Here is a 144,179-nt window from a genome sequence, read left to right on the forward strand (position 1 = left end):
TTACGTATACTTGATTTGATTTTGTCATAATATGCAGCCAAAGTTCGAACATAATTTTATAAGAACAAAAGATTAAAGTGAAAAACTTTCGCTTTATGTTTCACGATTAGTTCAGTTTAAATTAGTTCTTATGAATTAAAATATTGTTAACGATTAAAGCAAATAAAATTGAAACCGCTTCAAGGGTAGTTCGATAAAAGAAAAGTGCAGAAACAACGTATGAGTGGGATTTCTTTCAACGCTAAAGGTTAGATCATTAGTTTTCTGAAAGAACATTCAAGGGACACTTAAAAAAAATAGGCTTTGAGACTGTATGGACTTGTAGGTGCAGTGAAGAAGATGGGAAGACACTGTTTGAATGTTAATTCATGAGAAGAAATTGCTTAGGCGGTCCTTTGCTCCGAAAATTTTTCCGAAATTTGTTCCGGAACAGTTGCTCAAATTCATTAGGAGCTTGGGTATTGAGCTCTTTATTATAATATTTAGTGAAATTCACCACTCTATAAAATATATCTTTAAATTTTGTTGAAAAACTTTAACTTAAATTTCTACAAAATATTAACGACATACTTGACAATATTTTATTCTCATCGTTCGCTTGTACAAAACTGTTTTCCTCTCAATTCTTTTTTTATGTTCATTCGACTTACAGCATTGGAGAGTATATGTGGTGAGATCATGAAATTTATTTTAATCATGTTGAAGACGTCAGATTTGGATTATTTCCGTTTCTTAATTATGATCGCTAGCTCAATTACAGAATAACTTTCAAAAAAAAGCTATTCAAATGTTCACACATTTTAAAGAATGTTGTACTAGAAATTATTGAGAATAAAAAAATTAAAAAAAATAAAAAAAAAGATTACGGTTTTTATGTTTTTGTTATTATTTTTTCACTTTTGATTTTCAATTGAATTCAGATTAAAAAATAAAAAAAAAAATTTTTTTTACTCATTCTCTCATAGTAGAAGGTTACCAGTGTTTGTTGTAACTTGACTGTTATGGTGTGTACCCCGTTCACGTTAAACAATATTTTTGGACTTCTGACCATGCTGTTTTGCTAATGGTGACTTTTGTTTTACATACTATATTATTTGTTTTCTCATATTTTGTGGTATAAAATAAAAATGTTATGATATTAAAGGAGGAAAAAAGAAAGAAAATAAGTAAAAAAAATCTTGAGTTTAAGACCTTTGTAAAAAATAAAAATTTTCCATAATTTTTTTTATTTTTTACATTCGTGTGTTTTTTTTAGTAATAAAAAAATTTTATTATACTTTTATCGAGAATCTCTTTTTTTTTTAAATTTATTTCTGTATTTATAGCCCAAAGGATTTGTAGCCCATGACCTATATACAATTCTCACTTTACAGTTATATAACAAAAAACAAAAAAAAAACTGTTATATTGAAGGATTGATTTTCAAAAATAAATTTTGTGTACAAAATACAAGTCCAGTGTGGGTCTCAATACAAAACAGTTGTAGTATGAAGGGATTTAGAAGAAAAAAAAATTATTGAAAACGAAAAATTAACAAATGAGAGCAAAAGTGTTATTAAAAGAATTCCAAAAATTTGATGTAATTTTTTCTTTTATGAATTTTCAATGTGAATAAAATTGAATGAAATTTAAGAAAAAAAAAAAATTATGATGAATGTTGGCCATAATATAAAAAATGGGAAATTGCTTGTGGGTGATTAAAAAAAATTTTTGTTATAAATTTGTTCAACATTGAAAATATGAGCTCATGTTTTTGGTAATTAACATTTCTTTCGACATTTTTATTTTTTTTTTTTTGTTGCAGGCGAAAAACGTATTTCTTTAAATTGTGTTAACATATTGTATTTAATTTTGACAGAAAATTGCGATCAAAAATGACATTAAATGATTAATATTCAGTATTAATTAGAAAATTTAATAAAATTTACTTACGTGCTTTCATTCTTCCATTATTATTGCGTTTTACCTTATAGGGCCGTATGCAATTCTTTCATATGTGTGTAATAAAAATCATAACGTTTTGATATTTAAGATTATTAAAATTTATTTTTTATATATGAATTGAATATTAAGTATATTAAAAAATTAAAAATAACCTTTTTGGTTAAAGGTGATTTTAAATTTCAAAATATTATTGAAATTTTTAGCAAAAATGAGTAACAAAATTAAAAAGTAAAATTCGGTAATTAAGTAAATGTTATGAAATATTTCTAAATGATTAGAAAATTGTGAATTATGCAATTATCATTATTTAAGATTCGTGGTTAATTTTTTTTAATATATGACATAGAATTCTTGTAGTAACTATTCAACATAGTCCGAAATGAAATAAAGCATGAAACAACGGGCTCTCCATCACTTGGGATAAAATAGATATATTAACCCATTGTTTAGAAGGCTTAGAATACATCTGCTCAGATATGTAGAACAGACTGCAAAAAATACAGAACGATCACTGATAAGAGAAGCGTGAAAACCAGTATAAGAACAACAAGCCAGTGCGAATTAATACAAGAAACGAAACAACTTTCAATATTAATAGAACGCCCAACAAAGAATGTCACGTGATTCAACTACCAAAGTTGTACAAAATATATTAGAAGACTTTAACAAGAAGAATTATGTTATTTAAAAGAATTACATAGCGGACTTGAAACCTGTATATATATATTTAAAACTTTTAAGAAGATTCCCAACAAGATTCGTCCGACAAGTACTAGGTTCGAATCCGCAAGATAGTAGAAGTGTGAGACAGCAAGGAATGCTTGATGAAGGTCAATGAGCAATGAAATTGCATGATGCAACAGAACACAGGCGGAAGTAAAAAGTTTAACCAACAACTGAGTACGCCTAAGATTTACCTACAATCGGAAAAACTGTCGAAATACTACGTTGTAGAGGACCAAAGGACCGACACACTTTCTACAGCAGATTTCCACTGTTGAGCCTTCTGAGAGATGATATGACTGGGAAGTACAGCTTTGAAAAAAACTTCACCTCAAAGCTGGGTGACTAAAGGAGACTATCCGATGAAAAGTCACAACATCAGGTTATATACTGAAGAATCGGAAATGTCATCCAGTACGGGTACTGGGGTATTTGGACCACGGACCAAAACCTTCGAACGTATGGGAATGAATTCAAGTATCTTTCAAACAGAAATATACGCTATAGAAGGGTGCACTCGATTTAATCTGAATACGGTTTGCTGCAGGTGTGTTATTATAACAATAATATGCGATCAAGTCAAGCTGCCATAAAGGCTCTGGATTCTTGCCAGATCTCCTCCCGTATAGTTTGCGACTGCCTCAACATCCTCGACCGGTTGGATCAGGACAACCGAGACAAATTTTTAATTGAAATTAAAATTTGTTTCTTTCTTTTAAATTTTTGATTTAATTACAATAATTTTAAATTAATTTTTAAATTATACGAATCAACATTTTTAGGAATTTAAAATTATAATGATAAGTTTATAATAACACTTATACTTGGTTAAATATAAAAGCACAGTAATTGTTTATTAACAAAGGAAGTTATGGTTATTGTATTATTATTTAAAATTATGCACTTTATCAAGGTTTTGTATAATCATTTTTGAGCTGCCATACCTACCTAATAAAAATTTGATATGCATGTTGAAAAAATTGATTAAAATTGATTAATAAACACTTGTCAGAATCACCAAAATCCTACATAACATAGCTACTTAATTTTAAATTTGATATTATAATTAAATTGTCCAAAAATTTTACAAAAATTTAATTTGAATGAATCAATAAAAATTTATAAGATTATATAGGAAAGAATTTCAAAATTTTCATAATTTAATTTCATCTGTTCCCGGTTTTTAAATATAAAAAAAATAAATTAACCCTCATCATATTTCTATGATGCCAAAATACCTGTAAATATTTTATATTTGTATATGCTTACTATAATTTTTATTTACTTCAACATTTTGAAAATTGCCCCCCATCATTAAATTATTATCAAAGAAATGACATATTTTTTGATCAAATTATCTAGATAACTCTAAAAATAATAAATTTATTTTTCTAATCTTAAAAGTTGTTAAAGTTTCATTGATATTTTTAGAATTAAACGCAACATGATTAAAATCACGGATGTCCGAAAAAAATTATAACGTAAATGAAATTGTCTGAAATATTTAAAAGAGTTTTCGTAAAGAAAAATTTTAGAATACTGACTTGGGTGAAAACTATCCAACCATTTGTTCCATGCAACATTTTTCCGAAATTCACACAATTTTAAGAGCGTGTTATTTTATTTTGGCCAAGTTTGTTTTGTAAAATGCAGTTAAAAAAAATTTGTTTTTTCGAAATTAGCCCGAAAATAGCCGAAATTACCCGAAGTATTCTTTTTCTTTTCAAGATCTCTCGAATATTGTGGACATTATTAAAAAGGTATTTTTTTCCATTATCTGTGTGAAAATTGGATTCCTGCTCCCAAAAGTCTGATTTCTGCGTGTGGTATGGTTTTCGTATCAGTCAAAAATAAAATAAAAGCTTAAACAGATTTTGCAAGTAAATTACTAGCTTACGTTGAGTTTCGGGGAGTGCTGATAACGGACCCTTTGATTTTTGAATTCCTTTTCTCTATGATCGTTGAAATACGAGACGGTGAGCGTATTTTAAAATTAAATTCTTTACAGTTTTTATTACGACAATTTCAATAACTGTTGATTGTAGGCAATGACTAAATAATTTATATAGGCATATCGGCAACAGACAGAATGCCAGTTTGAGAACTTTCAAATTAATTCTTAGAATCGGTCATACTTATTTATTAAAACAGAATTTTTTAAAGTGCAGATTAAATCTTAATCCAATAGACAGTGTTTCATAACAAGAAAATTAAAAGTAAAAAAAAAATAAAATTCAATGTCAAAAAGTGAATTTTATTCTTTTCAAGTAGTTACAAGTTTCTCATATTTTATAACTGTATTGAATTTGACGTATTGATATGTTAATTCAATTTGATAAATTACTTACACTTCAAAATATTTTCATTGATCGACTAATAATGAAAGATTTATCTATTAAAAACAAGAACAAATATAAGAAAAAAATTATTAAAAATGTAAAGTAAAGGTAATAAAAAAGTAATTCATCATTATTATTATTATGTCGGGCTAAGAGAGATACAGTACACTTTAAAACCCAGAAGGCTAGATAAAGTACAAAACAAATTTATTTATTGATGTTGTTTAAAATTCAATCCAGATCAAAATATGAATGAGTTTAAGAAAAATTTTGTGCAACACAATAATAATAAAATAATAATAGCAATTGAGGGATTTTTAATATACAAAGAAAAATTCTTGAATTGGTTTGGTGCTGCACTCAATTATTATAGAAAACGAGATTTAGATTGAGGCAGGCGGATTATTTTCATTATAGTACTTGTACAGGTGATTTAAGATTATTGAGCATTTCGGACCGGAATTTTTCTACAATGAGGCAAGAATACTGAGTATTCTAAACTCAGAAAGAATTTAAAAACTGAGGGTGCTATTTTGAACAAAGCCACAGAATACTCGACTCTTAATAAAGATTATTAAGAGACTGGAGATTGTATCGTAGAAAATTGATCTTGCCTCTTAAGACGTTGGACTGTTAAATATATAGTGCGATCCATATGCTTTCCTATAGTACTACAATCTCACAGGAATTTTGTGGAAATCCAATACAACTACTTAGAGATGTTTGCAAGTGTCCGTGGGGAATTTGCTAAATTTCGTTTTAATGAGAGAAAATCGGATTGTTCTAGTGAGAATGAATGTGCTCCGGAGAAATTCAAATGGGATTTTAGTATTGGGAAACCAAAGTCCCACCTTTTATCTCACAAATTTACGTACTCGTTAATTTCTCGTTGATACTATTACAAACGCTTAATCACATATTGAAGCTGTTTGTCATTTGCCAAAAATATTTTCTATAGTATTTATTTGTTTTACATTAGATTTTTGTTCTTACCATTCACACAAAAAATTGTAGGTCGTTGAAGAATTTTTTTTAAAAAAATATTTTTGACATTTTCATTATAAAATTTCCAATTCACAAACAATACCGTTATGAAAATGTCACGTGTTTTTTTTTATTATTTCAAGTGAACTATTTATAAAGTATTTCCGAGTTCAATTATTTTGAAATTGATTAAATAATTTAATTTTATAAAATTAAAATGGCAATTGTCAGAACACTTTTGATTACGATATGAGCATTTAATTGAGATTTTTGACAATAGAGAGTAAAAATAATACTCGTATTGTGTAATTAAATTTTAAAATCACAAAAATTCTTTGCTTGTCAATTATAATTAAAATTTTTGTTACCGAAAATTCGATTAGACAATGAACTTAGAAACGTTTTTAAAGTTGTTAATTTTTTCTTTGAATTCATTATTTATTATTCTTTTAAATTTAATATTTATATAATTGTTATTAATTTTAAAAATTTGAGGTTTTATATTATTCGTTTAATTTCTGTTAAATTAAGTTGACCTTATTATAATTGTTGAGCTTTAATATCAATTAAAAAAGGTGTTTAATATGTTTTGTAATAATGCCATAATGCAAGCGTAATAAAGCAGCTGCATTATAAAATTTATGTCGCAGGTGCTGTTTTTAAATTTTAAAATGAAAAAATTTTCTCCATTTTACAATAAAATGGTAATAAAGCAAGATTATAAATAAGAATTCGGTAAAATATGTAATGAAAAAAATAAAAATTACATTGTAAAAACTCGCTAATAGAAAACTGTAATACCAGTCACCTGCCTTCGTATTTAACACTTAGTGACAGCAAAGTGAAGCATAAATCTGAGAAATGACATGAGAATAGGTCTTAGCAGTAACATTTTAATTTATAAACCATTAATGGAGATGTGAAAAATCATCGAAAAACAATGATAGATTGACTCGAATTTTCATCAGACCTATCAATATCGGAGAACTATAACCTAACCTTAACCGAAATTGGGTGGTCATAACATTCCAAAACTAGTCAAACTGATTAACTATAAGTTTTGCTTTATCATGCTTTTGTGTCTACATTCCTACATGAAAGGCGACACGATAATCCTGTCTCAGCACTTTAGGTCAAATAGAAAAGTCTACATCGTTTCAGTCTTTTTGTTCTCACCCTTTCGTCCATAAGTCGACAGGCTTCAAAATTTACATACAATATTTACTTCCTTCGGTGAAATCCGAATACCATAGAGCATATCCTATGAAGCACCCACAATATTATGAAGCAACTTATTCTGGATAGTTTGCATATGTTTGATATGTGCCTGCTTTCCACAACCCGATAACTGTATACCATACGTCCATATAGCGTACTTAAATTAAGTACGCTAATATGGCAAAATAAAACGTTTGACATAAAATAATATGCAAAAATTTAAACCGTACAATTTTTCTAAGAAGTAATAATTAAAAATTCCTGCCTCAATCATAATTTAAAGAGGGGCTCAATAAACTAATGAATTTGTATGTCTAAAAAACTTTACTGTACTCTTCGTACAATACAACTGACAAGTTACTGCTTAAAAAAAAAATATTTTTTTTTTGTTTATAAATAAATTTGTTAATCAAAAATTTGATTTTTTCTGCCAATTACAATGCATGCAATAAGCGAGGTATTGGTTTAAAACCAAATTTAACATGTCGAACTTTTAACAAAAACAAGAAGCAGTGTGCAAGAAATATCTGCTTAGTTTGCACAACTCTGGCACCTTAACTTCAGTTGAGTTTTATTTGATAAAGAACTACTCGATATAAACATTGCAGTAACACTGGATTCCAGAAAGAAAAATTTTGATTTTAATGGACGGTATCTTCTAAGTATGCACTTTAAGTATTAAAAATATGTTTTCATATAAGAGGAGTTCGGAAATATAATGCCGAAAATTGAAAATTCGACCGACAATATGCTGACCATATCAAAAATTTTATTCCATTTATTACAATGATCACTTGTACTCTTAAGGTATCAATTTTTTTTTCTATATTGATTTTTAATACATTAAAATGAAGATTTTTTTGTAAATAACCCAATTTATTATCAACTTAACAACCAGCTGTCTAAATATTTCCTATATATGTGAATATATAATGACCGTTAATTATGTACTTTGTTTGTTCCCTTATTATTTATGTTTAGACGTACATATACGTTGTACTTAATGTCAAAATTCATTTTAATTTTTGACAAGCAAAAATAACGTGACAAACCATATCGTAAGTTATTAAATTTTTTTTTTTCATAGTTGTGTTTGCTTCTCTTGAACAAAATTTTATAATCACAAATAATAATTATTATAAAAAAAATTAAAATATTAAATGAAGATTTCATCTTCTTTAAATTTTTTCAGACAACATAAAATTAAAATGGAAATCTTAATTTTATTTCTTTATTGTTTTTTTATTTTTTGCAATTTATATCGTAAATATATACTTACATGTACACTCTAATATATATCTCAAGCGAAAAAAGTCAATTATTATCTAATATTCTGTTACCATCATAAAACTCAAATGAGTTAATATGCATGAATACTTATATACTCTTAATGTATTATATAATCTGACATACACATGTGTATATCTTAATGTATACACATACACCTTACATATATACTTCTATTATAATAAATAAACTTGATTTTTCACAATATTAATAAAATGATCAAAAAATTTTAAGACAAAAATAACAATTATAATAGCAATAAGAAAAAAATTTGAATTCAAAATGTTAGTATGCATGCATGCATGCATGCACCTTTTATGCACACACCAACAATATAATGTATAGCTTTATTGCAGAAATTTAAAACTTTTTGTCAGCTGAAATCAAGAATTGACCGATTCACCTACTTAATTTCTTTTGTGTAATATAATAAAAAAAAAACCTTTATAACAGCTCTAATAGTTGTCAAACGACCTTTAAAATTATCAGTATGTACATGTTTAGAAAAAAAAACAATAAAAGCAAAAAAAAAAATTAAATGCAATATTGTATAAGCAGTGTAGTGTAATGCAAAAAAGTGTTATGCAGAAAAACCAAAAAAAAAACACAATACCATTAGCGAAAATGTACCAAGAGATTTTTCGAATTTTACAAGTACAGTGCACGTATACTAGCATAATAAGTATATTATAGTGTTTATACTGTCATGGCTTAAAATACAACAAAACAAAATTTTTATTTTAATATTGTGTACGTACAATTGTAACTATCATAATATTTAGAGTACTGGCACATTATATTTACCATAGAAATTAATTTTTTAAAAAAAGAGTCGGCATTTTGTTTTAAATTATTTTCAGCATTCTACCACACTGTAGACTAAACACTTCCAAATTGTTGAATTATAGTAGATAATTAGAAATATAGAATTTCATGGTAAAATTCCATTAGAATTTCATGCTTAAACTAAATTCAGCAATTCACTCTTTAGCTGAATTAAATTGTTGCTGATTTACTAGCTGAATTAGGATTTCAAGATTTTATTCGCCACAGAAAGCTTGAACAAAAATTAAATAATTTTTTAAATTTGCTAAGATGTTTCAAATTTTCCATACAAGTTTGTAAAAATTGATTTGAAATAGCCCTCTTGCACATCTTACAATAATTTAATTTATTCAGCTGCAAATTTTTAGTTGCTGAATAAAGTAAATTCCACATTAGTTTGCATTTGAGATTAGTTTAGTTGAACACCTTATATAAATAAATGTTATTATTTTTTTTAAATGAAAAATTAAGTAATACTGTAAAATTTTAATTTTACAAGTACGATCTATTAATTCAGCAATATAAATCCCATCTCAAGAAACTTCTGTCCTCTTTTATTCTTTTAAATAACATAATCATTAAATTCAATGCAAAAAAAAAAGTGCATTTCATCTGTGAATACTTGCAAACTTTCAATTTTATTTAAGTTCAGGTATGTTGAAAATATTACTTAATTTTCAATATGTTGAATACTTTCAAGTTTGTATTTGTAATAAAATAGAGAGTACATTTTTTCCCAAATCTCTCATTACTATTGCAATTTTAATTTTAAAAATTCCCAATATAAAAGGGAGCTTACTTTTCAATAGTATTGCTTATTTGCTAATAATCTCTTATTTGCTATGTATTTATTTAACTTATGTAGTAATATTATGTGTGCGAACATAACCTAAGGTAACAAAATTATGCTTGTTAAGTCATACTAAGTATCTACACAAACATATGTACATATAAAATTATTCGATCATTTTACAATATTAAGTTCTCTCATTTTCTGTTAAATTCTCTGCATTGGTGTTCAAGACAAAAATTTTGTAAAGCAATAGCATGACAGTACTCAACAATCAATTTATATGCATACGAGTATAAAGCACACTTGCATATTAATTCAAACTTTATCATGTAAAATAAATTTCAGTTTATAAAAGAAAATGCAAGAGTCAAGAGATCCAATTTGTAATTTCAGTTAATGTTGCGTTAATGAGTTCAAAATAAGCTTTTAAAACTCCAAAAATTTAAAATAACAATAATAATTTTACGCTCCATAAACTCAATATTCTTGCCGTACCTGTAAATTTTATTTCAATCTCAAAAATTGAAGTGAGCTTTTAAAGTTTTTGAGAAAAAAAAATATTTTTCTCTTTTCTCTATACTCTATTTCATTTTACTCATTTCTCTTTTATTACAATAGTGTATTTTCTTGAAATACAAACTACTTTATGGTTAAATTAAGTATTATGCTTTTATATTTACGTTATGTGCATACTGCATATTATTTTTTTTTATTTATTTTGCTGAGAAAAACTGCATAATTCTCACCTCGCCATATTCTCGCATATTGTTGAGTTTATCATTTTAATTTTTTACGTTTAAATTTTTAAAATATTTATTAGCTTTTTAATATTTCTATTGTTTTGTATTATATTATGTTGTAGCATAATATTTGTACTCTAAGAAGTTGAGTAGTACCCGCCGTGGTGAGAAATTAAAACAAAATAATTATTATTAAGGTGAGTGTTATTGTATGTGAATGAAAATATTTATATTATTATTATGGGCGCTTATTTTTTACTCTTATTTTCATTATTTTTATTGAGGAAAAATTAAAATTGTATAAAATACATGATACAAATATACAACATAATTTATACATAATTACAAACCAATGTTATAAAAATTTTCAAAATGAGTAAATTTCGTTAATGCATGCGGTCATAAAAAAATTGTCTTTGAGAAATTTTAAAAGAGTAAAAATATTTTTGTATATACGTTATATGTGTGTATGTAGCTATGTTGAATAATTAAAAAAGTGTAAAATAATTGAACATTTTTATTTTTTTTGGAGCATTTTAATATTTGTTCACACACATGCATACACACAAACATATAGATTTAAACGTATGTATAAAAGTTTGGCTTTTTGGTTTACTGTAAAAATTGAGGAGAGCATTAAATTAATATAATAAATTTGTTGAATTAAAATAAATGTTATTTTTTTTTTGTATTATAATATTTTTCTTTTAATATTCACACACACACTTTTTATATAATATACATACTAATAAAGTTTCTTGTGTTTTGGCTTTTATAGTTGATTATTTTTATATTAAAAAAATAAATACTTTTGATTTTTCTTGTTTTTTTTTTCTTTTAAGATTTTTTCCAATAAAAATTTTGTTTTTTTTTTTTTGTGGATAAGTGGTGGAGGGGTTCATATATAAAATTGAATTGTTCATGTTAATATTTCCCAGTCGTGTTTTTCAAACGTTATTCAAATAAACACGGAGTGTCAGCAAAAAAAATTAAAATATATAGAAAAAATTAAAAAAAAATTAAAGAAGAAAAAAAAAAGAGAAAAATTATATAAAAATTAAAAAATTATTATAAAAATAAGAATAAGAAGGAAAAAATTAAAATATAAAAAAAAAATATATGAATAAATTTTACAGTTAATTATATTTATTGGCAAATATAACACATATGTACATATATATATATAAAGCAAAATAAATAAATAAGAAATAAAATAATTTATTATTAATAAATGAAAAAAAAAATTAATAAGCTTATGACATAAAACACACAATATTTAAAAAAAAAAATAATAAAAATAAATTACAAAAAAATTAAAATTAAAATAGGTGTTGTTAAAATTTATTAAGCCTTTTAAACATTTAAATTTTTTTTCTCTGAATTATTATCATAATTAATTTTTTCAATTAATTATAAATATTTTATATTTAATAATAATAACCTCATAAATTATTTCAGTTTTTAATCAGTATTTCCTTTATCTTATTTAATATTTAATATTAATCATTTAAATATAAATAAATAAAATAAAATAAATAAAAAAGATAATTTACTTTAAGTATATTTAAAAATAAATTAATAATAATTAATTAATAATTATTTAATAATTAATTATAATAAATAATAATTGAATAAAAATTATAGTAATAATAATAATTATAAGAGTGCAATCTGAGTAATAACAAAGAGAACAAAATAACAAGAAAAATTATTGAATATTTTTTAATAAAAAAAAAAAATATTTTTTTGCAAAAATTAAAAGTGCGATATTAACGGTATATGAAAAAATTTACATATGTACACACATGTGTAGAAAATTAATCAGTGGGAATAAAGAGTAAAAAATATTAAGTAAACATTTTTTTTGTTTTTCTTCCAATAAATAAATAAATTTTTATTTTTACAATTATTTCACATTTTGGAGTTATTTAAATACATGTATACATAATATACATTCATATATATGTAAGTATATACACATAGAATTGGATATTAAATTTTAAAATAAAAATTGTGAATTTTTCAAAATTTATTTACATATTGTGAATATTTTAAATTGAATTTTTTTTTTATATGAAAATATCAAAGAGAAAAAATTTAATTTTTGACAGATGATTTTGACAAATTAATTTTGAAATATTAAATTTGAATTTAAATATTTTAGTAAAATGAATGAAGCAAATTCAACTAAAATTTTCTTTTATAAAAATATTTTTTTTTTTTTTTGATTATCTAGGCACCATTATAATTGTATTGCACTTTTATATGTACATACGTACATATATAATATATGCAATATATTAACATGCACATCAATATATATTATGTGTGTATGTACAAGTATAGTAATGTGAATTTATTAAAGTGCATTATGTAATAATTGGGTATTTATGTTGTATGCGCGCATAATATTATGAAAGTTTTTTTTTTTTGTTATTGTTGTTTTTTTTTATTTTTACTTATTTTTTGCAGTTTTTCTTTTCTGATTACTTAAATATTTTTTATATACACACATGCATAATATTATTATATTTATATATTTTTATGAACAATTTTTATTTCTTGTATTTAATGAGAATGAGAAGCAATAATAATTTTAATTTTAACTGTAAAAATATTTAGGACCAAAAAAAATATTTTTTTGGATTTAATTATTATTATTTATTATTAATTATTATTGATTATTTATTTTATTTGTTTAATTTAATTATTATAATTATTGATTTATTAAAAATTTTTGCAAAGTAATTGCAATAGTCGCTATAATAATTTAATAAAATTGGGAAAATGGAGTAATAGCAGACAATTCGAGAAAATAGGAATGAGTTGGAGGAAATAGTAGAGAAATAATTTGACTCAAATATATGATTTTAAAATAGAAAGATCGTATTTGGTGCATTATGACGTAATGACATGTCGCAAAATGAATTTTATGCTCAGATTTTACTAAAAGGGAATTAATTGGCTAATGCTTAAAATTGGTTAATTGTAAAAGATTTAAATATAGAACATAATTTAAAATGGTTGATAATGATTATATTTAATGAAATTTTATTGACTTTTTTGTCTTGATAGAAAAATTAATAGGGGCCGTTTAAAAGAATCAAATTAATAAACTTTTAAGGTTACAAGAAAAAAATTAATTATATTTAATGAGTTCGACATAAAACTCTTTATGAAGTTGTAATATCAACGCTTTTTTTATTTCTGTTTGTTAAGATTTTGTAATGTCAAATTGGAGTGCTAAATTCTTGTTCAATGTATTATTGATAATTCTGAGCTTACACTTTTAAATCAATAACCTCAACCACTACCATAGAGTTGTTTTAGAAATTCTTTTTATTTTATTTGAATTCTTCTAAAAATACGTGGAAATTGTAATTTTGCTTAAACACATAAAACAGCTTTTTATTGAATATCTCACACACTTGCACTGATTTTCTGTAACAAGTTCAATTTTCACTTAAAAAATTCAGAAGTGTTAAAACAAGAATATTGTTGAAGAGAATTTTACCACAACAATGACAAATCTATTGAGACGGAGAATCATAATTATTTTCGTATTATTCAATAAATTTTTACTTATGTGTCATATAAAATTCGATAGCCAATTATGACGTTTTGTGGTCATTTTGGGGAATTTTATATACTAAAATCATTTGATGAGTAATAATTTGAAATTTAAAAAAGGAAATCCAAGACCTTAAAGCTATTATAGTATAAAAATATGTAGACAAGTGGAAAATAAGTATTAGCAAAAACAACAATATTATATTGTAGAAATATAAATTTCAACAGTTTGATGGTAAACCACTGTGAAAGCGCCCTCAAATGTGTTTATTCGTATACAAAATAAATCAATTCAATTATTCCGAACAAAATTTCAGTATGGCACCACCTAACTATAGTATAAATAATCATACTTAATACTTAAATACTTATTTAATTTATTTTAATAACAATAATAAATTTTCGGAACATTTTAATATAAATTAATTTATTATTTTTTATTAATAAATATTTAATTTTTAATATTCAATTTATTATACATTAATATTTATGTTTTAGCTTCCTAAAAATTTCAATATAATATTTTATTTTTTTTTGTTATTGATTATTTTCCTACAGTGAAATACTATTATTTGTAACTCCTTACTATAAATCAAATTTTTTAATTTCTATCATATATTAAGAAGTTTTCAATATTGCTTCAAGAGAGTATTTTCATTATTTACTGTGTTATTAAAAACAATCTGGAAATGGGAGAATATAAGGCTTAATATGATGGATCAATTTCAGACGAAAATAGAGTGAATTCCAAAATGTTACCTAGAATATGTAACAAAAGAATAATTTGTTTCGCGGGTGTTTGATGTTTTGTAGTATTTCAGTGTTTATACACAAAAATTTCTTAATTTAATTATTTACGAACGATAACTACATCGTCCGAAACTGAAAAATTTGAAAATATTTACAGAACTTAAATTTGCAAGTAATGGAATCAAATTCTTAGAGATAAATTATTCTTTCTATATAATAATTCATCATCTTTAATTTTAGTATTTACGACAAATGAAATTTTTGTGGAATAATAATTTTAATTCAAGCAGTTAACCCTTTTCCGTGGACTCAACTGTATAGTGTTTAAAATATAAATTAAAAAACGCAATAATATAATAAAAATTTTAACATTTCCCTTTTTTTTACAAAAATTTCCTCTTTGTGGTATACATTTTTTTTTTCACTTTTTAAATTTGGTCTACATAGTACATTAAAATTCAATTGTAATATAAAATCTAATTAATTTATAAACAATTTCAATAAAATTTTAAATAGTTAATTTAAACTTCACATACAATCACACATAAGTGTAAGTGAATTTAAAGAAGTATGAAGAAGGAAAAGAAAAACAAAATCATTGTATTGTATGTTCGCTAAAACGAATGTCCGAAACTTTGATTAAATTTTTTTTCTTGCATATATTGTTGTTCTACTCTTCACTATATTGCACTGTAAATGCACACATAGTGTAGTAATAAAAAAATACACAAACAATTATACATGAATTGAAATTCGATATAAATTGTAAAACCAATGCGAAAAAAAATAACACACAACAAAACAAAACGATAAACTTAAAAAATAAAAAAAAAAGAGAAAAAATGAACGAAAAACAAAAAAAAAATTTAAAATTGTATCAGACAGAAGAGCTCATAAATTTCGATTTCCTTATTTTTTTCCTCCCCTTCTTATGTTTTCGATATTTTTTTTAATTTTCCCATCTTTTTTTTTTGTTACATATTATTACTCTGGTTTATTTTGTTACCGCATATACTCCATGGCATTATTCTTGTTTCCTTGTGTGTTTGTTCGTTTGTTTGTTGTTTAATATGCTAAAATTCTGTTTTATGTTTTTTTTGTGCAGTTGTGCTTGTATTTTTTCTCCTCTTTGCAAAACAAGATTTAAATTTGAAATTTAAATCCCAATTCTTTTTTTTTCATTAATATAACAGTAACATTTTTATTTAAAATAAAAGAAAAAGTTATCAGAGTAACACAGAATAAGCGGCAGCCACAGTAAAACCAAAAAAAAAAAATTTTAAGAAAAAAATCATAGAAGATCCGACCTCGTTTAACAAAAAAAAAAATAAAAAATTGATGGAGCAATGAAAAATAAATGTAAAAAAAAGGCAATAATTTTTTACAATGTTAAAAGCAGAAAAAAAACGCACCTTTTCCATCGCGTTGTTATCATTTTTCCAAAATGCAAAAAAAAAATGTAAAAACTGGACATGGAATCTTATGTACGTATGTATATATGTATATTTATGGGGAGACGGAAAGTAAGAAGAAACAAGACAAGAATATTTCAAGGTTGCTACAGTTTTCTGTTTTTTATCAGCTTGATTTTCTACTTTTTTTTTATTTCATATTATTATTGTTGTTGCTATTTTGAAAGCACGTAAATAACATTACGATCATCGCATACACACACTGTTGTACATGTTTATTACGTATGCGCTCTGATAATATAATGAATGCGAACGCGTTTAAAGTGATCGTTTATGTTAAAAAGTGAATTTGTTTTTTTTACTTTTAAATTTGAACCGCTCATTATTCACTTTGTTGTTCACAATTTGGTATACTAGATTTTGTGCTATTATACGAATGCTCGTGTCTATTTGTGTATGTACATATATACATACATGTATGTATATTTAATTTTTGTTGACGCGGAAGCGGATCATCTGGTTTTTATTTTTTTTTTTTGGTATGATGCAAAAATAAAAAAATTACGAAAAAAACAAATAACAATGAAATAAATTTCTGGAATTTGTTTGATTTTTTTTCTTATTCTTTTTTAGCACTTAAATTACAAAAAAAAAAAAAAAACAGCATTTTTAAATTCTTATTTTTTGTTTTGTTATTTTTTTTTTGTTATAACAGAGAAGGCAGCCTATAGCGATTGTAATTGTGTTTGTTTTTATTTTCTTTTGTTGCTTTTATTCTTAAGCTTCTGGCAATTCCGGCTGATTATGCTTGTACAACTTATCAGAAAAAAAAAGCAATAAAAAGGCAACAAAAAAATTTTATGATTTTTTTTTTGCTTTTTGTTTTTTGCTCTGAATAACTTTCGATTTCAATTCCAATTTATGGAATTTTTGTCGGATTCTAGTTTATTAAGAAAAATTTATTTTACTTTTTTTTTATTGGCTTGATATTGTAATAAAAAGTGTATTTTATGTGTACTTTGGATTCATCTTGTTTCTTGATTTTTCCTTTAATTTTTTTTACTTTTTTCTTTTTGGTTTTATAAGGAAAATGAGTCTAAAATTGTGTTCTTGTTTTTTTTTTTATTACTGTATTAAGACATTAAATTTTGTTCTATAATTGGGGCTGTGTTGGAAATGAACTTGAAAAAAATTTTATTATGGGATGGTATTTTATAAAATCGTAATTGGAATTGCCTATACAGAAAATTTTATTTGCAGATTAATTGTATTACCATAGCGGCTAATATAGAAATGAAGATTATTTGCAGAAAATTGAAAATTTTGCAAATTTCGGCTAATTTAACAAGCGTTTTATTCAGGTTCCTCGAGTAGATTGAAAATTTTATGAAAGGAAAGTAATATTATTGTTGATATCATAGAGGTCAAATTTTCTAGCAATTTGAAATTACATTAAATTTCTGTAAGTATCGATCTTTGAAAAGAGATTAAATTTTGAATCTAAGAGAAAACAATATCAAAATGGTTTATAATATTTGCAACTTCATCAAATTGGTCGGAGGAATTAAAAAAATTGAACATAATGACAGCAAGAACAGAATAAATGGCAATGAACTATTGCAAACTTTGACAAATAAAAATTGCCACTCAGTGCACTCTCTCTCTCTCTCTCTCTCTCTCTTTTTGAGTTTGTTGTTAAAACGAGCCTAAAATTGTCTTAATGAAAAAACCAAAGACATTTTTTGTATTTTGCTCTGAAATTATAGGAAATTACGGAATTTAAATAATTCCCTAATTCCCTATAGACTTATATTTAATCTACTTACACTAAACAACACTACTAACGGTAATTAATATATTTTATTAACCTTTTATCACCACTATATGTCATTAATTTGACTGACTAACATAGAAATTATTTTAAATAAAATATTTTTAATTATTTAAAAAAATCTGACAATTTTTATTAAAATGTCGGAACAAGTAGTTCTTGAACACTTAGTAAGAATGCAATACTGTGACAATGCAAATATTAAAAACTAAAACAAAAAAATGAGAGAATAAAATAAAAAAAAAACTTTAAAACTGCAAAATAAAATTTTTAAATATATCGAATTACGGGACTGCACCCTATAAAAAATTATAATTAATAAGCAATATAAAATCAGTCATTTAATTTAATTTAGTGTTATAGGTTTCTTATAGGCCTCTTATTTATTGTGTATTAAACTTACTTAATTTACTTAAGTAATTCTTATTTATTGAATAAAAAATATTAATTTTCGCTTGAAATTCTTAAGTTGGCACTGCTATTAATGGATTATAAGTAGACTATTTATTAACGATATTGTAATTTATTAGCTATAAGCAGTGTAGTAACTTTGCAGAATAACATTTTTGTGAGAGAGCGGGAGAGAAATGTTGTTTATGAAATGTTTGGGAGAGTTTTAATTTAAATTTGTGATTTAAAGCTGTCAGGTTCCTAGATTCTTACTTCTCTCAGTATCCGCATAAATTTCGAATAACTTTTTTAACCTTTCTAAGGAAACTATTCTTTCCATTTCATTTCTTTAATTTAAAAGCCATTCACTTTTAATTTATATGGCAATTTTCAAAGGATTTTAATTTTACTATAATTTTAATTCTTTTTCATTCACCTTGAATACCGTTATTCAATGTGTTTTATATAGAAACGTGTACAAAATTTTTGTGCGGCTTTTTAACAGAAAAAAAATCTGTTTGTTCAAAGACATGTTTTAAAAATTTTTTTTTTTTATTTGATTATTATAAGAAATTTATTAATAAACGCGCTATCATAAAATGTAATTTTAATTATTTTATTAATAAATTTTATTTTAAAATAAGAGAGAAATAAAACGAGTATTAAATAAATTAATGGAAAAAAAAAGACCGACCAAACCAAAAAAAAAACGCGTTCTTCTTCTTCTTAAATAATTTTTTTTTTAACATTAACAATTTTTATATGTGAAATTTTATAACATAACAACAACAACAACAACAAAACAACAGAAATAACATGAAAATGCGTTAAGTAAGGTTACTGTTATTAATATAAGCTATAATTAAATCGTATTATTAATTGACCATAATAAGCATTTTAAAACAAATTGAAAAATGAAAGAATTAAGAGAGAAACTTTTACGTTTTATATGAGCGAAGGAGTGGTGAGAAGAAGTAAATTCTTAATCAAATAATAGATTTGTTTAAGGAGAGGTTTTAAGAGAATTTCCAGCAAAATAGCTTAATTAGTCTTAAAACTAGAAATAAGACTACAAACTGAACAAAAACACATTGGGCCAAAACTTGGCCAATCGAATTTGGTTTGATTTGACGCATTCGAAATTCTAAAAAAATATTTATCAAACATTTTATTAATCTAAAATAAATTGTGGTAATGATGCGCCGCGACCTAAAAAATTTATTGTGTCCCTCACAAGCGCCTAATGTGCTGCCCACACCTCCCCACCGACACCAACTTTTTGATGTATCTCTGAGCAACTTTTCCGGGGAAAAGTTCCGCGAGAAACAACTTGCATTGACATGCTCAACAGCAAGGAGCCACCCTAACTTTTTCTTCTGTTATGAATCACGTTTCACACTCATTGAGAAGATCCATTGCGGTCTCTTCATGTCGTTGCGCATAGAACCAGAAAGATCTGTTAGTTCCTAAACCCAGTTCCTTATATGTTTTATGAGTCTGTAGTGCCCCGTTAGAATTCTCACGTGATTCCTCGGCATCTTTATGACATCGCCTTGAAGCGCTCTGGATAGTACCTGCCAAAAAGTTTCTTTGATAGTATCTATCTTGGATTGGTTGGTCCAACCCTGAAATTAATCAAGGATTACTTTTCTATTCATCATTAAGTGAAATGAGTATGAATTCGAGGACATTCACATTTGAGTAACATTGAGTACAATGTCAGGAATAATTCTGAGTTTTTAAAAAAAATTTGTTATGTTGGCAATATGATGCTCTAATATTTACTGTAAAGTTTCGATGTTGAGACAAGATCAAACTAGACAAACACAAATTTGAAATTTCATTTCTAAAATTTTTCTATTTAACAAGTTTTTTTTTCTTTCTTATCATAATGCCGAATATGAATTGGAAAATTATGTTTGAAAAAAAGAAAAGAAAAGCTAAATATATTAAAGAAACAAATGAAAATGCAAATGGAGAAAAGCAAGAAAACACAATAAAAATAAAAAGTTAAACAAAAGATGAGACGGCGACGACGACCCGACGATAACTACAACGACTACTATAATGCGGTTTTTCTGCAATGCGCATATAGAAACGCAATAATATACATTTTTTTGTTTTTTTGTTTTAACATTGAAACTCCGGATATCCGTCTCTCATTAGAAATAAATTGGATACCATGACGTATTTTCCAAATGTGCATGATCATATGTTACGGTATATGTTATGTGTATTAATAAACTATCGCCCCAATGGACCTACTGTCAGGAAAAAGTAATAAAAAAAAATATTAGCTACTATATTACATAATATATTTTTTTTTATATATTTCGAAAATAAAGTTGAAGAAAATAGTTTGAAATTTGTTAAAAAGAAGAATCATTCATTTTTTTAAATGTTAAATTTGCATATATAGGAAAAAGATATTAAAAATTCAATCTAGATATTTGGATGTGTGTGTTGTGGGCATAAATTACTTCTGATATTTGAAAAATGTACTTAAGAGGTGAAAGATTTTTAAAATTTTTATGAAAACGAGCAATTCCCAAATTTTCATTAATTAAATTCACAATAATTTAAGAGTTGACTTAACAGAGTAATTCTGATCAATTAGTTCTCTCATTTACCAAAAAGAGTACGTTAGTTTTTCTGTTTTTACTCATTTCTTTGGCTATGTCATGCTTCTATTCTGCTGTTGTATGAAGATGTTTTCATTATTTATTTCTATTCGCTATTTTTTGAAGTTGTTACCAAAAATGACCAACATTATTATGAAAAGCCCAAAGTTATTACCACTATTTGCAATATTTTTTTGTCTACTGAAACTCTTCTATTAAAAAATTTGATTGATTTTCATAACCAATAGCAAGATGCATCATACGTGCTATAAAATCAAAATTATTATCAATTACATAATTACAAAGTAGCTTATATAATGGGCCAAGCTGATTTATCATTATAGAATAAAAGAACATAAAGGTCATTTTTAAAATTCAAAAAAAAAAAATTCCAAATGACTACATTGTAAGCCTTACCTAATCAAATATTTTTTATCATTTTTCTTTAGAAATCGAAAATATACACAAACGTTCATACAATTCATCAATTCATTAAATTATAAACAAAAATCTGATGAGAGCACAACCTAACTGACCATCTGTTGTGTACATTTTCTATATTATTCAGGAAAATTATTTAGTTTATTAGTTCCAATAAATTTCTTTTACTACTCGTAATATAGTGTTTTACAAAATTATGAGCTTATTTTCAATTTAAACTTAGAAAAACGTAAGTGTAAATTTGGGTTTTAGATTTCTTGTAATCTAGTTTCTTGAAAAATTTTTTAAGCTGTTACTTTCGTTGGCAGCCTAAAATATTAAATCTCAAGAAATTCTATTGAATTCCCTAGATGTGGTCCAAAACGTTAAAGCACCTTTTAGTAATAGTCCGGTTTCAAACCCCTGACATTACAAAATCTATAGTTAGTTCAATGTTTTAATTAATTCAGAGTTCATACGGCTCGCCGTGTATTTCGATAGAGGTTATATAAAATTTCAACAAAATTTTCTTAATATGGTTCGGCCCAAGAACATCATCAATCTGACGATCATGTCAAACACGTCAATCACGTCATCATTCGCAAATGAAAGTCATATGCATATTGACAGTTTTGGTATTTTAAAGTTGACGGTTTTTTTTTCTTATCCGTTTTCCCTATTTACATCATCAGCTGAAGCAACTATTTTTAACGATTATTTTTTGTAAATTTAGTTACACAGAATAAATGCAAAAAAAAATCAAAACTTGACAATTACTTGCGTTAGCAACAAAAATTGGAGTTCATGAAGCTAGACTCAAAAAGTGTTAGAATTCTTGATCTTTACAAATTGTGTAAAAATGGCGTTCTGGAAAAGAGCCTTCGCTTTTAAAAATTATCAACAGTGTATAGTCAGCATGTAAAATTGGGTGCTATCACAGTGCCGCCCTTATTGCATGCAAAATGATCGGAAAAAATATACGAGAATAACAAAAATCTATGAATAAAATATAACGGTTTTCAAAATTTTGCAATATAATTTTTTTCGATTTTTTAATATTTTCTACTTATTAATTTTGTTTTTTTTTCGCGATGTCATGCATGATGCTGTTGTGGTGTGGTGTGCTACAATATAAGTTAGAGTTACCAGTAATGACAGGTTTTTTTTTGTTATTTGAATTTTTTTTTCTATACTTTTGAATAATAAATTCGTAAAAAATGAATTAAACATAAAGTATATTAAAAAAAAAATAAGAAAACTTGTAGAAAAGCAAAAAAAAAAATTCTTCTTGAAATTTTTAATGTTTTTAATGCTTAATGCATGCGCGCTTTTATATTGTAAGGTTGTGTATTTGGAATCACTGATCGGGTATAAAGTTATTCAATAGATAATTAATCACTTTAGAAAAAAAATTGTTTGTTTGTTTGTACAGGCAAGAAGAGAATTTATTGCTTCAAAACATAAAAGTTTTGTTTACATTTTCTCTTCTCCTTGTGTTCAGATGGGATTTTATTGTTGGTAGTTTTGATATGTTGCTAGTTTTATCGCACTTCAATAATATATTATAAATTGTCGTTGCAACATAGCATAGCATTATATACAGCCATTACTATTATAATCGAAAAGTACGAGGAAAGTTATGAAAATTTCGAATATTTTAAGTTATTTAGAAAATTAAGTAAGGCCAAGAACTGTATCCTATAAAGTTTATAATGTTTAGTAATTATGTTTAGGACAATGAGAGTTTAGAAGTCGAATGCTAAAATTTTTTAACATATTCTGAAATATCTCCTCTCGTGGCAGTCTACTATACTAAATCAAAATAATGTTTTATGAGGAAAGTTTAATGTTTACTACATCATTTAATTAAAGAATATTTTCTCTCTAAGAGGCAATTCAGAATGATGTGAAATTTTCTCTAATCCTAGGAATTACAATTTGAGTAAAAGTAGAAAAAATAACTCGTCAATTGTCGTTATAGGCTCAAATTCTGATATTATCTCCCACATAACACCGAATTACACTCGTATTTTTAATCGATTCGTACAATTTATTTAAAAAATTTTTAACTGCATAAAATTTCTTAATAAAATTTTTTAATTTTAATAAATTATGTTAATACGAGTAATGTTGTGTTTTCTATTGTACATTACCAATTCTTCAGAATAATTAGAATTTTTTCTTATATACAATTAGCATTTAATTAGATGTTATTTACAGAGCCAGAAAGATAGAGAAAGACAGAGATAGGGTGAATGAGACAGAGGAAAAAAAGAGGAAAATATTTGTAATGTTACAAAATATTCCAATAAATTATCAAAAGGTTTTCTTGTCTTATGTAAGAAAATATAATTTATTTGTCACGTTTAACAATTTATATACGCGCTTAATTAGTTTTGTATGATAATTTAAATTTATTTTTAATTAAAGATATTAAAATTTTTAAAATATTTATTTAATATATTATAATATAAAAATATATATAATAATCATCTAATTATATAATAAAATTTATTTTAGATTTCATTAAATGTAAGCATTAAAGACATTCTTTAAATCTACAAAAAAGGAATAAATGCTGCACGGGCGCCATTGGAATCTTGCTTCTAATTTAACCATCATTGAGTACATTAGTAAGCTATTGTTTTTTTACTCCCATTACATGCCCTTGACCTATTTAATGTGTTGTTATAAAGTCCAATACTTTCCTGTACGCAAACTTACATACCAAACAAAGCCTTATAGATGATCAAACCTTTAAAAAGGCGATCAAGTGTTTTATTTGAATTTTAATTGCAATTATTTCAATTTTTTATTTATTTGAATCGAGATTGCTAGTTGTGCCTCTGCTTTATTTTTTATACTATTTTGTAATATAAATTGTATATCAAGTATAATTGACAGCTCGTATTGTGGTTAATTCTAGAAATGCTTAAAAGTGTGCAAAGTAATTACATTGTAAAAAATTATAATTAATTTATGTTGTGGTATACATAAAACATTTCAGAATAAAAATATTTTAAAATATTGTAATAAAGTCTTACATAAGCAATAAATCAAATAAAATGTATAAAATGTTGAAATACCAATATAATATATAAAAAGAATAACTCCAGAAGCAATAATTATTTTGAAATTCACAAAAAAAAAACCTAATATAATCTTCACAATTGATTGATTTATTTATTTAAAATCAGTAATTAAAATTTAATGCTTGTTTTATATTGCATAAATTATTTAATATTAAAATATCACACCAAATGTCAATTAGAAAACAGTGACGTACTCAAGTATATTGTAATCGTTTCGAACATTTACGCGTTACATTAAGTTTTTAATAAAACACCTGAAATACTTAATATGTGGTATGAATAATGTGCAATCCATTAATTCGGATATATTAAAATTGTTTTCATTAAGTGAAATCAAAAGAAATGAATATTTTTGGCAAGTTAATCAATTAAATCTTATAACTAGTCTCAAGGCAGAATAATTCGGAGATTAATGTATTCGTTTATTTTCGAGTATTTTCGGTTTGAATTCATAATCAAAGAGTATAATTATGTATCCATATTTTACAAACACACAGATTTCTAATAGAATTCATATTATAGTAATCGTACAACGTATTGTTTTAAGATATTTAATTGCTAACATTCATACAAAGATACTATTGTGTGAATGCTACGCAGTAGCTTGTTTAGCAAATGAAATGATTGGGAGTGGTCTTTGTGATCCTGATAAAAATCACGCAGCTTGGTAATACTGCAATTTTATATCTAGGTCCCTGGAGGACCTAGATATAATGCAAATATAGGTGGATATGGGAATCACAAATGATCCAATGCGTATGAGAAGAGCAGCGAAATCTACGCAACATAGTGAAAAAAAGAGTAGATATAAATATCGACAATTTGCAAAAAACATAATGATTGCATCACAACATTTATAAACCATTAAACTTATTGTGAATTGAATATTTTATGTCCACGAATATTAATAATTGAAACTTATAATCTTATAATTGAAATTAAGTTATATACAGCGCTCCATTGTATAATTTTCAATTAGTTTTTTAAAAAAAAATATGCAACCATTTTTTTTGGGGTAATTTATATAAAAATTATGCCATAAAAACGTGACAAAATTCAATAAAATTTTAATACAATTTACAAAGTATAAGTTGGTCTTTTAAAATATTTAAAAATTTAATTGAATTTTAATAAAAATTTTTTTCTTAAATTAATAACTAGTTTATAATTATGTATATTCGAGAAGATGAAATTCTATCTCACGGTAGGTTATCAATTTCCGTGTATTTCAATTAAAAAAAAATTGTTTCTTTTCGTCGTTCACATCGCTGGTCGCACACAATATGCAAAAAGAAGGTTTTAAAAAATTTTGATAGCCGTCAGTTGTTGTTTTTGTATATTGCATGCAGGTATGTACGCTAATCATAAACTGATTGGACATTTACTATAAAGAAAAAAAAATTTTTTTGTGACAACACAGAAAAAAAAAAATAATAGTTTTTAATCGTTGTTTTTTTCTTCTTCATCTCATATACACTGCAATCTCCTTAATTTTTATCAAGGTTATTATTTTTTTTTTGTTTTATAAATAAATAACAATAATTCTCAACTCATGAGATGAATAACCCGTACATTTTATTAAACATTCACTTATTTTATAAAACGCGAATGTATGCACACTCATTTGTATGTTTGTACATACGCTAATATTTATGGCGCTGTTGAAAGAGTTAATTGGTCGCAGTAAGTGATATTTTAATTGGCATCTTTTAATATTGTGAATTTTTTTTTGTTGACTATGAGGAACTAAAAGAAAAAAAATAATGTTTTCTTTTTAAATTATTTGAAAAATTAGTAAAACGCGAAACAAACAAAATTGGTAATAATTTAATAAATAAAATCGAGTACAAATTAAAAACTATTTTTAAATTAACTTGAAATTTGTTTAAAGTATTCGTGTGTATATTTACGTTTACGTTATAGGTACGTACAGAAATGTCAAAATTAATTATTTTGATGTATAATATGGTATTAATGTCAGCGTGTTTTTGACATTTGATATTTGTAATAAAACAGAAACAAAATAATTTATATTAGCAAAGATTAATTTTTTTTTTATTGTGTAAACACATGAGTACATAGATTCACGTAACGCATGTCATATGGATAGTTATTAAGATATTTGCAAGTTAATTTCTGTATAGATGTTATAATTATTTTATGCATGTTGTTTTGTGATAAGTTAATAAAGGAAATTCCAATTGTCATAAATATTTCAGGTATGGCCTTAGAAAATTACATCTGTATGGCAACACCCTCTCAGTTGAAAATACAGAAATTTTGATTCTTGATGCATTTATTTAATAAAATTTAAACTCGTCTTTGATAAATTTGTTGAAGATCGAAACCTATAGTGCCTGAAACGTAGCAGGGAAACTACTACTCAAAATTCAGTTTCTAAAACTGATTTTCAATACTAATATGTGAGAGATAACGTACAATAATATTTTGATAATTGAAAAACTTATAACAATTTGTCAAATTTTAACGAAAAGTTATTATAAGGAGTGTGCGATACTTGACCGTAATACTAAAAAGAAATTCAATAGAATTTAAAATTAAATCATCAATCCCTATCTTGCTTTAACTATCCCATATTTCGCGAACTATACAGACAAAATGTAACAATTAAACCCTTTAGAGCGGAAGATGAGCTTTAAGTTTCAATGATTTAAGAAGGAGGGTGAAAAACAGAAATTATCCTTTATTATTTTTCTAATCACTTGGACCCATTTTGTCACCCAGCATCTGGAGGGAGTATTATCGAACCTAGAACGCATTGCACAGAGCATTTTTAATTATTATCCACTAATTTTATCTAATCAATTAATTAACCTTTTCAATTATTTAATTGATTAAATTAATCAATTAATTAACCTTTTATAATATTTTATTCTGTTTTATTTTTATTTTTAGGAAAATTTCTTTGGATTTTAAATAGTGACCACCTACAACTAATTACATTAAATAATTATAATTACAATCAAAGACAATTAACACAATACCAGCATTGTTTTATTAAGTTTTAAAACCCACTTTTTCATTACTTATTCATTTTCAATGAAAACTATTGAAAAGTGTTACCATTTTCGTTTTACTTTTGTAGATAACGATTGCATAACACTGTTAGGGTAACAATTAGGTAATTCTGTTTTTGCTTTTTGGCTCTTGTAATCTTAACCACAATTTTTAAAACTTTTAAAATTTTTTCTATTTGCTATCATTTATCATTAATGAATTTTTGTGAAAAATGTCAGTAAAATTTTACAATTTTTTTTTTTGCATAGATAAATGAAAATTTTTTTTCCATTTAATTATTATTTTCGATCTTTGAAAAATCTAAAATGGAAATTAAATTTTTTTCTTTTATTTCTTTTCTATGTTTAAATTTGCTAAAATACAAAATTAATTTAAGTTTTAATTGTTTTTTTCCGAAAAATAAAATGAAAACGTTTTAAGATTTTTTAAAAACTTGCAATCTCGATGTGTCAAAATCTGACATTTAAAATTTTAATTTGGTTTTAAAACTGTAATTAATTGTCATTTTTAAAGTTTTGTTTTTTTTGTTTTAAAGAAAATATTAAAAGGTACATTACATAATTCTGGTTTTCAGTTTTGTATTTTTTGATTTAAAACTTGCGATAATTAATTAATAAGACGGCACAATAATATCATGGGAGGAAAATAATGCTTAAGTAATTATTACTGAGAATGATTTCGTAACAATATTATTCGGGTCTGGAATAAAAATATTAAATTTCAAAACGCCAGTCAGTTTGATACAAATTGTTGTCATCCTTATCGTTTCGCCAAATTATTTATTGGTAGTGCTCAGTTCTACGCGAGTCGGGCTCTTTTTTTTTCTTAATAATCTGTTAGTAAATTTAGGTATTGCTCTCCATCGCAAATTCCTTAACTATTCTTTCTTATAAGTGAATTTGATTAACCATCGAGAACATTTTTTTTTTATTTTATTCGATTTTGAGCAATTTTAGAAATTTTTAAAAGGTGACTCAGCTTTCTAATTAAAACGTGACAGAATCTCATTTTCTGACCCGTATTCATTTTACAACGATACAAATTTAACATAGAAATCGGTTTTAACTTTACATCTAGAATACAATATAATAAAAATCCTGTTTCGAGTTGACTTATAGCTAAATTAACCTAACTTATATATATGTATGTATTCCTCATTAAAGAATTTACTAAATTAATTTATTCTTGACAATAATCAAGTTCTTTCTATTTGTAATTAAAGTTTCAATCTATTTCACTTTAGTTACGTCTTGTAACTAACAACCGTTGAAAATAGAATGATTTTCCCAATAAGAACTTCACATACCACGGACCTTTGAGCCGCAAAACATATTCTGGAAAACAGTTCTGGAGAGCAAAATTTTATTGCGATTTAAGAGCGTTGGTTTGCTTTTCACCATAGTATACAATATTTTTGTAATCCTCTCGCATTTCTTTAATAAAAAATCCACGACCGCTATAAACAAAAGTTTTTTATCAAACTACAATCCAAAATACCTTAACGAATCCATGCATGCCACTTCACCATTATCAAGTTTTAAATCACAAGCCGGCAAGAGGTCGGTTCTTCTCTTTCAGTAAGAAAGTTCGCTTGAATTTTAGATACGTTGATCTTTAAGTTCCATTTATAGAAATAATTTCAAATGATCTTGTAACCCATTTCCAGGTTGTAGGTTATAGCGATGGCATTTTTGTGTTTGCTAAAGATCGCCGTGTTGTCAGTATACATTCTCAGTCTTAAGCTTATTGTTTAGCAATATATTGTGAAATTTGTGCTGTTTTCTTGCATTCCCTATTACAAAATTTTCGATTACTCTTATTTACTATAGCCATACTTTAACAAAAACCAAAATATTGTGAAAAATTTAAAAGCATTTTTGAATTATTCAAAAAATTTTGTTTGTGTTGTTGTTTTTTCTTAAATTAAATTGTAATTTCATAACATTTATATTGAATTTAATAAAATTAAATCAAAATTGCATAACGTTAATTGAATTTTAAATAAACAAAAGCACCATTTTAACTTTATAGAAGTTTTAATAATTTTTTTCTAAAAAAAAATTCTTTGGTTAGTTTTTTTTTTCAAAAAATTCTGTACCAAAGTTTTTTTATACATTTCAAAAATTTTAATGTAGTGATTAAACAAAAATTCACTTTCATAGCCTAATTTCCGTAATTAAATTTATCAACTTGGCTACTTGGCATTTTTTCGTGTTTCTGTTTTAATAAAAGAAACTTGAAAACAAAAAAAAATTTTTTAGTCTAGTTTTCTTCATAAATCTTAAAAACTCAATCATAAAAAGTGTTTAAAGTTTTTAACGTTCGCCTTTTTTTTCTTACAATTTAAAAATTTTTTTTTAATGTTCAAATTTGAAATTCCTTCATAAGTAACACAAAAAAAAAAATAAAATACACAAAAAGCTGAAAATTTGTTCAGTTGATCAGGTTTATTCTAAGATTGCAATTCGAATTGTTGTAAAAACTCGTGCAGTGTGAGTGAAGGTAAAAATAATGTTGTGCATTTGACTAGACCATTTATCTAAGGAGTTTTCTCCATAATGCTATTTTTCCGATGAATCGGAATATTTTGCTACTTTCTGCTTAGTATCCGTACTTGGTTTCAAATCTAAGGATGTATCTAAGTTCTCATCATCTCTCAACAGACCCACCAAGTTATTACATTTGAGACCCAATTATGTTGAGTCGGATAAATTATAATTGATTCGAGAAGTTTATCTCTTAGTTCTCACCTCATTCATATAATTTTTTTGTAACGCTTTTGGTCATAATCACCCACAAAATCCTTGGCTTATAACAGAGTAATTCTTGCATAACTCCAATCTTAAGATCATTCTCCTCTGTATGTCATCTGAATAAAATAAAGTTTTAAGTCCAAATTAATACCGAATTAAGAATTAACCTGAAATGAAAGAACTCTTTTACTTAAATAACATTCTAAAACTCGAACGACTTAATTGTCACTTTATTTTTATTTGTCACCGATTGTGATTATACTGCATTTTACTGCTTTATTTTTATATTTTTATATTGCTGTCTATAAACCTGAATATAAAAAGAACAATTACTGTAAGATCTGAAATTTTTCTAGTTCATAATCAAGTATACATTACTTTGACACGCTACAGTATTCCTTATAATACAGAACACTGTTCAAATTCCATGAAATTTGTTAAATTTAAGATACTTCTTTCTTGCCGTATGAAAATCTTGACCTGAATGCGCTTTTCTTTTATGTAAAAATATTCTTAAATCATATGATTACTCTAGACTATTATGTAACAATTTTTAAACAAAAATCCACAATATGTGAGCATGAAGTACTTGAAAGAAGACCCAAATTTATAATACCAACTGTTATAATTGAAATTACAACAATATACACATATTATTTAGTTTTAAAACGCATATTTAAAAATTATACAAGATTAAAAGTGTTGTCCACAATTACAAAATAATTGGAGTAATAAAATTCAAAACCAAAACAAAAAATTAAATTGTATATGTTTGCATGTATATAAACAACAACAATAAAATGAGAAAACAAAAAAAGAGTCGTAAACTACTGAATTAAAGCGAAACAAAAACAATTTAAAAAACAAAAAAAAAGTGACAATAACAATAAACACAAAAAAAAAATTAGAACTTGGTTAAAATGTCAAAAACGAATTGTGTGCAGTGTGCACCGCTCCACTGCTACTCTAAAATTTTTGCAGTGATTTTTTTTTCTGCTTTTGTTTTTCCAATAGTTGTCATTATTTTAGTTTTATTAATTTTTGTTTTTCTGTTTATTAATGTTGTGAATGTGTGGTATGCGCTATGCTGTAAGTGCATTGCATTGCCCTAGATTTGTTTTTTTTTGTTGTGTCTTACACATTTACATTTTATTTTGTTGTCGCAGTTTTTGTATGACTTTAATCGCACAAGTGAAAGTAAATCTTTGCTGGTCATGAATGGTAATTTTAAACAAAAAATAATTTTTATATGCACATAATTATGTTAGTATTAATGTATGTATGTATGTATATAGAATTAAATATTTAGTTCGTATTTATAAGGGAATATTTTAAGAAATTTAAAACGTTTTTTAAATTTAAAACAAAATTAAGAAAAAGGCGAAATAACAGAAATAACAATGGCATTTTATGAAATTAAAAATATTAAAAAAATTTAAATTGTGAAGGTGTTTGAAATACGAGAATACAACAAAAAAGAAAAAGAGAGATAAACTTATTATGGTGACAAGTTTTGTTTTTCTTTTTTTTTAGCAAAATTTTATGGTCTAAATGTGTTAAATTTGATATAAAAATGCTAAAGATATGCAAATTTTCTAGTATAAAATTTTTAATTTATTTTTTGTTTTACTACTGAATATTGAGTTTTAAATTTATTCAAAGATGTTTGTCTTTTTTTTTTCTTTTGACTACCTATAAATAAGGTTATAAACATTACGGTTCTGAACATTAAGTATGAAATTTATTTGAAGCAAAATCGTAACTTATAAAATAGTGAGGCCATATTGTCATTCTCTTATATAAAATTCCGAATAGCATTCATGATTAAAATCTATTTATAAAATTTAATTCAAATTATATTATTTTCCTGCATTTTTTAAGTTTAACCGTTTCCCGGTATGTCAAACATTTGACAATTACGTTAAACACGGCATTCACTTGATTTTGCAAGTGACAATTATTTGTAATTAAGCAATTTTCGCAAATAATAATATCAATTTTTTTTTTTTTTTTTTGTTTTTTTTTTTTCCTCCACGGGGCCCCTAGGCCTCACTCATGTCGACCCATAGGATCTTTTGTGATTCCCATCGCCCTACATTAGAACTATTCCTAGGCCCCTGACAAACCGCAGTATGGCAGCCATATTAAGCTGTGAGATCCTCCCCGGGGTCACAAAGACCCTCCCCCCCCCTCCCGAAGCACCACAGCCACAGGCGAACAACTGCCTCGCACTCTCACAGTAAGTGCTCCATAGTTTCGTCCTCTTCCAGGCATAAACGGCAGACCTCATCCGCCACCCTGCCCATCCTTTTCAGGTGAACCCTCGTGATTCAGTGTCCACTGAGAACCCTTACTAATGCTCTCAAATTTGGACGACTGAGCAAAGTCAGATCCTGCGCCCCCAGTCCCAGGGAACGCACAAATTTTCTAGAGTGTGACAGGCCCAGGCTGCTGTCCCAGTGTTTAACTCTGGCCCGCTCCTCCCATTCACTGAGGGTACGCAAGACCGTTGTTTGTGCCCCCCCAGGAGCAAGGAGCGCACATTAAATTTCCGTCGCCTAGTAGTACAATGATTGCTTTTCCCGGGTTAATGACAAGGCCTTCCACCTGCGTCCAGTCCCGTATGTAATTCAATATTATATATACATTATGTCCCGTAATTTCAATATTATTTCGGAAAATTTAAAATTTCAAAATAAAAAGGTTTTCTTGATCATATATTCTGTCACATACAAAAATCACTTATGCATCAGTTTCAAAGAAATACAACGCATGTGGAAGTGAATTTATAACTAACGTTAGCTGCACGCATTTGATATACTATATTTCTAATACTCGTAATGTGCTCGAGGATTACAAAACAAACTTTTGTACGAAATAGAAATTCTAAGAACTTTCTCATTTAATTTCTTGTTAACCCGGTTTAATCTATACCCGTTACCGTAAATTTTGGAAACCTTGTATTTATAGGTGTTCACACTTATTGTCTCTTAGTAACTTACACGTAGTTTAACAATAATATGAATCTTGTTTTCAATTAGCGCGAAATCAAATTCACAATATAAAAGTATTCCAACATTTTTAATTCTTAATAAATTCCGCGATCTTGAAGTTTCTCACTGAAGTCTTTCGTCCACATGCATTCATGCTTTATCTTGTTTAAAAATTTCAATTTAACAAATTTTTTAATTTAACAAACTATACCAAAACTTATTTCATTAATTAATTAAGGTCAAAATAATTTTTGTTTTTTTCTCTTAAGCCTTGACTTACTTACTGACCTATTTATTGAATATTTATTATGTATTTGTATCATTTTATTATTAAATATGAATTCATATAGCAAAATAATTAAAATTTTTGACATATTTAAAAAAAAAACTTAATTTACTTAATCAACAAACATAGCAAAAGAAAATTGAAATTAATTGACACTTTTCTGACATATGTGACGTCACATCATTTTTGGTGATTTTAATTGCAATGGCTCAAATAACTATTTTAACAGTCGAAGTTATGACAGAATTTCATGTAATGAAAATGTATTTTAGTTAAAGATGAATAACTCATGAGTTTGGATGGATTAGAAAAAATTTTATTATAAAAGATTGATCACGGTGGTAGCCGATAGGAACGATGAATATTTCATAATTAAAACGTCTCCAACTAAAAATTTAATACTTGATAAAGCAGCGGGTTGATCACATGTTACCTGATTAGTATCAACTGAAGTACGTCATATACGTTTAGTAATTACCACTTTTACCTACTACAATTTATATTTACATATACACAATTATTTTTTAACCTAAAAAAAATTTACTTAGTGGAAAAATTTTCTAAAATTCTTAACTAATAAACTTGTTTAATTAACACTTAACGGTAAACGATTATGTAAATATGTTTGCTTCTTTTTGTCCTATGTGATGTTATTGATTTATTTTTACATTTTAATTTTATATTTGAGCTTTCTGTTTTTTTTTTAATTTACAACATTTTATTAAAAATAGATAAACTCCCTTTTCTTTTAAAGTAAAAAATCAATGTCAATTTTATTAAAATGTCAACTATGACGTTAAATCTTATAAACATTTTGACATTTAATATGACAACCTGATACACCCATCTGTTATCTTGGTTTTTTTTTACAATTTTTACCGAACACATTGCATGCAGTAAGAGAGGTATTGTGTGATGCTTAAGGAACGTAAAAAGGCAACTTTTATAGGGATATCTATCTGTCTCCTATATGTCTGCCTGACTAAACGTCTCGTGTATCTAAATTTCGGATGTTTGCCTATATTGAATTGGAAACTGAGTTTTCACTTGGAGCCGATTCTACATACACAACGACATCTGAAAATTATTTAAGGAATTTTACTGGGTATTTAATATGTATGTTTTGTTTTTAAACAAAATGAAATGACAAACTCTCTCTTCGGGAAACGTTTGCTAAATGTCAAACGATATTAACACTTTTTTGATAATCCTCAGCAATAAAACTTAAACTTTTGCGATCGGATATGTGCTGATCACATCAATTTTTTTTTTTTTGAAATAAGCATTATATGAATAAAAAATCTTAGTTGGTCTCTATGGGTTAGGCGAAATTAATAATTTAATACAAATTTTTTTAAAAATTATCTTGTTGTTTAGATGCGGATAAATAATTTAATACTGTCAAATAAGTTAAAGTTTGTTTTTTTATTTTGAACTTATCGATTTAATCGGATTTTATGTAAAACATACGTAAGGTAAGCAACAAATGAAACAGAAAATAAAATTAGAGCAAAAATTTGTTGTTTTTTTAACGACATGTTATTGACAAATCTATCTATAATTTTTAAAATATTTTATTAAAGAATTTAAATTTTTTTATTTTACGACACCTGATTGTAGATTACCAATTCGAAAGGAGTGCCCAATTAAAAATCACTTAACTGTATCAGAATAAAAGGAGCAGTCTAACTTTAATATTACTGTTACTGTTATTCATAGTCTGGCATAACATTGTATGGTCGTGTTATTTAATTCTATGCATCCTTATACACTCATATGACATGCCTATAACAAATTTATTAATCACCATGAATTATTAATGTAAAATTTAATAAAATAAAAAAAAAAGCTAATTGACTATGATTTATTGGGAGACGCGATACTAAATTAATTTGTTAGCTACCATTTCATTTTGGTTTCTTTGGTTTACAAAAAAAATTATTTGTGGGAATAACTTTTAAAATAGCAAACAATTTAATTAACAAAAAAGTGCGTGGGGTTAGGAAACTTCATTCAATAAGCGTTTTATTTTGTGATAATTAGTAAACTAAATCAAAATGAAGTGCAATGCTTAAGTGAAATAACGGTACGTATTAAAATTTCAATAAGCTCAGTTTGAATTAAACTTGTTTCAATTGTTAAAGCAAATTAGTTGGCATTGCTTGCTTCCTCAATACTCTCAATACTCGCGAATTCTCTATAAGCCTTTATCAGTGTGTGTTTTTGTACAGTCTCCAAATCTTACTGTGGTGCGTTTTGCATGTTAAATAATCCAGGAAAATACAAATGATGGTAGGTTTTGTTCCGCATTTTTGCCAACCGCAACTTGATACTGCTTGATGTAGTAGCTTTCATTAAGCTTTGTTTGACCTAAATATCAAGGTTTGATAATTTATCAACTATTTGTCAAAATTTTATATGTGTGACATTGATAATTCCCAAATTTGCAATTGAACATTTTTCATCATTCACACAAATATAAAACTAATTTCAAACAATTTCTCAATATACATTAAGTTTAATGCAATATGACTGGTTTCCAATTTTTTCCATAAAATTTTAATTACATTTTGATATACTCATAACTTATATATAGTATTTTGTATTCAATATAAAAATAGTTATACAAACAATAATTGAAAATCTTCTATATGTGTGAGTATCTCCCATTATACGCATTAAATGTCAATAAACTTGTCATTAAGTTTTTCATTCAATAATTTTAGTTTTTATTTTTTATTGCTCTTGCTTTCTTATAACATTGTAATTATAATGTTAATTTACATATTGACATGGTCATGTTTTCTACACACTCTCTATATATTATTAGGTGTAGTACGTTGAGAAAACATATGTTCGCTCAAAGTTTAGAAGTTATACGTATATGTATAGGTATATTATAATTTTAACTTCAAATTTGGTGATACCAGATTACCGCATTGATAATATTAAAAAATTGTAATGGGTGAATTTTTACACTCATTTTTTAATCTTAGAAAAAGTAACCGAAAAATCAGGCGTTTGTGACGCTTGGTACGAAAGTTTGTTATTTAAACTTAATAGATGCCACCTTTATAATGCCTAGAGTCACTTGAATCCTATTCATCTCATACGATTTTTTCGAATTAAAGACGACTTAAAGAAATTTGCCAGAGCAAATTATATATCAAACAAATATAAACTTTCCAGAACAAGGTTCTTCGTAATAAGGTGCATGCTGCTCTGGCATGTATGCAATAGTGACATTCATAGGGAATGGGCCGTCGTCAAAGTAAGTGACGAAATAAGGAACCTGTGAAATGAAATACAGGGCCCGTTTGGAGTAACTTGTTAATATTGAAGTCAGTTTAATGATTAGTCAGTTTGACCAGTATCAGGAAGTTATGCTCACCTGGAGTTGAGGGTAGACGCGATAGATATAAGTAAGATATATAACGTATTCCCAAAGAAGGTAGTATACAGGCGTCACTTCGGATGATTTTAGAGATCAGGGTTTTGATTATCAACCACTTATTGAAAGGATTGTGTGAGTATCACCTTCACGTTTGTGACTAAAATTCCAAGTATATGGTAACAACATCATTAATGATTTTATTTATTACTATAATTAATTATACATATGTTTATATTTAAATAATTTGTTAATGAAAATTAAAATAAAAAAAAATCGACAAAAAATAATAATAAAAATAAATTTTTGGTTGTCTTTCAAATTTATTATAAAATACAGTAAGCGTCATAGTGTTTGTGTACATAAAGCACGCGTCTATTTTAGCGGCTAAAATTAATTGTATTTCTTTATTTTATAAAAATGAATTATTTATTAGAAACGCGTATTCAGTTGACGTATTAACTATAGTTGTTAATCAAAAACAAAAAGGAAAAAATATTATTTTCATTTTATTTTATGAGTATTCCCACTACCTTAAAATAAATGAATGTAGGACGCCGCGTATACTGAAGCTATCACAAATTTATGAGAAGTATTTAGTGCTGTCAAATGCTAACATAACAGAAAATCATAAGATGACTGACAATACTAAAATATTATTATAATTTTTTCCGTTTCTGCAGTTTTGTTTTAATTTATTGAATTTTTATTGGTTTTATATTTTGAATTTAAAATTTTGTTTTATTATTTTAATGTTTGGTGACTATTGTGCTCTTCATTATACAAACGCACGATAATTTTCTTAACTGTTTTGGATAATCAACGTGCGTTTAATTATTTAAGTGTCACTCAAAAATTATAATTTTGAATTTGAATATATTTAAGAAAATTAAATGAATCATGACGAAATTAAATTTTATTTTAATTACGAAAATATTTTCAAAGGTCGATTACGAATTTCAAAAGTTTCTTCAAATATAATTTCAAAATTTTTAAAGCGAGATATAATTAGTATTTCTATATTTTCCGCGTAACCAGCAACATATTTTGTTCATAGTTTTCCCCAACATGCCACAGCGCCTCTGTAACATAATTTCTAACACCGCTAATAAAGAAAAATTCAGTGTTTCGGCTTCCATTTCCGGCATTGCGGGATTATAATTTAATGTCTTTTTTACTTTTTCGTTTTCCACACATATGAGCTTTGACAAACAATGCTAGCGAGACGGAGAAAAAGAGATAAAGGTGAGAAAGTAGCTTCGATGTAAGGGGACATCACAGATTTAGCACATAAATTAAAGAAAGATTTCAGTAGGGAGAGCAATAAATTTCTTTTCATGATTTACAATTAGGAGCCGATCGTGTATGACAGTTCCATTATGTTGTAACCAATTTGCCACTAAAAACGTCTGTTTGAAACTCACCTTAAAATACCTTAAAAATATTTCATCTAAAAAATTTATGGCACAAAATTTTTGAGACTATTTAATTATTCGATTTTTTAATTTTTGCTATAAATATTCAAATTTAATAATATTACTACATATATAAAAATACCAACACTAGGGAAATTTCGTATTCATGTTTTATAGAGAGTTAATTAACATAACTTTGACACTTTAAAAGAGCAACATCAGATTTTTTTTTGTAATTTTTTAATTAATGCGAATCACAAGAAGATCGAATATGAATGAATGTAAAGAAAATTCAAAATAATGTTAATGATATTTTTATTAAAAGACAACCGAAAAAATATTCCACCCAATGTCTTCTACCTTACAACAAAAATTAATTGCATAAATTTTTAAAATACAAAAAAAAAAATCAAATTAAACTGTTAGACGAAATTCTATGACCTTGAACCAACAATCCAAAAGTAAAATAAGAGAGCAAACAAAAATAACAACATAAAAAAAAATAAAATGAAAAATAAACACAAACTTCATTTGTAAATGTGAAGCCTATAAACCTACTTTCCTGTCATTTGGAAATTTTCAAATACGAAAGTGTTAAGTACAAAAATTATACCTTATGTTTTATTTGCAAAAGGAAAGAGAAACAGTGAGAAATAGAAAGAAGCAAAGAGAGAGAGAGAGAAGGAGGGAGTGTAAAGGAAATATATATTCGTTTCGTATCGACATTAATAAATGAAATTGCCCCAACAACACACAAAATATAAATAACAAATTTCTCGGTACATGGTGAATATTTAAAAAAAATAACAGTTATTAGTTATTAAAAATGAATATGCAGGCCTGAATTAAAAGTAAAAAATTATAAAAAAAAAAAACTTTTAATTTTTTTTTTGTATGATTAGCAAAGTTAAACAGCGAAAGAGTTCAAAAGCGCGTTTTATAGCAAAAAAAAAATCTTGTACGAAATATTAATGGTGATTTATAATTTGTTTTGGTATTTAAGCAATGCTATTTCCATATACACCATAATGATGGTAATAATAACATTGATGATGATGATGATGAGGGTAACTGTTGTTATTATTGCCATGATAATGTAACCTTTTTTGTTTAATATTTTAATGAAATAAGATAAATATCTCTTTAAAAAAAAATAGTAGATATCAGTGATAGATAAGTGCTATTGTAGTTGTTATAAAAGCACTCATTTTCGGGGTGATGAAAGCCTTTTAAATATTGTACACATAAATTTGAACGCAATAAGCAATAAAATGAAAATTATTGAGAATTTGGAAATAATTAATAAAAAAAAAGTGTTTGTAGTAGTTATAAAAATCAATTGATTTTAATCTATCAAGCTATCGTTACTAGTCGTATGATGGTAGCATCGAATAATAGTGTCGTACAATAGCGTCGTCACGCGCACGCACAAGAGGCGAGATATTCGAATAAATTTCTTCTCATTGTGTGTGATTTATGATTGATTTATGATTGAAAGTAAAATATTAATAGGAAAATTAAAAGAAAAAAAAAGAGAAAGAAAAAAAATATAAAGAAAGAGAAAGAAAAAGAAAAAAGGTGTTATAGAAAAATTTCTTAATTTTTTTGATTTATAAAATTATTTTTACAATTTTAGTGAATTTTTATAATAAAAAAAATATTTTGTTATTGTTGCATTAAATTTTGTGTATTCGAGTGATGAGAACTTAAACTGGCGTAATAATTAATTTTTTGAAGGTCACTCGTCATTTATTCAATTTATTTTTATTATTATTTTTAATTATTAATGAAATTATGCAAGCTGAAAATTTATCCTACGGCATGGCGTTAAATTTTTTTTTTTGATATTTTTGAATTAGCTATTTTGAAGATAAATATAAGTACAAAAAATTATTTGATTATTTAAATACTACCGTATATACAAAAATGGAAAATAATTAATTTAAATTAAGAAGATGATGGTTTATTTCACAGTCAATTGGTTTTTGTTATATCATTATAATTGGTTATATTGTGAGAGAAACAAGAAAGGTAATTCGATATTAAAAATGAAATACAAAACGTACTCAATATGATTGCAGTAACAAAAAGGGTTAAATGGTTGGAAAAAAATGCATTTTATTGTTTCTTTGTACTTTTATTTTTAAATAATTGCAAAATGTTTTTGAAAATGATGATTAGTAATTATATGAAATTTTTATTGGTTGCAAAAATCATAATTATTAATTAAATGTGTATAAAAGCCAATTGAAAAATAACAATAATAGTAATAATAAATATTATTGTTAAGTCGATGATTAATTTTAAGTGGCCGTATTGTTATGTGTAAGTTATACGTCTCCTTCATTTAACTTAAACTCATTAAAAATAATTAATTACATATATGTTTTTCAATTAATACATTTTTAATCATGTGAATGAGAAAAGTTTACCATGACTGAGTGATTTTAAAACAGTGTTTACATTTTATAAATATGCCAACATTTGCCGAAAAAATTAAATGTAAAATGATGTTTAACGTTAAACATTATCAGAACATTATTGCGCTATTCTTCTTAGATATTGGTCATCATTGTCAATGAACGTCACAGGAAGTCATTAGTGTCACAGAAAACAACAGGATGTGACAGATCAAGTATTGACTCGTTTCGATATTATGAAAAAGATTACATTTTATTGAAAAAGGTGACTCTCCGCAAACTTCACTGAGCAGTAGTGAAGTTGACGATATTGAAAGAAAAATTAGATCACAGCGAAGAATCAACGATCCCAGAAGGCACTAAGATCAAAATCAGATGTAGTGCCAATTAAGGAAAGAAAATGAAAGAACAAAATAACCCCAAAAAAGGGGAATTTAGAGAATCCAAAAAGAAATAAATTATTCAGAAAGCCTAGTAGAGATAGAAAATACATATGTAAATCGGACAAAAACCACGCTGGAGATAAATAACTTTAATTTCTTGACACCTCCCTCGATGAGGGAGACGGTAAAAATTTATTCAAAATAATTTGGATTAAAATTCTATGAATCAATTGCACAATTAGGCGAAGAACAGAAGTTGTGCATATGTGTTTTTATCATGAGGTGGATGTATACGATGATGGTAGTGTTCTAACATACGGGCCGGTGGCGTTGGCGAAAATATCCACGCTCGAAAGTATAAAGAGGAATTTGAAGGAACTACAAGGCTGGTATGCGTGTGCATTACAAGTGCCGTAAACACCTGCCCAACGGTAGCAATGGAAATCACTCTCGACTTTTCGCTGCTGCATTGTGTAGTCGAGAGTACAGCAAGGGCAGCCATCCTACGGTTGAATGAAAGGTTTGGAGACAGCGAAACTATCATTGGCTATCAGACTGTTGTGTCTGCCAAGGGATGATATGATTAGGAAGTACAGCTTTGAGAAAAACATCACCTCAAATCTGGATGACAAAAGGAGTTGGAGCGGTAATCGATTATCTACCCGATAGGAAGCCACATCATCAGGTGGTATACCGATGGGTCGAACATTTCTTCCGATGCTGGTACTGGGGTACTGATGTATTTGAGCCAAGGACCGAATACTTCGAATTTGTGGAGATGTACGCAAGTATCTTTCAGACGGAAATATACGCTATAGAAAGTTGCGTCCAATTTTACCTGAAAGCGGTTTCTTTACTCCGGATGCGACATAGCTATAAGTTCGTCAGATCCAAGCAGCAATGTCCGATGTGTTTTTTGCCAGATATGATAATTAGTTTAAGTATTTATAAATTGTGTAAGTTTTAATAATTATTGTTAGTTTGATAAATATTCTCATTTCCGCAGAAACATAATTTACGCAGTCCAAAGCTCGTCTTATATACTAGTTGTATGCATATTTTAATGAAGTGTTCATTGATTGTAATTAATATTTCGTGATCATTATACTTTTCTTGAAATAAATCTTCAACTTATCACTGTAGACAGTAAAATTACTCTTAATAATTATAAATTATAATTAATTTGCAGTATTTGCAAGCAAATCTTTTAACGACTTATAAAAAATTATCATATTTAATTTGATTATTGCAGCTTTGGAATTTAATATTTTATTACATGGTGATAAATGTAACACTTCAAATGTTCAGATTTTTTATTTATATTTTTCTATATTACTTTACTCTATAGTTATGAATAACGATTTTACTATAGTGATACCATTATATATAATATAGTGGAAGCACTGACTTCACGTCGAATGTCACATATCGAATTTTCAATGACACAACTTCCCGATACGAAGCATTGCAAAAGAACTGCTTTTAACATAAGGCAACAGGTTCAGTTAGTTTTGGGATAGTTTTGGAATAACGAAAAATGGTATTGAACTAAAAAAATTTTTAGGCTCAGGAACGGGATCTTATGTCACATGCCTTATGTGAATTGCTTTTTTTCGTATTTAGATTTTTTTTGGCTTAATTCAGTTGTATAGAATATTTGACAATATTTTTCTTAGTTAAGGTATTATTATTTTGTTCTGGTGACTAACCATATATTTAAGTCACATTTTTGATTTGGATTCAAAAATGAATATTTTAAAATTCTGACTTATTTAAGGTATATAACAGCTGTTACATTATATTAATAGTTATACAAGAATATTAAATAATTTTCATTCATAAGTATTGAATACAACATGTGTAATACAATTTAAGTTGATTGTTAACATTATATATTTAATTGACTTTTGTAATACATATTATATTTATAAGATTATAATGTGCATATATTATTATAATTTTTAAATCAAGAAAAATAATTGTATATAATTGTTAGTCAACATCCTGTTAACATAAATTCATTAAATTAATACCTCTTATTTTTTGTTTTAAAATTAAAGTTATTATTGCAGTATATATATATTATATATACAATATATATATGTATATATATTTCCTTTCATTTACATTTTAATTAATAAGTGACAAAATTAATATTATGTATATATAAGTAGTTTATGTCACTGATATAAATATGTATTATACAAATGTTAAAATATATGGGTAGATTGAATAATTTAATATTAAGTTAAACTATATTTCATAAAGTAAAATATAAGAACAACACCAACAATAAAACACTGTAAAATGTGCAATATTAAAAACAACATTATACTATGTACCTATACATTTTTGTTAATCATATTAATTATTAACTTAATAAAAACAACTTATCTTTATTCTTATTTTTAATTTAGAAAAAAAAAAAATTAAACCACTAATACCATACCATAAAAAATATGGACCAATTTACCAAATGATCGAATTATGGGTAGCGCTCTAACAATAAATTATGTTGTATGATAGGAAAAAAAAATTTTACAATACTCTTATACCTTTATAACACAGTTAGCCACCTTGGACATAAACTAGTATTAAACGCCCACCTGTATTATATTATGCTATATATACAAGTATTATATACAAAAATTAAATCACCAATTATCGATAATATTGAATTACTCAATTTTGTTACATGTTTTCATGAAAAAAAAATTAAAAAAAAAAAATCGTTGAAATTATATCGAATTTAACAATCGATTTATAATATTTTTTTTTGTTTTTACAGTTCCCTTGTTTTAAAACTGTTACAATAATTTTTAGAATGTAATTTTAAAAAAAAAAAAAAAATAACAAAATAATAATAAAATTAAAGAGTTAAATAACGAATACAAAAAAAAAATTGAAACCCACAATTTTAGCTACTTGATTTTTTTTTATTTGTTCTCTTTATTTTCCTATTTTTTTAAATTTTCTGTTATGATAACTCAAGAAAAATGTTATTAAAAATTTTAATAATGAGAGAGAAGATATATTCGGGAAAAAACAAATTCAAATCGGTTTTTCTGATTATTGTAAATCAAGATTTTAAAATATAATTGATAAGAAAAGTCTTGAGAACATTGAGATATAAGGGGATTCAGAACGAGAGGGTAGAGAGAAAAAGAGAGACTTTGTCGCTATTTCTATTCTGTCACATATCTCCTACTTCGTTTATATTAATATCCACTTGTAGATTGAAGATTTTAAGATAACTGAATGCAGGCAAGGGGTCATTTACTCTTGAGCCACCACAGTAATTCGCGACTTACTATAGTACCTTTGCTTCCAGAAGATCTGGAAGTATCCTAAAAGATTTTGAAAAGTAGTTCCCGAATGTTTAGGAAGCTCCGTCCGAAAGAACTGCGACGGTGGACAGCCAGTACCGGGCAGTCTACCAGATGTGGTTTCGTTTTGGGCTCTATGTTTTGATTTTAAGTATAATTCTTTTTTTTTATGAAACGAAATTTTTTCTATGAAAAAAGTCGTATAATTAGTCGTTAAAATAAGCGAAAGTTCTAGACGAACTATAAGTATAGTTTTAGAACCGTAAGTATAGTGCAGCCTCACTGATCCCCGCAAGACTTGTAACAATTTTGGTATTTTCATTTATATAGGTTCATAACTTTTGTTCGAAATCCAAGACTCTTAAAAATAGTCGTTTAGATTAGATGTTTAGTTACTGATGACAAGGTATTCTCGTTTCTGTTCCACCATCGGACTACTACAAATTTAAACTTTAAAGACAGCATAAAAATGATTTCAAATAACATGTCAATCATAAATTTTAATTTTAAAAAAAATATTTTCGCAGTCTGTCAAAAAATTTTAATAATATCTAATACATTTTTAATGTTCATTTACTCAACATAAAACCGAAAAAAAATTGAAATTTGATTTTTAAACTCTCAACAGAGCAAAGAAAACAAGAAATCAAATAAAAAAAAATTTAAAAAAAGAAGTAGTTCATAACACTCAATTTACATTGGAAAAACAACAAAACAAAACAGGAACACAGAGGAAAAATTTTTGATTTAAATTCAATTGCAAAAAGAAAAAAATTTAAAAAAAAGCAGAAAGGAGAAATAAACAAAACCAAGATAAAATGTGGTCTGCCCCTAAAAAATGTATTTTGCTTTTGATGTTGTAATAAAAGCAGGGGTCCCCGATATTTTCATTATAATTTTTTTGTTTTACATTTTTCTATTTTATTTATTTACATACTTTATGATCACTTATAAAATATTGAAGAAAAATATAATCCATAAAAATTGTAAATTGGAGGGGGCAATCTTTATCCTATTAAATCTTATTTGTGTTCTTATTTATGTCTTATTTACCTTAAAATCAGGTCTCTAAGGTACAAGTGATGTTTGTTATTCAAAAAAAATACCAAATTTCGACTACAGGGAAGTATTATTAATTATTTGACATGTTTTACATAAAATTGTATAACAAAATTCTTCTTGCGGCAAATTTTAAAATTAAAGATTAATAAAATTTAGTTTCAAAAAAGTTGGCGAAAATCGAATAGACGATCACATTCTATCAGTCAAATTGCAATTACAAGTTATATAAGTAAGCACGTAATTCGGAAAAAAGGATTGCCCTTCATTATGTCAACTTAATATTGAATTATTATTTTTGTTTTGTTTTAGAAAAGAAAAAAAAAACAGGTACATACTTATGTGCAATGCATATTACACACACAAATACTTAATAATAATTAATTGTACTCTCATGAACAAAGCTAAACTTTTTTGAGAATTTTATGCTCTTATTTTTTATTTTTATAATTTTTTTTCTTTATTAGTAATATTAAAGCCCAATTATTTCATTTACATTTAAAAAAAAAGAATTACCATATTGCTAATTTTTTATACTAAATTAAAGCAGAAAATTTTAATCAAATTACGAAAAATTGCAACAAATGAACAAGAGAATGCCGAATACGAATGTAAAAACGAGACAAAAAAAAAATTCGTTATAATTTTTTAAGCATGTTATTAGAGTTATTAAGTAAGATTTACTTATTAAGACGAAAAATAAAAAAAAAACTTCAAATTCATTTTTCGAATAAAATAAAAACGTGAAAAAAATTTCACTTTTATACAGAATGAGTATAACAATAACAATGTCTTTGCATTGTATTGAATGCCGATGTCGACTTAGATTTTCCATATTCGTATTTATGCATTTTGTATATGTGTGTGTGAATGTGCAAATACAGATCTAATAGTACTATTATTGCAAATTTCAACAATTTATGTGCTGTTATTAAATATTTTTTGATGCGGTCTTTTTTTTTTGTTTGTGAGAAAATTTTAAATTTAGTGGAAAAATTTAATTAAATCTATATTTTTGTTTCAATTTATTTTAGTACAATGACTACGGAATGATTTTAGGTTTTGGCAACATTGTTTTATGATTTTTAAACATGTTTTAAATCCGCCAAGAAAGAGAGTAAAACTCTCATAATATAAGGAATCATCTAAACCCAAAAATTATGTTTATTAATATAAAGAAGTTCACTAAATGGAAAATTAAATTAAATTATAAATCTTCTGACGTCACAATAATTGTTTGAAATTTTGGCCGGTTTGTTATATGGAAGTTTTACTGTATATATAACATATGTATGTAACATAAAAATTTTTACAATATTCAATCATTAATTGATAAGTTCTGAAAAATCAACTCCCTAAACACATGTTAGCAGATTTTTAAAATTTAAAATTTATTGATTTTTTCTATAAAAACCTCGAAGAACTTGTGTTGTTGAACCAAAAAATACCTTTTTGCCGGGAACTAAAGTATTTTCAGCGTGTTAGACAGATTTAATGTAAGATTTGTGAGTGAAACATTTGCATTGAATATATAGGACGATCGAGTCATAAAAAAGTGCCAAAAATCTCAAAAGTTGCAATTCTTTCCTTTCTAATTAAAATATTTGATCATATAAAATTATCTATAATAAAGAATCTTAAATTAAATGGCAAAATCATAAGTTTATTATGAAATCTAATTGTGAATCAGCTTTAAATTACTATATTTAATATACAAAATCAATGGAAAAATGAGAATATCGTAAAACTATGCATTTTTTACGTGTATAATGAATGATAAAATCTGAATTGTTAATAATTATGTTGATTATTATATTGTGTATATATTGCATGTTGCAATACGCATAACGTTTACGTTTTATGAAACACAAAAATTTATGACCAGATGTTTAAATTCGGTAGACATTTTATTTTATTATCTTATTGTTAAATTCTCGTATTAAAACTTTAATATTATGCCGAAATATTGATTTCATGTATAAATTAAGCATTTAAGATATAATTGAAGTGATATGAAACCATTGATTTAATTTGTATGTATAGATGTACGTAGCCGATTGTAAATTATTATACAAATTTGAAAAAAAAAAGAGATTTTAACAAAACAAAAAAAGATTTTATAGCACTTTTATGAGCCGTTATATGGCAAGATTCTTAATATTTTAATGTTTATCCGAAATTAGACTCATTTACAGTAATAAACGGAAGCTATCATCAAAATTCTTTAATATACTTTCATTTTGATCCTTTCTTTATACACTATTTTATTCCAACTTAGTTATTTTGGAGTAATTTAATTCGGTAGTTCGCAGTTTTCAGTTCATTCTTCGTGTATTGTTAAACTAACACTAGACGAATGGCTAGCTATTATATTTAATTATATTTAATTATAAGATACAATAGACGGAAATGAGAGAGCGGAAACGACTGCTTTTATTGGTTCGGAACCTTGGTTTGAGGGGGGCATGGAGGACAGCATCCTGGATGATTAAGAGGAACGGGCCAGGGTTGATGATAAGAACAATCTTAATTAAGATAAGTCTGGGCCTCTTGGTGGGTGTAATCACTGGACATTGCCTCCCGATGGCTCATGCGAAAGGATGGGAAAAGCGGAGGGCGGAGTCTGCAGTTTTTTGAGAGGTCTAGATATAGTCCCAATGTAGGTGGAAATGGGAATCACACAAGATGCTATGAATCTATGTTTGAAGGGCCTAAGGAATTCGGTATCCAACAGGGGAAAACAAAAAGAAAAACATTATCTAATAGAAACCATTTTTTTCTGCAATATGTCAGTATGGGTGGTACAGGAGACGGAATGTCTTTTTTTTGTGGTGTACAATTTAAAATTTTTAATTTTCAATACGCACATTTCTCCAGACATATTTAAATAGTCTACAGAACTTTTTTCTTTCAAAAACTAAAATTGTAATTATCATAATTGGTTAACATTCTAATGCAATCACATACTTATAATAATCACTGCAAATATCTCACATAACACGACAAGTAAATTAATAGAGTCTGCCGTGTCTGCCTCTGATAATGCCAATTATATATGAAATTGTTTTATTCCAGACATTTAGAATTCTTTTATATTACATAATCGCATATACTTAAATAACAACTATTTTTGTTTGTGATAATAATCGAGATATTATAAAGATTTTTATTAAAATAATAAGAAATTGATATACGAACATTAAAATAAATAGTTAAGAGCACAAAATTACTACATTTGTTTCTTAAAGTTTTAATGTATTTTCCATGGAATTCAATGAACATTTTAAAATTCATTGACATTTTCATACATAATTTTCTGCATTTTCTTGTTATTTTTCATTTAATTTTAATTTTCTCTTCTTGTATATTAAAGCAGCAAACACAAAAAAAAAGACGACGCGACACTACTTCTTTAGTAAAATCGTACCAACTTGTAAACACTTAAAATATTTATATACAGTTAAAAATATATGATTTGACATATCGAACCGGTTTATTAAATGCACATAACGTACATACATAGTATACATATGAAAATAATGACAATAAATTGTAAAAATTTTCATAGACTTATAAAAATGTTATAGCAATAATAAAAATGTTGTTTACTGCTTCATTGAAATCAACATGTGTCTGAATGATTAGCATTAGATTTAATTTAAATTGAATGCGTGTTTTAACAAATACAAGAATAATGTACAAAAACTTGAGAGAGATAAGAGCATCACAGACTATTTATGTTATTTAAATATGAAAAAAACACATTAGTTTTAAATAGCAGTTTGTGTACATTTGAAAAGTGCGGGAAATCTTTAAAAATATTTTGTTTAATTGCTCATTTATGTTATTCGTCATTGTGTTTGTTTGTTGTTTGCTTGTTTGTTTTATGTTATAATTACAGTGTTGAAAAGTTGATGACAGATCTGTAGAGTTTTTTATGTTATTAATTTTACATTTTACTTGTATTTTCAACATTTTTAATAATTCATTATTATTAATGCAAAACATTCTTTTTTTTTCTAAAACTAAACACCTGTATAAAATCTTGTAGTACACTGCATACTCAGAGTTACGATGTTGTTGTAAAGAACATTAAAACTCTTATACACATGGTTACATTTGTAAAATTAACATTTTTAATTCTATTTAAAAATTCAAGTTGTTTTTGTTTTTTAAAAAAGATTGAAAGATGAATATGAGAATTTTTAAAATTTTTAATTTTTTTCGCACAAATCATTTAGATTGGAAATTATTTATGTAAATTGTTTTGTTTTATTTTTTTTTAATTTAAAATATGCAATTTTTTATTCTCATATCATCACACACAATTTTATGTAAATTAAAATTGTTTTTTGTTTTTGAGTTGTTTTGAAATGTGCGACGATAAATCAATGTGAGAACAACATTAATTTATGAGAAAATTTAAATAATTTTAATTTGAATTTGTTTTTTTTTTGTTTCGAATTAAATTTTATATACGAGTGAATAATAAAAAAAATATGAGGTAATTGAGAAATTAATACGCTTTTATGCTCTTCCTCATGGATTCATTAAAATAATTCAAATACTGTAAAGGACAACGGGCAAAGAAGACAAAATGTATAAATCTGATTTACTAAATGTCTAAGGGTGTGAAATTTCACAAATTGAAGCCTTACTGAACTTTGGTTAAGGGTAAAAAGTGTAGTTGACAGTGACCGCAACATTCTTGCTTATGAAGAGAAGTTCGATTGAACGTAAACATGTATTGTCAAAGAAATATAGGTGGCCTTAAATGACATTTTCCAATTATCAAAAGAAGAAAATCAGCTTTGATAAGGTGCGTATGTAGCGCACGAAATATATTAGCGAAAAATAAAAGTATTTTATTCCGAATAAAAGGAAGTTTTCTTTTCACACCAATAAAAAAAAAAAAAAAACATTTTCCAAAATTGAAGGAGAGAATATCGCAAAATAGAAACAAGATACATTAAAATTTTGCTTCTAGTAAAATAAATTATTTCCATATTGGTATTATTATAAACTGGTAAAATTTGAAACTGAAACTAAGTAACCGTGTAAGAGAAAAATTAAATTTCAAGGAATGATTAATTTAAGAGTCAGTTTAAATGTCAAACCGAGATTTGTTTGTGAATTTTTTGTGAGGATAGAAAAATTATTCCTAATCTTTATGCTTTTACAAAATTCATAAATAGCTTTTAGTTTGGTGAAAATAATTTGTTAAAAATTAATTTGCGTGCTTATGAGCTTATAATGCGTATGAATTTAGCATGCTCAGAGTTATGAATGCCTAGAAATTCAAGTAATTTAGAAAATCCACAATAAAATCAGTTGTTTACTGAAAACATTAACTATTTTTTTCCTTATAATCATAATCTAATTATCAAACATTAACTATTAATTCATTAATGACTTACTAAACTAAAGGTACACACAAGGTTTATTTTTTAATAATTAATTTATTATTTTATTAAAAGTAATTCACTTTTAAACACAACAATATTATAATAATCGTGTTATTCTTCCTTTGTTCTCATTCTTCAAATTTATTTGATAAAATCTTTCCCAAGTGTTAAATTAAAAATGTCCGAAAAACAAAAAATTTATAATTAAGAATGTCTAACAAAGACAAAAATTTCAATTCACACCAAAAATTATCGAAAAACCAAAAGAATTTTTCTAACCTTTTTTCTGTATCAAAGTCTAAAGCATGGTTAATACAAAAATACGAAAGAAACAAGTCATTTTCTCATGAAGTGCAAAACGTATACAACAGAATTTGAAATTAGCAAAGTATAAAAAAATAAAATTACGATAAAAATTAAATTAATTATCGATGGCCTTCGATTACCCAACAAATAAAATTCCTCGAATTCACTTAAATTCTGTTACATACACAATGCATGCACATGTTGTATAAATGTAAGTATGAATGAATGTGTGTATGGATGAATTAACAGTTAATAATTCAAATAAAAGAAAAAATATATGAACAATAACAAAGAATAAGTATGACTGACCATTCATTCATTTAAAAACTTTGTAATAATACGAATGATTTCAAACAATTCTTCGGAAATATCGATTATTCGATTGTATTCAAAACATAAGTATGTAGTAGGAAAGATTAATGAAAAATTCGATTAAATATGAGAATTATTGAAAACATTATGTTATTTGTTGTGTTTTTCTTTTTCTTGCTTTGGTTTTTGATTCATGCTTAATGTCTTCAATAAAAGCAGAATTAATGATAATATGGAAGTTCCGTTAACAAAAATTGTATATGATTAACGTTTTATAAATTGAGCGCTTTTTCAATAATTTTTATATGTGAATGCTATTAAAAACTTCTGTGTTGCGATTAATTTCTGGTGATTACTGTATTTTAAATTGAAAAACAATAATATTCAACTATATTGGAATTTAAATGAAGGATTTAATCTTAATTTTATATAGTTAATACTCGTATCAAGTTTCATGTAGTCTTTTATAAAAGTTTTCGAAATTTACAATTACTCATAATAAACAAGTTCCGTTTCTGATTTTTTACGATTATGATTAACGCAAAAAGGAAATTCAAACATGTTCGAAAGCATTTGCAACATGTACTATACTAAAAATTATCAACAATGTTAAAGGAACTGAGAGGGTTATTCCTATTTTCCTCCTTTTACAGTGAGTTTTGAGAAAAATTTCAACTAAAAGCTCTGTAAAAAAAAATCTATAAAGTATTCGACAAGACTATGCACTACAAAGTGGTTCAACGAAGAGTTACAGATGTCGTTCGAAAAAGAAATACAATTATTTAGCTCAAGAATCAAGTCTAAGATGACAGATAAGGGTGCAAATTAAAATTCAATCAAACACTCTAAGAAATGTCTGTCTGACTATCTACTTGTGTAGATCTGTATTTCCAGTTCGGCTTTACCGATGTGCACATAAAAGTATATATTTTGAATGACTTAAACTTTTGGGATCTCAGGAATTTCACCTTCAGACTATGACGGCTGGTAACTGAATTTTTATTAGGAGCCGATCTTGCATATTTAGCTATATATCTAACCAGCTTATTAACGGGAATTCTTAAAATATTTGAATTCTGTTTTCCAGCTGAATTAGCTGACGAATTCTTTAGAGAATTCGGATGACATAAAGACAACCTCTGCTTAGAGCAAGTGTTTTTTAAAGGGTGATTTCATAATCAAAAACATTTTCACTGAACTGGACAATACCTTACAGTCGGTTGTGTACTGACCACATGAGATATTTTGTAATGCGGTAATGATGGTTTTTAATATTCTAATAAAAAAGTAATATCAATTTAAAATTGCCTCAATTCAATAAAATTTAATTTAAATTTTCATTAATTTAGATTTATGCAGCCAAGTAAATTGAGTACATTTTGAGACTGAAAAATAATAATATGCGTAAATGTTAAAATGTGTGGAATTAAATTAAAATTATTAAAACTAAAATAATTATAAACCGGTGAATATTTTATTAAAATTTAATTCCATATTATTTGTATAAGCATATCATTAGATGAATTCTTTTTAGCAACTGGATTACATAATAACGCAATCTAATTTAAATTAAATCTATATATGCATCTTATATGTATATTTGGTATACAATTTAACAAATTATATTTTGAATTTGTAATATCAGTGAATTGTAGATAATACGAGAATTTATTTCATATTGTCCAACAACTTGTCTTACAATTAAAAACAATTTTTTTCTGTATAAAATTGACTTTTTGCTCACTTTGTGTTGTTAATTGCTTATAATGTAATTTACTGATGAACTTTTGAAACTATCGATACATTGATTCAAAATGGTATACGTATAAAAGTTTGACTGCAATAGAGAATCAATAATTTTTCAAAGAATTTAAGATTTGAATATCAATAAATAATGTTTTTATGTTCAGTTGAATGAAATGTGGTGCTCTTTCCGTTTCGTTTAAAGTGTTATACTGTATAACGCTTTATATATATAACATTCTTCGAGTAGAGCACTTTCAATTATGCAATTCTGCGGAAACAGGAATAGTTAAATATTCTGTGCATACGAGTATAAGTAATAGTACTTATGCCCCTTTGTTCCGGTAGATGGTTATAAGTTTAATTTGGAAAATAAACGAAAAATTCTCGATATTCAAATTAAAATAGTTTTTGCTTTTATATAACAGAATTCTAATACAAGACAGTGTTCTATTTACGAACTGCGATAGAGTTCAGTAGTGCTTTAAACACTTCAAAGATTTCATGAACTTTAAGAGTTACAAATGGTTTTTATAACACAAAAAAATAAATTAAGTTTTTCATAAATGATTAATGACTGGATGAACAAATAAATGAAATAATATTATAGAGTAAAATGCGCTCAAATCTATAAACAATGCTCAAAATTTTTCTTTGGCTTATTTAAGGAATTCAAAAACCACAAAATTTCCCTTTATTTCCACATATCCGCGTTAACATTTTGGTTATTCTATCAACTTTAAATTAAACTTCAATATTGTAACGATTATAATGAATAATAAGATTATTGTGGTTAATAGGTTTGTTTTTGAGCTCTTTTCAAACACAATATTATTGTTGGAAACGACACGGGCACTATGGTGAATTCATAAAATTTTTTGCGATCACAATAAACTCAAATATTTTTTCACAATAATCTCAAAAGTTTTCAATGTTTTTCCTGTTTTGTTTAATTTTTTTTTTATTATTCATTGTTTTGGAGATTATTAAGATAAAAAAATCTTATTGAAAATTTTTTTTGTTATTATTGCTCCAAAAATCACAAATGTAAAAGAATTTTAATGAGGTAGGCTCAAATATTTTATGTAATTAAAAAAATTGTTTTTTATTTTGTGTTTTTAGTTTGGAAAATTAAAACTTTTATTTTGTTTTGTATTATGAAGTTCATATTTTTCATCGCAATATCTGAATCAGTATTTATATCAAACACTCACTATGGAGAAAGTTAAAAATATACTTGGAAAGGATCCTATGTCGCGAGCTTTTGAAAAATGTAAGAGACAAAATGTCAGTCGATGTCAATCGATGAGTTTCCAGTACGAATATTAGATTTTCGGATGGAATAGCTCAAATTGCTCATTGGCGCATCGAAACACTGTCTCTTGCGCACAATGGTCAAAAACTATATTTATCGAATTACCGGTCATTTTATTGCGGTATCCGAATTATCAAGAAAATAGAGAACCTGCAGCAGAACATTGCTATTGCACCCTTTCTGATTTAAATGAGGAAAACATCTTTGTGAGAAGTTCAGTTTGAAAGTTTGAAAGATATTTCAGGATCGGCTGTGAACAACCTACTAAAATTCATGAACTAGATTATAATATGTTACAGAAAATTGTTGATACTACTTCCGAACTACTAAACAGCCGAAAATATAGATTTTTGTTTATTTTCATTCGGTTTCTCTAGTCAAAAAGAGTTTTTACCAAATCTAAATATTCGATTGAAGATCAAACGTTTTGAACAAATTCGCCGACTCGTGTTTCTTAACCTCAGTCTTTAAGTCAAAATTTTCATTATGTTTGACTACCTCGAATGCTACAGTTCAAATATTTTACATTAATAAGAAAAAGCTTTTCCTATTTTTGACCTCATTTTATATTTTCTTCTAGTTTTTATTTTTTGTGTTAGGGAATTTTCCGATATGGCATATTGTATTTTTATTTACAAATTGGGCAATCCTTTTTTTTCAAATGAATGTCTGTGAAAGTGATTAGATTTATAAAGAGGTTATTGGAGTTGAAAATTACAGTTACACCTTCTCATATCGTAAATATTATACAAATAAAAGAGAGACAGAGAAAAAAAAAGATCATTAATTAATGGAATTTAAAATTACATTTTTATTAATATTTTCTGATTGTGAATTTCGATTACATAATAATTAGGAGGAAAGAAAACAAAACTATTTAAAGAAAAGAAAAGAAAAATATATTTTTGTTTTTTGGGATTGCATGAGTTTTGAAAAAAAACAAAGTTTTTTTTATGTCTGCGCAACAAGTGAATTGGGTATTCTTGAATTCCTTAACATAACAAAAAAAAAAAATTTATATATTTTGGCATGGTTATGCTAATTTTAAACTTTTGTGTATTTAATTGAAATTTAATGAAATTCATTGAAATGGAAATTTATTTAAGCATAAAAATTGAACAACATTAAAATAAAGAAAATCTAATGTGGCAATATGTGTGGTGTGTATGCAGAAATTAAAATAATTTAAAATTCGAACTAATTTGCCAATATGAGGAAGAACAAATTATTATGGTAAAAATAGTATTGAAAATTCAAATCCATTCATTGCGTTTTTATTTTGTGTTATAGAAATAAAAGTTCGCATACATTATACGCTATAGAAATTCGTGTACTGTTCGGATAATATGCTTGTAGTTGAGTTTTATTGCTTGATTTCTGATTTGAAGACTAAATGTGGCGAATCGTGTTCTTTTAATTTTCAACTAAAGAGTACGCGTCCGTAATAGACCTCGAATTTGTATTGGTAAAGATGCACAAATATTTAATTTGAAAAAGTTGAAATAATTTTACTTGGTAAAATTCCATGAATGGTTATTTACAATTAATAAAAAATTAATTAATTATTTACAATTTCTATAATTTTTGAAAAGATTTGTATATTGGCTTTTACTTGTCTTTATTTAGTAGCATAATTAATTCTTAAATTACTAATTATAATTAAAACTCATATTCTTATACCTACATTTTGTCGGAATTAAGAGAGTGACGTATACTCAAATCATAACTGTACTCTATATTTAATATTTATTCTATTTAGTACTATCTATTATTCTATTTTATAACTAGCGCCTAAGTTACACTATATCACATGCAGTACTATTGGTTAATTCATTGTCAATGCAATAAATGTCAAAATATTTGAATTTTCATTAATGTCATCGTAATTTGAAAATTCATTATAGATAAACAAAATATACTCTTATAAATTCTTGCGTGTTTAAGATCTAGCTCTACCTACATAATATAATTATTATTAAAGTTTTTAGAAACTATTATAATTAATTAAATACTTAAATTTAAAATTATCAATAATTTTCAATATATTAAATAAAATTATTTAATTAAAACTCTTTTATTTTTTTGTCATTTCAGATCTTATTTATACTGAAAAAAATTTTGCGTGTAAAAATTTTTAAAGCTCATAAATAAATTATTATTAAAAAAATTCTAATTTATCAAAAGGAAATCGGAATTTCATAAAATTTAATTTAATAAACACAAAAACGAAAAAAAAATTGACATAATTGACAGCTAACAATGAATTTAAAGAATTTATAAATTCATTTTTTAAAATTATTCTACAAAACGAAAAAGCAAAACAATCAACCAGTAGCTGAAGAAAATTAAAGCAGAAAAGCAGACAATACACAAAATTCTTAATTGAAAACAAAAAAAAAAAACAACTCAATAGCTCAATTTATTCTCATTTTAAGAATAAGAATAATCCACACACACACACGAAATACAACACAAAAAAAATCGTCTTCAATGGAGCACTAAGAAGTGTCAAAGCATACCCGTTTTTCTGTTGATGTGTTCTTTTTATGGAGTTTTTAATTTTATAAATTATTTAACAAGTAGATCGGAAAAATAATTTATTGATATTTTGAGTGTATTTGTGTGTGTTTAATATATACGCTTATTGAACTGGAACTGGAACGCTTCGTTTTTAAATAAGAAAAAAAAAATATTTTAAATATTTTTTTTTTATTGTAAATTTTTTAAATATTTTTTTTTAGAAAAAAAAAATCAAACAAACAATGGATAACGTATATAAATTTTTATTAATATGTGCAATTATTTTAGGTAAGTCTTAGATTTAAATTGCATTTCATAAAAATAAAGCTTATTAATTAGAACAAATTTGAAAAAATTTATTTTGTAAATATTTAACTAAAGAAGTATAAAAACTGCTTAGTTAGCGATGAATAAAAATTATTGAGAAAAACAAACAAATAACACCGAAGTTGACCCGATTGAAGTTGTTCGTAAAAATTTATTAATACGGTGGCCTACCTGAGCAGTATTTCAAGATTAAAATATAGAAAATTCATAAAAAGGCCCCACATTCGCTCAACATTAGTATTAAATTGTATTCCTAAGAAATGAAAAAATAAAATTCGCAGTATTGGAAGGAAGCAATCAGTTTTTTTTATTAATTATCCCAATGCACCTAAATGTATGCAATTTTTTGATGTAAAGGTAACGGAATTTTAATAAATTTTGTTGCAAAATTTTGCAGAAGGCGACATATAATTAGTAAATCGTAATTTTCACAAACTGAAGTTAATTTTGAAGAACCCACTTCCCCGATTAAGTAAGTTGGGGCTTTATTATATTAATTAAAGGTGTGCCAAACAGACTCCGCAGGGTGTACCCCTAAAATATTTATGGACTAAGCCTTAGAACTTTGAAATATCTTTTATATGAAACAAATTCCTCGTACTTGAACGTCTTCCAATTTATTTTATTCATAATGATCATCTTAAAATGACGGCTAATTTCTATATACTTTTATGGATATTTGAGACGGAACCTAAATTTTTTACTTTAAATAAAACATTCATCTGCATAATCAAAATATTTTCTTTTTTAAAAACATCTACATACTCGTATTATTACTTGTTAAAGAAATTCATGTATCATTTCCTATATGGTTTAAGTTTTAAGAGATTTAAAGTTTTCTTTGTTTTGCCTGTCAATATTACACAATAACAGGCAAAACTATACATAAACCACAAACTAAATCTAAGCAATGTTTCACAAATCATTTTTTATTTATGAAGTCATTGATGAAAATAAGGAGAATTTTCACCATAAATTTTGTTCTCAAATTTTTTTTAAAATGTTTTTCACCCAATTATGCACGCATATAGTGTTTAACTTGTCAATTTGAAACATTATTCATGACGCTTTCACTTGAGTGCATTTTAATGCGTTATTATGTAAAATGTGTTATATACGAGTATTATCGCATTTGAAATACACACCGTATATGGTCTTTTACATTATTATATCACGTATAATTTGTAAAATTTTCAATCACATAGAATTTCCAAATCAGGGTCAGATTTTGTGGTTTTATCACTATAAAATTTCATTTTTTGACACATTACAAACGATGTGGTATTTTTAATATCACCTGAATCACAACTAAATTTTTCTTGTATTGTCTCGTTTTCTTTTTTTTTCTATATTTTCTACTTCCGCATTTCTAATAAATATTCGATGTCAGATGCCATTATCAATTTAATATCTTTAATAATGAAATATTTAATAATTATCCCCGATCATGCTGTTATTGTTGTAGGGTCGATTTTTTATTTGATTATCATTTATATATGGCACCTGCCCGTAACTGTTATACTGTCATATAGAACTGAGTATTAATTATTTTTATAAATAGAAAATTAATATGGAAAAAAGTAAAGCAAAGAAAAAAAAAAACACTGAAGAAAAAATGTAAAAATATTTGGATAAAAAGAACTTTACTAAAATTAAACGGAGCGGAAGCGATCACCTTTGGGAGTATTTCTTTATAAATACACTATTATTATAACATTATACTTCATATACATACATTTGTGTGTATTTCATTAGTATATCTTTAGTGCGCCCTTGAAATTCCAATGAATTATCTGCATATATGTATATAGTATATGTACGTACATGTATGTAGAAAAATAATAAACCAGTATGCTCTTTAATAAAAACAACCTTTGTAGATTATTTTTTTTTTTTATTTTAATTTAATTTAATTTAATTTCATCTAGAAAATAAAAATTAATTTGAGTTTGATTTGCAGTATAACCTTGATTTCATATACATACATTATACATTATGTATATGTATGTAAGGTACTATACCATTATGGTAGTAAAGTTTAGTTTAACACGTTTAATGTGAATGATTTAATAAGCAAAAACACTGAGAAAAAAAAAACTTTGGTATTTTATTTTTTTTGCTTTTGTTATTTTTAAGTACACATAGTTATTTGGTTGATTTAAGAATTGGTCAGGGTAATTTCAGGTCATATCATTTCAGGTATTTAAAGAATTTTCAATTTATTTAAAAATTTTTTAATATTATTATGTCTGTGTATAAGTATATTTAAGGTGCTGCTATTGGCGTTATAAAATATAAGAAGTTTTTTTCTTTCAAGTTTTTCTTGTGTCTTTCTAAGCAAGTTTCCAATTTGTACTTTTTCTTATTTTTTATTTTATTATTCGATGTTGATAAGATGTGTAATTGTAGTGTGATGACGCCGGCTTTTTCATTATCTTAAATAGCATATTTTAATATAAGAGATTATAGAGCAACGAATGACTTAACATTTTTTTTTTTTGGATTTAACAACATGTTAATGCTAATCAGTTTATTGGCAACGAAATACTAGAAGGAATTAAAAAACAAAACTATAAAAATTAAAAATAAAGGTTATTGGTAGCTACAGGTATAAAAAATTTAAAATTGTATTAATTTTTTTTTTTTTTGATGGTTGAATTCCAATATAAATTAAAAATGGTATAAATATAGAGGGCGCTCGAATATTTGAAATTTTTTACAATTGTTATGAAATTGTAATTTTTTTTCTAATAAAAATTAATTTGGTCAATTACTTGCTTATTATTTTTATTGGTTATCATTAAAATTATTATTATTATAAAAGATTTAGTTTCCCTTTATTAAAATTTTAAAAACGTTTTCATGGAATTCTTCAATTAAACAATAATTATTTTAGACTAGTGAGTTTATGGTTAATTTATTCATAACTACGTAGAATAATAATGTTAATGAAAATAATTGTTTAGATTTGGTTTAGATCAATTAAAATTAATTGAGTAGTTTTAACTCTGCAGTAGTGTAAACCATATGACGTCTGAAGCTACGGCATAAGTAGTTATGTATGAAAATCATGCACCAGCCCCATATTCCTCCTAGGTATAAAAAAGGAAAATATCCTTTAAACCGTCTTCTATCTTAAGAAGAGGAAGAAGTTTGTTTACAAAATATCTCTTAGGGAAGTGTGGAGTGCACACTGGGGATGTTAGGTCTGATTTTGTGGTGTCATATACTGACTGAAAGGTTGATTATGGAATTGTGATTCCACAAAGTGAGGAATGGAGTACTGAGGGGTTAAGCATGCATGCGGGATTGTTTATTTATACGGATGGTTCTAGGACAAAAGAAGATACAGAACCAAACTTTTTCCGACGAATTGGGGTTGCAAGTGTCGATTATACCGTCTGTTGGCTGTCTAGTTTTCCTGGCGGATGTTTGGATGGTGTTTACGACGGCCGAATTTGCTGCAACTAGACCAGAGAGGGAGCCCTCAGATCCTACTCAGTTACCAGGGCACGCTGAAGGCAATTTGCGATGCCCACGATGCCCATTTACTGTGTTGATTGTGTGGAACAACTTATTTGTGTCTGTTCATCTTTGATGAGGAAGAAGAAGCGATCCTGGGGATCATCTTTTATACTGGGGGAATCTTTTCACAGTTTTTGGGATTTTTCAAGGACGTTGATTGGTTCTGGTAGATGGTTTTTGGGGTTTATATTACACGGGATGTTGTCAAGTGTGTCTCTTAATACTACTACTTAGAAGAGAAAGAATCAACTTTTTAATGTTCACATCACAATAAATTCCGTTAAAAGAAATAGAAATGAAAGATTATTCACGAACAATATATTATTTTAGACGCATTTCGGAAATAGCATCAAATTTTATAGGTTTTTTGCTAATTTTTTTTTCAACACTAATGTTTTTATTACTTTAATTAAACATTTCTACCATTTGTGTTCATCATAAGTTATTAATTCATTATAAATTTATTTTTATTACAATTATCTTTTCAGCTTTAACATTACCCAATATAAGCAGTCCAGTATTTCAAAATCATAAAACAAAAGAATGGACAAATTTAGATAATATCACTTTTTCATTTGATTGCACTCATCGACCTGTAGGTTTCTATGCAGATATTGAATATAATTGTCAGGTAAGTTTACTTTTATATAAATATGAAAAAGTAAAATAAATATTTTAAATATACTGAAATTGTTCGAAAATTCGCCGTTTTTCTTCGCCAAATTTTATGCATGATTTTTGGCCGTTTTCTGCTGGTAGAAGGTGTAAGCTTTGTTGTATACAGTATTTTGATAGTTGAATCTAACCTCCGACGACTTTACATTATTTCCAGCATTTCTCAATCTGTACGAATAGCGCTCACTGTTTAAGTGGAACTTCACGTTTGTGTTTAAATTATTAACACAAATTTAATGCGTTTGATTTGTTAACTTTACAATTAAATAATGTGTAAATTGATCCTTACCAATTTGTTGCTAATATGAATTTCCCGTGTGACCGTTTTTGCTTTATATCCAAATAAGTTCTTAATTGCCTTATTTTGTGCCGTTTAAAGTTATTTGATATTTTTATGGCATACGTTATGAAATGATATAATAATATAAATAGCGTACATTATAGCTCAGTGAAACATACTTAAGTATAAAGATCTCTGTAACATGTTTGTGACTCTATCTCTTATCAGTTTAAACTCGTATGAATCATCCATCTTAGCATGATTATTGCATGTGACGGATATCCATCTATGTGGGCTACAGTGAATTGTGGGCGAAAGCATTATCCATTTAATCCATGAGAGCTACTTTGATTTTCCCCATCTGGACTTCGGATCGTCTCTCATCTGGATACAATCTATGAGCGATGGCCACCTTGACCTGTGCTACTGCATCCCCGACAAGAAGTCATTTTCAGGTGTCGTTTAAGAACCTTTCCCTCAATGTACCCTTTATCGACGTCTTTTTTGAGGGCCCTGCATCCGGAGTGTTGCTTTCTGACCTTTCCCTCTTCTGGGGATGGTTGGCCACAACAGCCGATCCGCAGGCCCTCAGCTTCTTGGGCCTTTCATTTTCGTATCTGCGAACTTCTGCTGGGGATATGGCGTCCCTGACGTATGATACGCCAGAGATATATTGCTTTTTCCCCCTGATCTCCTATCTTTTCAGGCACTCCTCAATTTGATTTGCATAATAGGTCCAAGGGGATCCTGGTTACCCGTCCCAAAGCTCTGTCGAGAGAAGCTCTGCTTCCGCACACTCTTGAGCAACTACTGTTGTAGTGTTAATATCTACTATTGTAAACCTACTATCTACTATTATGAGCTTATCATATACTATTTTAAACTTACTGTTGTAACGTTTTGTTCTAAATGTCTCTTTTTCAACAATACCGACTATACATTTATGTTGTTAGCTAGATATACTTTAACTTTTCTTATGAAATATTTCTTTTCTTATTAAATATATTTATTTTAAATATATAATAATATTATATATTTATAAATATAGATTTTCCATATGTGTGATGAAGAAGGTAATCGAATACCACATTTATGCGCTAATGAAACATCATTCAATCAAGAATATAGAATATGTGATTGGGATTATAATTTTAATTGTACAGAATCATCGGTAACTAATAATAATATCAGTAACAATAATAATAACAATAATAATAATAATAATAACAACAATAATAATAATAATAATAATAATTATAATGAATATGAGGAACAAATAATAGAACAGCCAACAATTATTAATAATGATACTTTCATTTCAGAAATGGTTTTACCTTAATGAGCTAACTTATGCTACAGATGCACCTGAAGACGAAGACTATTAAATTAATGCAAATAACAAAAGAAAAACGACAATTATTTTTTTTTTAAATAAATTAAATTAAATTAAATTTAATAAAACGAGAGAAAAAAAAACACAATTACAAAAGTTTTTAATTCTTCTAAAATCGCAAACTAAATCCCGATTATTAAGAGTAAAATTCGGTTTTATTAACTTTTTTTTTAATTTTTGTTGTTTTTTGATTTTTGTTTGTTAACGAACGATGAGATTTTGTTATGTAAATTTTTTTTTTATTTTATTAGTTAAAAACTAATTTTTGAAATTTTTTTTATTGATAAAAAGTGAGATTTAAAAATCAACTATAAATTTTCTATAGATTTTTTTTTTCATATTCTATAATTTTGCTGTTATTTTTCCCCTAATCCTATTATTAAATCCGAAATAAAATAATTATAGGCTGTTTTTTTACTTTATTTTTTATAGTTTTACACTTCAGATCGAGATAAAATTCATAACTAAATAATAAAAAAGCGAAAGGTAAATAATGATTAGTTGATTTCGTTACACTGACTATACATACAAATCTATGTAGGTGAAAAAATTTAATTTCTTTGTTCATATACAAACTATTTTATTTTCCTTCCCGCAGTTAGTTTCAAATACCAGTTAATATTAGATTGGTTGCTATTTTACATGTGCACGAAATTTTAATTAGAATTATCAAAAAAATTTTTTTTATTTTTTATCACAACATTTTATTTTCCCAATATTTCAATTAGTTTTGTATTAAATTTAAACAAAATATAGAAAATATGAATTGGTATTTGGGAATTTTAATTATATTTCAAATTTATTATCAAATTGCAGTGAGTACCAACATTATATAATATATATTTTTGTTATAAACGGGAAACGAAACAGAGTAGTATGTTTTTTGGCTTGCACAGCACTTACGTTTGTTTAACAAATTCAACCACTTTAAATTTCTATGTTTTTTTTTTTAATTAAAATTGTAAATATTTTTTTCAAATAATTTTTTATTAAATTATGTAAATAAAATTTATATAGAAATTTTTTAATATATGATTTCACTAACACTAATATGAAATTAAAATTTTCTTAACAAAATAAATTGGTGGTTTATTAATTTTTGATTTTTTTTATTTCATATTGGAATTGTTTAATTTTGTTTTTAATTTCAATAATTGGGCTAATATTTTTTATTTAATATAATTTTTTAATAATATACATATAATTTTTTTTGATTTATATTATTTGCATTGTGATATATTTTTTCGAATAAAATGTGCTATAAATAAAATAAAAAAAGAAAAACAGCGAAATAGAATGAATATTAGAATTGTTTTAAATATTTCAAATAATTTCACAATATATTTCATTCAAAGAAAGTAATAACATAACACCCCGCATTACTATGAAAAATTTTACATTTTACACGAGTTTCATCATGTTTTTCATATAAAATTCAAAAATTGACTAAATTAAATCCAAATAATTTCTCTAACATAATTTTTAAAATGTCATTTTTTTACTGTACACATAAAATTGCAAGAGAGTGCGTAAATGAAGACTCTTCAACATGATAAAAAATGTTTCATGTAAGAATATATGTAATATAAATTCAACAATATAATACAAGGAAATTTTAATTATTTCCCCTTTCTCTTTTAAAAAATTCACGTGATCGTATAGTTGTACTCATTCTAATTTCAAGTTTAGTTACTTTTCAAATAATTCTTTAAAAGTAATTAAGTTACCTTTTAAGTACATATTTTAAGTACAATATAAAACAATTCTATTGTAATTCTTTTCGCTGTATAATAATATTATTTTATAGTTATAAATTTTAAATAGCTTATTTTTATTTAACAAATATTTTTTATATTTAACAGCAATATTCCCTTTTATTTTTTTCCCCTTGTAAATATCACATATTTCTTTTAAATAATTAAATATTAAATATAATTAACAAAAAAAAATAATGATTCAAAATTTACTAATTTAAATTTCAAAAGAAATTTTAAATTTTTAATATATTTATTATATATTAGTTCCTAGTTTATTTTTAATTTCAGACAAAAAAAAAAACATTTGTTTTTAATGGAAATTCTTATATATATTTTTGTGTATGATATTGTGTAAGAAAATTTTTATTATTAAGCAAAATTTCTTGCGAATTAATTTATTTATTTTAATACTTTGTTTGTTTTTTGTTTTCTAGCCCAATAATTAAAAATAAAAAGTTTAAAATTAATAGATGCCTCACAGATTATAAAATTTAAAACAAGATAAAATACAAAAATAATTTTATTCTTTGATAATAAAATTCATTAGTGGTGCTAAACTTCATTAAATTACATTGCATTTGTGAATAAACAATGAAAAATTTTAACAAAAAAATTGCATACATTTAGGAGAACATTTTTACTTTAAGCATTGTTCAAAAATAATTTTTTTTTTGTTGAAATTTTTTAAATTCAATTTTGTTTAATAACAATCAATATATTATTGTGGAATAATCTGGATTATAAAATTAATTTTAATTTTGATTTTTGAATTTAATAAAATATTTTAATACATTTAATGAAACTCCATTTAATTACAATAAAAAAGTACTGCTACTATTTACTCGAATTATGTGGAAGGTATTTAAAAGAGTATAACTCCATTTTGTGAAAATATGATATAAACCTAGAAATAGAAAACAAAACACCTGCTCCTTCTTAGATAAAATTATTATTACTCAATGACGTCATCTGTTTCCAAACGGTCATGAACAACATTTACTTAATTTTAATGAAGTAGGAGAACAGGTTATGATTTTTATTTAAGGATTAATATCATTTCTGCGCAAAATGGTCTTATGCTCTTTTGAATAACTTCCACACAACTTCTGGCTCCAAATTCAACATCTTAACGAATTTTTTCATAAATCATGTTTTCCGAATTTAAAAATTAAAATTCCTAGCAATCATTATTTTTTCAAATTACAATAATTTTTACAAATTTCATTACAATAAATTTTACTCGAATGCTAATTAGACTACCGTATTCATGAAAGGTGCTACAGAGATCCTTGCATTTTATACACCTAACCCATAAGAGTCAATGAATTTTCGTAAAAAGAAAAATATTTCCAATCCGTACGTGTACCTCTTTTTTTATCAATATTTTGAATATTAAATTCTTTTTTATTACAAAATAAAAGAAAAAAGTCTTGCCATATACATAAAATTTTTATGTAGTAAAGTTATTTTAAAAAAGTAAATAAAAAAGAAAAAAATAAAGGAATATTTAATAACAAAAAAAAATCGTAATTTATTTATTAATTTATTTTAAAAATGAAAGAAGAAAAAAAAAGTAAAAACAAATAAAAATAAAATGAAAACATTCTATATAATTTGCTAAGTATTAGTTTTTGCATCAAAGGCTGTGTAATAGATCTTTTTTTTTTTTTTTTAATTTTATTTTATGTATTATGATATGAGGAGGGTATTTTAGGAATTATTTTTATTAAATATAGCTTTTCAATAAATTATAATTTATTTTTAAAAAATTAAATGTCAATATAATTTAAATAAATTAATAAATAATAATAATTATGTAGGAAAAAAATTAAATACATAAAATACACAAAAAAAAAAATTTCTTAACTTAATCTCGTCAAACGCCTCATTCGAAACAAGTTTCATCTTTAAAATTCTAAAATCCATCTTTTGTTTTAGAAAAAAAAAAGGACATTTTTGTTAAATTTTCTAAAAGTTTTAATAATCACGTCCGTGATTACAGTCAAAAGTTTAGGAAATGAACATAACCTTAATAAAAATTTTTGATAAATTTAATTGATTTGCATAAAATTGGGCAAATTATGAGAGATTAATAAATCGAAAAATAAAAGAAAACGAAAACACTGTCTCTGGCGTATCTGTGAAGCATTAAGTTAGCTGCAATATAATTTTTCTCTTTTTTTTTTTAATTTATTTTTAATGAATTTTTAGAGTTTTTTTTTTTTAATTTGTAAAAGTCGCAAGAACATCCAATGCGAAGAAAAAAAAAAATTTGAAAATTTTTTTTAATATTGTATATAGAGAATGACAGAGAGACATTTCTCTCTCAACTCTCTCTTATAAAAATATTGCAATTTATGTAATGTACGTAAAATATAAAAAAAAAATTGTAAAAAGAAAAATTTTATGAATAAAAATTGTCAATTTTTTTCTTTCCAATATAAAATTAATTAATTTATAATAATAATAAAAAACAATGTAAATTAATTTTGAAAATTACATAAAACGAGTTTTTTTTTTCTCTGTATATAATTTAGAGAATTTTTTGGGTGCACATTTTTACGTATTTGTAAAAATATTTTGTATATATAATAAGATGCAGGTAAGCGGGTAAATATGAAAGGCATATAAAACCTAGAAAATACTAATTGGTGTTGAATTCTTGTAAATATTTTCAATAATAATGAATGAATAAAAATATTTAATTAAAATTAATAACAGAAATAGTAAGAGAATTTATAAAATATTGGTGACGGTCTTTATTTGATCGAATTTGTTGACATTTTGTTGTTTTGTTTATGAGCACGATATTATGGAATTGAGCATGAAATTGTTAAAAAATTGAGTAATTTTGCTTTATTTTGCAATAAAAATTTATTATTTTTTGTTTTTTTTTTTTTGTAATAGCATTAGTTTTTCTCCTAAATTGTAAATAAATTCATGTAAATTTCCTTCAAGAGTAATATATTTTCGATAAACAAATTTTAGGGTTAATTAAATTCTAAAAGTGAGGTTATCTTAATTTTCGTTAAAATAAAACTTAACTGAGTATTTTTTTTTTTTTGAAAAAACATATTCTCTCAAATTAGTATTTCAATTTTTTGACATATCACCCCATACTCTAAATAGAAATAAAATTCTCTTAACATCTACTTGCAAATAACATTAACGTGTTTATACGATTTCCGGCGGCTTATTGATCATTTAATTTAAAAAAAAAAAAAAACATTTTACAACTCGTAAAAATTTTGTTATAAAAACATTTTTTGTAAAAGCATTTAGAGAATCCAAACCAAAAACAGAAAATCAACAATAATGGAACAATGAAAACAAACAAAATAGTAACAGGAAACCAATCAGTGACATCAACACATAAAATTTCAACAACCGAAAGTACAACATTACCTTCAACAGCATACGTGTTTTTTAGTAAATAATAAAAGAAATTAAATAACAAATATTAAAATTAAATTTTTTAAAATATTTGTAAAATCTTTTCTAATATTTATTAATATTTTAGATATGACACCAGAAAATCCGAGGGCAAGAACATTTAAACCAAGATGCATTTTGGATAATAAAGGAAGAAATATATGCCTCTATATTACGATACCAACTATAAAATATACACCACCACCAGATCCTACAACACCACAATGGCTTGGTTAATTCACAATCATGAAAATAAAATTTTTTTGTTATTTGAAAAATAAATAAATATTAATTTTGTTTTAATTGAGTGTATATTAAATGTTTTTTGTTTTGTGATTTGCATGTAAGCTTATTGAAAATCGTAAAATTTTTATTAACAACTAAACATTAATTATTCCTACCAAATCACTTACAGCCTGATATAGATATTCCACCAAATTTAATTTTACGGCTTAACTAGGATAAGAAAAAATCCAAGAAACCTAATTCCTATTCCACTTGCAAACAAAAACACATACAATTGGAAATGTGAAGAAAACGCACATAATCAGTTGAATTGCATTTGACATAACCAAAGAATTTCAATGCAATAGGGTGCAAATATGCAGTAGGGTGAAAATATTCAATGGGGTGCAAATGTGCACTACCGAAATTGTTAGCATATTCCGGAAAGTGTGAAAAAATAATTTTAATAACAGAGGTTTTTCCCTTATTTCAAGTTACTTTTATCTACGTTTACTTGTAATCACAAATTCCTTTCATAGAGCCTGAAAAATTTTTGAAATTTAATTGTGACATTTAATTCACAATTGTATAATTTATTAAATTGTTATGTTCAATAAAATAATAAATATGTAAAAAATTACTTTCTGAAAGAATAAGTGAAAAAATAATTTTATGAATTTATTTTAATTTTTTAAATCTGATATCTTTTTTAAATTTATTTAACCTTAATATCATTATTTCAAATACGGTTTTCAACATAAGCTGAATAATATTCAACACAAAAGCTGAATAACAAACAGCTAATTTACGATAAAAAAAAATGATAATAAAAGAAAAATTATATTTTTTGCATACATTTAGGATGAATAGTTATAACAGATTCTGTAATGTCAGTTTACAGTGTAATATCGTGAGCAGCATATTTTTTTTTTAATAAATTTTGTATTTGTTTAAATTTAAAAAATTTGTTGCCTTGCTTGTCTTTGATTCTTATTTTTTTAAATGATATTGGAGAAATTTTAGTGATATTAAGAATCTAGAAGAAACAAAAAAATTTAAACTTTTATTTCTCAATGATGAATGCTCACGATTACTTTTTCAAATATATGCGGCTCACGATTAGTGTAATCAGCTGCTCATCTCATTAGACTAGGATATATATACATAGGAATGGGTGTTACGATTTCATAGATAGACAGAAGTTACAATAAATTGCAATTAAAATTAGATATATTGTTCTGAACTGTTAATCACACCTTGCGCTGAGCTATTCAATATGATCCCCTAATGTATTTTAGAATCTCAACTGCGGTCAAGAAAACGAATCTAATATAGAAATTAATATAGAAATGTTAAGTTATTATATGTGATAATTTAATTTAAAAAACAAAATTTGAATGCCATATGAACTTCGATTTAATTTTAAGATAAATACAAGCACATAATAGCGTACGTATGTATATTAAAAATTTTTCTTTTATATAATTAATCATTTTCATGTTATGTCCATGATAATCATCTCAAATAGAAAAAAAATTCTTGAATAGTCAAACATTGTTTTTTTTAAATTTTCATTTTCTTATTAACCATTTCGCATTTTACACTCATATTATGAAAGCAAAAGTATTTTGGGTAGGTATTATTGCTTTTAAATAGCTTCAATCAAATTTATTATAGTTTATAATCTAGTATAATTCATTAGTTATAACAACAAAATATAATTTTTCACATAAAAAAAAAAATTAGTTGATTGCTATCGAAATTTAAAATGAGTCTTGTTAGTGAAGTGATAAACAAGCGATTAAATTAAATTATAAAAGCTTTGATAACTCTAATAAAAATGAAAATAGCCTGCGATAATAATGATGAATAAAATAGTATGAGGACCATGATGAAATCTACACATGAAATTTTAATCGATTAATCTTGGACATGATATTTTTATCTAACATCGTAAAGTAATGGAATTTTGCAGTAGAGAATATGCTCGTTAAATCTAATATCTTCGATTACACGACGAAAATATTTACAAAAAACTAGTTTGGCTGATCTTATTACTAGCAAAATATCAACTGCGATTAATATGCTGAAAAAGTTTTTAATGTGAGGCAATTATTGTGAGGCACTATCATGCGCTATAGGTAATGATGCAAGTGTTAATGCACAAAATATTATTTATTGAAATAATATAATCATTATTATAATTGTTAATATTGTAACAGTAATTATCGTGCTTTTTATAATAATTATGTGTTAAAATACACACTAAAATCCATTTATAATTCTAATAGCGCCTAATGCAAATTTTAAAATGCGTAAATTTATAATAATTATTATCACCTATACAAATTTAATTTGCATTTGAATTAAATTTTGAATTAAAGCAATGATACTATATTAATAATGTAGTTAAAACAGACTATTGTAAAGTGTTGTTGATCTTGCTAAAGTGGTTTAATCTCAAATTTAATTTAATTTAAAAAATTTAATTTACTTTAATCTCAAATTTGACGTACACAAACTTAGCGCATGTACTCTGTAATTGCTCTCAAAACTATTGATAGTAGCAGGAAAATTAAAATTATTTCAATCCTTTCAGCTCACTAAAATATAATCTGCATGATAGCCGTCTTCCTCTCAAAAATTTAGCGGCCATATATTTACAGGTCCTTGATGTTTTCTAAAAATAAATGCATAATTAATTTTTAAATTACTTTCGGTTCAAATTTTAAAATATTTAAAATAAAATTATCAGCAAGCATTTAAATATTATTTATTAAAATACAAGTGCTCATCGGGAAGCATTCGAATTAACCATCTGACAATAGATTCTTTAATATTTTTAAATACAAAACGGGAAGCTTAAAGCACTGCTTCAAATATAGCACACACTTTATTACACATAATTGAAAAAATATTTGAATTATTATTAAATTCTTTAATAATGTAAAACATAATTATATAATAAATATATGGATAATAATTATTACTATCAATAATGAATACTAACTATTAATTTTGCTGTTCGAATTCAATTGAGAAAAATAAGAAAGCCTAAGGTGTTAAAATTTATAAATAATAATTGATAGCAGACATCAATATTTTTATATTGTGCGCTTCCCATCTTATAATTTTAAATTCGATTAATATTTTTACAAAACTATGTAAGTGTATTCAAACTTGTAGGAATTTCTATTTTATAGATCTATGTAATTTGTAATTTCCGATTTTTATTAAATAATAAAGTGTTGTGATTATACGAATGTAGTTATTAACTATAATGAATGAGTAGATAAAATAGAAAATGTAAGTAATTTCTATTTTTTTTTTCATTTATTTTATAAAATTTAATACGAATAATCTGATTTGTTATGTTAGCTGTTTTGTATTTAGACTTGTGCCATATAGTTAATTGAAACTGTATAATTTTTAATGCAATGCCATAATTTAGAGAATTATATCAGACGAGTCATGGGAGCCGAATAAGTAATAGATAAAATGAGAATTATGAGAATTAGAAAATATTTTTACCAAAGCCGTCTTCGCCGTTTTAATATTTCTTTAATAAATAAGTACTCTTCTTCTACATTACAATATTGCTTGAAATATTTTATTCAGGACAGGAAAGAATCACCTACATTCTCATTTTCTGCAATGTAATAATTCTTCGACTGTCACAAAATTATTCAAGATTTTAATTCATAAGTTTCATAATGCACTATTAATTTTCGAAAATACATTCATAATTTAAACGAATTTATTGAATATTTAATTTAGTTTTGAAAAAGTGTGCAATGTAAATATTGCACTAAAATAATTTTAACCTCAATGAAACTCTTTCTATACAGTAAACATTGGTCAAAAGCGTAGTTTTTAATATGATTATTTTGTTTTTGTACAATATTTGCATTTTAAGTTCATGCATTAAGTTCATATTTTATCATGAATCACAATAATTTGGCAAAATTTCAATAATTTTGACCTACATTTTATTTTGTATTCATTGAGGGAAGTGATTTTTTTTTCAAAAAAAAAAAAAAAGAATACCTTTAAGGAAAACGTGATTAAAAGAGAGAAATGAAAAATAAATAAGAGAAGAACAATTACGACAACTATAAGAATTGCAATTTTAAAATATTTGTACTAACACACTTTAATAAAATCTTTATTAAAAAAAAAAAAAAATAAAATCTCTCAAAAGCAATTCCGTTAATAAAAAAGAAAAGTAAACAGAGTCTGAAACTGAGACAGAACGTGCTTTAAAACTGAAGATTCCACTTAACATCGTTTTGAAAATCAAAATTTTGTTTTAAAATTTACGTCCTGCTATTTGTTGCTTAAAAAAATTTCATCGCTTGCATACAAAATATACGTACATATGAATTCAAGTATTAAGTGTTGAAATGTTATTCTAGAATTCGAAAGCTAAATTCAAAGATTATTTAAGTATAGTAAGCAGTACGATTTTCTGATTGTTCACAACACCTTATATAAAAAATCATTAAGCCCTGAGCAATAGTGTCTAAGTAATAGAGCCAACACAAGTAAGGAAAACAGTTCGAACTTTGAGAATAAAGATAACAACAAACATTACAATACTACTTTAAAAGGATCACTTTGACTGCAAAGTCATAATAAATCTAACGTATGTAAAACAATATAAATCGCTTTGAGTTGATTTGGTCGTCAGAACATTTTTTTTTTGCAAATTCTTTTTACGGGTATTTACTAACTCTAGTTTTTATCAATAGTATAATTCCCATATCAAATGTTAAACCAACTTAATAACAATTCATGCAACGATATTGTACTTTCTCAGTAAAAAGATTCACATAAAAATGAAGAGAGAAATAAAAGAACAATAAAAACAAACAGAAGAAGAAAAATATACGCACTATTAGCCATCTACTAACACTAACCATTAATGTACATTTTTGCATTTGGACTGTGAGACTTTAGCAACTTAACAAGTCATCTTGACTGGTTGGTTATCATATCTCCAGTTTTTCATATACTCGTTTATCGTTGTTGTACGTTGTCGTTTATTTAGTTTTTTTTTCTTCTTCTTACTTTTTTTTTATATTTTTGGTATTCTCCTTAACGCTTTAACAGTAAATCAGTTTTATTTTGGCGGTTCATATGTGCAGACGAAATTTACGGTTACCGTGGCTTTTTCTTAAATTATTGATTTAAATAAAAAAAAAAAAATAATTTTTTATTCTTCTTCGCAAATACTGAAATCGGGTTATTCAGTGACAAATAAAATATAGTATAAAAAAATATATTTAAATTTAAAAAGCAAAAAAAAAATAAATTGGCTAAAATGAAATTCAAATAAAAAAAAAATAAACGCAAAAATTAAAGAGAAATTTTTAATAAAAAAAAGTTTTATAGCAAGTTTTGAAACAGGCATTTCCAGAATCAGATGTTCTTGAATATTTTACTAGAATTTGTTGCAATAGCAAAATAAATATTTATATTTCGTGCTCCATAAAAAGTAGTCCTAATAAAAGTTTATGAAAATTACTAACGTTGTCTATTGAAATTCTAGCCCATTCCATATTTATTTTTCCTCCTATACTTTGGATTAATAAGATAAAACGGCAGTTTTTTTTCTACATACTTATAAAAGATCTTGGTAAGTTTTGAAATTTTTGTGGATTCTTTTATTAAAATACAAAGTGGAAAGTGATATTTAGTAAGACAAATAAATATTTTATGGGCATTCATTAAAAAGTAGAAGATTTTCTTCCAAAGTATACATTAGATGGGTAATGGCTAGAAAAAAATACAGAATCAAGCAAAAACAGCACTTTGTAAACAAGAAAACCCTATATAAACAACCAAATCAAATTGAAAAGAATGAGTTATCATTTATTTTAATGAAATCATAAATAAAATTTCCTCATAATTTTGTTAACTAATTATTTTTTTTTTCCTCTTTTTAATAATAACACTAATTATGAGATCTGATTTTGAGGTTTTAAAAGGAAAATAAGTCAATTTTCTGCTAAAAAAAATTTTACGGAAATTTTGAGGTGCATTAGTAAGCATATGCTTATATAAAATTTTTTAATTTGGATTGTATTTTTAAATTGGATTGGTTGCCAGCACTAATTTCAAATGACCAACTAAAATACGTAAATGAAAACATTAGAATTTTGAAGCAAAAGAGTTTTGTCGTGAATTTTAGCTTTTTTCATATACAATAAGCCAACTCAGAATTACCATTGTGTGTATAACACGTTACTTTTATATTTGAATGTTGGGAATGCTCGGCAAGATCATTTAATAGAGCTCTAAAGTTATTTCAACAAAATTGTGAATTGAAATTCTAATGCTTTGTTGAACTTGAAAATGCTAAAATATATAGGAAACATTTTTTTAAAACATGATTCATTTGCACAATAATTCAATATTTCATATTCAAATCAAATACATATATCTACTTAAATATAGGACGGTGGGGTGGATCTCTAAACTTTACGATTCCGACTCTTAACGTAATTGCAATTTTTTTTTAAATCCGCTTATTTGATTTTTCTTTTGTTTTAATTTCAAATTTGACTTCGACTCCCATTTTTCGTACACGTATTTCTTGCTTTAAGCAAAAATTTCATTTCAAGTTCAACTCCGACTCTGTTTTCGACCATTCTCTTCGATTTCTGTTCCTCAATATGAACTCGTTAGCCATAATTTAATTGAAAAATATGCTAAAAATAAAAAAAAACTTAGTTAAGAAAGTATTTAAAACTGTTTGTTTTTATTTGAAAAATTTATATTTGAGCTACTATAAGGAACTTATAAAAAAAATATATAGTTATAGATCGTCCACAATAAGTTTTGCAACAAAACAACTAAGACTTTTATAAACTTTAATAGTTTTAAAAAAAATGTATGGAATAAGCCTGATTCTCTTTTATAAGTGGGTGTTATTTGTTTTCAAAAATAAAAGGGTGTACATTATTATGTATATTTATTTATATACACATAATATTTCTACAGATGCACTTACATAGTTTAATCATAAATCAAATTCAAATTTTTAAATTTTAATTTATGAACAAAGTTTTACGACTACTACCAGAGTATTAAAAATTTTAAGAAGATTAACATAAATTGTGTTTACTTATTCCGGCTGTTTGATGTTTACACTAAAATAATTGTATTTATTTTTTTTTCAAGATGCGCAGCACAGGTTGAATTTAAATGGAAAACCTTTTTGTAATTGTAATGATGATTCAGCTAATTGTGTAATATGTTATGTGTGTATAATCTTCATTATACCAGCATAACAAATCGAATTGCTACTGTTTATTTATCGATTTCATTATGGGTTCAATGTATTCAACAAAATTCCGGCCATCTATGTGTCAGTTTTTTAAATGTAATAAGCAGTACCTTTCAAATTTATGATTTTTATCCATTGTTATTGGGTAATTTTTTAAAAGAAAGAAAAAGAAAATATTAATTATTTTATTATACAAATGAAAGTGTTAATAAGCAATTCAAATAAATTTATTCAAATATATTTTTTTTTTGTTATATTAGAAAATTAAATTATATTAGATTGCAATTGTAAGTAAAAAACCTATTACAAGAGTATGTTTTTTTAACACTACACATGGAATGACTTTTAAAAACAAAAAACCTATAGTGATTGTGTTATGAGTAAAAAAAAAATGAATTGGAATTCGTAATTTCACACTTTCCCCATAACAATGATTCATTTGGTTCGTTTTTTATCAATATAGTTTTTCATGAAAATGTGCAACAAGTGTGCGCGGTCATTAAAATGCAATTTTTCAAATAACTATAGTTTTTTTTTGTTTTTGGCGCAATTAATAAATTATAAAAAATTAAATTGTTAACCGGACTAGATTGAATTTTAAATGAATTGTAAAGAAAGAAGTAAATTACAGTTATTTGCCATAACTATTACTGAATTTTCTTTTTATAATTTCTTATTCTATAATAAAATTCTCATAATATGTGAAACCAGTTTTCTTACTACTTTGACATGCAGGTAAAATTGCACAACATAACCATTACTGGTTTTTAATTCTTAAAATGTTTTGTCAATTTGAAAAGCAAGTAGAATTTTTATTCTTTCGTTTTGATCTTTTTTAAAAACTAGTTGTAAGTTGTGTGGTGTTCAAATTTGTTTTATTAAAAATAAAAAAAAGGATTTGAAGGTTGTAAAAATCAACAATTATTTTTAACTTTAGAAAAAAGCAGTTAGGTGATTCTTATTTTACATAAAGTGCCGATCAGGTTTCCAAGAATACCATTTTCTTTACATTAAGGAATGGGATCATAGATAATATTTGTAATGTGAACATTGTATAATTTTTAAAACACAATGCGGTTTTAATTAATTGCAATGCTTTGTTATAGCTGGTAGAATTATTAACGTAATAAATGCACAATATACATTTGAAGTAATATGCACCTACGGGTATGAACCTTAACGGAATATCGGATTACTAATGGCAAAATATGTTACATTTTAAAATTTAATGGAAATTCGTAAGAAAATAATAAATTTTCTAAATCTTAAACTAAAAGTACAGTTTATTTAAAACGCTACTTACAAATTGAGTAATAAAACAATTTTTTTTACATATTTAAGTAAGTCAACACTTTAGTTATTGAACTGTTATCAGTATTAGATGAGAACATATTGAGGTTTAGGAAATTTACTTGAAATAATTCGGCCTTATATAAAAATTTTAGAGCTGGAAATTTTTTTTTAATCGTTATAAGCTTTCGTGTCATAAGTAGCAACTAAAAAACTTTTATTCAAAAAGAATAAAGTAAATCAATTCTGTATTAAATATGCAGAATTTTTATGATGCATAGTCGGGGCTCAAACATATCCCACAAAATATCAAACAATGAAAGCAATCGGAGCTGCCTCTTCGATTCAATAAAATTTACACACTAAATGCAATTCATTTGCTTGCGTTAATTTCTGCTACCTAATTACTAACTAACCCAATTAACAATATTAATTATCAACCAAAACAACATCAATTAACTAACTAACCAAATCAGTAAAATTTTAACAATTAGAAATAATTAATTCTTAAATTAATTCTACAAAACCCCTTATAAAACAAGAACAAAATTAATAAAATAAGAACAAAATTAAAATATTTTAAAAGTGTAATAAGCATAAACTCTCTTTTACCATACAAATTTCTTCTTTGAAATTAATAATATCGTTAAAATAAAATTTATTTACTAGGAAAATGAGTTTATTTTGCGCAAAAATTTGAAAATCATCATAATAAAAAACGAAATTCATAGTGCAGAATTAAATGAAATAAAAAATAAAATTGGAATTTTTCTAAATTAAAATAAATGTGAAAATTTCATTCAACTCAATTAAAATTAAGAATTCATTCTTCGTTGTTGATTTATTTGAAACGCCGTGTTCATTAATGAACTGCTCAGTCTTTAACACACATTTGAATTGATTCATCGCAACGCGTATAGCGTAATAAGAGCACTGCCGCTTTAGCAGATTTTTTTATTGCAATAAATAAAAAAAAATTTTAATAGTAAAAGTAAAATTTTAAAAAGTAGAAAAGTCTAGTTTAATTTTTTAATCACTTCTGGTTATTTATATAGTGTCCAACATGGAGAAATTTGTTTTTGGTTGATTTTTTTTTCTTTTGTATTAAATTACATGCCAATTAACAGGAAGTGATATTGTTTCATTGTTTTGTATTTTATTTCCGAGATAACGCATATTTGCGTGATTTTACACTTGTTTTATCTATGATATGAGCACTAGCTGAATGAAACTAAAATTATGCAAAAAAAATGTTTGAATATATTCATCATTGGAGAGGAGAAAATTTTTGCATGAAGGAAATGAAATCACAACTTTATGTAGATTTTTGATTTCTTATAATTTTGTACTTCAAACTCATGGGGGTTGGAACCGCCATATTTTCGGCAAATTTCAACTAGATTACTTTTTCCTTTCTGTGCTTCTAGTGTTTTCGTTCTTTTACATTATAATTTCTCCTATAAATCTATTGTTTCAACTTTTATTGGAAAGCTAAATTTGAAACTTATGCAAATATAATGAAAATAGAACCCGCAGTTGAAAAGAGAATGTAATTTAAATTAAAACAAGTAAAAACGTTTCAGTCGGTATAAACCGATTGAATTATACCCTGCACCTTTCGTTATTGTGTAGCAATTACTCGAACCTGTGAAATCATTCTATAGAAACTTCACGGACATGTCTGACCTATAATTGGACATCTGACTGCCAAGTTTCATGAATCTGACTTTATTATTTTTCCAAACATTTAAAATAAGGTTTTAGACTTGTTTGGGAGCTACTCGAACCTTATTATTTTTCAAAATATTAAGAATAAGCTTTTAGACTTGTATGGGAGCTACTCGAACCTGTCAAGTAATTCCACCAAAACTTCAGAAATATATTTGACCCATAATTGGACACATGACTGCCAAGTTTCATGAATCTGACTTTATTATTTTTCCAAATATGCAAAATAAGCTTTTGGGGTTGTATGGCAAGTACCCGAACCTGTCAAGCAATTCCACTACAACTTCACAAATATATCTGATCTATAATCGGACACACAACTGCCAAGTTTCATGAATCTGACTTTATTATTTTTCCAAATATTAAGAATAAGCTTTTAGACTTGTATGGGAACTACTCGAACCTGTCAAGCAATCGCACCAAAATTTTAGAAATATGTCTGACCTATAATTGGACACACGACTGCCAAGTCTCATGAATCTGACTTTATTATTTTTCCAAATATTTAAAATTAGCTTCTGGAGTTGTATGGCAGGTACCCGAACCTGTCAAGCAATTTCTCCAAAACTTCAGAAATATATTTGACCTATAATTGGACACATGACTGCCAAGTTTCATGAATCTGACTTTATTATTTTGCCGAATATAAAAAATTTGCTGTTGGAGTTGTATGGCAGCCACCCGAACCGGTGTAGCTATCCCATTATAATTTTTAGAGCATGTGTAGAATATAATTGGACACGTGTATACAAAATTTTATATTTATAGCTTCATTAGTTTTTGAAACATTTAAAATAAACTCTTGGAGTTGTATGACAGCTACCCGAACTCGTTGTCCGACTTAGTCCAATAACAATAGGGTTCGTCCTTGGCACAAAAGAAAAAACTTGTGAAAGTTTGGTGTCGATTGCATTATTCGTTTTTGAGTTATCGTGCGATCGGACGGACGGACGGACGGACGGACGGACGGACGGACGGACGGACGGACGGACGGACGGACGGACGGACGGACGGACGGACGGACGGACGGACATGTCTAAATCGACGCAGAATTTTACGCTGAGCAAGAATATATATATATGTCCATACCGCAGATGACTCCTTCAAGTAGTTACAAACTCCATACCAAAGTTAATATACCCTTCACGAAGTGCAGGGTATAATTAGTAAAACCCGCAATATAAAGGAGAAGATTATAAAAATTTACGACTGAGAGTATTTCTATAAAACTTTTTAACATTGTGTAAACTACTTATTAAACTAACAATTTTAATTCATGTAAAAAATATAAAAAAAAACACTATTAATTAAGAGAGGAAAATTGCTAATGAAATATACCTGAAATTAGATAATGCAAATGAATCTCAAAAAATTCATTGATTGACAATCGAATGAGTTCATGTTTACTTAACTTTTCTTTTAAGTTTATTGAATTTGTGCGAGAGACACAAAAAAAAAAATATTTTTAGAAATTCTGGAATGACCATTGTTGTGATTGTCAAAGCTTTTGTCAACGATTTTAAGAAATTTTTAAATGATTTTATTTTTTTCATAAATGGTGTAAGAGCATTTGAAATATTACGAGAGGTATAATAATGTACTTATAAATTTTATTTCAAACGTGATAAGAATACAACAATATTTGCTGTAAATTTGAATAATATACATACATTGTTAAAAGTAAAAACCACTCAGCAGAAAATTTGCTTTTGCACTAACACGCCTTTAGCAATGAGATTATAAGAAAAAGGCTACTCCTACATCAATACTAATTACGTTATTGTTGTCATAACAGCAAAGTGCTCTAAAACACATGGTTATCTCCAAAATGTATGGGTTTCTCTTAAATTTCGGTCGCATTTATATCTTTGAATTTTTATTTTTACTTGAAAATTTGCATAAATTTGTTGTATTTTTTTTTACATGTCCACTTCCCTAGGTGGTTTTGTATTGCAAAATACTAAAAATCTATAAATAGAAAAAAATTAAATTGGAAATTATAAGCAAAATGGCATGTTTATTTGGTTTTTTTTTTGAATTAATAAAATTATTTTTGCATATTTAAAACTTTTATTAAATAATCATTTTATTCAATTTTAAATACTCAAAATGATTTAGAGACTTTGTTATGAAAAATTTAATTTTACTTTCTTTTCAAAAATGTTTTTTTCAGATGTAAATAAATTAATTTTCTTTTTTATTACTCCTAATTTCTGTTTATTGATGAGATTTGTAAGGTTTGTGAATGAATATTTTAAATTGAAAACATAAAAGATAAAAATGATTGTGTTATTGAAATTCTTGTAATATTGCAAAAAAGAAAATAGGTTCACATATAGTGGAACCCTGCAGAATGGTAGCAATTTAAATTTAAAATGAAGAGAAGAAATTGTCAGAAATTAATTTTAAATTACAGTAATTTAAATAAGTATATGAGAAAGTGGTGCACAATTGCCCAGTCTATCGAATCGATTGGATATTGGAACAACACAATCATAAATGAAAAAATTTATAAAATTATTAAAGAAAATGTTCTGTGCCTCAAACAAACCCACGTATCTTATGTAAACATATAAAATCAGTAAATTTTACTTAAAACTAGCAATAATTATGTTTTTCATCTGCTGTTCATAAGTTTTTCGTGAAAATCGAATTCAAACACAAAGGACATTTGCACAAATTAATAAAAGAATCTCTAGGTCTACAAATTTTATTAACAAACAATTGAGAAAAGCGATTAACCTGTTATAACAGGTTAAATAGGGTTTACAAGATAATGAAAATACTAAAATATGTAGATTAATTTCCAACAAGTACCCACAGAAAAGAATTTTTACAACAGATTTATTGCTAAACTGACCCGATTATTCAACAGTTCTGATTTCATTTCTATTATTATTCTATTTTAAATATGAAATACAATATAAATTTTAGAAACTCTATTAATGTAATAGTAATTAATTCTATTTGCCTACATGTTTCACAATCTATTTGATAAAATTCTTCATATGCAAATTTATTGTGCAAATTTTAAATTTCTATTAGACTTACGATCTCATTAAAAATGAAAAGAATAATCAAATTTGAATCCAATTTAGGTGCCACAGGTTAAATTTATTGACTTTCCTTTTAACACTTCATTCTTTTCATTCTTTTCTAAAAAAGAAAAATATTTTAAAATAACTTTGAGCTTTTAATAGTTGAAATTTTTTTGAATTATGAGAATGTTATAAGAATAAAGGTTATTTTTTATTAATTTTTATTTCTTTGGAATTCTTTAAAATTTACCGCTCATTTTCTAGACACAATTTATAGTTCTGAATTTTCTATTGATTGATTTGCGAACCATTTGGTATTGCTTATTAAATATTAAAATTTTTTTAATGCTTTTCCTTTGTTTCGACTCAATCAATGGTTTGAAATTAAATAAATTTTATACATTGAGGAGAAATTAAATAGAAACATAAGATTTTTGTTGGGAAATAGTATTGAAAAATTCTTATAACAAATTATTCTGACCCAATTATTTGAACAATGTACGATTAGAAAACCTTTCGCTTTTATTATACAAATTAAAATTTTATGTAAAATAGAAAATATCGTGAGAAACTTTGATTTGATCGTTGTTTTCAAAGGGTACTTACTCAAGGTTAACTAGGAAATGAGTCGTCATTCTACGAACGTTTTTTTTGATAGTATACACTTAAAAATCATTGCAAGTAGTCTTCATCTACAATTGCCCAAACTCTTTTTCTAAATCAGTCGTCGTTTCTTGCTATTTATATGCCGGAGGGCCAACCTATCTGAAATTTTTCCAAATGCTAATTATTTGCATTAATATTACCTAAAATCAAAACAATATATATATAATCAAATTTCAATTTAGTTGAAATTTTTTTTTACATTTTCAAGTTGAGTCGAGCTTCATAAAAATGCATTATATTATATTTAAACTAAAGTTTAGTTAAATGCAAAGGTCTTACGTTTCATGAAATCTTTGCAAACTAACCACCAATTTCATAGCTTCTAAATTCCAATTGAATCTATATAAATTTCAAAAAGTTTCATAGCTATTCACTTTAAAATAATTTCCATTTTCTTCTTATTGCTGCCCATATTTGAATTAATGTGGTAATGAATTATTCTACATACACACATGTTCAAAATTCAAATTCATATTTTGTCTTCAACACTAAATACTCAATAATTCATTTTCTATTTTAATACAATAATTCTACTTTGATGTAGATAAGTACTTCAATAATTGGCATATCATTGCTTCAACAATCTCTTCAAAGTTCTTTCGTAGCTTTAACACGATTTTCTTCTAAATTGACCTTAATATTATCATATGAAATAAAATTTTTGATATTTTTCCCATACTTCATTCATAGGTTTCTTAGTACCGATATTCCGTCACACTTGTTGTTATTCTCAGATCTCTTACAGTGAAAGAGTGGAAGATGATGTTTTGGATCACAAAAATTACTTATATCGTTATGTTGTTATTCATTTCCATCATGGATGCATTCATTGAAAAGGAGGAATTTCTTTTTAATCTGTGTTAATTAATTCAAATTCATGTATTTTACAGGAATGAACGTTTCAATATTTAGAGTAATTAAATGAGTTTTTCTTGCTTTATAATTTAACTCTTTGGATAGTGTCAGGACGTCTTACAAAATTCAATTCCTTTACTGTCAATTGCTCCATTGTCAGTTGCTCCTTAAAATAAAAAGTGTAAAATAGCAAATTATTAAAAATCATTCAACTCTCAATATCTAATTAAAAATTTTAAGTGATTTTGTGTTGCCAAATTAGTCTTTATCGTCATATATAGCTCTGAATTCACAACAGTGCATTCAAATTCACTAACAATGACAAACAATTGAAATTATTTGTAGCAAAACAAAAACTATTGATTTTAAAGACAATGAATATTGCTTCCTTTTTCGAAATTCCAACAAAATTTTTTAGTTTTTTTGACAAATAAACAAAATATTGATTTTAAATGTCCAGTGTTTTACGATAAAACAAATATTTGGAAATTTGAAAAAATTTTCTTGCAATTAATTAAAAACTCAACTAAAAATAAAAGCAACTATTCAGATTTTCTCTTTCAGTTTTTGCTGTTATAACAACTATTTTGGCAATTATTTACATTTTCCATCACGCGTTTGATTATTCTCCACTAATTTATTTTTTAATTGTTGACTGATAAATTACAAATGAAACTATTTACCAATGAAACTGAACATAAACATTACGTTATTGGTTGTGCGGTCGGATCAAAGACTAATGAGTAATGCTATAAAAAAATTCAAGTTCAATTCAGTTCAGCATTTAAGGGACAAAAATTTTTTGATCTGATTTAAGTTTTTATAATATAAAGTAAAATAGAGAAATTGTAAATTTTAACAAAAGTAATCGTGCGGATGCTAGAGATAAAGGAGAACATACAAAAAATATTGTGAAGAGCAAAAATAAAAGCAAAAATAGGAAAGCAAACGTTAGTCAAAATGAAAGTGAATCGCGTTTGGTTTTTCTCTATTCAGTTCACTTTTTTAAGAAAATATAACTTTGTATGTAGGTTGTGTGTTATGGCAAACATAAATTTTTTTATGAAAGCGCAATTAGTTTGTGTTTTTAAAAAATTCAAATTTGTTACGTAAAGTATGAATTAAAAATATTTTTGTCTTTTGGCGACATATTGGTCTCACATCAGTAGAGGAAGTGTCATCACAAAATTATTGTTATATAATGACTAATTTTATTTATAAAAATATTATTTTGTCATTTTTTGTTGATTGTTAAAATGAATGATACTAACTTTTTGGTTGTATTGTAATATATAGAAAATGTGTAGTTTCCGATTGAGTGAAACTACTAATAATTTTGTCTCAACTATGGTATTATTAAAATAAATTACACATATCGTCCTATTATGAGGTTATTTCCCATGTATTCAACTGTTTGTAGTTTTTTTTCTGTTGTAGGTGGAAAATTTTATAATAAAAAAATTTATTGTTATTTTAAAAATTTCTTTTGGATTACCATATTTTATTAAAAAATAACTTTTGTATTTATTTTTCAAAGAAAATTAATTATAAAAATCAGAAATTAATTCAAAATGTGTGAAAGATCTCAATTAATTGAATTAATTTTGAAGTTATAAAAAATGTTTTAGTAATGAAATTTAAAATTAAATGTGAGCCACACACAGTTTGTCAATACGATTGACATTTGTCATTCAATCAAAATAGCCGCAGATAAATACAATTTACCTGTGGTTATGATGTTTCTGTGCCCGAATAAAACTAAAAGCAAAATGATACTCTGTTGTTGCTTACTATTTGTTTTTCTTGAGTAAAATTCCCTACCTAATAGTGCACTAAATAGTGGAAACATTACTCTTCTAGCTGAGATCCATAATAGATTGCTGAGGACTCGTTGACATTGAAAGTCCATATAATTTAGAAATGCTTGTTTTGAAGTATGCTACAATATTCGGAAATCTTGATGTTTTCAAATTTGAGCAATAGTTGGCGACAAATTCCAGATTGAAAATCGTGTGTAATGTGTATCACTTTATAAGAAGACATTGTCACTTAGACGCAATTGTATTATGACAAGTCAATAAGGTGAAATGAATCTAAGAATTAAGGTGAATGGTAGCATTTGTTGACAAAGTTGGGTCCCCACTAGAAATAAAATAAAAACTAATCATTTAGAGAGAATTTACTAAATTTTTTTTCGAATAATCTGTAAGAATCAAGAGAATATGCTTGAAATCCACATTTCCGCACTTTAAAATCTTAAAATAATTAACAGAATCGTTTACCAGAAAAGATTTCTCGATTAAATGGGATCATTGTCTTACACCAATAAATCACAAATAAATTTGAAATAGTCTATTGAAAAATATAAATTTGAAATAGTCATCTCTATTTTTATATAACCACTAATATAAACTCATTTCTGATTAATGTATTAGCAACTTTTGTGTCTCTGGGATATAAAATTATTGTTACCTACATTTACATAATTGATTACACTAATTTCTTTGCAATAACAAAAGTTATCATTATTCAAAAAGAATTATGAATTCATAAATTATAGAGACAGAATTGAAAGAAACGATAATTATCGTTGCCATAATTAATCACTCAGTTAAAAAATACCCATAGCTCTGCTCAAGAAAAACCAACAATAATATTTTTTTTAATTAATTTACGTACTCAAAAAATGTGTAATAACAATGGTAAAAATTTCTTCGTCCGCTTCATTTACTACAAAATTAACACGTTTTTGCAATTTATTTGTTTTCATCTTTGACTATCGCTTCTATTCAAAACGATCAAAACGATCGGTGTTCATTTACAATCACATACAAATAAACAAAACAACAATTCGACATTTCGCTGATCTTCAATATTCAACCTTTATAATTAATTTTTTATAGCTACTTATATTGTACCTTTTCTTATGAATTTCTTATAATATTTACAATAAAAATTATTAAATAGATTATCTATGATAGATTTCAACCTGAAACATGTTAGATTTATTAACAATTATTAAAATATTATTAAAAGTACATGAAAGAGGAGTTTGAAAAAAAATGTATTAAAAGGTATTTTGTAACCAAAAATATTTGGCGCGATTTTAACAAATATATTTAAGGTTAATCCATATTTTGCTTCAACCAATTGTTGGCTTTTGCATTGGAAGACTTGATGTTGTTCTGAGCGCGGTGTAACCACTTTCATTTCTGAGAGCAGTGCATTTAAATTTTCACAATATGACATTTTGATACTCTCTCTGTAAAATGACATTATTTATTACACTTATATGAATTATGTCACAACACTACCTGTCATTCCTTGCAGTTTTCAAAGACAATGAAAAGCTCAAAAAATATGGAAATATTTACGAAATTATCTAACGCAACTCTACTTAGTATGTTATCCACTAGGAATAGTGGATAACATACGAGTACCACTAAGATATTATACCAGGAGTAAAGTACTGACGAGGGAGAATAATGATTAATTTATCAACAATATTAATTGAGCTCTTGATGCGCCTCGCAATATTTTTTCGATTTATACGCACATATCTCTTTAAAGATTGCCCCATTTCACATTATCGAAAATGAACGAAAAATTTGTTAAAAAGAAAATGAGTAAAGATTTGAATAATTATCGAGCATCCCATCGTTATACAACAACACTTCATTGTGTTGTTATTATATTTTCGCACGGTTGAATAATAGAAATCTTTGTGGAGTTCACATACAACGCATTTACTTATGAAAATGTTAAATTTAAAATAACAGATATTGAATTCGTTCACATTAATAAAATAAATTACTTTAATTCGCTAATTAGTTTAGAGATTTTTTGTTGAACTGTCAATTTTTAATGTAATAATAATTTAAAAAATTATTTGAAATAGATTGATAAATTCAGCATATTGGGGAAAAAAATAATCAATTTTTTTCAAATAATTATTCACGATGCCATAATATTCAATTATTAATTATTATTATTGATTTTTCGGTAGTTTATTTAATTATTTGAAAGAAGAAGCTGTGCGTAACTTATTAAAGCTTTATTAAATAAGACTTATTGAATTAAAATATAATATTTTGGTTGTCAATCACGGATTTCTATTGATATTTCAATTAAAGTGATGAATTTATTGTACATGGTAGCGTCTAGCGGCTATTGTTTTTAAATATAAAGAAGTAAACGGTGTTTTTTACTCAAACAGAACTTTGTTTTTTACTCAAAGGGAGTAATTGTCAAGCCATATTGCTCTAACCTTCTCTCATTTGCAGATTTTTTCTCAACTTTTAACATTTTTGACAGACAGTCACCTAGTGCTTGCAAAATTAATACGCAATAGGCCAACCGAAAGCTTTAGTCAGGAATAATTGCTTTTATTACTTTATTAACACCCTTACTACCTTTCAAACAACCGCAACAACAGCAATATTTAAAACAAAGCATGTTTAATAGTTATTTTAAGCCAAACATATTGAACATTCAAACGATAAATTTAAAATAATCTATAAAAAAAATAATTTCTATTTAAAATAAACAAAAAATTTAAAACTAATTTAAATTGTGGCTAATTTTTGAATTAAATTTGTGTAAAAAACCTGCTTAACCGTAGCCATTGTTTAACTACGTAGCTATTTAATATGTGTTTACTCAACCAAATTCACTTCCATAGTTTGTTTTTAAAGCATGTGAGCTTTGAATCAGTTTTTAAGATGTAACGAATCAATTTTTGAATGGTCACTTTCCCAAATTGAAAAATTTCAGAGGTCTTTAACCTACAAAAAATAATATTTTTAATTATTTTTGTTTTTTATATACAATATGTTTACCGACAAGAAGGGAGGTATTATTATTATATCGAATTTTGCATCTCAAGTTTTCAATAGAAATGCACTTTTGCAAGTTTTGCATGTTAAAGAAATTCGAAGAAATTATTAGCAAGAATTCGAGGTTTTTGGGTCTGTAAACTACTGTACGAGTATTTCATATTTATGCATTTGTATCGAATTCGAAAGTCGATGGATATGACAATTTCATTTACTTTCGCAGTAGGATGAATTTTACTAAGAGTCTATTTAATTTTCGATTATATTAAACACAGTTACAAACTAAATTGCTTACATTCCTATATATCGATTTTGTTTAGTAAGAGAACAAGCATGAGGAATTTTTTTGGCGGATTGGTTACCTGGAATAAAAGATTTTAGAGGAATTAGGGGCCTGTTTTACACTTTACCAGTTGTTTCGTAATTTCCAAATTTCAATTAAGTTGATAGAATACATTTCACATTTTCGTATGTGGCGGCAAACGCCATACCTACACTTAATACTCAATTTAAACATCAATAATTGTGTGCAATTTCGGTCATGGGCCGGCCACATCAGATTTTTTTTTATATTCTTTAATATTCTTACTCATTAAATTCTTTATTTTTGTTTTTCTTTTTGCAGGTTCTTCTATATATTGAACAAAATTGAAGTAGAATAATGGTAGCAAAATATTTCGTCTTATTGATCACATTTACGGTGGTTGCACTTCTCACAGTAAATTTCACAGTAGCACAAAATTCATCAAAGACCATAACAAATAAAACAAAAAATTCATATTCTCTGGTAAAATTGGAAAGGAATGATGGTCGATTAACTCAAATTGTTGAATCACCGAAAAATTCATTTTCAATGTGGATTGTAAGAGTATGGAATTGGTTAACTTCACCATTATATGATTCAGGTATGAATTTGAACCCACAAAATTAGAAATATTAATAAATTTTTCGTATTTATAATAGGTATGTGTGGTAACATTTAAATTTCAAATTTCAGATCTAGTTTAAATTCTAGATTCCGTTCTGTAGATTGAACACATTAATACAAATAAAATGAATCTGAATGATTTATGTATTTGAAAAATAAAATTATTTCACATTAGATAATTTTTATTGGTTTATGAAGGTACCATTAAATAAGTTTTGGTATAAAATACTTTAAAATAATGTTAAAACCTTCATAGAGTGTTTTATGGAAGATAACCTTTTCAATTCAAATCACACTTAAACCATAATAACAATAGAAATTGCTATAAAAGCCCACTTATATGGGCCCTTATATTTTATTTGCCTAAGAAATAAAATTTTATTATTTATAGTTGTTTGGACAAGAGGGAAGAGTTCAAAGCAAAGATGTAATAAAATTTAATTTTCAAACTTGTTCAATACTCGTTAATAGTATGAGGTTAAAATTTTTTATTTTAATTTCTCTCAAGAAATTTTTAAAACTTAATTTTACTTCTGTTAAAGGTTGCTATTAAAGTAATTGTTAAAGGGTCAGCTAACAAAATTTTGTTTTAAAATGATTTGTCAAAGGTTATTACCGTATATAATAAAAAAAGGAGTACTCATCATAAAACCGTTAACACTTAAGAAGTGTTTGTTGTAATTATTATAGGGCCCAATCATTCTATATTTTGTGTTTATGAGTACCTTCATAAATATAAGCTGAAAATACTTTAAATGAATTTAATTTATTTTACCAATCCATTTATGACAGCAAACAATACTCATGACATATGAGAAATAAATAATGTATGGGAGCGTTTTTCACATTATATTATGAAATGTTGTGGTTTATTGCGGTAGTGTTCAAAAAGGTACCATTTCTCTGATTTCTGCAATACTTTCAATTTCAATTAGATTTTTATTAAGAGAGGTAATTAAAATTTTTATGTTAACCAGTCATATATGTTGACAGTGAAGAGTAGATGAAAAGGGAGAGCCCTTATAATGTATTGAAATTGGAGAATAGTAATAATGAAATAGTCATATACATAAGTAAAAGTCATCATTTTGTAGTCATGCGATTAAATTACTTGATCTTGTTTTTTGAGATATAAAAGAAATTCAGAAAATATAAAAAAAATAAAATGAAATGCTCCATAAATTATATAATTATCTTCATAAGAAAAAATATTTTCACTTAAATTTATTTATGCATGTCTACACTTTATAGGTAAATATTTATCTTATATGCCTTTGATTTTATTTTACCTTAATGAGGCTTTTCTTAAATTTCATTTTGTTATTAAGAAATAAATGTAAAATATTTTAATCAAAAAATTTTTATTGAATTTTAATGTAAATTTATCGATTAATTTCATTCTCGAAAATTTTACATTTTTTTGAAGGTTATGCATGTGTACAAACAGTGTGTTTTGAATTTTTAGAAGCGCGGCTGTACCACCAGTAACTATGATATGTAACACTCCATATTCTATGATCTAGATAAATATTACCCCTAAATATATCAGTCCATACAAAAGAGTTGTTTAGAGCAGAAGTATTACACATTTATTTCGGTAGATGGCTTCACATTTTTATATATGAGAAACAAACGGGATCGTGCCATAAACATAAAATCCCATTAAATGACAGTTTAAAGCAAATATAAACAATGAGAACAACACCAAGAAGTAAGAGTAAATGCATTCTAATCTCTCATAAACCAGCTCATTTTTTTGTAGAGCATTTGTCAAATACCACGTCAAAAGAGTGCTGTTTAAAACTATCAAATTATATATTTGAAAAAAACGTCTAGAAAAAAATCACTCATCATACTCAAATTATCAATAACGAACAGTCCCATAACTTTCCATTTTCATAATGGCATGCATTAATATAGGCTAATATTAAATTTTTTTACTGCAATATTTATCTTATAGGTAATTTATAGGTACAAAATGTCTCTGAGGTGAATTATTAGTGTAACACAAAAATAAATTCATGGGTGTTCCTTTAAAAATCTTTTGGGAATAACAAAATAAAAAAATTTGTTTGAAAAAATGATTAAATTTTAAATATAATTTGGGACAAAAAAAAAGCTTAAAATATTCCAGAGAAATTTGTTATGACGTATAACTCCCATTATTGAAATTGATTTGAAAATTATATGTAAATATTAATTTAAATTTACTCTTCATTTGCCACATTTTTCATTTTTCAAAAAAAAATATAATCGCAGTTCAAAATTATCTTAATTTTTTACTATTTTCTAATGAGTTATAAAATAATAGTAATTTAAGTTTTTTGTATGATCTTGAATTTAGCCTAAAAGAAATTTCTCATTAATTTGAATTTTGTATCATTGAGTTGAGTCAAATAACTGAGTTATTATATCGAATTTGTAAGAAAATTAAGAGTGGAATTAGTTTCACTTTCATTTCTAACAAAAAAACATATTAGATTACATTAACTTTTAAAAATTTCTTGAAATTATAAAATAATCATAATAAACTCATTTACTAATTCAGACATATTTTTTTTTTTTCATTTTAGAATCACGTACATTTGGCCATATAAGACGTATGAAAAATGCTCTAATTCCAATTATGTTTAAATTTGGTGTAATTTCAACTTTAATTGCTGTATTAGTATTTTTGGCGTTAAAAACAATATTATTATTAAAAGCACTTTTAGTTTTAAATGCTGGTGCTATTTTAGCAAAATTAATAGCATTAAAAACATCATCTGGACATGATCATCATCATTATGTAACACAACCAGTTTGGCAGCCACCACATTCACCACTATCACAACATGGACATTTTAATACATTTGGTAATTTATATAACAGTGGAATATCATCACCATGGGCGACAACATTAGGGCAAGGAAAAGAGATTCATGTTCATATTCATAATGAAGCATCAGATACAAAATCACATTATCAAAATATAAATTCTGGTAGAGCTGGTTGGGAAAATGAACCATATATTGGTTATTCAAATGTTCAAAAACAATATATTGTAAATCCAACAGAACAAGAATTTCAACAACAACAACAGCAGCAGCAACAACAACTAGTCAAAATTCATAGAGATGATCAATTAAATTATATTAATAGTAGAAGATATGGAAAAGATTTAAAAGAATAATAGCCACAATCAGACTTAACATATTACTTATACAAAAATGTAGTAGCAAAAAACCAAAATAATTAAATTTTAGTCTTTATTGTAGTACAGAAGGTTTAATTTCAAATGTTTGTATAATTTAGTAGAAATTTAATAATTTGTATAACAGTATGTAACATAGTTCTTAAAATTAAGGTAATATTTATTTTAACAATATTAATTAGTTTTCTAAAATTGAATTAAATTATTTTGTAAATATTTGTAATTCGCTAGATTTAAGATAGGCTTGAATTTAATTTTTTAATTTTTAATTTAATAAAATTTTTAATATTTATTCTTGTATAAATTTCTGGTATTTTGAATATCTACAGAGAATTTGTTTTAGAATTCTAATTAGAATTTTAAGAACTCGTAATTTTGCAATTGTTATCCATAAAAATCATATAAATTGAAATTTAATTCAGTCAAATTTTACAAAACCAAAACAAATGAAAGTAAATTTTCCGCCGCAATAACCATATACTAAGTGAAAATGTAACCAAAACTAAATAAATGTACTTAGTTCTGACAATATAAAATTTTAGAATCTGTCTCTTTAAATAAAATTGAAATTAGTTTAATTGCTTATTTAAATATTTTCCCCGACAATATATCTAATTTAATAAATGCTATCGTATTACATTCAATTTCAAAATTTGGTTCCTTTAACAAATACTTGCAATATGCGCAGACTAAAATTTAAAATGCTAGCGTAAAAAATTCATATCTGACTTTTAATCAAATTTCTTATATACCAACATTAAAATTTTATTTAGGGCAAAAAGAAGACAAAACAGAAAATTGCTTTAAATTTTCTAATTCTATAATATTTACCAATTAAATTAGAATTATTTTTTAGTTATAGACACCAAAATATTATACTTAAACTTTTCAATTTCAATTTCATCAAAATTATGCTAAAATCAAAATATTTAACATAATTTATTCAAAATAATGTCAAAAAAGTATCAAATACGAGCAATTATCGTAAAACAACTTGACAAATTTATAAATTAGACACTAACACGTATGCGTGCATTTGTATATACCTATAATTTAATTATTTAATACCTCACCTCAAAATATTTGTTTTGAAAATTATTAAGATATTAAAAAACAAAAAACATAACATTATTATTTTCCATTTAATTTAAAACTATAATAAGAGTCAAAAAATATGTCAGATTAAAAATTGAGAAAGAAGGTATCATAATAACACAAGAGAAGAGAAAAGAATAAATGGGTTTTGTTGTTGTCTGAATTTGAATAACACACACAGTATAAGACATAGTTTACTTTTATAACACAATAATTTGCTTTCATTCTTCGATTATCTCAAAAAAAAAAAAAACAAACATTTCTCTAAATGCCTCCTTACAAAATCAAATTGAGAAAAATAACAGAGCACACGACAGCTTTAATTTTAACATTAAGGTGAAAAATTTTACATGTCTGTAATTACCGATTATTTCGCATTATCATTTTTAATAGCATAAAATTAAGATATTGAAAATGAAAGTTGAAGTGAATATTTGGATATTTTTTTTGCAATTACATAGGCGGAACTCAAAATTTTTCTGCGGAATTACTGCTTTCATAAACGGTACCGAATTTGAATACAGAGCCTTTAAAGCGCCATAGTACAAGGGTTTTTCTTATATTAGGCGAATTCGGACACAAACCTACAAAATATTTGGTTTAAATCTAATTTTAAAGTGCATTCATATTAAATCATACATTTTTACAAGTAAACAGTTAAAGATTTCCTATACTCATTTATACGCGTATGAAAACAATAGAGTCTATTTAACTCATTAAAAACAATGTCGCATTTGTACTCAATAAATTTCAGTACCCGGATCTGTACTATAAACTTTAGTGTACCATACCCAATTCTTTCATGTACGGTTTATACCTACCGTTAATTTCTTTACAATAGTATACTATAGTAGTATACCACTTAGCTGACTTAGTCAAACATTCCGAATGGCTACTCTGTCACTTTTTAGTTTATTATTTATACAAAAAACGCTTTTTCAAAAATTTTCCCAAAATATTTTTGGATTATCTTCAAAATTGAGTTCATAAATTTTTAAGTTAATCCACCACAGGTATAACACATTCGTAATATGTATACAATTATTTAATGTATAATTACCATTTTACAGGTACAAAAATTTTTTATTTTGCAAAATTGAATTTTAATTTACTCAAATTTTCTTATTATTAAAGAAAATTTAAAATTAATTTATTTGCTTTCATCAGTTACATGATCATTAAAATTAAATTTTTCAATAAACATTTTTATTTTTCGGATATACACTGAGGAAGAAATTATAGATAATCTGTTTCAACAAACAACAAAAAGCGAAAAATTGGTAGGTAGATACATAAAAGTGATGTGTGAAAACGCCATCGAATTAAGTAATCTTTGCAAAATTGTAGTTTAAAAGCTTCATACTGTGTTACCCGCAAGATGTTACTCATTCGCTCTAGGTGACGAATTGAAAGTGAAAATAATTATTTTAGTTGTAATTACATTAAAAAATTTTTAAAACAAAAAATAAATTTTTGATTATAATATGCGTAGTAGTAAGAAGAATTGTGTTTTAATAAAGATCTTAATTTAAGGCGGTTTTCTGCTATTAAGGGGATGTGAAGATGTATTGGAAATAGAGATGTAGAAGCGAATAGAATACCGGGATTATTGAGAAAATAAAAATAAAAGCGCTGAATATTGCCTACACTAGAATGACCCAGAACACAGCATACACCTACATAGCACACGTAAAACGGTTTTGTATCGTCTTACTAAATGCGATCAATGCGATTTGACGAAGCGAAAACAAATGATCAAGCGCCGCCCCGCTATTTACAAATAATGTCACGCCGCCACCATCAAACCGTAATGAACCTGAACCTGAAACCGTAAGCAAATAGCCAAGGTCAGTTGTTTTTATAAAACACCCTTCCAAAAACGTCCTCAAAGCATTCATATAAATGTAAGTGCCTCCATTCTTCTATGATGGAAACCAAGATGCAATATATTTCATCAGACAATCTGATGTCGGACAGTCATCCACAGATATTTATTAAAGAGCCAATGCGCGGTGGTGTATTTTGCAAGCGTACACAGTTTTTAATTTTTTCTTTAAAGCGAATACTTTTTTTGCTCTACGTGGAAACGTGATTGATAATATAAAACTTTTTTGCCTAATTTTGTTACATATTTTTTTTTCAGCAAAAAAATATGTAAATTAAAGATATTTGCATATTATATACAAAATATTTAAAATATAAGTGATCACATGCAAATAGAAAAAAATGTATATAAAATTATAAAAAATATAAAAAAATACCTTTATGGCATTTATTTAAAATGGGTTATTATTACAATTCATAAGAGAAAGCAAATTGAATAAAATTGTACTGAAGAGAAAATGAGATATTGACGTGTACTGAATGCAATCATTTTAAATATTTTAATTAAAAAAAATCTACATATATGAGGCAGACCATCGTTCTTTAAACAAAATTTCTGATCAGAGACATAAAAATGATTCATGTTAAAAATTTTTCAAATGTACAAAATATAAAAATTTACGTGGAAAAATTTAAAGCAATGAAAATAAAATTTTCGAATTCAAGAATTTCATTTCTTTTTGGCGATATTGATTAGTTAATTAAGGGGAAGTAAGTACATGTAAATTCCTCATATAATCGCCCTATTTTAAAATTAATGATGATATTTGCCGCTTATGGATTATGGATTGCCGCTTTTGTATTTGATATTATTCTTAAACCAGCTGCCTCTTTAGCTAATACTTCAGTTGTATTAATCTCCGTTTGCGAGAAACAACTCCCAGTACCGAGCGGCAAAATGTTCTAAGCTATACTCAATACAACCAATACAAAAATTTCATATCCAAGTATTCAAAAATTTTTCTTATTATGTAAATACAAATGGCCCGCGCTCACATTTATATCATGCATGTAACTCTTTGTATGCAAGTACTGTTATATGAACCGTTCCTTTTGAATTCCCAATTATAACTAAAATTATTCAAAAAAATTTACATTTAAAAATATTTGTTCATGAATAACTTTTATTTGAAATACTCAAGCTACCGCTTTTAATTTCGAAATTTTATTCCGATTATAATGGTTTGTGTCTAAGAAAGAAATTCAAAATTAAAGCTTTTATTTCGTTAGGAAACAATTTTTTCGTTATTTTTTGAATTTTAATATTAAATTTTTGTGTATACGATGCTTCGTACATTAATAGACAAACAATACAGTTGAACCTGAATAAGAAGAACAAATTCTTGGTTCATTCAAATTTCTTTCTCCACGTACAATTCAACAACGTATAGGTAGGTATACTTGAACTTAAATTGTTCATTTACTTGACAATAATTTTACTAAATTCACATATAAATTTTATATTACATGTTTTTCTTCAAATTTAAATGCTCATCTACAGGCCTTACTTATAGGGTGTTGATTGTACTATTGTAGGATTCAAGCAACTCAAATGGAGGTAGGAGGACACCGCAGCAACTCACAACTAATTATAGTCTTCTACCACCTAACAATATCCCTGATCCAAGTACAAAACTGGAGATGTCCCCAAGAGAATTGGATAGCAGTTCCCAAATACTTAGGAAAGCTTGCCCGAAACAATTGCGACGCCGGACGGCCAGTTTTGAGCAGTCGCAAAGGATATATGTGGTGTGATAATTTCGCAAAACCTACATAAGAAGGAACTCGATTTTGCTCACCTTGAGCGTGATGAAAGCAACACCTTCGCATAAAGGCAAAGACATCTTTTTGTTTCTTTATGCCTACCGTTATATTTAATTTTATGCAATATGTTCACTTAAATTCTGACATATTTTTAGAAATGGGCGCAATATTAAAAATACAATTTCATTTAAATTACTAGTGAAATCGAAAAAATTGTAAAATATAACTGGAATTACAAAAGATTACTATGAACCTTTGTCAAAAACTAGCCGACAACAATTTATTATTTTGATACTGTTATTTTTTCTCAACTACAAACATGGCGTTCTCCCTATTTTCAATTGAAATTTTTTGTTTCATAAAGAGTATTGTAAACTTCGCATACATTGAAATGATGGAAAATGTTAATTTCAAATTAAAAGTTTTTCGTTCAGTATTCTGTCGTTCGTTTCCTTTTCATTTTAAAATTTTTCAAATCGCCATTTTCTTTTTTTTTTAATTTGAACTTTTTAAGAAAATAATGATCTTCAATTATCAAATTGTTAAAAAAATTTCATTTTCTTCATACACACACATAGACAACATTGAAAGTAATAATGAACATCGTATACGATTTGATTATAAGGTTAAGAAAAAAAATGGAAATTTTGACTGTCAAACAAGTTGAACACTTACCGGAGTCTCGTTTGAGTTTGAACATTGTATTCATATCAATGTATTTGTGTGAATACCATTAAAATGTCAAACGCAGTAATGTGACATCAATTTATTTATTTATTTTTGTTTTATTTTTTTGTTTTCAAAATGGAATGTTAATAAAATAAGCGCAGATTTTTAAAAACTGAATGGGCATTAAAATTCTTATATTCAATGAAAAATGCGTTTGATATTGCAAATAATATTGTTGTTAGCGAAAATTTAATGAATTTCGCGATTTTCATAAAGAAAATTCAATAAAAATGAAAAAATAACAACAAAAATTACAATAAAAGAAATAAAATAAAAAATTATGGCCATCTTTACAGTAGCGTTTTCAAGAATGAAAATTGATTATAAAAATTTTTGGAACGCGCATCAATTATTCAAAACAAAAAAAACCAAACAATTTTTTTTTGGTTTTTTCTTATTTCTTATTGCATTTTCTTTCATTTTCCTAAATAACGGTAAAATTTGTGGGAAAATTCATGTCAGTATGCTATGGTGAATTTTTCATATTTTAATATTTTTTTGTCTATTTTCCGTTCCTTCCCTACTTCTAAGTAATCTTGAGTCGCGAAATGTACAAATTTATTCATATATGAGAAAAAAAAATTTTCTCTATCTTTCTTCAGGAATAACTATCGTGAATTTTTTTATTATCCGTAAATGGTTAACCGTATAAATAAATTGCATATACGAGTATGCAAATAAAACATAAAGGTCGCAGTCAAACATTTAAAATCTTAATAAATTTATTAATGTACCTGCATAGTGTACACACAAAGACAAAATATAAAAAGTAAAATTTGTCCATTTGAGTTGTAGGTAGGTAGGTATCTGTTATATGGCTGTTTGTTTTGCATATTATGTGTGTAAAAATGTGGTTGTAGAGTTGATTTAACAAAAAAGGAAATTTATTTGCAACATCCCATTAATACTTAGTGTCAAGTTCAATTACAAATCCTTTTTGTGAGCACAAAACTTGAGCTGATAAATTACTTAGTTGTTGTCTCTTATATTCACAATTTTTCAAAAATTTTCATTTTATTGAAATAATGGTGAATATGTGATTGTGTTAAGTTTTGATTGCAATAAAATATGTGAATAACAAATTTTCATGTTCAAGGGAAATAAAATTTTGTATAAAAATAAAATGAGAGGAAAAGTGATTTCTGTTTTTCACTATTGAATAAATGAGCTTCTCAAGTGCAAATAAATGACGCCATTTTCTACAACAAAAAGGACATAAATTGCAATAAACATAAGTAAAATTAATCAAATACCTCCTACATTTCACATGTATTTTCTCGAATAATGAGTAAGTGTAATTTTAATATAAATTTTAGAAGTGATTAATGAGGTCACCTTGTAAATTGAAAGCACTTTTCCAAAACGTCATTTGCAAGTGCGGTCCTCACAAGTTGCTTGAGTTAACCAGGAGGGTGCGTCTCGAGATTGTGTTGCAGGGCATGCCCCGCACTTGGAAGGGGGCGCAAAATAGATCCTTATACGTGGTCGCGTTGCACTGTTGCCCCCGTTGTACAAATCTACAAGGGTCAAATTTAAATGAATTTCAATACATTTTGAAGTTAGCTTCATGAATTCCAGTTTTTGTTGCTAACGCAAGTGATTGCCATTTTTTGATTTTTTGTTCATTTGTTACTGCATTTACAAAAAATAATTCTTAAAAATGATTTATTTTGATGTAGATTTTGAAGTACTATTTTAATGGAAAGCAGGTTTTTAAAATATCGATGACAACCTTAAAGTACCAGCACCTCAGCTGACAAAAGATGCTTTATTTGCTGTCGTTTAGAAATGAAAATTGATGACATGATCGTCAAATTGATGATGGCCTGCCAAAATACCAAAGTAAAAAAATGTTGTATCCACCTTAGTTTTTTTAAAAAACCGAATTGATGTCGTTTTCAGTTGGATTTCGTGAAAATTTTCTTGGATAGGAAAATTTGGGTGGGAATAATTAAAAATATTGCAACAAATATGAAATGAAAACCTTATTTAAACCGTTAACGTAAAATTATTTTCATTTCAATTTTCAAAAGTGTATCACAAAATCCTAATACTAATTTAAAATAATCCAATATAAGATTATCAATTACCATTTAAGTGCATATAATACAAGATAATAACATACTTGAGTAGACTAAAAACACCGTTGTTCAAATTGGGTTTCGTTTATTATAGAGAAACAAACAAATATGATTTGCACATGATGTTTACCTTATTCATAACCAAGTTTACATTTCGATAATATCTTAATTGGGTGCATACATAAATGTTGGGCGTGAATAAAATGCAAAATAAAAAAAAAAAAAGATTTCCGTTTTCTCGAAATTTTGTTTCATTTCTTTTCTCTTATTGTACTCGTATATGTGTGTGTATATGAATATTTAAATTAAATTATAAAATACATCGGTAAATCGAATTGCTTTGTTTTCATCGTTTTCCAAAAAAAAAAACCAATTATTTTCCATTATATCTTTTTTAGTTTTCAAATAAAATTTTCATATTTAATAATAAAATTGTTTAATGTGATGATTTAGAAGTATAAATGGTTTTGGAATTGAATTAAAATTTAAATTGTAATGTTCAGGAGGTATTATGGAATTGCATTTCCATTTTAATTACCGTAATAGAATAGTATGTTTAATTACATTTAGCAGGAATTAATTGATTTTCCATATACGGCAACGAAGAGATGAGTGGTTCTAGTAAAGCACAATCAGTAGTGAAATCTCACAAAATTATAATAGAGTGATTAAAATTTTGCATGCAACTTTGTTGAAATCGGCAAGATTTTATTAAAAATGTCTGGCCCCGTCTTCCAATAACTCCAATATTCTCACGAATTGAAAATATCATATTATATTATTTATAACTCAATAATTATTTAGCATAATTTTTACAGGTTATCTTACTTAATGTAGTATTTCCAACTATATTTTACAACTGTATTTTTAAACTTTATGCGAAAGTAAACTAAACTCATATATTTTTAAAACTATCTAATTCAGAGATCCATAATTATCAAAACCATAAAAATAGAAAATGAAAATTTTACTTTTCCTTTATAATTTTACAACAAAAATGGCATAAATGCATTTATCTATATAAACTTATGAAAATATTCAATCGGGAAACACTGGGAAATACTTACACATTTAATAAATTTTTATGGCTTTGACACTAGTACTAGTCTAAATTTGAATAAGAATTCAAGTTGAATAAGAATTTGAATGGTCTCATTATTTGGATACTTAATTAGGTTATAATTAATTAGGTCACATGTGGTGGTTGCCCTCATAAATTATGGTAAAAAAGAATGAAAAACAAGCCTCCAGTTGAAAATAAACACATTGGTTGATTTGTCGCGCCCCCCCATTAGCATGAATGTGGCATTATGATACTACCACTCCGTGACCACAAGGTTGCCATTATGTGCACAATTACATGCGGCTTTTCTGAGGAATCTGCCTAAATCAGAGATGACAATCTTCGATACCTCACTCAACCCGGCACGCGTACTTTGCCCCACATTGTTTTTTTTTCGTTTACAGCGCCATTCAAGGCTCTCGACCCGTAATTTTTTATTATTATTAATGGTAATCGAAAACCTATTAATATCTTTATTGGCATCGGGCACTTAATTTAATCTTTTTGAAATTCTTGTAAATCTGCCAATACACGCTGCTTTTATTTCAAAAGTATTAAATATTTAGAAATTAAAAAATCCAAAATTTTGTAGGACCACGAAATTGAACGAATGTAAATACATTCTAGTGCCGAGCCTGTTAAAATGCATAACATTTTATAGCAAAAAATTGTATTGTTATTCAAAATTCTGAAAATATTTCCTTTTTCAAATTGAAATTTCGAGTTATTTTGAAGTTTAATCTAAGATTATTACGTATATATGAGTTTTTTCAGACAAAAATTGAAAAATTTTTATATTGTGATACTCGTATTAATTATAGACTCAAATACTGTTTAAAATTACTAATTTTGAATTTTCCGGGATAACAATAATTAGAAGTTTGTGATAGTTGAAAATATTATCCTACTCGTATGAGAACCAAAACCTTAATCTAAAGAAATAGATGCAAGACAATTAAAAATATTTTAATTAGCCGTATTTATTCGCGCTTATTAAAATATGAAATCGTAAAAAATTATAGAAAATTACCTTTAACACTTTAATATAGAACACCGGATAAAAACCTCATATAAAAAGTGATTTAATGGACATTTTATAATCTTTTCCAATTAAAACGAATTTTTTTATTGTCCAAAATTGAATACAATATAAGTTTGCATTCATTTATAAGTAATTCATAAATATACGGCGGCAGTTATGTTTTTACATTTCCATACGTAGATTTTTCTATACTTTTATTATTTGTTTATATGACAATTAATTTAATTATAATAGCCTTGCTATAAAGCTTGTAATTATAAGAAGTGAGATGGATTTTCTTTAAAACAGATTTCGCATAATAACGCGCGTGTAATATGGATGAATGAAAAACGTGTTGAAGAAATAATTGAAATATGTGAGATGCTTTAACATTTTCTCTAAAATACTTTTATACTTTTTATATAAATTTGTATAACCTTTTAAAGAATGTTGCTATTTAAAATGGATTTTTGTAATTAATACGAGTATATACTGGCATACAATATAAGATGATAGAAAGTAAATAGGGTTAAATAAATCTATTACGAATTGTTTAAATATTAAAAGTACCAATACTACTAATCCTATATCTAGAAATGATAATATAAATAGGGAAACAAAAGTGATCACGGTGTGGGACAGGTAATGCTAAACTAGTTTAAATCTTATACCGATATACAAGTATCAATGTATAATTGAATTGGAAAAGAAAATACATACAACAGTATAATCCGCTTAAATTCCTCATTAGAACAATAAGAAAAATTGTTCAAATGTGCGTTACATTGTTGTGAACTTCATGTATTATATTTTTTGTGGATGTTTCGCCTCAGCCAATTTTCCTTACATAACAGCTCTAAATATCTTCGAGGTACTACTTCGAGATACTTAAAAGTGAGTCGCGGGCTATCACTCAGGCGCTGTCGGGGCTCTCGATTCATGGCTCTCTGATTGCTCTGGTAGGCAACATGCTGTCAGGTAGAACCATCAGGGCTAGCTTTGGGGATCATGCATTGAGCGCTCCGTTGGCAGGGGCACTCCGCAAGGAGGTGTGCTTTCTCCTTTTCTCTGGAACCTCGTAATTAATCAATTACTGGTATGCCTGGAGGGGGAGGGCTACAAAGTGATAGCTTACGGTGATGACTTGACTGTTGCGGTGTATAGAAAGCACTTTCATGCCCTAAATGGGCTGATGTAGAGAGCCCTGGGCCTCGTTTCTGGCTGGGCTGTCGGCTGTGGGTTGACTATCAACCCACAAAAGACGGAACTGGTTATTTTCAGTAGGAGATATAGGATACCAACAATAACTCCGCCGACGCTCAACGGAATCCGCTTATCCTTTAGCAGGGAGGCTAGCTTCCTGGATCTAATTCTTGATTCAAAATTGAACTGGAGGTCCAACGTTATGGAGAGAGTAAGAAAAGCAACTATTGCGCTTTACTCATATAAGAAGGCCGTCGGGAAGAGGTGGGGCCTGAAACCAAGCATGCTTTATTGGCTATACACCGCAGTAGTGAGGCCGATCCAGATGTGCTGGGTTGGCAGCTGGCTGCGGGATCTGCGGTGCACTTGAGGGTCGCATCTCAGTAATCTTGTGCCCCTAGGGGGCATGCTTCCGTTCTCGTGGATTGTGGACATGCTGTGGGGGCAACTGATTATGTACCCCTGGTGCTCTCATTCACGAGGAACTTTGGGACCTCGATTCCGCTTAGGGAAGCCTGGCTGAACAAGGGGGTTACTGACGATGGATCAGTACATTTTTACACGGACGGATCCAAACTCGATGGCAGGGTGGGTAGGGGAGTTTATTCTGAGCAATTAAATGTTGAGCTCTCCTTCCGGCCGCCGGATCACTTTAGTGTATTTCATGCCGAGGTGGCCGCAATTGGTGAGACTTTGCGCTGGCTTGGGTGCAATGTCGTATCGGCTGGTGGCCGATCTCACATTTTCACTGACAGCCAGGCCGCGATAAGAGCACTAGGCTCTGAGGTCTCCACGTCTAGAACGGTCTAAGACTGCAGGGCGTCTATCAACGAGATAGCGGGGCAGTTCGAAATAAACTTGGTCTGGGTCCATGGGCACAGTGGGGTTTCGGATAACTGCAAGGCGGACGATTCCACCTGAAAAGGAGAACTTAGGCATGCCTCTAGGAGCCCTAGGGCTGCTGCTGCGCAACGCGGCAGTGGAGCGCACCAAGCTTAGATGGGCTAATAGAGCAACGTGTAACGCGACAAGAAATTTGTGGCCAAAGCTGGATTTACGTCGCACAAGGGATCTGATCTCTCTCAAAAGGACGGATATCAGTGCTGTGGTAGGGGTACTGACGGACCATTGTCTGATCGGCGAACATGCAAGGAGAATGGGCCGCCCCGCAAACGATCTTTGTAGGAGTTGCTGTGACGAGGGGGAGGAGGAAACGGTGACAAACCTTCTATGCTCATGTCCGGCACTGGCGAACTCCAGGCAGAGATTCCTTGGACCTTACTTCTTCGGGTAAGCGTTAGGAATTTGAACAGATTTTTAAAAGGTTAGGGCTGGTTCAGAGGAGGAGCGGGAGCGAAGAGATCCGGCGGTACCACAACGGGCCTAATTGGCCTATGTGTACCCTTCGGGGAGCCGCGAGAACCTAACCTAACCTAACCTAAAGGTGATACTGGACTTTTTTATTGGTAGCAAATGTAGGCAACATTTTGTCCATTCGTTGATGATTGTGGATTTTTACATTGACCACATATAAAAGGTGATTTTGGAAAATCCTCGCGAGCGTTGTGATCGTTTTCTTCTTACAGGAAATGAATTGAATATATTTTTCCTGCCTGCCAATTTTTTTGCTGCACCTTGCACTTGTTGCACTGCATTTTTTACTGTAAATTTTAATTTACGTAAGACAAAAAAGTAATAACAAAAAATGTTTATAAATTTTTATTATCAGTATAAATTTTTTTTACCCCACAACGTAAAGAATGGAAATGCCTAATATGTGCATCCTGAAATGGCAATGCGATATGAGAAGCGATTTGGAAATATAAAACTTTGAAAATTTGAAAAAGCTTTGATGCTCTTTTTGATAAAACATTTATCCAGACTGCACTGTAATTATTTTACTATACTTATTCATAAAATAAAATACATGTAAAAAGAACGTAATAATATTACATTCTTACTTTGTTATACATTTGTTGAGTGTTGTCAACAAGAGCTATGCACTTGGGATTTTTACGTGATCTTGTTGCAATTAAACATGACCATAATAAATTACTGATAAAACTCAAGAATTTATACAAAAGTAAAAGCAATGAAATATTTTGAAATGTAGTCTATTGATAAGTAAAAATACAGAATATGTTGAATAAAATGGAAGTAAAGCTTAAAATAGTTGCATTTGTAAAAATTGCAGCTCTTTTAAGTAAATAAAAGATTTATTAAAATTATTTAGTTAAAGATTAAATTCAACAAAAATATCCAGTTTATTTGATATCATTTTATTAAAATGACGTTTAATTTTAGTTGTTTTAAATTTAAACACATTTGTGTCTGGATATTGCGGCACGGAAACGAGAAAGTTGATAGTCTCATTGGAAGGGGAGCGGGAGCTTCTTTTAATGGGGCAGAACTATGCTTTGAGGTGCCAAAAACAATGGTCCCGCGCACCCTGAATGACTGAGAGGAACGGGCCAGGTCACTGTAAAACATTTATATATCTATTGGAGCCGAAAGAGCACGAGCTGGTCACACTTGGCCATCCAGATTTGAGTCTTAAGAGCAGTTGTAGTCCAGATTGAATTCTCACGGCTTGGACTAGTTGTAACACTGCAGTTTGTCAGGGGCCTAGATATACTGCTAATGTAGGTGAGTATGTTAATCACAAAAGATCCTATGGGCAAACGTGAAAAGGGGGAAAAACAATTTAAAAAACGAATCATGAAGATTTGGTTTGGTTCAGTACAAAAGAGTATTTTATTACAAAAAAACTCACAATAATTTTATCTTATTTCTTTAATCCTGAAGTGAAACCAAAAATGAAACGTGTTATAAATTTTCCAAACTTTTATGCTACCTTAATGCTTTCGCTTGTCAAATTTGGGTTCACATTTCTTAGAAAAAAATTTTAGTAATTTTGAAAATGGTTTAAATATTTGAAATTTATTAAATTATAGTTTTTGATATTAATAATTAAAATTCAAATTTAATAATTACGATTAAAACAAAAATGAAATAAACTTTGCACTAAAATGAACTTGACTGAAACCCGTTCTTTGCTCATTTTATATTTTTTTTGTAAATTAGGTAAATAGGTGACCATAGACATGAAAAAAAGTAAAAGGATAAAATTGCATTTTTAATATTTAATTTTTATTTTGTGGAAACTTTCATAAATATTTCACAAATTATTAAAATTACAACAAAAAATGGTCATAAATAGCGTTCTACTCCATTTTTTTTCCAACTCTTTAATTTTTATAAGATCGTGTTTTGATCATAATTGCATAATGCAAATAGTAAACATTTCTTAAACTAAATGCGTACATGTAGAATTGAAATTATTGAACGCGTTATTTAAAATCAAAAGGAAATGAAAAATAATTCAATTTAATGACAATTTTATACATTGTTAATAATTCTAAAGATTTATTGCTTAAAGTATAAACCGAAGTAAAAGTCGTTTAAATAATAAAGGAAAACAAAAATATTATTTAGAATTAATTGAAATTTCTATGAAAATTCATGGATTGTCTGTATATATAAAGTAAAAGGTGCACTTCTGATACAATAAATTTCAATAGATATTTTTTAATTATTTTCTTTTTTTTTTGTTTAACCACTAAATTTGCATTTTTTAAAGATTATATATTGCGTGTTATTAATGCATTTCTCTTTCTCTGTTTTAAAGTACACTTCACTGCTAAACACAAGCTGTTATAACACTAAAATAATTTTGTTACCAAAAAAATTCTCAATAAATTATAAAGAATATTGTATATGAAGAGACATCTGACATCAATTTTCTACTTTAATGACTGACATAATTACATAGATGGTTGTTTTTAGTATTATAAATGGCGATCCATTAAAATAAATTCATGCCAATTTAAGTTCAACGAAATATCAATAAAATGAAAAGAAGAAGCAGACAATTGTTTTGACAAAGGTTAACGAAAAAATTTAAATTACAACTAAAAGTTATATTTATTTAAATTCCAAAACAAAAGAATGAAAAAATAAATTAATTACTTCATCTATTAAATTAATAATATAATAGATGACACCATTTACATGCAACTTTACAATGTAATCAAATAACCACAATGTAATTTAATAAACAATTTATTATTGGAATTATAAAAATGTTAGCGAGAGTTGTAATAATTCATAATAATTAATAAATGTGTTTACACTCCACAATAATTTTAATAATTTGTACTTTCAACACCTCATTATCTAGTTCCATAATTTAAAAATGAAAAAGAAATAAGAAAAATTAATATAATTGAAAATAACGTGAAAAAGGGGATCTTGAGCACATCATTTTAGATCACTTTAAATTTGAGTATAAGATTAAAATTAATGGAACTATTAAAGTAATAGCGATTTTAAACTACTTTAGATTAGTTGGAAGTACTTTGTAAATATTACCGAATTGATGTTCATTTTCTATACAAAATTATGAAGCCATCTACTGGAATAGATGTGTATATACTTCTCTCATAGATAAAACACTCAATTTTGACTGCAGAGTGAAGTAAAGCCTTAAATAAATTAAAATAAAAGAACAAGAAAAATTTTGAAAATATTCTAGTGTTAAATGGCATTTAAGATTTGCATACCAATAAAACTAAATTTTCGAAAACAATTTCTCTCATATCAATGTAATAGAATAAGATGTCTTGCCACTTGCAAATAGTGAATTGCTTAATTTAGTTTCCTTTTATAAGAGTTTTTTTTGTTTCATGTTGTTGTGCGGATTACAGAACGCATTTTGTATTGTTCAACACTTCATTTCGTAACAGGTACAAAATAACATATATTTTTACAAGTTACAAGCATATTAACACAATCATCACCAAATAAAAATTATGTATAAAATGAACAAACCCACTTTTTATTTCAAAAATGCAAATATTCCAAAAAAAAAAATAATAAAAACTAACAGCAATACTAACATATTTAATAGTCAGTATTAGCGGTTACTAATTATTTTTAGCCGATTAAGGTAATAATACAAAAACCACCCTAATTACAAATAACACCACTGTATATACTACAAGTATTAATAAATAATTTGTTAAAATAATTAAACAAAAAAAAATAAGAGAGCGAAAATTTCTCATTTTCACGAAAACCAAAATACAACATAAAATTGTTTAACAAAAATTTAATTTCTCTTTCTCATAACAAAATTGTATGTAAAAACACATTTTTCTTCAAAAAAATAGAAGGAAACGAGAAAAAAAAATAAAAAGGCAGATAACTATAATTGCACGATTCTCTGCTGTGCCTAAATCCATAATCATACCATTAAAATTAAACTCGAACCACATAACACACAAAACAATATTGTGATGACAGTCAATCTTCTCTTAATTCTCTTCAAAAAAATATTTAACGCAAAAATAAAAATATTTATACGTATGCGGTATGAGTACGATATTAAATGAAAATATGAGAGGAAGAGTTTAAAAATACTTGCAAGATGGTAAATATCTCTTTGTTAATGTAAACGACAACAACAATAAATAACAAATATTTTTATTAAGATTTCTTTTTAATTTTTTATATTAATTTTTACATATTTTTGTTTTTGCTTTACTTATTTTTTAATATACGAAGTATAAAAACTCTATCAGACTGTAATCTTTGATTAATTTTACCTTGAACTTCAAGGCGTTAAGAAGTCGTGAATTTTTTTTATTCAAAAAGAAAATTTTTATTATATTTTAATATTTTATTATTATTTTTGGGACATTTATTAAATTTCGGAAAACGGAGAAGAAAATTTTTTTTGAAATTTACCAATCATCATGGCCCAATCAAGTGGATAATAAAGAAAAAAGTGATAATTTTAGTAATAAATCAGAAAATTTGTTTTATAAAGTGTTGTTTAATTAGAATTTTAGAAAACATAGAGAATATTTCTTATGGTAACTTTAATTATTAGAGCATATTATAAAAGTGCATTTTATACATACACACATACAATTATTTGTGGATTAAGTAAATTTGAAAAAATGGAATAAAACGATTTTATAATAACAAACTACTGAAAAATTAAAAGTTGGAAAAAATTTTTTAATTTTTAAATTATAAATTTAATATTTTAAAAGAAAAACAATTCAGTATTTAACTGGAAAAAAAAATATATACGTAAAAATAAAATGAATTTAATTATTTGTGCAATAATTTTTGGAATCTTGCAACATTACCAACAAGGTGGTGCAATTGGTGAAAAAGTTGTTAGTCAAGGCAAGTTTTATATTTGTGTTTATTTTCATTTTTATTATTTTCTTTATTTTTGTTGTTTTCTTTTTTTTAAACTCATATGTCCAATTTTTATTTGATTTTTGAACAAGTTTTTTTTATAATTTCACTTAACATAACTAGGAATAATTTACTAAGTTAAGTAGTTTTACTATATAAAATTATTAAAATAGTAAGTTGCAAGTCTTAAAAACGCGAATTACAAAAATGTAATCATGTATATACCACATAAATTTAATATACACTGCTATAACGGTATAAATATGTTATGTTTTTTGGTTAAACTACTTAAAAAATTCTGATATTCTGCTTTAATAAAGATTTACTTTAGAGTTTTAATGATAATAGCTTTCATTTAAAATTAAATCATTCTAAATAATAGAATATTATTTTGAGAAAATTGTAAAACAAGGAGGGACTATAAATTTTCTATGACTCACAAAGGCATACGTCTTACTTTCACACTTATGTATTTTGTTTTAAGAATTTGAAGGCACAATTAATTTTGGGTACTTCATATTATCTTTGCTTTTTACTCTTATTTTGAATTTCAATTCTAGATATTCTAGATTTTCTAATATTTTCAATTTTTTTTTTAAATATTTTAATTAAATCTAAATTGTGAATATCACACCATTTTCAATTTATAAAACGTTTAAAAACAAGTTATAAAACAATTTAATCGAATATTGAAAAATTTTACCCATTTTCTTATACTGTTTAATAATCTATTATTTTGATTCTAAAATACATGAGTGTGACTACTTAAAAATACATTTGAAATTAAATCTCATTGTCGCACATTATTTTAACAAATGAATGAAAATTTAAACTTTCCTAAATATTACCTACATATTTGTAACAGTCTTAAATGTCTATTGTTCCGGTGTGGTAAACAAGTCTATAGAATTAAAGAACTTTTTTAATAATCATTATTATATAAACATAATAATAATGATAATAGCAGTAACTACTTGAAGTACGTGTTTTATTAAATTTTCTTTGAGATTTGAAAAGAAAAAAATTATAATATATTTTTCTAGCAGAAAATTTTTTTTACAATTATTAAATTATTTTATAATGGGTAGATTGCATAAAGTTATTATTATATTTCGTTACTCGGTGTAGTTCAAGAAACCAGATATTAACCATTAAAAACTTAAACTATTTTAAAAATGTTTCATGTTAAATTTAATAGACCGAATTATGCTATAATGGAAGGTAATTGTATATGAAATGTGTTAGCTTTTTTCGCAAATTAGATTTTATTTTGTATTATTCATTTTGTTTAATAATAAAAATAGGTTTATGTAATAATTTATCTACAAGAAGTTTCAATTCGATTTTAGAAAAAAAAAATAGAAATATTTACTAAATTATCAAAAGTTTGATTAAAAAAAACTATGTTAAAAGTATGAGTTAGGGAACCTTATTTGTAAAAAATGATTAATAGGGCCCAATCGACTTCTTCAGTAACTAAAACAGTATTGTTAAACAAGTTAAGTTGACGTTACAATTGCATTTTGGTAGACACCAATAAATGTCACCTCAGGAATGGCTGTTAGAACGGATTTAAAATTATTTATTATTATGTAAAATTAACAAGTCAAAAGATAGACATTAAGACGTTTATTTTTTGGTAAAATAGAATTGCTAATAAAACGTGATTGGAATATACATCTAATTTTGAATATAGTGATTACCGTTTTCAATATCCGCCCAGTGTTAAGTACACTGCAAATAAACCATATGTGCACCGAAAAGTGAGAATAACAGCTATTTTATTTAAAATAAGAATATCGAAAATATTTCAGAAGAAATTTTAGCTCTTCTCATTTATTGTAAAAATAATTTCTTTACTTTTAATGATTAATTAATTGCTGGTATAGTATATAGATACACAAAAATTTTCAATTATTTGCTTTGAATTTGCAAATCTTTTTATCAAAAACAAAAAAATTTAAAACAAAAACCTTTAATAAATTTTAAAATCAGCGGACGTGAATACAAAAGTATTTTTGTCAGTTGTTATCGAATAATCACCAATTTTCGAAAGTGATTTCTTTTATTTATTTTTTTCCTTACAACTTGTGAATAAAAGTGTATTTAATTACTCATTTTGAAATTTTCTATGAATTCAATAGCAATTTATTGTATTTGATTTGAATAATTAAGTTTTTAAAAATATTATTTCTAGGTACTGATAGTCCCGTGTGAAAATAGAAAGTAAAATTCTATGAAAGATATGCTAATATTATATATTATTTAATTTTAGACCAATTTCAGTCATTAATAGAAATAGAGCGATGATCGTAATTGATCAAAACAATAAAATTTTTGAGTTGTTTTCATCTAATTGTGATTATGTTCCTCATGGCCTGTGCATTTTTCTTTTAATCGAAACCGAAAGTAGGATTTTTATTGCTAAATCAATGCTGTGCGGAAGAAGCGTTTAGATTAACGTCTAGGTCGTACGGCTGCTTAAATTTTATATAAAAAGTTCAAGCAAACACACCAGTGTTATCCAATTATCTTTACTTAAGACCAGAGTTTTTTGAGTATAATGAGAGAAAACTATTTTTTTTAATAAAATGAACATATTTCAATGGATTAAATCTTATTGTATTCTATAATTAAAGTTAGCAGTCAAATTTTTGAAAAATATTACTATAAATTTGAAAAACAAAATTTTGATCTACTTGAATTTTTCACGATTTAAAAATGGCTTAAAGTTGATAAAGCAACTTATTTGTAAAAAAAATGCTATCATAATTTACTTTCACTAAATTGAAATTTACATTGGTATAAAAACTTAAAACTAAAACCTTAAATCTAGTGCAATTTTTCACAAAATATATTATATACATTTTAAAACTACATAAAAATAATATATCTATGTACTAATTTGAGGTTTTGAAATATTATTTTTTTATTTATACATAATAAAGTGCAATATATTTTAGTGGTTTAAAATATTTTATGATTTAAAAATTTATTACAAATAATTTACCTACATTTAGAATACATTAAGTAAACAAATTACTCTAATTTCTAAATAGCCTCAATAACCACAGATTTCGGTTAAAAATGTATACACCTATCATCATATATTATTATTAAAAAATTATACTATTAAATTAAATTATTAAATTTAAATGCATATATGACTTATTACATTTTAGATTTGAATATTTTATGATCTACTAATATGATAGCATTTATTTTAACATCCTTAAGATTATAAATAGAATCATTAGCTTAAACATCTAACTTAAACTATTTAAATTTTATGAACAATTTTTTATAAAATTGTTCAATATAATTCATTAATAATAGTTTGAAATATTTGGCCATATGTGAATAGTTAGGTTTTATATTTTGCATATAAATGTATCATATATTATATTCAATACCCCAACTGGTTCACCCGATCTATTGAAATCTGGCAAAACGACCAATTTTGCTAAGTGATTTTTAAGAGATAACGCTGCGTTATTATCATAACTTTAAAAATAGCTATAAACCGGGTTCGAAATAAAAACATTGAAGTAGTGGTTTATTGTTATCCGATTCATTCTTCAGGTTTAAATAAGGGCACAGCAAATGTTAGTGTTAACAGCAGTTGCAAATGTCCATTATAATCTGTTTCATCAAGCAATCTGGTTAATTTGGAGCAAGTACCATTGTTGGTAACCTTTTAATTAAATTTTGAAAGTATATCTGTGGGCTCCTACGCATTGTATTTTATATTAATCAATTTATCTTTATCCTACTTTTATGTCATGATCTGAAAAAAAAATCTTACTTAATTCAAATTGTTCTTATATATTTCAAAAACCTTATGGTCTTAGTTATTATATTTACTTATAAAGTATTATCATCCTTACCATTTTTTTAAATCACTAAAACCCTATTTTATGATTAATTTCTGGCACGTTCCTTACAGAGTACTTTTTTATGCTTACCACTCATTTTCCACTTATTTATATTTCTGTTGTTTTTTTTTCTTTCATTTTAATTCTTTACCTATTCAGGGTTAGCGCATGATAGTGCAAATTGCACATTATAAATTATATTAGTCATCAAAGTATCATCGCACTTTTAATGTCATGATCATTTTTTTTTTCTTTCATTCATCTATATGATTTTTCATAGTTCTTCATCATGATCTTCATAATTTTTGACCTTTTGTATATTTTCTCAGTCAGCATAATATTTAATGTTTTGATGCTTAAAAAATTACTAGTTAAAATATTTGCAATAAAATGTGCTATAAAATTGTAATTTTGTGCTTTATAGCTTTGTTATATTGTTATTTTTATAACACTTAGGGCACACTTAAATATTATTGGTTTATATGCGCAACAGCTATAAAATTTTATGTCTTTATTTATTGTTATAAATATTTCTGAGTTTATTACCGCGTCTAGTACGAAGAAAAACGAAGTCAATTTTCAATCGCACATAATAATTCGTGCTTAGAATTTTCAAATAATAATTCATATGTACATACTCGTATAACCATTATCACTAACGGCATAGTTGTGTTATTTATTTAAAAGGGCCTGCTGCTTTAATCTATCAAGCTGTGACTCCTTTAAAATTTATGTTCACCCTATTCGATCTTGCGCGTATGTTTTCCAATTTTTTTTTACATCAAAATTTCTAGCATTATCTATTCATATTATAATTATTTACTAAACTTAGATGTGGCCCGACTTCTACTTCCTTCTAGTTTTCAGAACACTATTTTCTTACTAGGAATAGTATTTTCTTGTTTGAACACTATTATCATTATCTGTGAAATTTCGTTCTCCTGTAAGCTTGTTGCCGTCATTATATGTTAGTTTTGCTTTAATTTTCTTAAATATAAGTCCTGCTTCTTTAGTTTCTTCTTCTTTTCATACCTCTTTTAGAGGCTATTCTGGCAATAATAAGAACCGAAAATGTAACAATATTGAATTAAGTTAAATTGAGTACTTAAACTATAATCTCTTATACAATATTCTCTCGGCTCTCACATAAAAGTCAGAAAAGTCATACATATCTAGTTGCCTTAAACTTAAGAGAAATCTTAAATTGGTAATTGTGGCGGGCGACAAGGATTTGAAGAAAACCAGCACAACTGCAAATTTTTAATTCACGAAATCTCACTTTACACTTTTAATACTTGTTATATAGTGTTAAATAATTACTATAATTTTAATTTTAATACATATAAGTATAAAATATGAATATTAATTATATTAAAACTAGTAATTTAATTTTGTTATACATTTCACTAAAGGTTATTCGAAATACACACAAATCTGGCGAAGATGTTTGCATAAATTAAAATATTTTTTCTTATTTTCCATTTTGGGTTTTTTTTTTTATAATTTTAGTCTCTGAATTTTTTCTGCTGAATAATCTTAGACTTATACAAAAAAAATTAGTTGCAAAACGTGTTTCACTGTGGGCACAAGTGCGATCGAATAAATTTTTGTAAATGAAAAAAGTAGTCCTGATAATGAATTGAGTTTTGAAAGTAAAAGTTTTCAATATTGATTTTATGCGTATGTGTACATTATTCATAGAAAAAGCAAGTCACTAGTATTTTTTTACTATTCATAAAATTCACAAAATTTTACACTTTACAGGATTTATAAAGTACTTTTTATGGTAGAAATGCGTAGCTGATCACCTTATATACCTATAATGTATACTAGATGAAATTGCTACCAACAATAATATTAACAATTATAATATAATTGTCACGTGTCTAAAAACTTATCAGAGATTCTTTTAACTGATCATTTTCAAAAATGAAATTTTCCAACAATTTTTTTTGTTACGCTATTATTCAACTAATTAAAACTTGTCAAGGGTCAAATACGTTTCAATATAAAAGGGGAAATATGCATGAACAAGCTTGCATTATATTTCGGCTATCTACGAATTTATTTTTTAACAAATCAGCTAAAATGTAAAAACCGAAAACACGTATAGCATTTCAGATGCTTAACTATTCCAACTATGTACCCTAGACTTCCAAAGAAGTTGTTACAAGTATTTAAGTATTATTTGTAAGTTGCTAAGTACTTATTATGAAAAGTGAACGAAAGATCTTCTCTTTCTCTGCATACGGTATTTAGTCAGAAAATTTAATTATCACAAATGGTTACATGACTTTATGTTGTTAATTTGGAATATTACAAGTATTATAATTACGGTATTAATGACAAGCAATCTCTATATGTATATAATATGTAAATGGACAAGACGTGGTGAAGTGGAAAATGGAAAAATCGAAAATGTTAATATTTACGTTATTTCAATTGATGAGTTTAATTGTAATTAAACAAAATATGCGTTTAAGTTTCCTTAAAAGATATTTTTATTCAATGAATAGATTAATATATAAAATATGCAAAAGTAAATAACTTTTATATATAAACCATAAACAACATTTCAGTACAAATAGCGGGATGATGATGGTGGATAATCTCAAAATCATTCAATATGGTATTGAAATAATAAAATGGATAGCGTATAGGGTAGCGTATAAAATGTGATATGAATTTTTAATTTTTCATATATGGTTTAAATGCATTATACTATTTTTGTTGAACAGATATAATCTGCATAAAATTTTATACATATTTCTTGGTAAACTCTTAGTTAATAATGGTAATATTTGTTAATCAATAAGGAAACTATGATTAATAGGCAAAACAATATGTTATCCAAATTGAATTATTGTTATTTAAAGAGGATACTAGCTTAAACGATTTTTTTATAATTAATATGAATGGAATAAAGGAAGAAGATATTAATCATCGGCTAACGTTCGGAAAAATCGCGATTGCAGTCGTCAAATAAAACGCAATAACACTAATTAGCAAAACGCAATAACACTAATTAGGAATCTGCAAAACATTTACATTTCTAAAAATCTTGTCTTTGAACTTGAAGAAGTAAAAATAGAAATAGAAGTAAAAAGAAGAATTTCTAATTCTACAACTCTAAGATAGAAGTAAATAGTTAGAGTCGTAGAATTCAAAATTCAATGGCTTGTTTCTGCTACATTTTGTAGCATGTAGCGGTCTTTTCTCTATGTTTTCATATTCTTCCGCTCTCTCAACTGATGTTTTTTCCTAATGAAACTTTCTGCAGAAAAGATGAAATATCAATAAGAGACAAACGATGACTAAATACAATATCAGTAATTATACTGCAAGAACTCAAAGACTCAAATCGATCAAGAATAATCTTATTCGCACAAGGTCGATATTGTAAGAAACAGATCCTTGTCACCTGAAAAAAAAGTGAGAAAAAAAAATATATACAGTAGTTGTATAGCATAACTTTCTTTTACAATTCATTTATAGAATTTGAAAAATTTCAAGAAAAAAATCGAAAGTAATGAATAATTGTTTTTATTTAAAAACCTTTATTACTTAGACTTATTCTTACAATGAAATCTCTATTTTCCTATCGAATTAATTAACACATTCAACAGCATGTTTTAGTTTTAAAAATTGACACTTTTACTTTAAAGAAAATGTCCCAAATATTTAAGGAGAAAAGGAAAACCAAAACAATTTTCTTGATTAAAAATTCCTTTTTTAATCGTCATATTTAAGGTTTTAATCATTTTATAACTTTCATTTTCACTAACAAGTCTTACAGAACAACAAAAAAAAAAAACAAAAAAACCAATGTGTTTGCACTTGAAATCGTGGGAATTGAAGAAGATTCACAGTGAAACAAACCAAAACTACTTAACAAAAATAGTGACAAAAATTTATTAGAAAAGAAAAGTCAAACGCTAAATAAGGTGAATAAAAAAAACGATAATTTTTTTTTCAACAAAATCTTAACAAGTGAAAACAATTAAAGTCACGATAAATATGGGGAGCCTTAACGCTCGTACATAGAAATAGATGAATTATAGTAAGTATGCAAATATTTGTCATTGAGTCTTGGCTTTTCCACTAAAATTACAAAACAAAAAAATTAGAAATCTTAAATGGAAAATTTTTCCTTTCAATATCAGATTTCGAAATATCAGATTTCATTAGAAAATTTTCATGTTTACTTTAACCATGATTTATATGGGCTCAAAGTAACTTTACAATAGAAAAAAGGATGTCACAATTTCCCGTATACAATGAAGATCCTATTCATTTCAATAGTCTTAAAATTGTATCCAATATTCACCGTATTTGGTAGCAGAGGAGGAAAAAAAACTTCTTTTTTTCTTACCTTTTTCCTAGCTTAATAGTGAAACTTTGATAAAATTTTTGTGTATAAAATAACACTGCGTCTGTTTAACAAAACTTGCATCTATCGTCTATAACCAAGTGAATATAACAAAAAAAAAACGAGCCATCTATGAATAGAAAATTTATTTATCATTTTGTGTTTTGTAAAAATCCAATGAGCCACAGCAGCATACCATAATAAAAACATTTCCTAAAATAAAAACGAAAAAAAAAATTAAGTGAAAACAAGAGCTTTTTCCTAAATCCTAAAATTTAAAGAAAAATTGAAGAAGACGCAATGCAATGGTACAATATTAAATCACAACTACCAAGAGTGTGCATCAATGACATTTTTTTTTTATTGTAGTGTATTTTTGTTGCTCTTCTTCTTCTTCTTGTTCTTCTTCCAATTTAACCTTTTCAGTTATAAAATCGTGAAAATTCAAAAACATTAAGTTGTATATATGTATGTATGTACATACTTAAGCATTACAAGACCACAAATAGCATCACGAACATTGTTATTTTAGTGTGCTTTACACCAATAACCTATTTTGGTTTTCTCTAATAAATGTACCTAAAAAATATTATTGTACAATAAATGATCCTTACTTATTTTATAGAGCCTGATGAATATTTACTTCTAGTACCTTTTTTTATATAATGTACGAGTAGTTTCGTATTCTTGCCGTCATTTGATCGTCTTATACTCTGAATATGAGCAGAAAAAAAAAACAAATAAATTCAATGAAAGATAATAAAAGCGAATAAAAAACTCACATAAATATAAGCTTGTTGTTAATGTTGAAATAAGAAAAAAACATAAAAAGATTCAATCAACATGATAACCTCATCTCTATAATAGTAAGCTAGTTCATCTTCATATTTTTTGTTTCTCTATTTAGTAAAGAAATTGTAGATTTTTGCAATAAAGTTCAATGTAAAATGGCAGAAAAACTTACATTTTATATAAAAATAAAAAAGCAAAAATTTAAATAGCATCGAATGTAATATGAAAATTTCAAGTTTCAATTGGATTTTCTATACAATTCAACGTTGTCTTGCTTGTATTTACACCATTTTGTTATTAAATACAAAACACAGTAACACTATAAATTCACAATAATTGCATTAATATCCCAATTCACAAACTAAAAACCTACTAAGTGACTGAGCAATTGAGCACTTAAAAAATCAAAAAAATAAAAACACAAAAATAACTAAAATCATTTTTCTTTTCAATTTAACATTCAAAATTAGAATTAGAAAAATTAAAATGGAAATTGAAAACAAATAAAAAGAATTTCCCGCTTTTGTTTTTCTACTCATTTTTTTTTTCAATAACACTGTTCTTCTTAATCACTCCTTAAAATATCCACCTCCAAATCACAAAGGGGGGAAATTATTTATTTTTTTTTATTGTGAACTTCGTCACTCTTTGCTCTATGCATGTACTTATTGGATTTTATTAGAAAACAAAAAATGAGGCAGCAAAAATGAACAGTGGTAAATTTTTAAATTTTTAATTTTGAACTTTTTATTGCACTTTTCAATAAAACTTCTTGTAGCACTTCTGTTGTAATACGGCGTGTGTTGGTTAGAGTATGACACGTAAAGGTACTTAAAAAAAATATTATGAATTTTTTGTTTTTGTTTTGTGTATATTTTTTTATGTCAAAATTAACTGATTAAAATTATTAATAAAGTGGAGGCATTAAGAAATATTTAAAGAAAATATAATTAATGTTGCTTTTGAATAGAGTTTTAGTAAGTATAAGAATGAAAATCGAAAAATAATTTGACATATTGTCATTTTAAAAGGTTAGGTCATAGTGAAAAATTAAAATGAAAATTGAAATTAATGATTTTTAATGAGAAAATTTCTCAAAAGGATATTATTATTAACAAAAAATAATTAACATTTTGAAAATGAAAGTTATTTCAATATTTATCAATATTATTAACAATTATACGATGAAGTCGGAAGCTCCTGGTGTATTTGATTTATTGTTGTTAACTGTAATTAAGGATGACACAAACATTGGATATTATTTCTTTCTCTCTCATTCAAGGAATGCCTGATTTGTCTCTTAGTTAATGAAGTTGCGAGAGTTTGTGTTTGAAAATGTAATTTTGATTTTTTTAAATAAGTTTACACAATTTTCTTGTTAAAATCGTTTTCTTTCCAATTCAGACATTCAGTAGATATGTCAAAACCAATGTCAAATTTCACCAAAATTTTAAGTTGTAAATTTTCTAATAATGTAGCTTTCAGACTCGCAAGGCCTTCATTTAACTAACTACGAAATTTTCAAAACAACTAATCGACACTGTAAACATTATAAACATATTGGTCTGTTCTATGAGTTTTTTTCCCTATTTAGTTCCTATTGCTGCAAAATTAAGTCGCCGTCAACAGAAATTTTCCTATTGTATTGCATTTAATGCAATTGCGTTTAATGCAATATGTACACATTTTTCGACTATAAAAGAGAAAACATTAAATTTGAATTTCTTTCTGAGCAAAATTTAATTCTAGCTTTGTTTATCATCAAGTTATCATTTTAATTTTATACAAATCTATTTACTCAACATTTGAGATAAAATTTGTTCTTGCATGTTGAAATTTCAATTGTAAAGCTGATTGAAGATGCAATAAAATAAAAGAAATTTTTCTTCGTCTTCTTCAAAAAAAGAAAAATTTCCATGAATGCAACATAAATTCAAATTTTTGCGCCAATATTTTGCATTTTTCTATAAATGCAAAAATAAGGAAAATAAAAAATGCAATCTTTGTTTAAAACAATCAGAGGAATGTGGCGCTTATTCAGTCACGAGTTTAAATTTTTTTCATTTTCCTAAATTATTTATGTTGCATTGACAATAGATTTTCTCGTGACTTTAAAAAGTTTTATAAGCAAATAAGTAAATCACATTTCTTTACCAAAAAAAAAGTGATCGTAAATCCAAAATTTTACTTTTTCTGCGAGTTACTGATGTTCAGGACAATGAAAGTGAACATTCGCAACAAAAAAATAATTAAAATATAAAACTAGAGTAAAATAAAAAATTTTTCAAATTGAATTTAATTGATAAATTGCAATTTATTAAGATTTTTTTGCAAATATTTAAATTTAACTTTTATTATGCCAGAAGCATTATTTTATTTTTCCCTATAGGTAGCCGTAAATATTATTTTATGAAATGTTTATGATTCGGGTAAAATGAAAGGCTTCTGATATTTTTTATAATTAATTTTCTATTTGTAATAACTTTAAAACAAAATATTTTTTGCTACCAAATGTTTTTTCCATAATATTAATTTTACTTAAAATAAAAGACATTTTTCATTGATTTACTTCAGTTTTTGTTCAAACAAAGTTGTCAAGTTATCAGCAAAATGACATATTTTATTTCATTTTATAATCGGCAAAAAGAAAGTATTTGTATTTAAGTATTTATAAAAATTACAATAAAAGAACTTGTGGTAGCCAGAATCTAAATATGAAATTTTTGACTAATATTACTGAATCCATAGAATACCGTTTTTCTATGGAACAAGCTTTCAGTTACTTCGCACAATACTTCCTCTTTGGGAAGCTTAAAAAACTTACATTTACTTTTCTGTCTTTCTAGCCACATAATTCTTAAAATTTTTTGGTTTACACTTTTCAATTTTTAATTTTTCATACAAAAAGGGAGGTTTTGGTTTATGCATGCTGCGCTGAAAGTTCTACATTATAAATAAAACTTCCAAGCCGCAGAGTTAAAGAGTATCGAAAAACTTCAGCAAATTTTTCTTTTTTACGGAGTCTACAAGTTCTAAAACTTCTAAATAATCAGTGGGGGAAAAATAACAGAAATAACATTGTTTATGAAACTAAAATTTTTTTGAAGTTTAAATTTAAAAAAAAAAAAAGAAATTTCATTCGGAACGACGAAATTGAAACTAGGCGTCTGCGCTACATTTTTGACACTTCTTTTTTACAGATTGAATTTCCGAACGCATTTTATTACAGCCAGTAATTTTCTAGAGCTATTCTAGAACTGAATAAACGAAAACCCCCCAAGTACTTAGTTCTCATTTTTCGCTCTTTATCTCAGCCAACTCCTACCAAACAAATGATTTCACACATATACTTTAAGGTCACTCTTAAAGTTAAGTTGTCAATTTAACAACTACTTTGTTTATGTATGCCATTATTAGCACGTTCATACATATTTCTAATCTCTACTTTTTTATAACTGTTACGAAGTGTTACCAATATTTATGTTATTATTTTATCAGAAAAATGCAAAAATATTTATAAACAAATCGCTGAAGAACTAAATTTAAATATTATGAATAATTGAATATTATAAATATATACATATGTATGTAAGCGTACACTTACATACATTCATGTAATTAAATTATTAATTCGTAAAAATATATGTGAGTATCACGAAAACAATTCAGTAGAAAGAAAAATTTTCTCATTAACTTTCTTTTGTATTTTTATCAAATATTTTTTGATTTTCTATATTTTCCAATTAAAGGCATATAAAACACGATTATATTGCATCATTATTTCAATTTCTTTATAACACCTGATCATCAAAATTAAAAAATAAAAGAAAAAAAATTCTATGCCATAGTATTTTATGATGAAACAAAAGTCATAAAAAACAACTTTTCAATCACAATTTAAGAACGTGCACCTGTAAATTTCGTATAAACACAAAAAAAATTAGTTATGAATGTAAGTAGGTAATAAACAAAATAATGTCGTAGTAATGAAAACAAAAGAGAACCAAAACAAAATAAATCGAATCAACTTTGAGTGGCAATCATCTGTTCATAATGTAAAAACGGCAACATTGTATTTATTTTTTAACATGATATTTTGGCAATAATTATATGGTTTTTATTGCCCTAAGATGATTAATATTGCATATTACAGAGGGAAAACCTTTAATCAATTCTTAATATTCCACTAGGGGATGCCTCTTACATGGTCCTTTACATTTCTATAATAACCTAGTGTTTCCGCTTTACTAAAGAAATTAAACTTTGTTCAAAATCTTATTTGTAGTACTCAACGCCTGATTATTTTCCTGATCAACTCTTTTTTCCAATTTTCTTTATTCTGTTTGGAATTAATTTCAAATTTTTTAAATAAAAAATTCAATAAATTTTACATTGCAACTAAATTTTCTAATTTCTTAGAGTAAAAATTATATTGCATGTTCATTTTATTTTTAAAAATATTGTACTGAATAAATTTTCCCACAAAATTTGCCCTAACAATCGAACAAAATAGAAAATTTACTTTTTAATTTTCCTTTTTAAAGCGTGTAAAAAAATAATTTTCGCCTTCTATAATAAGTTTTTGCTGCATAACTTAAAAAACTTGTAGCAAAATTTAGAGAGTAAAATAATATTAATACAGGAACTTGCGAAAATTTTTCTTTTATCAAAATATTTTGGATATTTTGATAATCTCTATATAGGAATTTACAACATAATGAAAAATTTGGTACATGTGCAATGAAATTTTTATATCAGTTACAAGCAGCAATTATTCTAGGCATTCATATGTAACTAAGTGTATTCTGAATTGCAAACAATTGTATTTGGTAAATTCAAGGTATACGTTATATTAAGAATCAAGGTAGATGAATGCAATTGAATGTGGTTTAGAAATATGGTATCAACATAATTCATTTAAACAGAATACATATGCATGTATCTACACACATACATTTCTAATTTGATTTCTTGATTAAATCTTTCTCCAGGGAAAATTCCAATGCAATTTGGATTGTAAAACGTCATTCATGATTTACGAAAACAAAAACAAAATCATAAACAAAAATAAAATTTATTTTTTCCATGAGATGTCCCTGGTTCAACTGTATGACTTCTGTGATGTTTTATTGAATAGTTTGTGTTAGAAATGAGTAAACAATAGGACAAAAAACATGGTTAGTTAATGAGGATGATTGAAAATTCTTTTTTGGTTTTGTTTTCTGGAAATTGAAATGATAATCATTGGGATGATTGTGGTATTTGATGATTTTGGTTTCATGAAATCAAAAAGAAAAAAATATCCATGAATTTACTGTAGCTTAGTTTTAATTTAATTGGTTAGTAAGAAAATTTATTGGAATCAAATATTAAATTGAAAATTATTTAAGTTTAAAGATAATAAGAGGAGATTTTTATAAATTAAATTAAATAATTAAATTTCTTTTTGATTTGAAAACACGATTGTTTTGGTATTAATTACACCATAAAAACATGTGTATTCCCATGAGGTTACAATGTTTTTAATCTGTTATGGGATTTAAAATACTTAAAAGTAATTGTGTCAAGACTACAGATTAATTTGTTGGTTTATGAATGTGTAAAAATTGTTATCCGAGAATACAAAAAGCAATGTCAGAGAAATTTTAAAAATTTTTAGTGCAGTTGTTTTGTTTTTTAGCAGTGTTGATTTCAAGCAGTGTTGAGTTGAAGTCATCAACATTTTTCATTATTTTGAAATAAATGTAATAATGTTATTTAAGAGACCCTTCCGCTTTCAATCTAAGTTTGACTATTCCCTGACTTATGAAGTGAAAAGCAAAAATATGGTAGAGCGATATATGGTTATTGTTAAAAAGGGAAAACTTTGAAATCTTTTCAAAGAATTAAACTTTAGTTTGTAATGAATTTAGCACATACCATTTGTGTAAAATGAGTCCTACAAGTACGATCGTTATTACTTCAGGCTGAACGCTATCATTCTACTTCACGTTGAACTTTCCTTCTTCTCAAAATCTCCTGGACTGTTTGCTCCACAACACTGCTCCAGAATTTTTTATATAAAAATATTTTTCTTTCATATTGAATTTATTATTTCAATTTCTTCACAAAAAAAAACCATCGGCCCACTTCTATTTGGTGCACTTAAAAAAAATATGGAAAATAGTTTCCTTGATTTTATGGCAGTGCTTGTTTATCACTCTCCCTATTATGTTGAAATAGGCACGAAAATATAAAAGACAGGACAAGGCTGCTTGACGCAATAGTTAATACCCTATGTCCACATTCGATCAAATTGCTCCAACCTTGCTTTGCTTTCTGATATCTGAAAAAAAAAAAACATTGAGTGTGGATTTCGAGAACTATTTGAAAGAAATATTTTGAATGAGCCATTTTTATCATTTCTTTTTTTTTATCCTATTAAGTATGAATAATTCTTTGATTATGAACGAATCGTAATGAAACACACATCTTTGCTGTATTAAACAGAAATGTGCCTTGCAATAATTTTTATTACCACCATTAAAGGACCAAAACATTAATAGAACGCAATTATATGATATTGGTCAAGCGATCCTTTCTCTTTAATTTACCTATTCTGTAATGATTTTTAATAGTTGATTTTTATAAATAAAACCATACCTATTATATAAATATTATTTTTCATTAGATTTTCAAAAGCAATACTTTAATTAATAAAGTTTTATTTCTTTAAAAATTTTATAGAATTATCGCCATATATAGAATTAGTATTATGTCCTGGTAGACAGCAACCATGGAATTGTGCACGTGATCAAACAGCAAGACTACTAGATGAAATGAATGATATTGTAAAATATCAATGGCAGATGTTAAAAGGTACGTGACACATGTATTAAAATTTTTATAATTTTTTTTTTATTTTGATTTTCTTTAACCATATTTTAATTATTATTTTAAAAAATGCCCGACGTTACTTCTTTACAATTAACTATTGAACTTTTTCTGCCGTTTTATATATTCAGTGCAAGTTCAATTTTGTTTTTTCTCACTTTGAACATTTAATGTTGACATATTCTGAAGAGAATGCAACAAAACCTCTTTCATGTTTTGTGAATAAACCTATTGTTTACGAACAAATAGAAAAAAAAGAAAAATATTGGTGTCACTTGGATGAAGTAGCGATTAAGGAATTCATTATTCCAATTATGGTGATCGTAGATACTGATAATTGACAGTTAAATAAAATTTATGAAGTAAAAGTTGGCGTTCTAATATGAATTTGGTTGTTGGTGCTAAATTAAGTAATTAAATTTTGTGTTGTTTTTCACTCGCTTTTATTGTTGGAAATCAGGAAGTGATTTCATTTATGATACAAAGTCTATTTTATAAATTGAAATTCGTATTGCAAAATTTTCAAATATTAAAACTTTTGAGAAATTTCATGAATGAAAAGTAAGTTACAATGATGAAATTCAAGTAATTTTGCACTTCATTATTTTGTGAAATAAAAGTTATTACTTTGCTAGAGGGTGGTCATACTTCGCAATAGGGTAGATCTGATAAATTCAAATATAAGTGTTTTATCAATTTTAATATACCGTGATATAAATAGGTAGGTACCTATCTAGTTATTTCCCTGGATATGAACATAAAAATGAAAATAGTCTCAGGGAAGGAAAAATTTTGAGGCCTAATATAAAAAAAAAAAGAATTGAGTTTTCTTAACCTTTTATTTATCTGGATAGTATCTGGATGATAATATCGAATATTCTGCTTATATAAATTTTATTACTGCGTACCATAGATGCGTATTATAGATGTATTATTGCCAGAATGGCAAAGGAGACCAGGTTTTTTCAGCTTTCCACACAATACAATATGGCTTATTCTACCAAATTCTTAAAAATTTGCTTTCAATTGGTGTTCTCGCCATAATAAAAAAAAATCTTAACAACATTACTATTATTTTACTTACCTTAAGTTAGGTAATCTCATACATAATTTACAATTTGCTCCAATAATAATTCTACTTCCTCATTTTATTAGAGGAAAGAAGAAACGAAAAACAATTTAAGTGATTCTTTTAATTTAAAATCATTTCATACCCACTGAACGAGCTCATCGCAAATAAAATTTCCACAAATAATAAAGTTTGTAAATTAAATATTTTGTACTTTCATACAATTTCATTTTGCCTTTTCTGCTATTTCTTATTTATTACATCCGTAAATTATCAAAATGTTAACCTTCTCCTTCGTTTATCATTATTTTAAAAGCGTAAATAAATATATGTACAAAATATTTTCACTTTCTTTTATTAACATTGGGAATTATTCAATTTTTTGGTATGTGCGTGCACCTACACAATGCATGATTGTTGATTAATGATTAACAAAAGACGTACTCGCAATTATGTATAAAAATCAAATAAAATAGAAACTAGAGTAATGATTTGATTATCAATTATTATACACATGTAAAAACTCTAGTTAATTTGTATGTTCCGTTGGTTCCGAATTATTATTCTTTGTTGTCCAGCCGTTCAGTCTTCACATTACGTAAATACAAACATTTTCCATTTAATTTTCACTATCGCTTGCTTGAAACAAATTCAATTTTAAAATTTTTTAACCAAAATTTTTTATGGTATATCTTTAGTATAATTAGGAAATTATGTATGAATATTTTTGACGCTGTTAAATAACTAATTAAATTTACGCCATACTTTAAACTCATCATCAATTTATAATAATTTTTTATTTTAGTAATTTTTTTAAAATTTAGTTGCGGGAAAAGTAGAAATATGCAAAGCTTCGTACAAGTGTTGTCTTTGCGCTGTAATCTTTCGAGTTATACAAGTATTTACGTTTTACTCTAGATTCAAAATGTAAAGTAACGCAACGTTAGCACAACGCAGAAAAGGTAGAAGTATGACAAATATAGAAAACTTATTGACAATGTGAAGTTCAAACGTAATGTCAACACAGCGCAAAGCTCAAAATAACCTACTTTTAATTTTGGCATAAATTTTTTAGATAGTTTGATTTGATTATTTATTTTTATTTTCACAATATATTGTCATGTCAGTAATTTGTCCGACATTAGTCAGTGGTATTGTTCGACTAGCTGCAAACATGAACTCAACCACAATTTTAACGATATTGATATTACAACTTTCGACTCTTCAGGAAAATTTAATAAAAGTTTTCTATTACAAATTTATTCAATTTGCCGTTTTAAATTTAATCGACTACCTGTAATCTACATTAAATAGATTTATTAATCGATAATTCAGTCAATGATTTATTTTGATGATTTTTAAATTATTTTTAAGAGAAATTATTTTTACTTCTTTTTTTTTCCTAAATGTCAAAATTTTGACAAGAAAAATCAATTTATCGTTTAATATAAATTTAAAAATCTTTAATCTGATAAGTTTAATTTTGAAAACTACGAACACAAATTGTATAAGCTTTAACATTTCTCTTCAGTACTCAATATATTATCGATGCAGAAAAATTTTCTTACAAACTACAAAAATATGCATACCCGATTCCCTAAAGTTTCTAAAATTTTTAAGGTCAAACGAAAATTGTACTTTGAAATTCTACATGCAGTTCTATGAAATACTTTGACAATTAGATGAAGATGTGGATTATAAAATATTTTATATTGTATCTACTACAGTTGATAAGTTGATAAAAATACCATTCAAGACTAGCACGACGTGTGCTCGATCTAAATGGAGAAAAAACGCTTTGGTAACAAAGATGGGTAGGACAGAGGAAACTATAATTAAATAAAATGATGTTAGTTCGCCAAATTTCGGTCTGAACCATTAACTACTTTAACCGACCACAATCGATTTTAACACCATTACATTCAATTTTATTGCTTGCTTTTGTAGAGATGTTTAGACTGCGCATATACATTTTATTGGGATGGTATACTTGATACACAAAAAAATCTAAATTTGACAAAATACAATTTACGAGATTTTACTTGCGAAACGGCAATATACTGTTATATTAATGTTGTGAAAAAAATTATGATTTTGTTTTATATAGAATCAGCTGGTCATAATTTGTTCAAAGCATTAAAAAGAGAAATGATGAATAAAAATAAATAACAAAAAACACAATAACAAAAAAATTACCAAGAAAAGAAAAAAAACAATAACTAAAGTCCAAAAAATTCCGATGATCCAATAGCCATTTAATATTTTGGACGGATTTTTTTAACCATCATTATAATTACCTATATACATACATATGAATATAAAAAAAAATGGGCTCATATTCATATGCACCACACATTGACGTGCTTTATAATACTTTTATGTGTAGTTTATTCAAATACACAGAGAAACGTGCTAAATAGTTTGATAACCTTTTATTTTTAATACAAGCTTCTATGTAGTGCGTCTTCTTTTATATAATTTTTTTATATTTGAATTTCAATGTGTGTGTACATTGTAAGCGTTTCAAAATAATTTTATAATTTCTATATTTTGGTGTTATTGAATTTTAAAATTAGCATCTAATTTCCAAAAAAGTGAAAGTCTTTCATTCATCGTGTTATTAAAGCGTTTTAATTTTTTTTTTTTTTGACTTTGAATTTTTATTAATTTTCTTGTTTGGCTTGTTCGATTGCATCTTAACTTGTTTTCACATATGTATGTATATTTTTATACTACATTTAAAATATTTACATATGTACACACTTATCTCATTCAGTAGAAGATGATGATTGTCTCAATCTGTTTTGTTAACCAAAAAAACCGTCTTCTGCATTCATTTTGATTTGACCATAGATGAGTGATCACTTAGCACTTGTTTAAAATTTTTGTATAACTATATATTTAACCTATTAGTATGAATATTGTAAAAGAATAAAAATATTATCGATATCGTGTAATGATCACGTTTAAAGCACACGTTATACTCTACGCTCTACTATTATATTTAATATTTTTCATTCTCTTTATCTGAAAAGCCAATAAATTCGTTATTATATTTGTAAAGTCTGAATTAAAAAAATATATGTATTATAGTGGGTCAAACTTATTGTTTCTAAAATAGCACATTTCTCTTCAAGAATTCAAGTCTTGAATTTGTATGGCAACGATTACTGTTACCTTTTTATCTGTTAAGTAATGTGTAGTTAACGTATTCGAGACATATCCGATTTGCCGTGTAAAAGAAAAATTGCTCTGAAAATTAGCGAACGAAGAACATGTTCAAAATAACAGATCACTTTTTAAAAGTTAATTCGCAAACCTGACGTTTGTTTTATGATAGAAAAAAAGTAAGTTCTGAGTTTCTAACCTTTTGATACGTTGAGAGGTTATTGAGAAATTTCGCCTATGATAATTAATGTGTTTACCAGGATCTATTTGAGTATTGAAATTTCATTCTATCGTAACAGTATAAAAGTTACATAAGCGGATTGTCAACCTGAAAGACAGTAAAACTTATTGAAGGAAAATTTTTCGGGAAAACGTGCTAAAAATGTTCATACAATAAGAATTACGAATATGACTTACAAATTTTTTTTCAACATATGTATCTTATAATAAAGTTGTAATACAATTTTATAGCTACATACATAAATTGAAATTGTATAAAAGATTACAATTTATTGAAAATTACACTTTTTGTGTATGTGAACTAGAGCAATAATATTAGAACAATTACTGTTCATATGAAGTTGAAAACTTGACGTACAGTGTTTGCTGATATGTTCACCTAGTTGTAGATATACATAAGTATGTATGTATGTAAGTAGTTCATTCAAGCAGGAATATTTCATAAAGATATTTTTCATTTTTTTTTTAATATCTATATTTTTTTTACGTGAGAAGATCACGTACAATAAGATGCTTATACATTTTAAATGGAATATTATTTTAGTAATTCAGAGGTGATAAAAATCAAACAAAAGAATCACATATTAAGGTACAATAATATTTTTTTCTCTAACAAATTGTTTAGATATACGTTACACGAATTATTAATATTTATTATTTTTTTTTAAGGAAAAATGCTGGTTAATCTAAGATAAAAGATAACTGGGTATACTAGTAATATTTGCAATGTTTACAATAATGTAATGCGATAGATTAATTATATGTAGAGTAAACACATAATTAAATAAAAAGTAAATGTATATATACTGATTTAGAGATAGGAAGGATTTTATATTAAAAATAATTATTACTTTGGTGTTAATTTAATATTATCTTAATCTTTATAATTATGCAGTAATTCATATTAAAAATTTCGTCTTGTAATTTTTCAAGGCAATTAGTTACTATCGAAATGGACCGTGTATGAAGAATTTGTTTAAACTTTTAATTGATAAAATTCAATCTCAGATTACTCAGAATATTCTATTTAATTCTTTATAATTTCTCAAAGATTTTTAGATATTCTTATACCATTTATTAACTTTAATAATTGCATGATGTTTTGTAAGAATTGAAATTAATCTTACCGGTGTATTAATTAATCATTCACATAATATATTAATTATTACCTGTGTATGTGTGTTAAAATAAAAAATAGCAATTATATAATGTTATTTATTTTAATTTAAACGTAAACAATTATGTTTTGAGTAAATTATGTTAATTATTACGGACTATATTGCAGTATAAAATTATTGCTTTCTTATATCCACTCATCAAAAGTATATTAAAAATTATATTAAAAAATGTACTTTTCAATTATAATTATTGTTATACCAAATATTTACATAGTTGCACATACATATGTTCATAATATGCATAACAAACAATAAAATTTTTTATAATACACGAAATGAAATGCACGATACAATATTAATATTAACAATAATTATTATAAAGAATGGATTAAGAGCTTTGATACAAATTACATTAAATTGACCAGGAGTGGACTCAGGATTCGAGTAAACAATATTTGAATTATTTTATTTTAATAATTGTAATTTTTTAATTCGATTTTCTCAAATCACTTTCGTTTTATCAAATATTATTTATTATTAATTATAGTTTATAACAATAAAGATTTACTGCTTAATAATAATCAGAGCAAATATAATATTATTTTTTCCAAAAACAATTTAATTCGTATCTCTCTCCAATGTTAAAATAAAGAGAATTTTATTTAATTTTAAAAGTATTAGTTTTTATTTTGAAGTTCCGTTCATACTTTTTAAGAGTCATTGTTTACCCTTTACTTTACCATTTCTTTTGGTATGAAATTTACATTTGCATACGATTTAAATTTTATCATTAAAATGAATGAAAGAAGAGAGAAAAAAAAGTTGAAAAAATCAAGAGAAAACCTATTAAATTTTTTAAAATATTTAATTTTTCAGATTCAACATAATTTTTTAAAATTTAAGAGAACAAGAGATTGAGAATTGAATAATTTATAACACTGATTTTGAAAAATTTATTGAGTTTCAACGAAAAATCGACGAAGTATTGAAGTTATAATCAAAAAATAAAAGAAAAAATTTTCAATAACATAATTAAATTTTTTGTCAAGAGTGTTTGGAAGTACATATGTAAGTTTTTTTCTTATCCATTGTTGTCAAACAAATTGCGTTATAACAAAATTATGAATACCTATCTGCCTTAATTTTTTGATATTAGTTAACAGGTAATTTTATTATCTATTATTATTAACTTATTATTTATTTACCCAGATTTTCAGTATTTTCCCCTTACAGAAAAATACGTCTTGTTTCTAGACAAGAAAAATTATTTTCTATTGTCAATTTTAAATTTACACTTTTTGATATGTGCATATGTAATTATTTATAAAAATCTTAAATAAAATAGTTCCTAATCACTAAAATATAACAAACAAACACTCATAACTTTTCCATGCCTTCATCTTTTTATACTCCTCGCATTTTTGACATACTCGTATCCTTGCACATCAATAAATTTTTCAATTTGAATTACAATTAATTTATTTAAAGCTCGTATCAGTGAAATAAAAAATTAATAAATTTTATTCACTTTACTGACATTTAATTAACAATAAATATTAGAAGAATTTGAATTATGTGAGCGAGTTTCACTTTAATTGCGTACACATGTCCACATACATACATACATTATGTATGTATAGTGCGTATGAATAAAATTTAAAGCGGAATTTCATGAAAGGGAAAGAAAATGTGTTTTGTAAAACGTTTGTGTATAACCAATGGCGGCACGCTGATTAATTTTAAATTACATGGTTATTGCAGCATGGAATGGTGTAAAATGTTTTATTATATATTTTATAATAGAAAATATTTTAATAGATTTCCCCACACGCAATGCATTTTTTATTGATCTGAATTATTTTTTTCTCCAATCTTGCAAGTGTCATTTTCTTTTGATTTAATTACATTTTATGTATGTACGTATGTTGCTGCTTGGTTGATTTTATTAATTATTTCTTTTTATAAGCTAACAAAAGTAAATTTTGTAAAATAGCTGTTATACACATGTAACCTGTCTACATTATGTACGTTATATGGCAACTGAATAATATAAACACGAAATTTCTACAGTGTAGAACTAGCTTTATTTTTATTCAGTAAAGTCAACGTAATATCGTAAGGTTCTAGTTTGTGCAGCTAAAAATTTTGCTAGCAATTTTACTTATCCTATTAGTATACTTTTGCCGTATGTAAAATCTTACAAAGGATTGGCTTTATAGAACTCTTGAAATAATTTCGCTAACAAAATAAACAATCACACTACTTCAATTTCCCCCGCAATAAATGAAACTATACTTCTGTTTTTCTCGTTCTTCTTTCGCTTTTTTATACAGTGAAGAAATATTATTGTATTCATTTATATAACAGATGCTCTTCCAATACTAATTTTAATTATATCGTTCTTTTGATTTATTATTATATAATTTTGTTATTTATTTGAAGTGTGGTTAGATTCCGAAATTTATGCTTCATTTAATATTCAAATTACGACACCGTAAATAAAATAATAAATAAGAAATAATTGTGATCAGTGTTTAAAATATGAACAATTTTTCTAAGACTTCATTTTGTTTATTGAATTATTTTAACAGTTAGATTTAGTTTATTCTATTTCCTTTGATTTGGATTTTGTTTTTGTTCTCTCTTAATATGATTGCTCAATATCGTTGCAAATTTGTAAATATTGTAGAGAAAAATGACTTCAAATTTTCTGCTATTCGCTTTTTCAATTAATAAATTCGATATAGTCTGTGGAAAATTATTATTTTGTTGTAATAGATCCGTTATTAGATAATGACTAAGTAAAAAAAAATAAAATTTGTTTATATGCCCACGAAGTTTTAACAGAAAATTTGATTTCAATTTTTTCTATATATGTACATGTGTTGCCAAACGGTATAGATGAAACAGTTATCTCACTGAAATTTAAAATGATCATGAATATCCGAATTTAGGTAGAGTTTTTGAACTAGTTCATTATAAACTCGTTTAAACTTAAGAAGGTTGCAAAAGTTAGCACTAAATTGATATTATTAAAGGAAAGCAGAACAATAATCACCTCATTATCTCATTAAGCAGCACGATCATAATTTCTTAATAGAATCCAACTATGTACTAATAATTTTAAACGCAACATTTTCTATTTTGTTGAAGTAACAAAGTTTAACAAAAAAAATGCTCTCAGGTCAATTAATATTGAGTATCATACACTTTCATACAACTTTATTATAGCAAGAAAACATTGTCTTTAAAGGGTGCATTGAAAAAAAAAACAAAACGGAAATTGGATGAAATCTTTAAAATCTCTTACAAAATATAGGACACAACAGAAAGGTGTGGCATGTATTTGCAATTGGAGTGAAATTTTAAATGAAGTTGAAAAAAATTTCCGGCAATGAATGCAATTTATTGTTGTTAATGGATTTAAAAAACAAACTAGCTGCAAAAATATATTTAAAATAAATATTATATATTCATATTGAGAGTTTCTTGTAATAAATAATTTAGTTGAAACTTTTAAGGAATGAAAAACTTGAGATGGTTTTAATCAAATTTTGTAGTGTAGACTCAACCTATAAAGTGGGGTTTCGAATCTAAAAATTTCATAGTGCTGGCATGAACGAGTTCATATCGAAATTTGAGTTTCGAACCCGGGACCATAGGAAAAGTATAATAGCATCTTTAAATTTTAGCCAACGAACCTTGTAGTAGCACAAAATTTTGTTAGAAAAATGTTCAATAAATGTGCTTTCGAAAATATTTTCTAGGTTTTTTCTGCCATTTAGGCACATTTAGCTGGCGTGGAAAGGAATTTATGTTCCATTTCTTAAAATTTTGTTCACTACTATTAATTAGTTGTAATGTAGATAACATTAATTTTTACGTAAACAGAAATAATAAAAATTCTCATTTAATTTACCTATTACTATATAAGAGGAGTGTCAAAATTAGGACAACAAAAAATTAAGGCAAATTTCTTTTATTTCTAAAGAAAATCTTCTATATTCCTTGTAAAGTTGGATTGCAAGATACTCTTAAGAAGAAATAAATTTAAAAATGCATCCGTTTTTTAAAATTAAATCAAAAAAAGAAAAGAAAAACTTGCTTTTCTATACCGCAACTAATGAAGTCTCATAATGGAAATAGTGAAATTATTTTTCTACACTTTTTTGGAATTTTTGATTGGTTTTTACATTAAGATTTACACCTTTATACACCATCTGGTATAACAAAATGTACACATTTATGGTTAATATATATATACACATATATATGCACATATTTAAAATATTTAATTTAATTTATTTAACATGAAAAATATATGGTAACTGCAGATGATATTGGATTTTAATGAATTTTAACAAGTCAAAATTGTTTGATGCGCATTTTTCCCGCATAGCGATTTTTCCTTTCAATGCAAAGATTTTTTCTATATTTCTTTTTATTTCTTAATTCCTGAGAAAATTATAATTATTTTCGCTATTTATGGTAAAAATTTCCATTTTTTATTGTAAATTTTATATCTTAGTTGTTAAAATAAAATAAAAAGAGATTCATCACTCATTATAAATTCAATAAAATAATTTTCTTAATAATTTCGTTTAATAAATTCAATTTAATAAGAAAAATGAGAAAAGATTAAAATATTAACAAACCAACCAACTTCCACGATCCATTTATGAATTAATATTTGTGATTTTTAGTGTTTAAAAAGTATAGTTTTTATTTAAAATATCAACATTTTCATATCAAGATAGTGAGTAAATTCTATTTAACTTTGACAATCATAAAGCGAACTACAATCATAACTACAATCAAAGACGAGCTTCAAAACTTAAACCGCAGCTTAAAAAAAAAATTCGCTTTAATTCATTCGCATGTAGGTGAATTAAATAAAGATACAATTTTAAAGCAGCACTTTAAAATTGTTTTATTTTCCAGTTTTGAATCTGTTTGCTGTCAAAATATACGCCTTGAAGATAAATTTAAGTCGTCGTTGTCAAAATTTCGGAGGTTTTTAAACATTTTTTGTTGGGATTTGTTATTTGTTAATATAATGGTAGTTTTTTAGGTTCTGAAATTTAAAGTGGATCTAGAAAGATTGACAAAGATCAATTGCAATGTAAACGTTAATTCTCATTAATCTTCATCAATTGCAATCATGATTGTCAATCTTTAATTGACATGTAAACGCTTCTTTAAATGGTTTCTGACCCAAATTTAATTACAGTAAGTGTGAACACTTCTTTTTTAAAAAGAAAAGAAACACGGTAACACTTACATGAATTTTTAACGCCTCATCTTAACAAAGCAAATAAATACAAAATATTCATATGATTTAAAATTTGAAGTTTTTTAATTATTTTTTTTTTAAATAGCTGAAGCTGATCGTGAATTGAACACCACTTTGTTGCAACGAGGATTTAGTTCATCTGATGTTAAAGAGAAACCATCTACAATATTGAAGAAAATAGAAATCGGAACAAATTTTATCCAAAATTTTGTTGAACAAACTGCAGATGTGTAAGTACCAACCTATTAAAAGTCGTAAACCAACCTATAAACGTAAATTGAGCCCATTTATAGAAACAAGAAAAAGAATTTGAAAAATTCTTATAAACCTTCTTTGTAGTGTGATGGGTCGTGAAAGAAATGATTACGATGATGAAGAGGATGATGATGACGATGATGAAGATGAAAATGATGACGATGATGATGATGTAGAAGAAAATGTTATAAATAAAAATTCAAAAACAAAAACTGATAATAAAAATCAAATACAAAAAAAACAAGCCGAAGAATTAAAAAAAAAAGGACAAATTAGTCATCTTCAACCAGCTTTAGTTTTAGTACAGTCACAAAAACCACAACATGGAATAAGTTTAGGTGGTCACGGTGGTGGTGGTCATGGCGGTCATGGCGGTGGTCATCTTAGTAATCTTATTGGTCATAAAATTGGACATAAATTGAAGAAGAAGAAGAAACGACCGTTCGGTGGACATGGAGGATTATTAGGTGGTGGTCATGGCGGCAGTTTAATGTCTTTTTTCCATCAAAATAGTGAAATTGGCACAAGTGCACTAAGTTTTCTTGAGGATCTTCTGGATTCAGGTGTTAGCGGAATACCGCATACTCATGGGCTGAGTTCTATTAATAATGGTAGAAGTATAGGAGGTGTGTTCGGTGTGGATTTTGCGCTTTTTAATTTAATATTTCTTTTTTGGCATTAATCACTTTTTTCATTTTTACACTACACATTTTAATTTTCATTTTATTTTAATTTTCTTATTTTTTTTTTTTTTGATTTTTATTAAGTGCAGATATTAGAATGCTTTGGTTACAATTACAGAACCAAAGAAAAATCGAAGTGATTTTGTAGTCTTTGATTCACACTCTGATTTTTTGAAGTGCTTATCGTTTTCTGATAATTTTTCGTATTCCAGGATTAAAACGCATTTCGTTATCGATTTTTAAGCTAAATCACTTATAATGATATTGAAAAATTTAAAGAAGTGAATACTTTAAAAAAGTAAATTTAATCTGTTTTTCAAAATTGTCTCATCTTGAATTCTTATCCGTTATGTTAAAAATATTTGAACAATTATTTAACCAATTTCAACCATCAAAAGCACATTTTCGTTAAAAATTAAAAAATTAGAAGAGTTGAACAAAAAACTTAAATTTCAAGTAAATTGTAGTTGAGCTTTTAAATTTAATTTTCGATTTCTAAAAAAAATTCAATGGTTTGTGGCTAAGATAATATTGAAAAAAAAAAATTCGATTTCAACTTTCTTTCAAAGCTTTTCTGCACTTAAACTCACCACGAATTATTTTTTGTTTTAATTTTTGTTTTCTTACTTTAAATTTTAGAAAACCAACCGTTGTTTAATAATAATTTTTTTTTTCTCATTTAGATCATATTTTGGCTTTAAATGTTTTTCATTAAAAAAAATTTGTTTTTGGCATTTTAACAGCTTTAACAGTGTGTATTTTTTTAAACTAATATTATTTAATATTTTAATTATAGAAAATTATGAAGATTTATACAAAATTTATAATTGGAGAGTTCAATTATAATGCAAAAAAAAAAAAAAGGATTGATATAACATTGGCTTTAGTGTTTGTGTGTTGAAATTTTCGAAGACGTTATTTTGACGTTTGGTTTTATATTTAATTTTTTGTTTTTATATTTTGTTTTTTATTTTTATGCAAAATTTTTACACAATTTAAGTTTATAAAAATTTTTTTCTTTTTGTTTTTGCGAAAAAAAAGTGCAAATATTGACAAATAATTCTAAAATGAAAATTTTTTCGTTTTAATTCGAAAACACGAAAAACTGACAGCTAAAACCAATACACGTCATTGTTCATTTCGTGTTCGAACTCGTACTTTTCTTCAATGATGAAGATTTTGCCGTTCATTCGATGAAAGTTTTGACTAAATTTTAAAATTAATTTTAAATCTAGATTTATTCGTTTACCTCGTGACTAAGTAATTTATTCGTTTGGTAATAACAAACACTAGAATTTCTGCAATCTAGAATTATTTGGAATTTTAATTAATTTTTGATAAATAATCAATGCGCTTTAAAAAAAAACAAAAGGAATAAATAAAATAAACTAAAATACATTCACAATAAAATCAAAATTCAAAAAATTTATTAAATTTATTTAAAATTAAAAAAAAATTATATTTTCTAATCAATTTTATCCTTTTCTCTTTTAATAAATATTTCATATTTTATGAAAAACAAATAAAAAAAAAAAATATAGTGGGTCGCGGTAAAAAGAAGAAGAAGAAGGCTCTTATGAAACTTATGTTAATCGGAACAATTATCAAAGGGAAAATTGAATTGTTATTGAAAATTTTATCAGCTCATTTACAAGTTAAATTCTTTGCGATTGCATTAGTTGGTTTAATTATAAATATAGCTAGATTTTGGATTGATATTAGAAGAGGTGGTGTACCACAAAAGGTATGAATATTATTTAATAATTTTATATAAAACAAAAAAAAAAAATATTGATTTAATTTTCAGAAATAGTTCTCTAATTCTTTAATTTTGTTTTTCACTTCTCTGTTCCCCCTCTCACCTGAATAATAATTCTATATTTTATTGTACATTTATTTAAAAAAAAAATATAATATAAATTTTTATTAATTTTTTAATGTAAATTATGTACAATTGGTCTTCAATTATTTAAAATTAATGTTAATAATTTTATTTTTAAAATTTCTTTATATTTTAATCTCAAACATGTTGGTTTGTCAACATATTTCTCTTTTTTATAAAAACAAATTTAATATTAATTATAAAAATTTAATAATATTAATTAACTGCTAATTTAAATGTTTTATTAAAAAAAAATTATTAATTATTTGCACCATTTTCAGCACGTTATATATGACTGAATTATTATATGAATTAATAAGTTTCCTATGTGTAATATGTTGTAAGAAACTAAAAATGTTATTTTTGTTTATTTTTATTTAAGTGTTTACACGAATTTTTTGTAAAAAAAAAAGTATTTAATTTTGGATTGGAAAATGATTTTTTTTTTTTTTGAAAATTTAATCGCGTTTTAATCTTAAATTAACAAAAATTCTATAATTTTTAAAAAGTCATTATAGATTTTTAATTTTATTTTTATAGGATGATTTCGAAACAAATTGCATTTTTTTTTCTTTTAAAACAAATTTTGGAACTAGGTCTTCGGAACATTATTCTCTTTTGAATTCATTTATAATTCCGATTATGTGTGTTTTTTGTCACTATTTCTCAAACTTCTTGTTGTAAATATACAAAATATTTTTCTGACCCTTTCCCACACCTTTCAATCTATTTAATTATTTTAATTAATAATTTGCACTAATAATCGTCTATAAAACAAAATTAAAACTAATTTTTAAATTATTTTATTGTTTACCTTTCCCACTATGCTTTATTAAAAGAAATTCGGTTAAACATTATGATATTAGGGGGCAAACTATTTGATAAGAAATTCTTCATATAAAATTTAATGAGATTATATAAACGGGGTTAGCTTTAGCAACCTAACATTAACATTTTCTTCAATTCTTATTTCTTTTCTTTTAAAACTCCTTCAAACTACCAAGCGTGACCAAAAACATATTGTTTTTAAATATTATTATTATTAAAAATCTACATTAAGCCGCATGGTGTTGGAAATTCGGCTACAAAAGTTTTACAAGTGTAATTATTCTGTTTCATCTCGCAGTCTAGCATTATTGTAAATGAGCATTTAATATAAATTAACCAATTTATTATTGCTGAATAATTAATTTATTTGTGATTAAATTTATATGTTTTGCTTATGTTTTTAAGAGGCTCCATTAAAATTAAAAATAAATTTCAATGCATTACAAATTTTATTTTACAGGATGATGATTACATTGAATTCGACAATCATAATTTTATTAAAATTGACAATCTTGAAAATGCTCAAGATAGATTATTGAATGTTGTATCTGCAACTGGTCTAACACAAAGTGCATTTCAAGAAAATAATTCAATTTTTGGTTCATTCATTTTACCTGCTCTTCTACATAATGGAATTCTTAAAGTTCCTATAACGCATTATGTTAGAAATAATACATAAATGTTTTCTAAAATAAATTTAATTTGAAAAAATTTTACTAATTTCCTGACATGTATGAATCATTTTAATTTTATTGTTATGTTATTAACAGCCTCATTCAAAGTAATTTTGTTAAAAATTTATTAAAAAGATCATTTGCAGCTTTTATTTGTGTGTAACAACATAAGTTTCTGTATATTTCTGTGTTCTTTTAATTCAAAATTTTCTCAGCTCTTTTATGAGCACTTGACGTAATTCCTTTTGTAAGCTTCAATTATCAACTCTTTAAAAGTGAATTATTCCTGATTTTCTTGCTTTGGTACTTGTGTTTACATGCTTTTAAAAAAAGGTTCATGTAAAGTTTCTTTAATAATTAGAGTAACTTGAATATTTTTGATAACAATAATAGTTTCTACTAACTCTTTAATAAATTAAAATTTAATAAATAAAATAGAGTAATTATGTAAAGTAATTTCCTAATAAATATAGGGCGAATAGCTTTATTATTGTTACAATTTCATTCCATTCTCAATTGCATATTTTATTCTGCATTTTTGTATAAATCAAAAAATTTTTATTTCTTTTAATTGATATTATAAACTTGCATTTATTTTGTTTGATTTTACCTTTGGTACAATTTGAATATCCTGGAGTGGTTTTATAACGCAAACACCTTTTATACCCTGGAGTATGGTTTCGTTTGTTTTTAACTTAAAATAATAAGTGAATTGAATACCTTAACAAATTTTTGCAGTGCAAACCATGTCGTTATCAAATCTTATATACCAAGCATCCCTATAATTAGATTTTTAAGATTGTCTCTTCCCCCCCTGCATCACCTTTAATTCATCTACATGTTGTTTAATTTTTTGTTTCAATTTTTGATTTTGCTTGTTATTAATTTTCAATTTTTCATTTTTCTAAATAACAAAAATTTTATTATTATTTTATTTTAACTGGTTTGACATTATGACAACTGACATTTATTAACTAAAGAAATTAAAAACACAAACACTTCAAATACATTATATAACATAATACAGCTAACATAAGAAACGTAACAATTATAAACTTATATAATGACATGTTCTTATATTTACACATCCTTACACACACACACACAAAACAAAAACATTTTATACAATACACAACACTATATGGTGTCTTTGGTCTGCTGTCTATTTCTTTTTAATTTCAAAGAATAAATCTCTCTAATGGCAGGTTATCTATTATGAACATGCACATCATCAGCATCATTACGAAGATCATGGTAATATTGCATCTGGCGATGATTGGACAGCTGGTACCGGACCATCATCAAATTCTGGATATTGGAAACGTTCACTTGGTGAAAAAAAACGTGAAGCAAAATCATTCCCACCATCTGAAGAGAATAGTAGCACAAGTTATGGTAACAGTCCAGTATATACTAATAATGCTGAACATTTTTCAGCTGGAGCATATAATTCCGATCCATCATATCTTGCATATTCAAGTCAATTGCCAAGTTATTATTAAAAAAAAAAAAATTGGAACGAAATGCAGTTTCAAAACAAAAAAACAAAGACAACACATACAAACATACCAATTACATATTACACAAAACATATACAAAAACACATATACAAATATTAATTTTTAATTAAATAATTATTATTTATATATTTTTTATTATTACGGTAGTTTAAAAATATAAAGGTTAAATTTTGGAAGGCTAAAAATTTTAACATTAACAACATTTTACAAATTTTTATAATAATATTAAAAAAAAATTAAAAATCACTGAAATAGTGGCATATAACCAAAAAAAAATTTAAATGAAAGTTATTAAAAATTTTAGAGCTTCTAAAAGTAAAAAAATAAACAAATTTTAAATTTATTAACAAAATTGTACAAAAAAATTAAAAATTACTTTTCTGTTTTAGGTAAAATTTAATTAATTAGGTTAAAAATTAAAATATAAAATTATTATTTTGTAAAATGCAATTTGTATTCCGGCTAGATATACTAAAGTAATTGAATAGTTTAAAAAAATTAAATTTGCTTAAAAAATTGGAAGATTACAATTGAGCTCAAACAGAAATATTGAATGTCATCAGTTATTTTACCATTTTACAATTCGACTTAGCGTAATGGATGTCAATTGCATATACACTATGGTATTCGTTTAAGGGCTTGAAATAAACAATCATGATATATGAATACAAAAACCGCTGTATTGCCCATTCGGGTTTTGTGTGCTTTGCTAAAGTCGTACGTTCATTAATGAGATAATCAATTTTTCTAATTTTTAACAAAGTGAAAATTTATTAACTGATAATTTAGCCAATCAAACCAAATTTCATGATTACGGTTCCTCTATTTTTATTGTTACAATATTATTTTGTTCTAAGATTTTAAAATCAGTAAATATTTTGGAATAATATTGAAATTTCATTCAAATTTAAAATGGATGTTAGTGTCTGTGTATGTAAAAAAATTAAAAAATTCCTTTACAAAGCAAATTTAATTAATTATTAAAGAACAAAAGTTATTTTCTTTATTATGAAATGATTAAATTATAATTCTTATAATATAAAATCAACAACCAATATTGAAACTAGTCTTTAGAAATCAAAAGGTCTAAAAAAAATAATAATGAAGAAATCGACTTTTGTTCCAGAAAGTTTATTATTTGTAGCTGAAAAATAAATTAAAATTTTAAGTTAAATTTAAATTTTTATTTATTTATTTATTTATTTATTTATTTACTATATTTAAATTACATCGCATATATTTTAATTAATTTATAATTGAAAACAAAATTTAATTTATATATTTATGTTTATTTTTTCATTGATAAATTATTTATGTTAATTTGTACATTATGGATTTGAAATTAAAACTTCTAATACATTCTGTATGAAATTAGAATAAAATT

General features: G+C 25.8%; 2 protein-coding genes across 3 annotated transcripts; both read left to right on the forward strand.

Annotated features, from left to right (window-relative positions):
* The first annotated feature begins 12,441 nt into the window (after positions 1-12,441).
* LOC129613477 (U-scoloptoxin(01)-Er1a) lies at positions 12,442-65,659 on the forward strand. Of its 2 annotated transcripts, XM_055527567.1 has the most exons (5): positions 12,457-12,818; positions 57,180-57,893; positions 61,946-62,088; positions 63,461-63,583; positions 63,735-65,659. In XM_055527567.1, exons 2-5 carry the CDS (start codon positions 57,848-57,850, stop codon positions 63,795-63,797), a joined length of 375 nt encoding a protein of 124 aa, XP_055383542.1. In that variant the 5' UTR covers positions 12,457-12,818; positions 57,180-57,847; the 3' UTR covers positions 63,798-65,659. The 2 variants fall into 2 exon arrangements, with proteins under 2 accessions (XP_055383541.1, XP_055383542.1); XM_055527566.1 differs by having other exon boundaries at positions 12,442-12,818; positions 63,461-65,659.
* A 31,123-nt stretch (positions 65,660-96,782) lies between these two features.
* LOC129613611 (uncharacterized) lies at positions 96,783-142,922 on the forward strand. The gene is made up of 6 exons (XM_055527741.1): positions 96,783-96,915; positions 125,919-126,050; positions 137,039-137,183; positions 137,293-137,834; positions 139,433-139,635; positions 142,511-142,922. The coding sequence occupies exons 1-6, from the start codon at positions 96,783-96,785 to the stop codon at positions 142,775-142,777; spliced, it is 1,422 nt and encodes a 473-aa protein (XP_055383716.1). The 3' UTR covers positions 142,778-142,922.
* The last annotated feature ends 1,257 nt before the right edge of the window (positions 142,923-144,179 follow it).

This window comes from Condylostylus longicornis, unplaced genomic scaffold (assembly GCF_029603195.1).
Source record: "Condylostylus longicornis isolate FDR11 unplaced genomic scaffold, ASM2960319v2 ptg000084l, whole genome shotgun sequence".
Lineage (NCBI taxonomy): Eukaryota > Metazoa > Arthropoda > Insecta > Diptera > Dolichopodidae > Condylostylus > Condylostylus longicornis.

Bases quoted from the DNA above. Each gene is read 5' to 3' on its own strand.
- LOC129613477 (XM_055527566.1), top strand. From the start codon at position 57,848: ATGGATAACGTATATAAATTTTTATTAATATGTGCAATTATTTTAG. The intron at 57,894-61,945 runs GTAAGTCTTAGA...TTATCTTTTCAG, and splicing joins AATATGTGCAATTATTTTAG to CTTTAACATTACCCAATATA. The intron at 62,089-63,460 runs GTAAGTTTACTT...TTATAAATATAG, and splicing joins ATATTGAATATAATTGTCAG to ATTTTCCATATGTGTGATGA.
- LOC129613611 (XM_055527741.1), top strand. From the start codon at position 96,783: ATGATATTTGCCGCTTATGGATTATGGATTGCCGCTTTTGTATTTGAT. The intron at 126,051-137,038 runs GTACGTGACACA...TTTTTTAAATAG, and splicing joins TCAATGGCAGATGTTAAAAG to CTGAAGCTGATCGTGAATTG. The intron at 137,184-137,292 runs GTAAGTACCAAC...CCTTCTTTGTAG, and splicing joins GTTGAACAAACTGCAGATGT to TGTGATGGGTCGTGAAAGAA.